Below are 144,179 nucleotides of genomic sequence, written 5' to 3'. Positions count from 1 at the left end.
TTATACTCCCCGTGGTTGCTGTTAGTTTTAATAAACATACTACACTGTATTGTGCTGTCTCCGGGCTCTGTTTGTGAGCTCTCCCTTTAGGAGGGATTCCACCCCTGGATGGATCAGTGACTGGTACTAGGAAGTAGACAGATGGGTTTCAAGGAGTTATTTTCATCCAATACTGGCTTGCATTTTGCTTCTGGTGAGTGCATAGTGGTGGAGGAGTATCACAGACGGCACAGTCATTTTTGGTCACCATTTGATTACAGGTTTTTTGGACCATATCACAGTGGATTATATTCATATATTGGACATTTTATATTGGTCATCTATTTCACTATTACATTGTTTGGTAGCATATTCATACCAATTTCATTATTGTGAAAACCACTCACCTCTAAGCTCCTTGAGCGCTTGGTCTACGATCGCCTAAGCGCCCACCTAACTGACAGCAACCTCCTTGATCCACTTCAGTCCGGCTTCCATCCCCTACACTCCACCGAAACTGCCCTCCTCAAAATCACCAACGACCTACTAACCGCCAAAGCCAAAGGCGACTACTCTGTCCTCCTTTTCCTAGACCTCTCTGCGGCCTTTGACATAGTCGACCACCCCCTCCTCCTTAATAAACTACTCTCCTTTGGCATCAGAGACACTGCTCTCTCTTGGTTCTCGTCCTACCTATCCCAACGCTCCTTCAGCGTTTCCTACAACGGTGCCACCTCCTCCTCACTCCCCCTCTCTGTTGGGGTCCCCCAGGGCTCTGTCCTTGGACCCCTTCTCTTCTCCATCTACACCTCCTCCCTTGGCAAACTCATACACTCCCACGGCTTCAATTACCACCTCTACGCTGATGATACTCAAATCTACCTATCCACCCCTCACCTCACCCCCACATTCTCCGCCCGCATCACTCACCTCCTAAACGACATCTCTGACTGGATGTCGCTCCATTTCCTCAAGCTCAACCTCTCCAAAACCGAGCTTCTCGTCTTTCAACCTCCCCGCGCCCCCCCCCCCCCCCCCCATCCTTTCCATCACTACCAACAACACCACCATCAATCCCGCCCCGCAAGCCAAGGTCCTTGGCGTCATTCTGGACTCAAACCTTTCCTTTCAACCTCATGTCAAATCACTTACAAACACATGCAGGCTCCACCTCCGCAACATCGCCAAAATACGCTCCTTCCTTACCCCAGACACCACCAAACTACTCGTACACTCCCTGATTATCTCACGCCTTGACTACTGCAACTCCCTCCTCACCGGCCTACCCCAGTGCAAACTCTCCCCGCTTCAGACCATCCTGAACTCAGCGGCCAGACTCATCCACCTCACCAGCCGCTCCACCTCTGCCACCCCCCTCTGCCTCTCCCTCCACTGGCTCCCCATCGCCCAACGCATTAAATTCAAACTACGAACTCTGACCTATAAGGCCATTCACAACACTGCCCCTAACTACCTCACCGACCTGATTCCCAGGTACCACCCTACCCGTACCCTTCGCTCTTCACAGGACCTCCTTCTATCTTGCTCCCTGGTCTCCTCCTCCCACGCACGACTGCAAGACTTCTCCAGGTCTTCCCCCATCCTCTGGAACTCGCTACCCCAATCCATCAGACTGTCACCTTCCCTCCCCACCTTCAGGCGCTCCCTGAAAATCCACCTCTTCAGGGAAGCCTACCCCACCCTCACCTAACTGCCGCTGCCCTTCCCTCCTCCTACCACTCCATCCCCCACAGCCATTTCCTCCTGTACCACTACCCCCTCCCTCCTAGATTGTAAGCTCGAAAGAGTAGGGCCCTCTTACCCCTCGTGTGCTGTTTGTTGTTACTGTAATGTTTTATGTATTGTCCCCCCCTCTATTGTACAGCGCTGAGCAAACCCTTTGGCGCTTTATAAACTCGATATAATAATAATAATTGTAGCGCTGCACCATTTATTTATATGTTTGTATTGTGAGAGCAGATGGTTTGCCACATTGTGCAAGCTGCTTCCTTTGTTTCTTTTGGCACTCACTATTCACTTTTTTTTATTAGGAGTAGTAGCAGTAGTATGTGGAGGAGCAGTAATAGTAGCAATAAGTGGCGTAGTAGTAGGTGGAGTAGTAGTAGTAGCAGTAGGTGGAGTAGTAGTAAGTAGCAGTAGGTGTAGTAGTAGTAAGTAGCAGTAGGTGGAGAAATAGTAGCAGGAGTAGGTGGAGTAGCAGTAGGGGGAGTAGTAGGAGTAGCAATAGGTGGAGTAGTAGTAGCAGCGGTAGGTGGAGTAGTAGTAAGTAGTAGTAGCAGCAGTAGGTGGAATAGTAGTAGAAGATGGAAAAGTAGTAGTAGCAGTAGGTGAAATAGTAGTAGTAGGTGGAATTGTAGTAGTAGATGGAAAAGTAGTAGTAGCAGTAGGTGGAATAGTAGTAGCAGGAGGTGGAGTAATAGTAATAACAGTAGGTGGAGTAGTAGTAGTAGCAGGAGGTGGAGTATTTGTAGTAGTAGCAGGAGGTGGAGTAGCAGTAGTAGTAATAGTAGGTGGAATAGTAGTAGTAGTAGTAGTAGCAGGAGGTGGAGTAGCAGTAGTAGTAATAGTAGGTGGAATAGTAGTAGGAGTAGTAGTGGTAATAGTGATAGGTGTAGTAGGCGGAGGACTAGTAGTATTAGTAGCCGTAGGTTTCGTAGTAGTAGGTGGAGGGAGGACTAGTGAAAGTAGTGATAGGTGTGGTAGTAGGTGGAGGACTAGTAGTAATAGTAGCAATAGGTTTCGTAGGTGGAGTAGTAGTAGTAGGTGGAGGACTATAGTAGTAGTAGTAGCTGTAGGTTGTGGAGGAGTTGTAGTAGTAGGTGGAGGACTGTAGTAGTAGTAGTAGTAGACGTAGGATTCGTAGTAGTAGTAGTAGTAGCAGTAGGTGTAATAGTAGTAGGTTTCATTACTACCTTCACACTACTATTATGTGCTATTCACATAGTAGTAGAAAATCAGTAGTACCTTCAAGGAACTTGTACATTGTTTAAAGAAGGCACAGTATTCGCTGCACTGCAAAGGATGTAAGGTCCTGATCTGCCAAGAGGGGGCACTCCAAGATCCCTATGCAAGTTTTGACTGGAAACTGCTATTTATAAAATGAGTGTAAAATGCTGGCTGTGGCCGGGTGTAATCAGCAGACCGCTGTGTTCATGTCAACTCTCTCTTAAAACTAAGAGCTTCAATAATTGCTTCAGTTTCAGACCGTATTTTCCACTCCTAGTACTGTCACATCATAATTAAGATGGGGTCCTTTTTAAGGCTATACACAACTATCAAAAACAAAAACTATGGTAGACCAAAGGGGCCACCACCAAAGAAGCTTTGAAAAGGACCTTCTGCGGTATAATAGGAAATGACATTTTATTGGTAAATTGAATATCAAAAAATGTACATATACTTAATGAGCCAAGTCTAAGCATCCTCCAGACACCATTTAAAAACAAGGTTTGTCAACATTGTCACTCGGGCGCTTTCCATACACCACCTTCCATGCACCACCTTCCATGCACCACCTTCCATGCACCACCTTCCATGCACCACCTTCCATGCACCACCTTCCATGCACCACCTTCCATGCACCTCCTTCCACGCTCCACCTTCCACGCTCCACCTTCCACGCTCCACCTTCCACGCTCCACCTTCCACGCACCACCTTCCACGCACCACCTTCCACGCACCACCTTCCACGCACCACCTTCCACGCACCACCTTCCACGCACCACCTTCCACGCTCCACCTTCCACGCTCCACCTTCCACGCTCCACCTTCCACGCTCCACCTTCCACGCTCCACCTTCCACGCTCCACCTTCCACGCTCCACCTTCCACGCTCCACCTTCCACACACCACCTTCCACACACCACCTTCCACACTCCACCTTCCATATACCACCTTCAAACGCACCTCACACATTCAGCCAGCAGGGGGTTTGCACCAGCTATGGTAGGACAGGCCTGTCAAAGAGGAAAATGGAGACTAATTTTCAACCCTAGCCAGGTTTGATTTGTCCATGTGGCCACTGCAGTGTATGTAAATACATGGAGCGTACTGGAGTGTTCACCAGTTCAGACCAAAATGCTGAATATTGAATCAGACCATTTATAAACTGTGGAACAACAAGAGTGCTGTATGTCATAGAGTGCCCATGTAAAAAATCTTTGTAGGGAAAACTAAGAAGCAACTCCGGGTGAGAATTGGTGAACACAGCAGTATTAGGCAGAATGCAGATACCCCACTGGCCCGACATTTTGTTGAGGTCCACAAGGGAAAGATAACTGGACTGCAAGTTAAGGGGTTTTATGCCCTGAGGCTGACAAATAGAGGCTACAGCTTCTATGGTAGAGGTGGACCCTTTGGTCTGTACTATTTTTTTTGCTTTCGCTGTGTTCATGCACCATTACCCTTCATTTAGAGCACGGGTGTCAAACTGGTGGCCCTCCAGCTGTTGCCAAACTACAAGTCCCATGACACATTGCAAGATTGACAGCTATAAGCATGACTTACAAAGGTAGAGGCATGATGGGACTTTGCAAAAGCTGGAGGGCCGCCAGTTTGACACCCCTGATTTAGAGGTATTCTACTGTTTGATTTGGGCTACCAAATTGGCTGACTGGCTGTTGCAGCTTTATTTGTTCCAACTTTTCCTCTCTACCTCTTGTACAGTGATACTGCGTTCATATTGCAGGTGTGAGCCGGCAGACGGCGCAGGAGTGGTGTATCCAACATGGGTTTGAGCTGGTGGAGCTGAACCCGGAGGAGCTGCCAGATGAAGATGGTAATCAACACTTGGAAAGGAAATTTAACTTAATTTGAGAAGTTTCAGGAATTGTTCATTCTTTTATTCTTTCTCGCTGTAGATGATTTCCCAGAATCCACCGGTGTTACCCGAATAGTCCAGGCTTTAAATGCCAACGTGTGGTCTAATGTGGAAATGAAGAATGGTGAGCACCTTAAACCTTTTAAGGAACATTAGAATTTCACATTTACAATACATGCAGTTTAAATGGCATTTTTGCAGATAGTTTTGCTTCAGTTTTGTTTTACTGCTTCAAGGACGGCATTGTTGTTGGATTGTGGTTTTTTTTATTTTTAATATTGTGAAGTGAAGTTTAAGGGGGCCACTTATAGTGGAAAGCAGATATCATAGTCCAGACCATGAATGGCTTCCTGTTCTATCATTTGGGGGATATCTGTCCTGTTCTGACATTTGGGGGATATCTGTACTGTTCTGACATTTGGGGGATATCTGTACTGTTCTGACATTTGGGGGGATATCTGTACCGTCCTGACATTTGGGGGATATCTGTACTGTCCTGACATTTGGGGGATATCTATACTATCCTGACATTTGGGGGATATCTGTACTGTCCTGACATTTGGGGGGTATCTGTACCGTCCTGACATTTGGGGGGTATCTGTACCGTCCTGACATTTGGGGGGTATCTGTACCGTCCTGACATTTGGGGGGATATCTGTACCGTCCTGACATTTGGGGGGATATCTGTACTGTTCTGACATTTGGGGGATATCTGTACTGTTCTGACATTTGGGGGGATATCTGTACCGTCCTGACATTTGGGGGATATCTGTACTGTCCTGACATTTGGGGGATATCTGTACTGTCCTGACATTTGGGGGATATCTATACTATCCTGACATTTGGGGGATATCTGTACTGTCCTGACATTTGGGGGGTATCTGTACCGTCCTGACATTTGGGGGGTATCTGTACCGTCCTGACATTTGGGGGGATATCTGTACCGTCCTGACATTTGGGGGGATATCTGTACTGTCCTGACATTTGGGGGGATATCTGTACCGTCCTGACATTTGGGGGGATATCTGTACTCTCCTGACATTTGGGGGATATCTGTACTCTCCTGACATTTGGGGGGATATCTGTACTGTCCTGATATTTGGGGGGATATCTGTACTGTCCTGAGATTTGGGGGATATCTGTACTCTCCTGACATTTGGGGGATATCTGTACTGTTCTGACATTCTTGGACCTCAAGAAATTAGATTGGCCGTCAGTACTTCAGGATGGATCAGTTTTCAGATCTATACCATAGTTTGTGAACTCTATAACTTTCCTACAAACTAAATTATTAAATACTGATTTGGGTTATTTTCACCACAGAAATGTAGCAGAATACATCTCGGCCTAAATTTATGAAGAACAATTATTTATTTGCAAAGTTTTATAACATAAACAAAGAAATACATGGTTTTTTTTTTTCCAAAATTTTTGGTCTTTTTTTGTTCATTTAGCTAAAAATAAAAACCCCAGCGGTGATTAAATACCACCAAAAGAAAGCTCTAGTTGTGTGAAGAAAATTATAAAATTTTAGTTTGGGTACAGTGTGGCATGACTGCGCATTTGTCATTCAAAGTGTAAGAGCGCGAAAAACCTGAAAATTGGCCTGGGCAGGAAGGGGGTAAAAGTGCCCGGTATGGAAGTGGTAAAAAAAAAAAATTGGTTATGTATTGTGTTTTTTTTTAGAATAGATTAAAAAAAGTGCATTTTTCCCCAAAAGTTGCTTTTGAAAAATTGGTGCGCAAATACTGTGTGGCATAAAAAAATGTAAAAACCACCAATTTATTCTCTAGGGCCTCTGCTTTTAAAAAAAGTTGCAGAAATGTCTTGGGGCTGGATATAGAAGCCTACGGTATTAGGGTGGTACTTCCCTTCAACCAGTTCATCTGATTGGCTGCTGTGAAGAACCGCTTCGCTTTAATTTATGTCAGATTTAAAAGATAATTTTTACGAAGTGAAGTTCATATTATCATTTATTTATTTCAGGTACTTATATATCGCCATCAATGTACGCAGCGCTTTACATACAGTGGGGCAAAAAAGTATTTAGTCCCCACCAATTGTGCAAGTTCTCCCACTTACAAAGATGAGAGAGGCCTGTAATTGGCATCATAGGGAGACCTCAACTATGAGAGACAAAATGAGAAAACAAATCCAGACAATCACATTGGCTGATCTGGAAAGAATTTATTTGCAAATTATGGTGGAAAATAAGTATTTGGTGAATATGAAAAGTTTATGTCAATACTTTGTTATATATCCTTTGTTGGCAATGACAGAGGTCAGACGTTTCCTGGAAGTCCTCACAAGGTTGGCACACACTGTTGCTGGTATGTTGGCCCATCCTCCATGCAGATCTCCTCTAGAGCAGTGATGTTTTGGGGCTGTCGCTGGGCAACACGGACTTTCAACTCCCTCCAAAGGTTTTCTATGGGGTTGAGATCTGGAGACTGGGTAGGCCACTCCAGGACCTTGAAACGCTTCTTACGAAGCCACTCCTTCATTGCCCGGGTGGTATGTTTGGGATCATTGTCATGTTGGAAGACCCAGCAACGTTTCATCTTCAATGCCCTTGCTGATGGAAGGAGGTTTGCACTCAAAATCTCACGATACATGGCCCCATTCATTCTGTCCTGTACATGGATCGGTCGTCCTGGTCCCTTTGCGGAGAAACAGCCCCAAAGCATGATGTTGCCACCCCCATGCTTCACAGTAGGTATGGTGTTCTTTGGATGCAACTCAGCATTCTCTCTCCTCCAAACAAGACGAGTTGTGTTTCTACCAAACAGTTCTATTTTGGTTTCATCTGACCATATGACATTCTCCCAATCCTCTTCTGGATCATCCAAATGCTCTCTAGCAAACTTCAGACGGCCCGGACATGTACTGGCTTAAGCAGGGGGACACGTCTGGCACTGCAGGATCTGAGTCCCTGGCGGCGTAGTGTGTTACTGATGGTAGCCTTTGTTACGTTGGTCCCAGCTCTCTGCAGGTCATTCACTAGGTCCCCCCGTGTGGTCCTGGGATTTTTGCTCACTGTTCTTGTGATCATTTTGACCCCACGGGGTGAGATTCTTGTCCGAGAGAGGGAGTAAACAATGCCCCATCTTTGGTGTGAGAGGAGTTGTGGCTCATCGTTGGTGTCATTGGGTGGGAAGGATCATGCCCCGTTATTGGTGTCACTGGAATGAACTGTGCCCCATCATTGGTGTCACTGATATGAACTGTGCATCATTGTTGGTGTCACTGGAAGGAACCGTGCCCCATTGTTAGTTTCATTGGGAGGAGCTTTGCCCCATTGTTGGGGTCATTGGGATGAACTGTATCCCATTGTTGGTGTCAATGGAAGGAACCGTGCCCCATTGTTGGTGTCACACACGGTTCCTTCCAGTGACACCATTGTTGGTGTCACTGGAAGGAACCGTGCCCCATTGTTGGTGTCACTGGAAGGAACCGTGCCCCATTGTTGGTGTCACTGAGAGGAACCGTGCCCCATTGTTGGTGTCACTGAGAGGAACCGTGCCCCATTGTTGGTGTCACTGAGAGGAACCGTGCCCCATTGTTGGTGTCACTGAGAGGAACCGTGCCCCATCATTGGTGTCACTGAGAGGAACCGTGCTCCATTGTTTGTGTCACTGGAAGGAACCGTGCCCCATTGTTGGGGTCACTGGAAGGAACCGTGCCCCATTGTTGGGGTCACTGGAAGGAACCGTGCCCCATTGTTGGGGTCACTGGAAGGAACCGTGCCCCATTGTTGGGGTCACTGGAAGGAACCGTGCCCCATCGTTGGTGTCACTGAGAGGAACCGTGCCCCATCGTTGGTGTCACTGAGAAGAACCGTGCCCCATCGTTGGTGTCACTGAGAGGAACCGTGCCCCATCATTGGTGTCACTGAGAGGAACCATGCCCCATCGTTGGTGTCACTGAGTGGAACCGTGCCCCATCGTTGGTGACAGTGGAATGAATAAGGCCCCTTCCTTGATATCAGTGGGAGAAATGTTGCCTCATAAGTGGTATCATTGAAAGGAATTGTGCCCCTTTGTTGGTGTCAGTGGGAGTAACGGTGCCTCGTTGTTGGTGTCACTAGGAGGAACGGTGTTTCATTGTTGGTATCTTTGGGAGGAACGGTGTCTCATTGTTAGTGTCACTGGGAGGAACGGTGCCTTATCGTTGGTGTCATTGGGAGGAATTGTGCCCCTTTGTTGGTGTCACAGGATGAAATATTGCTCAAAGGGCGGCATTCGGCTCCCAGGCCACAGTTTGGACACCACTGGTGTAGAGCTGTCAATCCAAATATACAAAACACAATCAATCCTATATTGTGCAATCAATATATTTGGTGTGAATATAAAGTCCAAAATCATGGTACAATAATCGTCTGTACCCCCTCCCCCCCCCCGAGTGAGCATACACTGATCGCTGTGCAATCCCTGTAAGCACTCGATAAAATCCCATGTGCAATTCGTGCAGAAACACTCGTCTCCTGAGCAAAACAATCCTCCGGTGGTGCGCTCCTCTCCCATATCACACCGAGCTGCTCACCTTATGGTGATGACCTGAAAGTTACACGGAGGTCAGCAAACGCATGTGTCCCCTCCAAACGCATGTGTCCCCTCCAAACGCATGTGTCCCCTCCAAACGCATGTGTCCCCTCCAAACGCATGTGTCCCCTCCTGGGATGATAAAATGATGATGTCCCCCACAGAACTCCGACAACGAAAGCAGCTCTCAGGGGTGCCTCACCCACTCAGAAGCCACTTGAAAAATAAAGCTTCAGCACACGTCCGGTGATCACGGAAAGGTCCCGATCTCCTCTTTCGATTGGGACCTTTCCCGATCATGTGACAGCGACTCACAGCAGTCACATGTCCGTAAAACCCCGCCCCGCCTCCTAGCTTCTGAGGCCCTTAAAGGGCCGGGAGGCGCTGGCGCCAAGGGGTTAAATATTGATAGGCACACAAGTAACCCCTTGATTGCCCCTAGATATAAACCCCCTCCCAGCCAGTGTCATTAGTGCAGTGACCACTATACTAATGTCATTGGTGATGTCCGTGGCAGTTAGTTCCCACAAAGTGTCAGCGTTGGATTTCCCGCCACACTATCACAGTCCCACTACAAGTCACTGATCACTGCCACTAGCAGGGGTGGACTGACAACTCACGGGGCCCCCAGGCAATAGGGGATCATGGGGCCCCTGTGTCCTTGCCCAAACTTAAAAAAGCCTATGAAAAAGGAACCAGGGGCATCTCATGGGACCCCCTACTGACCCCGGGCCCCATGTTTCCAAATGGTCAGTCCGCCCCTGGCCACTAGTATAATTTAAAAAATGAATAAAAATTACAGTATATATACCATAGTTTGTAGACGCTAAAACTTTCACGCAAACAAAAATTGGGATTTCTTTTTTTTACCAAAAACATGTAGCAGAATACACTTTGGTTAAAATTTTTGAAGAAATTAGATTTTTTTTTTAAATTGTTTGTATATTATAGCAGAAAGTAAAAAAAAGTTTTTTTGTTTTTTTTTAATTTTCTGTATTTTTTTTTTTTTAATTTTCTGTATTTTTTTTTTTTTTAATTTTCTGTATTTTTTTTTCGTTTATATAATAAAATATTAAAAAAAAAACCCAGTGGTGATCAAATACCACCAAAATAAAGCTCTTAAGTGCGTGAAAATATTGGTATAAACTTCTTTTGGGGTACAGCGTTGCATGACCGAGCAATTGCCACTTAAAATAGCGCAGTGCTGAATAGTAAAAAAATGGCCTGGTCATGAAGGGGGTACAACCTTTCCGGAGCTGAAGTGGATAATATTTGGCTATGTTTGCAGTATACAACAGCTGATGTGGATGTGCATCTGGCCAGTGGGGGTGTTAAAGTGTCACTGAACCCCCCTCAGTACAATCAGTCTGTAGATGCAGTAAAGCAGGTTAAAGTCACTGTGGAATCTAAGGGGTTAATCCTCTGCATTATGTAAAAATGCTATTTGGTCCTGTTTTCTCTGCCCCTCCTCTTGTTCAAATGTCCACACCTTATCTCCTGATAAGACAGACTGAACCCATAGCCTCCTGCACATGCTCAGTTTAGTGTGTGTTGCTAGAGAGGTTTTTTTTTTTTCTTGGGAGAGTGCTTGTGATCAGCACTGGTCAGACAGAGGTCAGGGGTTTTTCAGCCTCCAAGAGCAGAAAGAAAACTCCTCCTACAAGCTTTAACCAGTGCTCTGCTGGACACTGATAGAAGTCACAAGACTGCTCTATACTGCTGATATGAGAGGGTATTTAGCAGTTTATATTTACTAAAATAATTGCACTTCCATGTTCTGTGTACTGTGGGAGAGAGGATATAGTGAATGCAGAGTCCGGGGAGAGCGGATATAGTGAATGCGGGGTCCGGGGAGAGCGGATATAGTGAATGCAGAGTCCGGGGAGAGCGGATATAGTGAATGCGGGGTCCGGGGAGAGCGGATATAGTGAATGCAGGGTCCAGGGAGAGCAGATATAGTGAATGCGGGGTCCGGGGAGAGCGGATATAGTGAATGCGGGGTCCGGGGAGAGCGGATATAGTGAATGCGGGGTCCGGGGAGAGCGGATATAGTGAATGCAGGGTCCGGAGAGAGCGGATATAGTGAATGCAGGGTCTGGGGAGAGCGGATATAGAGCGGATATAGTGAATGCAGGGTCCGGGGAGACCGGATATAGTGAATGCGGGGTCCGGGGAGAGCGGATATAGTAAATGCAGGGTCCGGGGAGAGCGGATATAGTAAATGCAGGGTCCGGGGAGAGCGGATATAGTGAATGCAGGGTCCGGGGAGAGCGGATATAGTGAATGCAGGGTCCGGGGAGAGCGGATATAGTGAATGCAGGGTCCGGGGAGACCGGATATAGTGAATGCAGGGTCCAGGGAGAGCCGATATAGTGAATGCGGGGTCCGGGGAGAGCGGATATAGTGAATGCTGGGTCCGGGGAGACCGGATATAGTGAGTCTGGGGAGAGCAGATATAGTGAATGCGGGGTCCGGGGAGAGCGGATATACAGAATGTGGGGTCCGTGGAGAGCGGATATAGTGAATGCGGGGTCCGTGGAGAGCGGATATAGTGAATGCGGGGTCCGGGGAGAGCGGATATAGTGAATGCAGGGTCCGGAGAGAGCGGATATAGTGAATGCAGGGTCTGGGGAGAGCGGATATAGAGCGGATATAGTGAATGCGGGGTCCGGGGAGAGCGGATATAGTGAATGCGGGGTCCGGGGAGAGCGGATATAGTGAATGCAGGGTCCGGAGAGAGCGGATATAGTGAATGCAGGGTCTGGGGAGAGCGGATATAGAGCGGATATAGTGAATGCAGGGTCCGGGGAGACCGGATATAGTGGATGCGGGGTCCGGATATAGTGAATGCGGGGTCCGGGTAGAGCAGAAATAGTGAATGCAGGGTCCGGGGAGAGCAGATATAGTGAATGCGGGGTCCGGGGAGAGCCGATATAGTGAATGCGGGGTCCGGGGAGAGCCGATATAGTGAATGCAGGGTCCGGGGAGAGCGGATATAGTGAATGCGGGGTCCGGGGAGAGCGGATATAGTGAATGCGGGGTCCGGGGAGAGCAGATATAGTGAATGCGGGGTCCGGGGAGAGCAGATATAGTGAATGCGGGGTCCAGGGAGACCGGATATAGTGAATGCGGGGTCCGGGTAGAGCAGAAATAGTGAATGCGGGGTCCGGGGAGAGCGGATATAGTGAATGTGGGGTCCGGGGAGAGCAGAAATAGTGAATGCGGGGTCCGGGGAGAGCGGATATAGTGAATGCAGGGTCCGGGGAGAGTGGATATAGTAAATGCAGGGTCCGGGGAGAGCGGATATAGTGAATGCAGGGTCCGGGGAGAGCGGATATAGTGAATGCAGGGTCCGGGGAGACCGGATATAGTGAATGCAGGGTCCAGGGTGAGCGGATATAGTGAATGCAGGGTCCGGGGAGAGCGGATATAGTGAATGCGGGGTCCGGGGAGAGCGGGTATAGTGAATGCGGGGTCCGGGGAGAGCGGGTATAGTGAATGCGGGGTCCGGGGAGAGCGGATATAGTGAATGCGGGGCCCGGGGAGAGCGGATATAGTGAATGCGGGGCTCGGGGAGAGCGGATATAGTGAATGCGGGGTCCGGGGAGAGCGGATATAGTGAATGCGGGGTCCGGGGAGAGCGGATATAGTGAATGCGGGGTCCGGGGAGACCGGATATAGTGAGTCTGGGGAGAGCGGATATAGTGAATGCGGGGTCCGGGGAGAGCGGATATACAGAATGTGGGGTCCGTGGAGAGCGGATATAGTGAATGCGGGGTCCGGGGAGAGCAGATATAGTGAATGCGGGGTCCGGGGAGAGCAGATATAGTGAATGCGGGGTCCGGGGAGAGCAGATATAGTGAATGCGGGGTCCGGGGAGAGCGGATATAGTGAATGCGGGGTCCGGGGAGACCGGATATAGTGAGTCTGGGGAGAGCGGATATACAGAATGCGGGGTCTGGGGAGAGTGAATATAGGGATCTGTCCGCTGATCCCCTGCTGATCAGAACAGATCGAATGGTTGAAGACAAGTCTGTGTCAGAGCTCGTTCTACTCTACTGTCTGTTTACACCCAACTTGCCCTCCGATCCACCTACATGGAGGAGGTTGGATCCCTTTCCGTTTTGTTTTTAGCAGGAGGAGGTAGGCGGGCGTACATGAACACAAGTCTACTTACATGGTCCATAGGAGTGAATGGATCATCCGTTCAGGTCCGCCTGAAAAACTGACAGGTGGGCCTGATGGAAATGGTTGTCTGAAAGGGGCCTGTGGATCATTGTCTGTGTGTTTGCCGGACTTACATGCATGTTGCTTGCTGACATACTGAGTTGGTAAATCCTGTCTTTGTATTTCCAGAGCAGTCCTTTGGGATCTTCAGCTCCTTGGCGGCAGTGAACCTTGGCACAGAGAGCGGCGGAGATCCACAGGATAATGTGAGTGGGTGTCTTCATTATGTCAAGGAGTACTAATAGCAGCTGTGTGTGCTGAGGGCCGATCCACGTCCGGTGCAATATGGAGTATCTTTGACCATTTTCTAGAGTAGGCAAACATGACATGGAAAAAAAATATTGTTCTTGTGTCACTGATGTCAGTTTAAATGAGGTCCTTTATAAATACACCAGCACCCATATCACAGACACCATACCTGTCTACTCTGGGCACCCATATCACAGACACCATACCTGTCTACTCTGGGCACCCATATCACAGACACCATACCTGTCTACTCTGGTCTGAACAAGCCCAGAAACAATGAAGGGAGTTTAATGAGACTGGAGCAGCAAAAATCTGGAGCGGCTGTGCAGGGTAACCAGTCAGCTTCTAGCTTTAATTTTCAAAGCTTAGCTTTATAGGCTGAAGTCAAAAACTGATTGTTGTTATGAACAGCTGCTCCAGATTCTGTCTGCTCCAGTTTTTAGTAAATTCCCACTGATGGCCCCTGACCAAGTAATTGTTCTAGACATCACTGTGCTGCTTTACCGCTCATGTTTACCCGCAGGTCTCTAAGTATCCAATGTATCTCCCCCTCCTTCTCTCTCCCTCTCTCCCCCCCTGCCTCCCCCCCCTCTCCCCCCCCTGCCTCCCCCCCCTCTCCCCCCCCTGCCTCCTCCCCCCTCTCCCCTCATTCTCTTGCTCTCTCCCCCTCCTTCTCTCGCTCTCTCCCCCTCCTTCTCTCTCTCTCCCCCCCTCCTTCTCTCGCTCTCTCCCCCTCCTTCTCTCGCTCTCTCCCCCTCCTTCTCTCGCTCTCTCCCCCTCCTTCTCTCGCTCTCTCCCCCTCCTTCTCTCGCTCTCTCCCCCCCTTCTCTCGCTCTCTCCCCCTCCTTCTCTCTCTCCCCCCTCCCTCTCTCCCCCCTCCCTCCCTCTCCTCCCCCCTCCCTCTCTCCCCCTCCCTCTCTCTCCCCTCCCTCTCTCTCCCCTCCCTCTCTCTCCCCTCCCCTCTCTCTCCCCTCCCTCTCTCTCCCCTCCCTCTCTCTCCCCCCTCCCCCTCCCTCTCTCTCCCCCTCCCTCCTCCCTCTCTCCCCCTCCCCCCCCTCCCTCTCTCCCCTCCCCCTCCCTCTCTCTCCCCCCCCCTCCCTCTCTCTCCCCCCCTCCCTCTCTCTCCCCTCCCCCCTCCCTCTCTCCCCCCTCCCTCTCTCTCCCCTCCCCCTCCCTCTCTCCCCCCTCCCTCTCTTCCCCCCTCCCCCCTCCCTCTCTCCCCCCTCCCCTCCCCCCTCCCTCTCTCCCCCCTCCCCCTCCCCTCCCCTCCCCCCTCCCTCTCTCCCCCCTCCCTCTCTCTCCCCTCCCCCTCCCTCTCTCTCCCCTCCCCTCCCTCTCTCTCCCCTCCCCCTCCCTCCCTCTCTCCCCCCCCTCCCCCCTCCCTCTTTCTCCCCTCCCCTCCCCCTCCCTCTTTCTCCCCTCCCCTCCCCCTCCCTCTTTCTCCCCTCCCCTCCCCCTCCCTCTTTCTCCCCTCCCCTCCCCCTCCCTCTTTCTCCCCTCCCCCTCCCTCTTTCTCCTCTCCCTCCCCCTCCCTCTTCTCCCCTCCCCCTCCCTCTTTCTCCCCTCCCCTCCCCTCCCCTCCCTCTTTCTCCCCCCCTCCCTCTTTCTCCCCTCCCCCCCCTCCCTCTTTCTCCCCCCCCCCTCCCTCTTTCTCCCCTCCCCCCTCCCTCTTTCTCCCCTCCCCCCTCCCTCTCTCTCTCTGCCCTCCCCCCCCTTCTCTCTCTGCCCTCCCCCTTCCCTCTCTCCCCTCCTCCCCCCCTCTCTCCCCCCTCTCTCTCTCCCCTCCTCCCTTCCTCTCTCCCCTCCTCCCTTCCTCTCTCTCTCTCCCCTCCTCCCTTCCTCTCTCTCTCTCCCCTCCTCCCTTCCTCTCTCTCTCTCCCCTCCTCCCTCTCTCTCCCCTCCTCCCTCTCTCTCCCCTCCTCTCCCTCCCCCCTCCCCTCCTCTCCCCCCTCCCCTCCTCTCCTCTCCCCCCTCCCCTCCTCTCCCTCCCCCCTCCCCTCCTCTCCCTCCCCCCTCCCCTCCTCTCCCTCTCTCCCCTCCTCCCCCTCCTCTCTCTCTCCCCCCCCTCTCTCTCTCTCCCCCCCTCTCTCTCTCTCCCCCCCCCCTCTCTCTCTCCTCCCCTCCTCCTCTCTCTCTCTCCCCCCTCCTCTCTCTCTCTCTCCCCTCCTCTCTCTCTCTCTCTCTCTCTCCCCTCCTCTCTCTCTCTCTCCCCTCCTCTCTCTCCCCCCCTCCCCTCCTCTCCCTCTCTCTCTCTATCCCCCCTTCCTCTCGGCCTCTTCCCCTCTTCCTCTCCCCCCATCCCCTTCCCCTCCCTCCCCCCCCTGGCTGTGGTTGGACGGGCTGAGCATTGTACTGATTGGTACCAGCATTCAGGAACCAAGGTCTGGAATGCATGTCTTCTGCATCAACTGTCCTAGCTAGCAAAACACTGATGATGCAGTATGGACACTACCCAGCCCCCCCCCCCAGTGCTGCCCCCGCTCCATGTGGTAGATTCAGGTATCTGTTCCCGACAGGTACCTAAATCTGTCACCTGCATCAGCACTTCTCGCTCGGTGGATCGCCGCAATTCTAAAGGGTGTCCACTCTTTATGAATTTTCAGAGATTGTTTTCTGGCAACAACAGTATTTCATAAATGAATTCCTTATTTATTACACACACTTTTTTTATTTCTATGCAGGCCAAGATGGCCAGCAAATGTGGCCGCGGTTGGGACAAACTCTGATCCTGCCAAGGTTGCTTCCAGTAATCCCCTTTTATTGACTTGGTTTAAACTGTAAGTGTCAGTGAGCAGCTGTCTGTCATCCTAGCTGGTGGATAAAACAACGCAGACACCAAATCCGTCCGAGGGCTGGCAGTTTAAAAACAGCTGACGCATTATTATTATTTTTTTTTAATCTTTACAGCTCATTCATTGTAGTGTATATAAAATGACTATTTACTCTGCTGTTAGGAAAATGAAAGGTAAGTCTTTTTTAAGTTGCCATGTAATAATAGGGCCAAAATCAGGGTGGGAGTAGTAAGGCATTGTATTTTATCACACGTTAAAGTGGTTCTTCAGCCTCAAGGATTTTTACCTTTAAAGCGGAGTTCCACTCACACTGTAAAAAAATTAAAATCAGCAGCTACAAAAACTGTAGTTGCTGACTTTTAAAAAACAGCCACTCACCTGCCCCACGATCCCTTGGTGTCCTGCCCGCAGCCCGTTTCACCGGCCTTCCTGTATTCCAAGCGCCAACATCTTCAGTGTGGGCACCCGGCTGTGACAGCTTGCGGCTTCACAGCCGGGTGCCCACTGCACATGTGCGAGTAGCGCTGCGCTTCCTGAATGGCCCCGTAGTCTTCTGGGACCTGTCACATGTCCCAGAAGACTACAGAGAGGGAGGGGGGAGGACAACTTCCGCTTCCGATTACCTTAGGTGATCGCAGCGGAGGTGGGAGCGGGTACCTGTCAATTTCTGGTACCCACTCCCCCAAGGTGCCAAACCTAAATGGGGAGCGGGGGACCAGAACTTCCCCTTTTGGGTGGAACTCTACTTTAATACATTCTATGCATTAAGACAGTGGTCTCCAAACTGCGGCCCTTTGCTTATTTTTTAGCCGGCCCTTGTGGCACTATTTCTCCCACTAACACCAATGATGGGGCACTATTCCTTTCACTGACACCAACAATCAGGCAATAATTCCTGCACTGACACCAATAGTGGGACACTATTCCTCCCACTGACATCAGTGATGAGGAACCATTTTCCCCCACTAACATCAATGATGGGGCCCTTTTCATCTCACTATCACCTTTGATGGGGCACTATTCCTCCAACTGATACCAATGATGGGGCACTATTCCTCCCACTGACACCAATGATGGGGCACTATTCCTCCCACTGACACCAATGATGGGACACTATTCCTCCCACTGACACCAATGATGGGACACTATTCCTCCCACTGACACCAATGATGGGGCACTATTCCTCCCACTGACACCAATGATGGGACACTATTCCTCCCACTGACACCAATGATGGGGCACTATTCCTCCCACTGATACCAATGATGGGGCACTATTCCTCCCACTGATACCAATGATGGGGCACTATTCCTCCCACTGATACCAATGATGGGGCACTATTCCTCCCACTGATACCAATGATGGGGCACTATTCCTCCCACTGATACCAATGATGGGGCACTATTCCTCCCATTGACACCAATGATGGGGCACTATTCCTCCCACTGACACCAATGATGGGGCACTATTCCTCCCACTGATACCAATGATGGGGCACTATTCCTCCCACTGATACCAATGATGGGGCACTATTCCTCCCACTGATACCAATGATGGGGCACTATTCCTCCCACTGACACCAATGATGGGGCACTATTCCTCCCACTGACACCAATGATGGGGCACTATTCCTCCCACTGACACCAATGATGGGGCACTATTCCTCCCACTGATACCAATGATGGGGGCACTATTCTTCCCACTGACACCAATGATGGGGGCACTATTCTTCCCACTGACACCAATGATGGGGCACTATTCCTCCCACTGACACCAATGATGGGGCACTATTCCTCCCACTGATACCAATGATGGGGCACTATTCCTCCCAATGACACCAATGATGGGACACTATTCCTCCCAATGACACCAATGATGGGGCAATTCCACTGACACCAATGATGGGGTTTATGTCAATGGAAGCAGCAGCCAGGCTTTGGATTGAGCCTCCACAAGTGCCCCCATGGGTATATGTTCCCTATTGGAGGCACCAGCAAGAGAGGAAGAGCCAGGAGCACCGGCAGGGGACCCAAGAAGAAGAGGAAAATTCTATCATGGTCAGGTAAGTATAGGCATGTTTTGTTATTAAAAAAAAAAAAATTATACCAATAAATTGTATATGTTTTTGTTGTTTTTTTAAAAAGCTTTTTTTTGGTCACACTTCTCTTGTGGGTCACTTGTGCTGTCCTGTGACCCAGAATCCATTAGCAGCGGGCTAAAGTCTGCTGATGTCACAGAGCTGCTCCAGGCTCTGAAAGGATCTCAAAAATAATGTCTGTATTCACTCAGGTGCCTGATTGGCAGCTGTCTCAGCCTCTCGGCACGCTACTGAGAACCTGAGCCAGCTGCTACCGCCCTCTCTACAGCCCGGCACTCCAGTGAGTGCTGGAGGGACAGAGCAGAGAGACGGTGACTGATTGTCACTGCTCTCTGCTCAGAGCTGAGAACTTGGCGATTAGGAGGCATGTGATCAGCTTAGAGACTGTGGGGGACAGCTGCAGCATCACAACGAAACTGCAGCATAGAGGTGAGTATGGATGTTTGTTTTTCAAGTATCTTTAGTGCCTCTATTACTATGTATTAGCCATGTCCATGGAACTGAGTCCATGCCTTTGTGTAACTGAAATCAGACATTTACTTTTACCAAACACCAGAGTGATTATCTGTCTCTCAGGTTTCTGTGTCCGGAGGGGAGGCTGCAGTACATCCTACGGATCCAGGACGAGGTGGAGATTCTGGAAGTAATTGCAATTCTCAGATTGACTCTGTTGTGGGTGAGTGTTGGGGCTGCAAAACTCTATCCAGTGCCTGATATACACTATATTGCCAAAGTATTGGGACAGCCCTCCAAATCATGTGATTCAGGTGTTCCAATCCCCTCCATGGACACAGGTGTATACAATCAAGTCCCTAGGCATGCAGACTGCTTTTACAAACATTGGTGAAAGAATGGGTCCCTCTCTGGAGCTCAGTGACTCCAAGCGTGGTCCCGTGATAGGTGGCCACCTGGGCAATAAGTCCATCTGTGACATTTCCTGGCTACTAAATTTCCACGCTCAACTGTTAGTGGGATTATAGCAAAGTGGAAGCAACTGGGAATAACAGCAACTCAGCCACCAAGTGGTAGGCCACGTCACATGACAGGGCGGGGTCAGCGCATGCTGAAGCGCACAGTGCGCAGAAGTCACCAACTGTCTGCAGAGTCAATAGATAAACTTCATGTGACCTTCAGATTAGCACAACAACAGTGCGTAGAGAGCTTCATGAAATGGGTTTCCATGGCCGAGCAGCTGCATCCAAGCCTTACATCACCAAGTGCAATGCAAAACGGCGGATGCCGTGGTGTAAAGCACGCCGCCGCTGGACTCTAGAGCAGTGGAGATGTGTTCTCTGGAGTGATCAATCATGCTTCTCTGTCTGGCAATCCGATGGACGTGTCTGGGTTTGACGGTTGCCAGGAGAACGGTACTTGCTTGACTGCATTGTACCAAGTGTGAAGTTTGGTGGAGGAGGGATTATGGTGTGGGGTTGTTTTTCAGGGGTTGGGCTTGGCCCCCTAGTTCAAGTAAAGGGAACTCTTAAGGCGACAGTTTGGACAATTTCATGCTCCCAATTTTGTGGGAAGAGTTTGGGGATGGCCCCTTCCTGTTCCAACATGACTGCGCACCAGTGCACAAAGCAAGGTCCATAAAGACATGGAGGAGCCAGTTTGGGGTGGAGGAACTTGACTGGCCTGCACAGAGTCCTGACCTCAACCCCATAGAACACCTTTGGGATGAATTAGAGCGGAGACTGCGAGCCAGGCCTCCTCCCCCGACATCAGTGCTTGACCTGACAAATTTGCTTCTGGAAGAATGGTCCAACCTTCCCATAGACACCCTCCTAAACCTTGTGGACGGCCTTCCCAGAAGAGTTGAAGCTGTTATAGCTGCAAAGGGCGGGGCCAACTCAATATTGAACCCTACGGACTAAGACTGGGGGGCCATTAAAGGTCATGTGCGTGGAAAGGCCGGCCGACCAATACTTGGGGCAGTATGGCGTATGTGCAGACCTGCCTTACTGCTCCCTACATGGAGACAGAAATAGACTGTCCTTTAGCAAAGCCATTCTCATTAGTGAACATTGAGGGTTCATAACTCTGTATCTGGTCATTAACTGTAGAAAACTTTCAGGCATTTATCAGAAATGATCACTTCATATCATTCTTACATTCTCTATCACAAATAAAGACCTCTCTAGCCAAAGTATTTTGGATTAACCCTTTCGCTGCCAGATACGGTTTTGCATTTTTTTTGTATTGGGTTATGAATCCTGTTCCAGACAGGTACATGAATCTGTCGCCTGCACCAGCATGTGTTCCGTGGTGGACTGAGAGTCTGTACATTACAAAGGGGGACAGAACATGTGACAACAATACCAATACAATGCAAAACATGAGGGGATCGAGGGCCCTGATCCTTGGAGCTTACAATCTAGGAGGGAGGGGATGGTGGCACAGGAGGAGATAGCTGTGGGGGATGGAGTGGTAGGAAGAGTGTAGGAGGTCTGCAAGTTAGCAGGGGGTGGGGTAGGCTTCCCTGAAGAGATGGGTTTTCAGGGTGCGCCTAAAGGAGAGGAGAGTAGGTGATAATCTGATGGGTTGGGACAGGGAGTTCCAGAGGATGGGTGACACCCTGGAGAAGTCCTGGAGGCGGGCATGGGAGGAGGAGACCAGGGAACTAGAGAGAAGGAGGTCTTGTGAGGAGCGGAGTGTGCGTGCTGGGCGGTACTTGGATATCGTAATAAAGAATGTGCTGCCTAAATGTATTTTTGCATGCAAAACTTTGTGGTAAAGCAGAATGAAGTTTTTTGGGGTTTTTTTTGGTTTTTTTTAAATAATGATAAACAGAGTAAGTTTTTACTTTGAGTAATGTAAAGGATAAATGGTTGGTGAAGGACTGAATTTTTTCTGTCAGACCCGATGCTGGACCTTGATATCCGAGAACTTGCCAGTCTCACCTCGGGAGAAGGAGACCTGGAAAATTTTGGCCGGCTTTTCTCCAAACTTCAGGAAATGAAAGGTAAGGAAAAAAAATTATTTGGAGGTGAAAATCCCTGTTTTTTGTAGAATAGATATGGATAATTGTAGAGCAGAGTAGTACTTGTTGTGGAACACTCTCTGGTCTAAGGTTAGGCAAAGTGACCTATCCAGTTCCGGACCAACGACATACCCGTACGTCGCTGGACTATTGGCTCTAATACTGTTACTGTTTTTTAAGTGCCAGCGATTGGCTGTCTTGTACAAGCAGCGGGAGGGGATGTCCCACTTCTCCCACCGGGAGACCCGAGCAACATCCGCCGGCTGGCCGGACAGCCAAACAATGCCAGAATCGGCTTTGATCAGCTCTCTGTTATAGTAAGCCTGAAACGATGACCTGACATTTCTTCCGATTTACTTGGAAGTAAGCAGTGCCATTTTTAAAATGATAAAAGCGGATGGATGGATAGATGAGTGTAGTGATATGCTTTTTCCACATGGGGTCTTGTCATCCAAAACCCTGTTTTGCTGGTTTAAGATGGATGGATGGATTTCTCCCTCTTTCCTCCAGGGGGTCTTTCCACTTCCTACAACTCCTCTCCTTAGTACTCCATGTATTGGTGACATGCAACCAAAAGAATCGAATATAGTGCCTTATCTTCTTTAACCCCCCTGGAGGTATTCCCGAGTGTAGCTCGGGGTAAAGTTTCAGCACCACAAGCGGTAACCCCCCCCGAGCTACACTCTGGAATACCCTGCAGCGATGCTCCGGGATCTCTTCTGCACTTACCTTGTCCTGCGCTCCCGCGATGTCCCCCCTGCAGTGTCCCGATGCCGGCATCTGTCTTCTGAGTTCCGTTCCCTGCGACGTCGGGACGTACGGGGGGACGGAACTGGCGGGAAATTTGAAAGTTGTAAAAGTGACGTTCACTAAATCCACTAAAATCACATAATATAACATTCCTGTATCAAACCATTTCACATACATTTTGTCCCGAGTGCTTTGTCCGGTGCCCTGCCTGCATTTTTACGGTTCTTTCTGCCTGGAAACTGAGAAACGTCCATGGCGTCCAAAAAGCGTCCCTTTAGGTCAGACGCGGTTTTAGACCGGCTAGAGAACAGCGATAGTAAATCAGAACCACTTGCAGAATTGAGTGATAATGATTGGTGGGGGAAATTCCTCATCAGACACTGAAAACGATTCTGCGACTTTGCTCAGCGATGTGCGAACTTGGCGCTCTATTTCACATTTCAGTGTTTTTGGTTTGATTATATTATTGAATTAAATTTATTATTATATTATTATTTTTTATGATTATTAAATTATAATTTATGATTTCGTGTTTCAAATTTTAACATACCCGGGATGTTCACTAGACTCTTGTTCAGACAGATTTCAGTGAGTTATTCCTAAAAATTACAGGCCTACAATAAAAAAATACATATTTCCATGCAAAAAAATGTACCGCTTTGAGCACAGAAATATGGACATAATCAGATCGCTAGGGAGGTTCAAATATTTATTCTTCAGATATTAATGCACTCACATTTCAGAACATTCACAATCACTTTGTATTAGGTTTTGATATCCTCTGTGTGATCTCCACACTGCATATACTCGCCGTGTAATACTCCTTTAAGCACCGTGACGTCAGAGACCCTCCCCTACGCGTTACGCTACCGGGTCACGTGGCTTCATCACAGAATGGTTGTATTGTTGCACACTGAAATATAGATCAGTCACTGTAACTGTGTGCCAGTCTGATAACAACTGATTATATCACCTGAGCAGTAAAAGTGATAGATTTGAAAATACGTAGGACTGACTTTGGTATTCTCTTTCTGCATTCCTGTGGTTCTGGATGTTAGTGAAGCTCCTCTTGTTTTTGGGATTAGCAATTCTGCTAACGGTACTGCTGGAGCATGCCTTTGGTTTTTGAAAATTCTATAACTAGGGTTGCACCGATGCCGATACTGAGTTGTTGCACAAGTACTCCTGAAAGTGCTCCCAATACCAAAACGGATACCTTTGCAGTGCAATGTGAGCTCATACAAAATACATGGGTTCAAATCGCACTGCAAAGAATTGGATGTGATTTGAACAGGAATGCAGTGCTTTTCCTGTCTGAATCGCATGTGGTTTCCAGAACAGCTCCTGTGTGAACCCAGACTTGTCTTAGTGACTTTGAGTTCACACAAGAGTGGTGCAGGAAACCTCCCTGCATGACAGATTCCGCCAGCTCTGGCTCCTGATCCCATTGTGGACATCAGCGGCTGCAGCTTGAGCTCCTCCTGCTTTTCCCATTGCTTTCTCCCCCCCAGCTTCCAGCAGTTTCAACCATCCACTAGACCAGCAATGGGCAAACTACGGCCCGCGGGCCGTATACGGCCCGGCGGACCTTTTAATCCGGCCCGCGGAGCGTGGCAAACATCGGCTGTCAGAATGTGTGTAGGCGGGGCAGCGTGAGGAACGTGAGGGGAGCTAGGCTCCTCTCACAGTCCGCCCTGAAGACCGGAACGGCGCGGGAACACGGCGAGAGGAACGCGCGGAGCAAAGGTAAGTGAATTGACACAGGGGGGACTTACTATAGGGGGGGATGAATTACTATAGGGGGGGATGAATTACTATGGGGGATGAATTACTATATGGGGGATGAATTACTATATGGGGGATGAATTACTATATGGGGGATGAATTACTATAGGGGGATGAATTACTATATGGGGGATGAATTACTATATGGGGGATGAATTACTATATGGGGGATGAATTACTATGGGGGATGAATTACTATGGGGGATGAATTACTATGGGGGATGAATTACTATGGGGGATGAATTACTATATGGGGGATGAATTACTATATGGGGGATTAATTACTATGCTTACTATGGGGGAATATTACTATACTTACTATGGATGACACATACACATCATTCATCTACTCTTGGTCTGGCCCCCGGGTCCAATATATGAACCCATTGCGGCCCTCAAGTCAAAAAGTTTGCCCACCCCTGCACTAGACCCTATTCCCACCGGTCCCGCTGTAGCAGATTGGCGATCCCCCGCTGCCAGACATTGAAAAGCCACTTCACTGGTCTGGGGACTTGAAACCCCCGTGGCTTTCTCTCCTCTCCTTCTAGTGCTGAGAGTACAGGCTATAGGAATTTTAATTGGTCAGCACCATTATAGGGACCACATTCCTGTTCAAATTGCATTCAATTCTTTGCACTGCGATTTGAGCCCATTCTTTTTGTATGGGCTCAAATCATACCCCAAAGGTATGGTACTTGGTACCGGCGAGTATTTGACCGAAGGTGTTGGTACTCATACTCGCTGGTAAAAAAGATGGTATTGGTGCATCCCTCTCTATTAACCTGGTATAAAAGCTAACCTAAGAATTTAAAACCTAGGTTTGGGGGAAAAAAATCCTTACAGCTTTAGTTCTATCGTTTACCTGTATTGATGTACAGTATCTCCCAGAAGTGAGTCCACTCCTCACATTTGTGTCAATATTTGTGACAACACTGAAGAAATGACACTTTGCTACAATGTGACGTAGTCAGTGTACAGCTTGTATAACATGGAAATTTGCTGTCCCCTCAAAATAACTCAACACACCGCCATTAATGTCTAAACCGCTGGCAACAAAAGTGAGTCCACCCCTAAGTGACAAGGTCCACATTGGGCCCAATTAGCCATTTTCCCTCCCCGGTGTCATGTGACTCCTTAGTGTTACAAGATCTCAGGGGTGAATGGGGAGCGGGTGGGTTACATTCGGTGTTGTCGCTCTCACTCTCTCATACTGGTCACTGGATGTTCAACATGGCACCTCATGGCAAAGAACTCTCTGAGGATCTGAAAAAAATAATTGTTGCTCTACATAAAGATGGCCTAGGCTATAAGAAGATTGCCAAGACCCTGAAACTGAGCTGCAGCATGGTGGCCAAGACCATACAGCGGTTTAACAGGACAGGTTCCACTCAGAACAGGCCTCGCCATGGTCCACCAAAGAAGTTGAGTGCACGTGCTCAGCATCATATCCAGAGGTTGTCTTTGGAAAATAGACGTATGAGTGCTGCCAGCATTGCTGCAGAGGGTGAAGGGGTTGGGGGGTCAGCTTGTCAGTGCTCAGACCATACGCCGCACACTGCATCAAATTAGTCTGCATGGCTGTCGTCCCAGAAGGAAGCCTCTTCTAAAGATGATGCACAAGAAAGCCTGCAAACAGTTTGCTGAAGACAAGCAGACTAAGGACATGGATTACTGGAACCATGTCCTGTGGTCTGATGACACCAACATCAACTGAATGATTCAGATGGTGTCAAGCGTGTGTGGCGGCAACCAGGTGAGGAGTACAAAGACAAGTGTGTCTTGCCTACAGTCAAGCATGGTGGTGGGAGTGTCATGGTCTGGGGCTGCATGAGTGCTGCCGGCACTGGGGGGCTACAGTTCATTGAGGGAACCATGAATGCCAACATATACTGTGACATAATGAAGCAGAGCATGATCCCATCCCTTCGGAGACTGGGCCGCAGGGCAGTATTCCAACATGATAACGACCCCAAACACACCTCCAAGACGACCACTGCCTTGCTAAAGAAGCTGAGGGTAAAGGCGATGGACTGGCCAAGCATGTCTCCAGACCTAAACCCTATTGAGCATCTGTGGGGCATCCTCAAACGGAAGGTGGAGGAGCGCAAGGTCTCTAACATCCACCAGCTTTGTCATGGAGGAGTGGAAGAGGACTCCAGTGGCAACCTGTGAAGCTCTGGTGACCTCCATGCCCGAGAGGGTTAAGGCCGTGCTGGAAAATAATGGCGGCCACACAAAATATTGACACTTTGGGTCAAATTTAGACCTTGTCACTTAGGGATGGACTCACTTTTGTTGCCAGCGGTTTAGACATTAATGGCGGAGTGTTGAGTTATTTTGAGGGTACAGCAAATTTACATGTTATACAAGCTGTACACTGACTACGTCACATTGTAGCAAAGTGTCATTCCTTCAGTGTTGTCACATGAAAAGATAGACTCAAATATTTACAAAAATGTGAGAGGAGCACTCACTTCTGTGAGATACTGTATGTCCCATGTTATGCAGGCAGCTGGAGAAATATTCTGTGCAGGGATACCCCATCTTTTTCCTGTCTCGGATTTTCCAGTGCTGCAACAGATTCACTTTTAGGCAGAAGAGCTGTACATAACCAGCAGGGAAATGCCCCCTCCATTGAGAAAAGTTCTTTCATTGATTACAGTGCCTGTAACATGATCTATGAACGGAGGAGAGTCTGATCAGTCACAGGATGCTCTTCCCCCATTCACAGAGGGTGGTACAAGCAGTGTAATCAATGAAAAGATTTTTCTTAATGAAAGTGAACGGAGGGCTTGTGTTTCCATTGGACCATATATAATGCTGTTCTGCCTGCAGTTCAGAGACAGGAAGAGGTCAAGGCATCCTTGCAGTGAAGATTTCTCCAAGATTCAGCCGCCTGCACAACGCTGGATATCAGTACAGGTAAGCGATGTGACTAAAACTGTAATGAACTTCAGCTTTAACCACCTCCCGCCCGACATATAAGGAAATGATGGTTCTCTAGTTCTGGGAGGACGTCATATGACGTCCTCCCATTCTAACCGCGCATGTGCAGCTCCGGGAGCGCGCAGCGTGGCAATTGGTGGTGCACTGTGTCCCTCGGACACAGCGGATCACCGATCAACGGAAAGAGCCGAAGATGTTGGCTCGGTCATGTGATCAGTTGTGTCCAATCACAGCTGATCACATGTAAATAGGGAAATGTCGGTTATCGGCATTTCTCTTCTCATGAGCTGTCTTGCTGACAGAGGAGAGGAGAGCCGGTAATGGGCATTCCTCAGAGGGAAGATGTACACTGATCATCAGGGCACTGATGATCAGTGTACCCTGATGATCAGTGTAGCCCCAGCAGTGCCACCTGTCAGTGTCCCATCAGTGCCAGCTGTCAGGAGAGTACAGTACAAAGGGTGGGAGGAGGGTACCCTAGATGGGACCAGGGCACATTACGTGGGAGCGGGGCACATTACATGAGGGGGAACCTGGGCATATTGTGGGGCACACAGCTGAGCACATTTCGTGGGACAGACCACAGAGCACATTACATGGGGCGCAGAACATATGACAGACCACAGGGCACATTACATGGGGCACAGGACATATGACAGTCCACAGGGCACATTACATGGGGCACAGGACATATGACAGACAACAGGGCACATTACATGGGACACGGGACATATGACAGACCACAGGGCACGTTTCATGGGGCACAGGACATATGACAGACCACAGGGCACGTTTCATGGGGCACAGGACATATGACAGACCACAGGGCACATTACATGGGGCACAGGACATATGACAGACCACAGGGCACGTTACATAGGGCACAGGACATATGACAGACTACAGGGCACATTACATGGGGCACGGGACATATAACAGGACACATTACATGGGGCACAGGACATATGACAGACCACAGGGCACATTACATGGGGCACGGGACATATGACAGACCACAGGGTACGTTACATGGGGCACAGGACATATGATAGACCACAGGGCACATTACATGGGGCACAGCACATATGACAGGCCACAGGGCATATTACATGGGGCACATTGCAGGGCACATTGTGGGGGACACGGCTGGGCACACGACTGTACCTGCTTCTGTCTTATGCAGAGGCAGCTGTTCCCAGTCCTCTAGTGGCTTGCTGTTTCCCGTCAGCCCCTCTTTCTCTTCTGTCCATCCCAGATGATGCCACATACAAGCACCTGGGATGGACAGGAGGGGCCGGCAGGGACCAGCATGCCAAAGCCAATATTATCCCAGCCATTTTCCTGCCTATCTCTGCATGTGTCTGAAGTGGGGATGAGATCTGCCTGTCAGCTGCCTTCAACTGACAGGTAGATCGCTGCGGAAACCCTGTTGAGAAATACTTGTTTAGATGCTGTGATAAAAATGGGGTTGTCTTCTCGTCCACCTCACCTATGTTAAATTTAATCTACAAATCTGCTTCACCTTGTTTTTTGGTCTTAACAGATAAAGCTGCGACATTGCCACACGAACAAAGAAAATTGCACGCAGAAAAGGTAATCCTGTGAATGTGTAATCTTTTCAGTTATTGTTTGGATATATTTATATAAGGGAAAATCTTGATGAGATTGTATTAATTTTTAATGTTTTAAAAAATAAAACGTTTGTTTATAGTTTGTCATTATATACAGTTAGGTCCATATATATTTGGACACAGGCACAATTTTAGTTTTTCTCAGGTATTTACCAAAACATATTCAAGCTATAATTTTATATAATGGATATGGGCTGAAAGTGCACACTCTCGGGTTTAATCTGAGGGTATGTACATCCACATTGGAGGAAGGGTTCAGGAATTACAGCTCTTAAGAGTAGCCATCCCCCCTTTTTTCAAGGGACCTAAAGAAATTGGACAAATGAATATAATCATAGATAAAATGTTCATTTTTAATATTTTGTTGAGAATCCTTTACTGGCAATGACTGCCTGAAGTCTGGATCCCATGGACATTACCAAAGACTGGGTTTCCTCCTTCCTGTTGCTCTGCCTGAAGTCTAAAACCCATGGACATTACTAAAGACTGGGTTTCCTCCTTTCTGATGCTTTGCCTGAAGTCTGGAACCCATAGACATGACCAAAGACTGGGTTTCCTCCTTTCTGATGCTTTGCCAGGCTCTACCTGCAGCTGTCTTCAGTTTTTCTTTGTTTGTCGGTCTTTCTTTCTGCCTTTAGTTTTGCCTTCAGCAAGTGAAATGCATGCTCACTTGGGTTGAGATCAGGTGAATGACTCAACCATTGCAGAATATTCCACTTCTTTTCCTTCAAAAGCTCCTGGGTTGCTTTTGCAGTGTGTTTTGGATCATTGTCCATCTGTACTGTAAAGCGCCGTCCAATCACCTTTGCTGCATTTGGCTGAATCTGGGCTGACCGTATATCTGTAAACATTGCAGAATTCATCCGGCTGCTTCTGTCTTCTGTCACATCATCAATAACCACCAAGGACCCAGTGCCACTGGAAGCCATGCATGCCCATGCCATCACACTGCCTCCACCCATGCCACCACACTGCCTCCGCCCATGCCATCACCCTGCCTCCGCCCATGCCATCACACTGCCTCCACCATGTTTTACAGATGACGTTGTGTGCTTTGGATCATGAGCTGTTCCAAGCCTTCTCCACACATATTTCTTCTCGTCATTCTGGTACAGATTCATCTTAGTTTCATCTGTCCAAAGAATGCTTTTCCAGAACTGGTCCGGCTTTTTTAGATGTTTTTTGGCAAAGTCTAATCTGGCTTTTCTTGTGGTGAACCCTCTGTATTTGCACCTTGTGGTGAACCCTCTGTATTTGCTCTCGTGAAGTCTTCTCTTAATTGTAGACTTTGACAATGATACGCCCACCTCCTGGAGAGGGTCCTTCACTTGTCTGGATGTTGTGAATGGGTTTTTCTTTACCATAGAGAGGATCCTGCGATCATCCACCACTGTTGTCTTCCATGGACGTCCATGCCTTTTTATGTTGCTGAGCTCACTAGTGCGTTCTTTCCTCAGAATGTACCAAACTGTTGATTTGGCCGCTCCTAATGTTGCTGCGATCTCTCTGATGGATTTGTTTCATTTTTGAAGCCTTACAATGGCCTATTTCACTTGCATGGACAGCTCCTTTGAACGCATGATGGAGGTTCACAGCAATAGATTCCAAATGCAAATCCCGCACTTAGAATCAACTCCAGACCATTTACCTGATTAATTGATGAAGAAATAATGAAGGAGTAGCCCACACCTGGCTATGAAACAGCTTTTGATTTAACTGTCCAATTACTTTTGCAGAAACTGTGATAGATCTTCATTCAAACACACTAATAAATGAGACCTGATGCTGTATTTTTGGGTTCATTCAGGCACTCTCATAAATGAGGCCCAGTGCTGTACTGATGGGTTCATTCAGACACCCCAATGAATGAGACCTAGTGCTGTATTGCTGTGTTCATTCAGACACCCTGATAAATGAGACCCAGTGATGTATTGCTTAGTTCATTCAGGCATACTGATGAATGAGACCCGCTGTTGTATTGTTGGGTTCATTCAGGCACCCTAATAAATAGGGCCCAGTGCTGTATTGTTGGGTTCATTCAGGCACCCTAATAAATGGGGCCGAGTGCTGTATTGTTGGGTTCATTCAGGCACCCTAATAAATGGGGCCCAGTGCTGTATAGTTGGGTTTATTCTGGCACCCTAATAAATGGGGCCCAGTGCTGTATAGTTGGGTTTATTCAGGCACCCTAATAAATGGGGCCCAGTGCTGTATAGTTGGGTTTATTCAGGCACCCTAATAAATGGGGCCCAGTGCTGTATAGTTGGGTTAATTCAGGCACTTTAATAAATGGGATCAGTGCTGTACTGTTATTTCAGGTACCCTGATGAATGAGATCCAGTACTGTATTGTTGGGTTCATTCAGGTACCCTAATAAATGAGGCCCGGTACTGTATTGTTGGGTTCATTCAGGCACACTGATGAATGAGACTCGGTACTGTATTGTTGGGTTCATTCAGCCTCCCTGATAAAGGAGGCATTGTTAGTTACGGATGCAGAAGCATTGACCTGTTCAGACATGGTGACAGTTGGGGAGGTGTCATGATTTTTCGTTGTGTCTTAAATGCATTTTATATCTTAATGCATTTTGTTTTCAGGTTGCCAAAGCTTTCTGGATGGCCATTGGTGGAGATCGTGATGAAATTGAAGGCATTTCCTCGGATGATGAGAACTGATGGCTGTAACCATAGCAGGGCTGATTTTCTTAAAACTGGAGTTGTATTGTAGTTGTTGTCCCTAATGACCAACCAGATTTCACCTTCTATTTTCTCAACCAATGATGGAATCAGTCAAGGTTTCTGATTGGTTGATATATGCAGCAACTCCCAGTTTTTATAAATCAGCCTCAGTATTAACACTAGTTTACCTGTATCACTTACCTTTTGGATACCAGAGTCACATTCTGCTGCTGTGTCTACAGTTACCCAACTTTCATGAACTACTTTTGGTTCATACTGCCAGCACAAGTCTAGTGCTCTCCATATGTTTGTTAGATATCATAATAATTGTGTATTTATTAGAAGGCAACAAATCTTAATAAACTGTTTTATATTCATTGCAACACCTGGTAGCATATTGATAGATACATTGAAATGGTAAAATGTTTATTTTGGCTCTCAGTGAATATGAATACACCTTATCCTTGCATTCCTTTGGCAGTCTTCATTATTACCAACACACTAATCTGCCTGCCTGGTGTGGAGGGTTCTCCATAACATTGTATTAAGCCAGGAGGAGTGCAAGAAGAAAGGCAAGGATCTTCATGTCTGCAATCATACGGAAAACCCTTATCTGCTGGAAACCCTCATTATCAGTGGTGGCCCCCGGGCAATAGGGGATCATGGGGCCCCTGTGTCCTTGCCAAAACTCAAAAAAGCCTATGAAAAAGGTACCAGGGGCATCTCATGGAGCCTTCTACTGACCCCGGGCCCTCGGGCAGGGCCCGAGTTTCCAAATGGTCAGTCCACCCCTGCTCATTACCATCCACTAGACCAGAGGTCTCTAAACAAAGGGCCAGATTACGGTCCTTCAGACTCTTCAGGGGCTGGACTGTGATCAGTGTGGGCAGAATATGTTCTGGCATGAGTGAGAGTAAACAATGCCTCAGGCTTGGTGGTCAGTGGGAGTAAAAAAAAAAAACTACATAGCACCTTTTGTCAGTAGGAGGAGGAATCGTTACCTGTGATTGGTATCAGTGGGAGGAATAGTGCCCCATGATTGGTATCAATGGGATGAATAATGTCCCATCGTTGGTATCAGTGGGAGGAATAGTGCCCCATCATTGGTGTCAGTGGAATCAGTGGGAGGAACAGTTCCCCATCATTGGGGTCAGTGGGAGGAATAGTGCCCCATCATTGGTGTCAGTAGGAGGAATAGTGCCCCATCATTGGTATCAGTGGGGGGAATAGTGCCCCATCATTGGTGTCAGTGGGAGGAATAGTGCCCCATCATTGGTGTCAGTAGGAGGAATAGTGCCCCATCATTGGTGTCAGTGGGAGGAATAGTGCCCCATCATTGGTGTCAGTGGGAGGAATAGTGCCCCATCATTGGTATCAGTGGGAGGAATAGTGCCCCATCATTGGTGTCAGTGGGAGGAATAGTGCCCCATCATTGGTGTCAGTGGGAGGAATAGTGCCCCATCATTGGTATCAGTGGGAGGAATAGTGCCCCATGATTGGTGTCAGTAGGAGGAATAGTGCCCCATCATTGGTGTCAGTGGGAGGAATAGTGCCCCATCATTGGTGTCAGTGGGAGGAATAGTGCCCCATCATTGGTGTCAGTAGGAGGAATAGTGCCCCATCATTGGTATCAGTGGGAGGAATAGTGCCCCATCATTGGTGTCAGTGGGAGGAATAGTGCCCCATCATTGGTGTCAATGGGATGAATAACGCATCAAATTCAAACTGCTAACTCTGACCTACAAAGCCATTCACAATGCCGCCCCAAACTACATAACTGACCTGATACCCAAATACTACCCTACCCGCTCCTCACAGGACTTCCTACTCTTTAGCTCCCTGGTCTCCTCTCCCACGCCCGATTGCAGGACTTCCCCCATCCTCTGGAACTCCCTACCCCAATCCATCAGACTATCGCCTACCCTCCTCACCTTCAGGCGCACCCTGAAAACCCTCCTCTTCAGGGATGCCTACCCCAACCTCACCTAACAACTAACCTCCTCCACTCCTCCTGCCACTCCATCCCCCACAGCCATCTCCTCCTGTGCCACCTTCCCCTCCCTCCTAGATTGTAAGCTCGAAAGAGCAGGGCCCTCGAACCCCTCGTGTATTGTATTGTTACTGTCTTGTCTCATCTCATGTTCTGTCCCCCTTGCTATTGTACAGCGCTGAGCATACCCTTTGGCGCTATATAAATACTGTATAATAATAATAGTGTCCCATCGTTGGTATCAGTGGGAGGAATAGTGCCCCATCATTGGTGTCAGTGGGATGAATAGTGCCCCATCATTGGTGTCAGTGGAGGAACAGTGCCCCATCATTGGTATCAGTGGGTGGAATAGTGCCCCATCATTGGTATCAGTGGGAGAAGTAGTGCCCCATCATTGGTATCAGTGGGAGAAGTAGTGCCCCATCATTGGTGTCAGTGGGAGGAATAGTGCCCCATCATTGGTATCAGTGGGGGGAATAGTGCCCCATCATTGGTATCAGTGGGAGAAGTAGTGCCCCATCATTGGTATCAGTGGGAGAAGTAGTGCCCCATCATTGGTGTCATTGGGAGGAATAGTGCCCCATCATTGGTGTCATTGGGAGGAATAGTGCCCCATCATTGGTGTCAGTGGGAGGAATAGTGTCCCATCACTGGTGGCAGTGGGAGGAATAGCATTCCATCTTTGGTATCAATGGGAGGAAGCATTCCCCTTGATTGGTGTCAGTGGGAGAAATAATACCTCATAGTTGGTGACCGTGGGAGGAATAGTGCCCCAACACTGGTGTCAGTAAGAGGAATAGTGCCCCATCGTTGGTGTCAATGGGAGGAATAGTGCCCCATCATTGGTATCAGTGGGGGGAATAGTGCCCTATCATTGGTGTCAGTGGGAGGAATAGTGCCCCATCATTGGTATCGGTGGGAGGAATAGTGCCCCATCATTGGTATCAGTGGGGGGAATAGTGCCCCATCATTGGTGTCAGTGGGAGGGATAGTGCCCCATCATTGGTGTCAGTGGGAGGGATAGTGCCCCATCATTGGTATCAGTGGGGGGAATAGTGCCCCATCATTGGTATCAGTGGGAGGAATAGTGCCCCATGGTTGGTGACCATGAGAGGATTAGTGCCCCAACACTGGTGTCAGTGGGAGGAATAGTTCCCCATCGTTGGTGTCAGTGGGAGGAATAGTGCCCCATCGTTGGTGTCAGTGGGAGGAATAGTGCCCCAACACTGGTGTCAGTGGGAGGAATAGTGCTGAGAGAGAGGGGGCTGATGATGTCACAATCTCTAACTCCGCCAATCAGAGAAAGCGTTGTGTTCATTTATAGAATACAAAGCTGGCAATGAATGGCTCGGTGACATTTAGACCAACACTATTTTCTTCGGAGTGTGAGACAGGAAGGTCTCGCCTTGAACCCGAAACACAGTGCTGTATACAGTAGGAAGCCTCCGCTACATGCAGTTTATACAGCACCTCCAGCGGCCATACATGTTAGTGAGGGAAGCTTGGCCCGAACAAACTATATAAACTGAAACTAAAGTTGGGGATCAGCTTTAAAGTAGAATAGATTTCCTTTCACTTCTTGTCCCATAGCCAACACAGGAAGTGAAAGTAAATCCCTGCAAATTAACCCCTTCCTGCCCAGTGCCGTTAGTACAGTGTCAGTGCTTTTTATTAGCACTGATCACTGTATTGTTGTCACTGAAGATGTCAGCGACACCAAATCAGTTCCCCCCCAGTATCAGTCCCGCTGTAAGTCGCTGATTGCCACCATTACTAGTAAAAAAAAAAAAATTCCAGTATCTATAAACCAATAATTTACACGTATTGGGATTTGTTTTTTTCGCAAAGACACAGAGCAGAATACATTTTGGTGTACATTTATGAAGAAGTTTGCTTTTTTTTTTTTTTAAGTTTTACTAGACCTGTTTTATAGCATAAAGGGGAAACTATTGGGTTTTTTTTTCTTCAAAATTTTCAGTCGTTTTTTGTTTCTAGCACTAAAAATAAAAACCGCAGTGGTGATCAAATACCACCAAAAGAAAGCTCCTTTTGTGGGAAAAAAAGGATGTAAATTTCATTTGGGCGCAATGTTGCACAACCGCGCAATTGTCAGTGAAAGTAACGCAACGCTGTATAGCAAAAAATGGCGTGGTCAGGAACGTGGGCATTCTGACACCGGGTGGGAACTGACTAACTGCCACTGACATCCCCAGTGACACCAATACACAGTGATCAGTGCTAATAAAAAGCACTGACACTGTAGTAATGGCACTGGGCAGGAAGGGGTTAAGGAAATCCCTTGGGGTGCCCAAGATCACAAGAACCAGTGTACCCATTGGAATATTTCCCCTCTATTACTTTTCTGGGGACAACCCAAAATGTGGGCTTTTTTTTTCACTTTCATTGATAGAGAGGCTGAATCCTTAACGGGGGCACAGACAGCAATACAAACCTGACAGGGGGTCTAATCCTCCTGCACTCTATCCAAAACTAAGAGAAAAGTTTTGCCTTTAGTTATACTTTCATTATTAGGACTCATTCCGACGGGTACGGGGGTACCGTCCTCCACACCGAGCCACTGTGTACTGCCTCTCCATCCACCTTGGAGCTGCACGAAGACAGCCTGAAGAAGTGGATGCACGGACATAGCTGCGTGTCAAAATCTGACATTCGGGCGGGAGTAGGTGCACCAATATGAATGCACATTGTCTGCATTTGGGGTCGTGCACCTTCAGGGGTGTCAAATCTGGAGCAGCAGCTGTGTCCGCGCAGCTGCTTCGTCCAAATTGACATGAATGGGACAGGATGCACAGAACACGTGCATCCCCATGTGCGTACATGTGGCCCTCGCACGGGTGTATTCCGTAGTATGCCCGTGTGAACTAAACATTATAGTTCACTTTACTTAAAGCGGAGTTCCATTCACGCTGTCAAAAAATAAAAGTCAGCAGCTACAAAAACTGTAGCTGCTGACTTTTAAAAAACAGCCACTTAGGCCCCATGTACACGGGACACTTCTGAACGATGGAAAATGACTGCTGGGAAATGTAGGTAAAAAAAGTCTTTATCCGCGTTTGCATAATGTGTTTGTGCGTTTGTGTTTAGAAGCGTTTTTTAAAGATTAGCACAGGAGAACCTCCCAAATGCCCAGAATGCGCTGAAAAGTGGTACATTATTAACTATTTCAGACTGTTTCAGAGAAATACAGAGAGTAGAAGCAGAGACAGCAGTATGTGTTGAGATTAGCTGAGGTGTGAGTTGCTCATTAAAATTTTTTTGTTTCCAAGGGTGGGAAAGGTGTCTGGTGGAGGGAGTCATTAAGGTCACCTGGCAGGGGGTCTTCATGAGGAATTTGAGGTGTGAATGGTCATTAACATATCTTTTGTCTCCAAGGGTGGGAGAAGTCTGAGGTGTGAATGGTCATTAACATATCTTTTGTTTCCAAGGGTGGGAGAGGTCTGAGGTGTGAATGGTCATTAACATATCTTTTGTTTCCAAGGGTGGGAGAGGTCTGAGGTGTGAATTGGTCATTACAATGTGTGACAAGCTTGGTAGGAACATCCTGTGTTCAGTGTTTTGTCCATCTGAGTACCTTGAAAACGCTTAGCATGCATTTTTCATGATGAAAAAAGGCTCTGCACAGCATCGGGAACTGGAAGAGTTAAAAAAAAAAAAAATTAAACCGCAAACACTTATAAATGCGATTTGCAGCGTTTAGCTGTGTTTACAAGAGTTTTGCGTTTGAAACGCTGATAAAATCGACTGCTGAATGCAAGTTTGGTGCGTTCAAAAAAACGACTGTAAAATCAACTGCCTGTAAAGGATGATGTGTACACGGACACATAGGAGAACATTAGGGAGAGTTCAGGGGCTGCTGAAAAATGCTGAACAGCAACTAAACATGAGTTTATCAGCTGCAGTACATGAGCCCTTACCTGTCCCTCAGTCCCTCTGTGTGTCCCCCGCAGCCCATTTCACCAGCCATCCTGTATTCCAGGAGGCCGGCATCTTCAGTGTGGGCACCCGGAAGTGGAAGCGGGTACCTGTCAAATTTGGGTACCCGCCCCCCCAAAGGTGCCAAACCTAAATGGGGGAGCGGGGGACCAGTCTTTAAAGCGGAACTTCCCCTTTTGGGTGGAACTCTGCTTTAATACATTCTATGTTTTAAGACAGTGGTCTCCAAACTGCGGCCCTTTGCTTATTTTGAGCTGGCCCTTGTGGCACTATTTCTCTCACTGACACCAATGATGGAGCATTATTCCTTCCACTGACACCAATGATGGGACACTATTCCTCCCACTGATACCAATGATGGGACACTATTCCTTCCACTGACACCAATGATGGGACACTATTCCTCCCACTGACACCAATGATGGGAAACTATTCCTCCCACTGACACCAATGATGGGAAACTATTCCTCCCACTGACACCAATGATGGGACACTATTCCTTCCACTGACACCAATGATGTGGCACTATTCCTCCCACTGACACCAATGATGGGACACTATTCCTCCCACTGATACCAATGATGGGACACTATTCCTTCCACTGTCACCAATGATGGGACACTATTCCTCCCACTGACACCAATGATGGGGCACTATTCCTCCCACTGATAATAATGATGGGGCACTATTCCTCCCACTGATACTAATGATGGGGCACTATTCCTCCCACTGACACCAATGATGGGGCACTATTCCTTCCACTGATACCAATGATGGGGCACTATTCCTCCCACTGATACCAATGATGGGGCACTATTCCTCCCACTGACACCAATGATGGGGCACTATTCCTTCCCACTGACACCAATGATGGGGCACTATTCCTCCCACTGACGCCAATGATGGGGCACTATTCCTCCCACTGACGCCAATGATGGGGCACTATTCCTCCCACTGACGCCAATGATGGGACACTATTCCTCCCACTGACACCAATGATGGGGCACTATTCCTCCCACTGATACCAATGATGGGGCACTATTCCTCCCACTGACGCCAATGATGGGGCACTATTCCTCCCACTGACGCCAATGATGGGGCACTATTCCTCCCACTGACGCCAATGATGGGGCACTATTCCTCCCACTGACACCAATGATGGGGCACTATTCCTCCCACTGATACCAATGATGGGGCACTATTCTTCCCACTGACACCAACGATGGGACACTATTCCTCCCACTGACACCAACGATGGGACACTATTCCTCCCACTGACACCAACAATGAGGCACCATTTTCCCCCACTAACATCAAGGATGGGGCTCTTTTCATCCCACTATCACCTTTGATGGGGCACTATTCCTCTCAGCGGGGAGCGGGGGAGCAGTCCTTAAAGCGGAACTTCCCCACTTCCCCTTTTGGGTGGAGCTCCACTTTAACTAATGTTCTTCAGGTTCTGCATTTACTTGAAAACAGCATCACAGAAGCCAGTCTCCCCTTCAATACAAATGGCATTTTAGATGCAGCTATATATGAAGAATCAGCTAAAACGTCTGCGTAGGATGTTCACTTTTAAAAAAATGGTTATTAAAAAAAGTGTTAGGAAGAATATTTGAGATCCGTTCTAATAAAGGAAAGCTCTTGCCAATTATATCTCCATAAATTGAATTTGTTATCTATTACTCCAAAAAATGAGCTATTGGAAACAATGATATCACCGCTGTGTATTTCATTAGTAAATCCTGGGAGATCAGCGTGCGTTATTTATGGGCCTGTGTCTCCCCTTCCACCTCACAGCCATCAGTGTCCGATAATCCTTCTCAGGGAAGGATCCCAAACATTTTCCACAATTGCGCTCCCACTTTGGGGTCTTGTTTTATTTTACAGTGTTACTCATGCTATGATGTCACTGGAAACGGGAACATTTACTGATGATGAAGACGGCTTCCAGCACGATGTGCCTCCATGTACTCCTGGCATGCGTAGGTCCCAGCTCCGAATTCAGCACTTTTATGACTCTGGGCTTGGAAGAGGGACATGGAAAAAATGAAACCGCAAGCATTGAAGGGTAAATTGTGAGAGAGGCGTGTTGGCCACGATGGGAATTGTAATCATGCAAATCTCCCTTCAATGAATGAGTAATCGTCTTCTGAATTCTGTAAACATAGACAAGAGCTGTGCTGTGAAATGCGTGGTCTTGGGCATGATGAACGTGAGCGGCTCCACCGCGCTCAGCTCCGGTAGTGTGCGTTTTGCTGCTACGACTCTTTTTGGTTTTCGTATTTTTTAGGTTTACACCCCCACCTCTATTTATTATACAGTATTTATATAGCACCAAAAAGTTTGCTCAGCACTGATTTTCTGGTGAGTCTCAGCTTACTATTGGGGTACCCCGCCTACTTTTGGTGGTATTTTTCTTTAATTGTTCACATTGAAATGGAGCATGCTGCTTGATAGAGAATTAACCCCTTCACGCCGGCACCTCCCGGCCCTTTAAGAGTTTCAAAATTCGGGAGACAGGGCGGGGTTTAGGGATCATGTGACCGCCGTGACGCGTCATCACGGCGGTCACACGATCGGGAAAGGTCCCGATCGAAAGAGAAGACCGGGATCTTTCCATGAGTACCGGACGTGTGCTGGGAGCGCGCTCTCAGCACATATGCTTTTTTTATAATTGAACGCAAATGTGATGCCGCTCAGCGTCTAGGCCCAGACGCCGGGAGGCCGCACATTTGTGTGCAGCCGGCATGAAGAGGTTAAAGGAGCAGTGTGAGCTGCATAATATCACATGAGCTGTTTTTCTTTTTTCAACTTAGGGCTTATTTACATTTGCTTTAACATACAGGCCTACTGCTTAAACATGCTTTTTTGATTCTTCTGTGATGCTTTAATGAAGCTTGACAAATGCCATGTGTTGATTTTTCATTTATTTTAAAGTAACCCAGTAGTACCCCCACTCAGCAGATCCCCAGCTTATTAGTACTTCTGTTCAGCAGATCCCCAGCTCATTAGTACTTCTGTGCAGCAGATCCCCAGCTCATTAATACTTCTGTTCTGCAGATCCCCAGCTCAAGAGTACTTCTGTTCAGCAGATCCCCAGCTCATTAGTACTTCTGTTTAGCAGATCCCCAGCTCATTAGTACTTCTGTTCAGCAGATCCCCAGCTCATTAGTACTTCTGTTCAGCAGATCCTCAGCTCATTAGTACTTCTGTGCAGCAGATCCCCAGCTCATTAGTACCTCTGTGCAGCAGATCCCCAGCTCATTAGTACTTCTGTGCAGAAGATCCCCAGCTCATTGGTACCTTTTGTTGAGCAGATCCCCAGCTCATTGGTACCTCTGTTGAGCAGATCCACAGCTCATTGGTACCTCTGTTGAGCAGATCCACAGCTCATTGGTACCTCTGTTGAGCAGATCCCCAGTTCATTGGTACCTCTGTTGAGCAGATCCACAGCTCATTGGTACCTCTGTTCAGCAGATCCCCAGATTATTAGTCTGTCTATTAGTATCCTCATTCAGCAAATCCCCCGCTGAGTAGTATCTCTGCTCTGCTGAAGCCCCACTAGGTAGTGCCCCAAGCTCTGCTGATCCCCCTCTCAGTAGTACCCCCAGCTCTGCTGAACCCCTGGTTTGCTGATTCTCCTTGCTCCTTATATTGCTCCCACAGTGCTCACCACATGTGGCATCTGCTAGTTTCTCTCGCTCTGGTCCCCAGCCCTGCTGGTCCTCTACCACTCAGTTCTCTCTCTCTCTCTGGTCCCCGCTCACCTCCTGCTATATTGTTTCCATGTTGCACACCGCGTGCGCTGTCTGTAGTTGCTCCGTTGCAGTCCGGACCTCGCTCACCTTCCTACTGCACATCAGATGTGACATCTGCACCAGACACTTCCAGGATATATACACATGAACCGGATGTGACTGCTGATGACATCTTTCTGGTTTGCTTGTTGGTTTCCCAGTGCATCCTGGGATATCTCCTACCTCACATCTCATGAGTGTGGTACGGCTGTAGCCTGATGTAAAGACTGTTCTGGAGAAGAGGAACCCTAGTTGGTCAGCAGGAGGCACTGCAGCAAGTAAGGTAAGGATGATGAAGCCTGTCTGGGTCACCAATATGGCCGGAGCTTGTGGCGTTGGGTGTCTGACGACATCGGGATGCAACGTGTTTCTCAGCATGCACAGGACCAGTGTCGGCCAGAGCGCTCTTTCATCAGGTAAGGTGGCGCATACAGTTGTGTTCAAAATAATAGCAGTCAGACATCACTAACCGGATCAATCACTGTTTTTGGTAGAAATGATATTTCTACATGGCAGATAATTTCCTATCAGGTGTAGTAGAGTAATAGAAATCCAACAGATCCAACAGTCACGACATGCATGCTGCTGATTCTGTGTCATTGAATCACTCATTGAAAGGGGCGTGTTCAAAATAATAGCAGTGTGGAGTTCTATTAGTGAGGTCATTCATTCTTTGAAAAACAGGTGGCAATTATTGCCCTTATTTAAGGAAGGAAGGCAGCAAATGTTAAACATGCTGGTTACAGTGCATTTCTCTCTGAAATTCTGAGGAAAATGGGTCTTTCCAGACGTTGTTCAGAACAGCATACCTTGATTAAAAAGTTGATTGGAGAGGGGAAAACATATAAAGAAGTGCAGAAAATGATCGGCTGCTCAGCTAAAATGATCGCAAATGCTTTAAAATGGCAACCAAACCTGAAAGACGTGGAAGAAAGCAAAAAACTACCATTGGAATGGATAGAAGAATAGCCAAAATGGCGCGGACTCAGCCAACAATCAGCTCCAGGAAGATGAAAGAAGGTGTGATGTTCCCTGTAAGGACTGTTACAATTAGAAGACGCCGATGTGAAGCCAAGCTATCTGCAAGAAGCCCCCGCAAAGTCCCACTTTTGGAAAAAAGACGTGTGCTGAAGAGGTTACAATCTGCCAAAGAGCACATTGAGCGGCCTAAAGAGAAATGGCGCAACATTTTGTGGACTGATGAAAGTAAGATTGTTCTTTTTGGGTCTAGTGGGCGGAGACAGTTTGTCAGACGACCCCCAAACACTGAATTCAAGCCACAGTACACTGAGAAGACAGTGAAGCATGGTGGTGCAAGCATCATGATATGGGGATGTTCCTCATACTACGGTGTTGGGCCTATTTATCGCATACCAGGGATCATGGATCAGTTTGAATCCATCAGAATACTTGAAGAGGTCATGCTGCCTTATGCTGAAGAGGAAATGCCCTTGAAATGGGTGTTCCAACAAGACAACAACCCCAAACACACAAGTAAACGTGCAACATCTTGGTTCCAGACCAACAAGATGGACGTTATGGAGTGGCCAGCCCAATCCCCGGATCTTAATCCAATAGAAAACTTCTGGGGTGACATCAAAAATGCCGTTTCTGAGGCAAAACCAAGAAATAGAGAAGAACTGTGGAATGTGGTCCAATCATCCTAGGCTGGAATACCTGATCACAGGGGCCAGAAGTTGGGTGACTCCATGCAACACAGATGTACAGCAGTTCTCAGAAACAGTGCGACTACAACCAAATATTCATGAAGTCATTCAAAGGAAAGCAAAATCTTCAAACATTTCTCAGTTTATATAGTGAATGTTTGAGTTTGTAAAGAAGAATACAAACACTGCGATTTTTTTGAACCGTCTAATATTCACTTTTCTTCAATTTTTTTAGAGGAACAACACAAATTTGATCTATTTTTCTTCATGTTTTGATTTGGAATAGAATGTGTCGTGTTCCCAATGCATTTGTGTGGATGGAAATAAAAGCTATTAGAAGGATTTTCAGCTTTATTCACTTTTTTTTAACACACTGCTATTATTGAACACAACTGTAGCTATGTATCCTTGCCTTACTTGCTGCAGCGCCTCCTGCTGACCGACCAGGGTTCCTCTTCTCCGGAAGTCTTTACATCTGGCTACAGACGTTCCACACACATCCCTATGAGCCTAGATGTGAGTTGTTCAGCTTACCTTTTATTAAAATTTGTCACACAGTTTACACTTTGAGGCGCTGTGTTTTGTTTCTTCTACTTCAGAGTTTGCTTCACTCCTTCACAGCCTGCCCTAGTGCTTACTGGATTGCCCTTGCCCCCATTGGAACTTACCCATTTACTCAACATATACATGGATTGCTACATTACGCGCCTGTTCTTTGTACAGACTTGATTATCTTTTTTGGCCTGCAAGTATTTGTAAAATATATACAAAATGTGCAGTGCTGACCAGTAGGTTAAATGGGGTAAATAAAGCATGAGAAACGTCCCCAATATTAACCAATAAATCAGTGACCGTCTATATGATGAAGATATTGTGGTATACAACTTCAATCCAGTGGTGGTGCTCCAACCTGGATCTGGTGGTGGAGGAGTTATATCATTTATAGAGCCCTGCTGCGATCCAGTTACCAGTCCATCATATCCAGAGAGGGAAGCACCTGTAATACAGGCATCTGTACCCACCAATCCCTTAAAGGGACCTCTGGCCAGCTGGGTCTATCCACATCCTCTGAGGGCTCTCATCATCTTGAAGGAGAATCACCCTGAGTTCCAGTCCGGACCTATACCTGAGAAGGGGATCCTTGTTGATTTACATACTGCATAATTAAATTACGCTTCTGGTGAGTGCGTAATTCTTACCACTGGGAGTACCACCACTGGATTGAAGTTGTATACCAGGATATCTTCATCATATAGACGGTCACTGATTTATTGTTTAATATTGGGGACATTTCTCGTGCTTTATTAACTCCATTTAACCTACTGGTCAGCGCTGCACATTTTGTATATGTTTTTGACGAGGTTTTTTTTGTTTCCTTGAGTGTTCAGCTGCTTACCTCAAGAGTGCTCACTTTATTACCGATTTATTTGTAAAATATAGGTGTCGCTTGTGATAAAGTTTGGAGACCCCCTACTACAACCCAACAACACTGGTGAAGTGCTTGCACCCAGCAGATCAGCTTCTTCCGGAGCAAGGAATTCGGGATAAGCCACATCCTGGCTTCCCCCCGCCCTCGATGGGTGTACTCCTGCAATGCACCACCCGTCCATGCAGGATCCAGTGTCCAAAACATACTTTGGTTACTTGTAGCCTACCTATTAGGCTCCTGCATCCAAGTCTTAAGGGGAATACTTTCCTATGTATCCTTCTCCCCTAACCCATCTCCCTACTGATCCCCGACCCATTACCCAACTCTGGCCTCTTGCTTTCTTTCCTTGATCCTACCCTCTCTTTGAAGTCTCTACCACTCCTCCTGTTATCTCCATAACTTCTCCTATCCCCTTGTTTTCCTCTCTCAGGACCTATGGGCCCAAACAGTGGTCCAGGCCATGGACCCGTAATCTCAGGTCTATGAAAGAGCCCTTATGTAATGCAATAACTTAGGCCCTGAAAGTTTCGTGCTCCTTAAATCTCGCTGTCTGGGTGTGTTTATTATTCTATTCTGCAAACTAATAAAAATTATTGAAACAAAAAGAATTTGAGTTGGCCTTGACCCCAGCAAGATAACAGAGAATATTTGCCAAGTGCTAACTCATGTTTTTTTTTTTTCTTTGCCTGTGGTGCAATGCACAAAAACAAAACACAAAAGTGAACCAAAAAAAGTGCAGGATTCCTAGTAGTGCCAACCTAGCAAAAAGGCCTGGCTTACCCACTCCTGATCAGCCAAAGCAGACCCAATGAGTACTGGGTGGGGGCTTTCCCAAAGACAGAACCACCCAAGGCAGGGGAGGAAGAAACCTGATGCCAAGTGCGAGGTGTGACAATTTTAATTCCTGGATGGACTGTAAAAAAATATAAAAGTTTTCTTCTACACTAGTGGCTGTTGTCTCCTGTAAATTAGTCCCTTTGTGACGCAATGCACTTTTTTTTTAGACAACTGTGCCACTACCAGAAACATTCCTGGAATTTGTTTTTCAGCATGCTGTGCAGTATCTTTTTTGCGGTGTGCTAGATGTCCAGAAAGTCATCAAATCTGTGTCCTTTTTAACTTTGGAAATAGCCAGAAGTCGCAGGGTGCGAAGTCGGGGATAAGGTTGGCTACGGAATGGATTTCTTGGCCAGGAACTGGTGAACACTTATAACATATGTGCAGGAGCACTGTCGTGCAGAAGCCACTTGTCAAGCCAGAGTTACAGTTTTTCCCTCTGAACAGATTTCTGTAAGCTTTTCATTCTCCACCTTTGCGTTTTTCGCTGCCCACTTTTTGTGTCATCGTAGACATTTTCCTGCCTCTCCTTAACCGCCCTATAGCAGAACTACTGCTACAGGGTGGTAGGGCTGCGCAAAATCGCGCGCGTGTGTATATATATATATATATATATATATATATATATATATATATATATATATATGTGTGTGTGTGTGAATTTGTATTTCTGGGTAGGGGGCACCTGCGCCATCCTACCTGTGCCGCCATTAGCAGCTACAGCTGTCGATCACCGGGTCCCAGCCAGAGAGTCCCCGCCGACCCCCGGTGATCACTGAGGAACTCTGAAAGGGGAGAGGTCTGTATGTATACAATACAAATCTCTCTCGTCAGCTCCAGCATGCTGCTTTGTATGGCTCTGCATAGCATAGTAAAACAGGACATAATCTGACACACACAGTTAACCCTTTGATCACCCCAGATGTTAACTTTTTCCTGCCCAGTGCCTTTAGTACAGTGTCGGTGCTTTTTATTCGCACAGGTCACTGTATTGGTGTCACTGGGGATATCTGCGACAGTTCCCACCCAGTGTCAGAATGCCCGCTGCAGTCCCGCAGTAAGTCGCTGATCGCTGCCATTACTAGTATTAAAAAAAAAATCCAGTATATATACCGCCATCTGTAGAGGCTATAACTTTCACGTAAACCAATTAATTTAATTTACACGTATTTTTATTTATTTGTTTTTACCAAAGACGTAGCAGAATATATTTTGGCCTAAAATTATGATGGAATTGGATTTACTTAAATTTTTTTACTGGATATGTTTTATGGCAACAAATCAAAATTTATAATTTTTTTATTTTTTTTTAAATTGTTGGGTATTTTTTTGTTTATAGCACAAACAATTAAAAATGTAGAGGCGACCAAATACCACCGAAAGAAAGCTCCATTTGTGGGGAAAAAAAAGGGCATAAATTTCATTCGGGTGCAATGTTGCATGACTGTGCAATTGTCAGTTAAAGTAACGCAACGCCGTTTTGCAAAAAATGGCCTGGCCAGGAAGGCGGGTAAACCCTCTGGAGGGCAAGTGGTTAAACCACCTATGCCATTCAAAAAAACGTAAAAAAAAAAAAATGCCTGCTGTAACAGAGCTGAAGGTAATCCGCTGCTCCAGATTCCTGTCACTCAGTTTCCGCCATGCACACGTGTGTTATTTCTTCTACTACTCCGTAAAGACCGAGTCCACTGGTTGCTGACCCAGGCGAGTTCACGTTAGAACATGTCAGAACACGCTCGAGTGCGAATGGCTGTGTGACTCGCCACCATACGGCTACACTGTGGGCATTCCAGGAATTAAACTGTCACACCTTATATATGTATACTTCACCTGTATATTAACCACTCCGGACGCTTTTACCCCCTTCCAGTCCGGAAACTTTCACCCCCTTCCAGTCCAGACATTTTCACCCCCTTCCAGTCCGGACACTTTCCCCCCCTTCCTGTCTGGACACTTTCCCCCCCTTCCTGCCCAGGCCAATTTTCAGCTTTCAGCACTCTTTGAATGACAATTGCGCGGTCATGCAACACTGTACCCATATGAATTTTTTAGCATTTTTTTTAAACAGATAAAGCTTTATTTTGGTGGTATTTATTCACCACTGGGATTTTTATTTTTTTTGCTTAGTAAGTAAATGAAAAAGTCCAAACATTTTGAAAAAAAGTGTTTTTCTTATAAAATTTTGCAAATAAATAATATTTCATCATAAATCTTGGCCAAAATGTATTCCGTTATAATTTTAGTAAAAAAAACAATAACCCAAATTAATTTATAACCAAAAATTATAATTTTTACAAATTTGTTTTACATTTTTATATTATTATTTGTGTTTTGTTTTTTTTACATACTGTCACCCTAGCAGTACAGTGTCACCATGGTGACACGGTACTACTTGTGGGGGGTGATGAAGATTTTTTTTTCACACTGATTGCTTTTACACCCATAAAGGCTGTAAAAGCAATCATTTCTCCTTCTCTCTGGCTGCATTCTTTCAGCCATTGAGAACTACTGTGTGAGCTGTGGTTGGTCACAGCTTGTCACATGGTACAAGGCTGTTGTGAATAGCCCTGTACCATGTGACCTCTGTGATTATTCACAGATTTCACACATAGTAAGCAATGATGTTAGGAAGAGACATCTTATTTACTACTATTTATGTGATCACTGATTTGGCCAATCGCTGATCACATGATCGGGACCTCACACAGAGGTCCCGTACAGCAATCTGTGTTCTGCTGTGTCCTCCAGACACAGCAGGCACACATTGTGGTGCTGGTGCTGTGCACTCCCAGGGAGCGCGCACAGGCAATGTTTGCGGGGAGACGTTTAGAAACGTCAACCCGCTTCAGCTGCGCTCCCATCCCGCCGTTTATCTACATGGGCCATACAGGAAGTGGTTAAAGTGTACAAAAAATGAAAGGGTGAACTAACACCCTACCCTAGCCCACCGACCCAGAAGTGACATCTTGCTTACTACTCTGCATGTGATCACTGATTGGCCAATCAGTGATTTACATGATCGGGACCTCTGTGCGAGGTCCCGATCATGTAAATCACTGATTGGCCAATCAGTGATCACATGCAGAGTAGTAAGCAAGATGTCACGACGATCCGTGTTCCACTGTGTCCGGAGTACACAGCGGGCAGCGGATCACGGTGCTGCGCGCTCCCAGGGGGCGTGCACAAGCAGGGGGCGGGGAGGCCGTTTATAAACGGCCACCCGCCCCGGCACTGCCACCGTCCAGCCGTTTATATACAACGGCCGGCTGGGAAGTGGTTAATGAATGTCAATAATCAATACAAGAGGAAGATTATAGCGAGACCTCAAATAAACAGGAAATACAAAGAAAAAAAAATGTATTTGCATTAACACAAGGAATGAAGACACCGTAATGCAAATGGAGAAAATGGGAGAAATAACAGATGCGATGCACTTTACTCGTCTTGAATAACACAAATACTTTGAATAATTCTCTCTCATTGGCTACTGTGATTGAATGATGCAGATAAAATCTAGCTAATCAGAGCCTAGAGTGTATTTCTGGGGGATAGATACATATATATTAGGTGTATATCTTAATAATAATTGAGACACATACAAGCAAAACAGACAAATTTGGAAAAGAAACCAAAAACACAGTTTTCCCAGAAATTCATAAAAATTAAAAAAAAAAAAAAAAAGAAGATATTTCCTACAATGACTAAGACAAAGAAACGGTAATGATACTTTTTTGTAAAATAAAGCTTAAACCAAGAAATGGAGTTGTTTCCGACTTGAGGGAGCTTGTTCTTTCATGCTACAAATACTCGGAGAGAAGTCTCCCCATCTCTGCTACGAGGACGCTGCCCCCCCCCCCCCCCCCCAACATCTCCAATCGGGAAAGGCTGCATGTGGTCATAGCGGCCGCTTCTGGGAACGGCTGGCCGTGCTCCTGGAGAGAGGTATGCAAGAGGACACTTGCAGCAGCGACATTTCACTGACTTTCTCTGTAAATAAATATACAGAGTGGAGAGAATGGCTTCTACCTCATGCTATGTGTAAAACAAAGACAAGGAGACCCTGAGATCTCAGATCCAGACTAGGAAAAAAAATATTCCGATCCTGTACTGGTTAGGGTGACGCGCATGGGCAGATCTCCCACTGAAAATGAATGGTGATGGGAGATCTGCTAGCTCGCCCCTAAATCGCATATTGCTAGGACCAGCCATAATCTTTCATGCATGATGATATGTTCCTTCCCCATTTATAAGGTAAATGGACCAACAAAGGTTTCAAATGGATTTTCCAACATATTGGAAAATCCTTGTGTGCTGGCACTTCTTCTCTTTGGAAGTGCTCTCTATGTCATGCTAATGCCTACAGGACCAGATTATATCAAACAATGATGCTCAAATCTGTTGCCTTATTAGGCTGCATGTGGTCACCCTTGGCCTCAACATCAATGCCAGCATGAGCTACCTGCCGCTGGGTGCAAGGACACTCCGACTGTCCAATGCCTGCCTTCTACCTCTGGAGGTAACCAGGCTTGGCTTACCTATAGAACAGCATCCAGGGCCACAGGCTCCCTGCCTCTTATCAAGAGACTGCTACATTGTCTATACAGGAAAGTCTGTGCCACTAACCTAACTCCTGTTTGTATGACAGCCTCTCTCAACCTTTTTGTCCCAGAGGAACCCTTGAAAAACATTTTCAGCTCCTGGGGAACCCCTGTTTGTTTGGAGGTTTGTGGAAAAATGCTCCTTACATTGGTGGCCAGTGGAAATAATGACCTCCTTACAGTGGTGATCAGAATGCAACCCTCGAAGACATCTAAAAAGATCACTGGGTTCATGCAGCTGGCTCTGCCAAGCAGAGTTGGCACTGGAACTCTGGAGGCACCATCAGATGGGAGGCCAATCAGTCACAGGTCAAGGAACCCCTAGCAACCTTTGGAGGAACCCTAGGGTTCCATGGCAGTGGCCCTGGAACTATGGAGGCACCATCAAATTGAGGTCAACCAGTGGGTTACAGTGGTGGTCAGACTGCAACCCTCGAAGACAGCTAAAACGATCACTGGCTGGCTCTGCCAAGTGGAGTTGGCCCTGGAACTATGAACTCACCATCAGATGGGAAGTCAATTAGTCACAGCTCAAGGAACCCCTAGCAATCTCTGGAGGAACCTTAGGGTTCCATGGAACCCTGGTTAGAATGGCTGTGTTATAATCAATAACAATATGGTATCCAGAAAAAATGGAACCAGGTCTCATTGTGTTGGGGTAGGACAGAAATCCACATGCTTCACAAGCTGGCTTTAGTGAGATGTACCTGTATAGCAGCAGGCTTCATGTTCAGGCAGGGAATACAATACGATACAAATAGACAAACACTTTAAGAGTGAAAGTTGCTTCTCCAGTTGTCAAATGTATACAGGAGCCGATTTACCTGCTTTCTGGGAGCTCCTACCCAATTAATGCTGCTGTGAGCGCTCTGTAGACACCGGCCCCAACGTGTAAGATATGTATTTAACAGACTGACTATAGAATAACTATCTATATAGTACAAGTGACAAAAAAATGAAAGAGAATAGTCCAGAAGGGAAAAGTCACCAATGTAGGGAAGGTCCATGACAGGGTTGATATGAGCAAGGCATGGCCACATCTCTGAGGAGACTGGAGCCAAGGAATCCATAGATGAGAAGTTTGAGAACTCTAGTAGAAACTACCCTGTATCGTAAAATGTGAGACTCATCTTTTCACTGGCTTTCAGAGACTTTCCCAAATGTAACGGTCAAGTTTGATGAACTGTCTGTCACCACTGTTTTCTCAGTGTTTTATGGACCAGCAATAAAAAAGTGGAGAACAGCAGCTGCTTCTGTGTTGTGGTAACGCTGGGTGCTCAGTGCCAGGTGATGCACCGTGTAAATTGGCTGAGTATTCCAGATCGGTGTACTGTCATTGCTCCACACAGACAAGAATTTAGGGGCTGACATCCCTGCTCTGTCACGTGATCGTCGGGAAGATCTTATGTTGGGATGGCAGCCAGTGTGCTGGGATCTTGCTCTGTGCTTGTTCAGTATTGGGATTCTCCAGGTCGTTGAGATCATGTGACCTGGACATGCTGGCCTACGAGACGCTTGAGCAGCGAATACTTGGAGAGCCCATTTGTGTCAGAACTTTATCAAGCCACTGCAGGGGACCATTCAAATGTAGCTCGATCCAACAGGGCGTGCTGGTCACCGTCTGACGCCTATGAAGATAGAAGGTATTATCAGTCACAATGCTGCAGTCAACATTAATAAGTTAACCAAAAAAGTAACCACAAATACCCTTACTCAAAGTTTCCCTATCTTTTGTATAACTCCTTTTATACACCTGCTCCCTCCACTTTTCCTCCATTCTCTCTTCCCCACCTATGGCAACCTTACATCTTGTTCTCTTTATCTAAACCCCATATAAGTCCAATACACATATCTATAGGCTCGGGGGACCCTGATCTCTCTAAATTCCAGAAATTGTGTATATGCCAACAAGATCGCCCCCATACTCTATCCCAGGGGTCTCAAAACTTTCTAAACAAAGGATCAGTTTACTGTTCTTCAAACTTTAGTAGGGCTGGACAGTGGCCAGTGGGAGTAGAAAATGTCCTGGTGTCACTGGAAATAGTGTCCCCTCTTTGGTATTAGGGGGAGCAATAGTGTTCCATCATTGGTGCCATTGGGAGCAATAGTGTCCCATTGTTAGCGTCCATGGGAGGAATGGTGCCCCATCGTTGGTGTCAGTGGGAGGAATAGTGTCCCATCATTGGTATCAGTGGGAGGAATAGTCCCCATCAATGGTATCAGTGGGGGAATAGTGCCCCATCATTGGTATCAGTGGGAGGAATAGTGCCCCCCAATCATTGGTGTCAGTGGGAGGAATAGTGCCCCATCATTGGTGTCAGTGGGAGGAATGGTGCCCCATCGTTGGTGTCAGTGGGAGGAATAGTGCCCCGTCATTGGTATCAGTGGAATTAATAGTGCCTCATCATTGGTGTCAGTGGGAGGAATAGTGCCCTTTCATTGTGTCAGTGGGAGGAATAGTGCCCCATCATTGGTATCAGTGGAATGAATAATGTCCCATCACCGATGTCAGTGGGAGGAATAGTGCCCCATCTTTGGTATCAGTGGGAGGAATAGTGCCCCATTATTGGTATCAATGGGGGGAATAGTGCCCCATCATTGGTATCAATGGGGGGGGAATAGTGCCCCATCATTGGTATCAGAGGGAGGAATAGTGCCCCATCCTTGGTGTCAATGGGGGGAATAGTGCCCCATCATTGGTGTCAGTGGGAGGAATAGTGCCCCATCATTGGTATCAGTGGGGGGGAATAGTGCCCCATCTTTGGTATTAGTGGGAGGAATAGTGCCCCATCATTGGTATCAGTGGGAGGAATAGTGCCCCATCATTGGTGTCAGTGGGAGGAATAGTGCCCCATCATTGGTATTAGTGGGAGGAATAGTGCCCCATCATTGGTGTCAGTGGGAGGAATAGTGCCCCATCATTGGTGTCAGTGGGAGGAATAGTGACCCATCATTGGTGTCAGTGGGAGGAATAGTGCCCCATCATTGGTGTCAGTGGGAGGAATAGTGCCCCATCTTTGGTATTAGTGAGAGGAATAGCGCCTCATCATTGGTATCAGAGGGAGGAATAGTGCCCCATCATTGGTGTCAGTGGGAAGAATAGTGCCCCATCATTGGTGTCAGTGGGAGGAATAGTGCCCTATCATTTGTGTCAGTGGGAGGAATAGTGCCCCATCATTGGTCTCAGTGGGAGGAATAGTTCCCATCATTGGTGTCAGTGGGAGGAATAGTTCCCATCATTGGTATCAGTGGGAGGAATAGTGCCCCATCATTGGTGTCAGTGGGAGGAATAGTGCCCCATCATTGGTATCAGTGGGAGGAATAGTGCCCCATCATTGGTATCAGTGGGAGGAATAGTGCCTCATCATTGGTGTCAGTGGGAGGAATAGTGCCCTTTCATTGTGTCAGTGGGAAGAATAGTGCCCCATCATTGGTATCAGTGGAATGAATAATGTCCCATCACCGATGTCAGTGGGAGGAATAGTGCCCCATCTTTGGTATCAGAGGGAGGAATAGTGCCCCATCCTTGGTGTCAATGGGGGGAATAGTGCCCCATCATTGGTGTCAGTGGGAGGAATAGTGCCCCATCATTGGTATCAGAGGGAGGAATAGTGCCCCATCATTGGTGTCAGTGGGAGGAATAGTGCCCCATCATTGGTATCAGTGGGGGGGAATAGTGCCCCATCTTTGGTATTAGTGGGAGGAATAGTGCCCCATCATTGGTATCAGTGGGAGGAATAGTGTCTCATCTCTGTTATTAGTGGGAGGAATAGTGCCCCATTTTTGGTATTAGTAGGAGGAATAGTGCCCCATCATTGGTGTCAGTGGGAGGAATAGTGCCCCATCATTGGTATTAGTGGGAGGAATAGTGCCCCATCATTGGTGTCAGCGGGAGGAATAGTGCCCCATCATTGGTGTCAGCGGGAGGAATAGTGCCCCATCATTGGTGTCAGTGGGAGGAATAGTGACCCATCATTGGTGTCAGTGGGAGGAACAGTGCCCCATCATTGGTATTAGTGGGAGGAACAGTGCCCCATCTTTGGTATTAGTAGGAGGAATAGTGCCCCATCATTGGTATCAGAGGGAGGAATAGTGCCCCATCATTGGTGTCAGTGGGAAGAATAGTGCCCCATCATTGGTGTCAGTGGGAGGAATAGTGCCTCATCATTGGTGTCAGTGGGAGGAACAGTGCCCCATCATTGGTATCAGTGGGAGGAACAGTGCCCCATCATTGGTATCAGTGGGAGGAATAGTGCCCCATCGTTCATATCAGTGGGAAGAATAGTGCCGCATCATTGGTATCAGTGGGAGGAATAGTGCCCCATCATTGGTGTCAGTGGGAGGAATAGTGCCCCATCATTGGTATCAGTGGGAGGAATAGAGCTTCTTTGTCAGTGGGAAATAGTGCCCCAAGGGCCAGATAAAAGGAAGCAGAGGGCCGCATCCAGCCCCTGGGATGCAGTTTGTAGACCACTACTCTATCCTAAACGCCCATATTCCACTGTAATATGCAACTAAAAACTCACTGCTGCTCAACCCAAAGTAACTTCCTCCTTCAATGCAGATACACACTGCCCACAGCCAGCTCCTGATCGCCATCCTCCAAGAGCGGCACATATATTATGGATCAAAAATACTCATTATTTGTCAAAGACAAAAGGTTACACTGAACTCCCAATGCTAACAAGTTTCAGCCCTGTGTGGGCCTTAGGCATAGCAAGGTGGGACCACCAGCAAACTCAATTTAAAACCTCCACACCCAATAAAGCATTAGTCAATGTTGCCCACACAGGGCTGAAACGCATAAACATTGGGCGTTCATGTGTAACCTTTTATCTTTGACAAATAAAGAGTATTTTCGATCCCTAATATGTGTGCCGCTCTTAGATACCATATGCCTCTGTACAGCTTAGGAGACATAATCCTAACTTGGACTCATGTTCGACTCGACTACTGCAACTCCCTCCTCACTGGCCTGCCTCGCCGCTGGCTATCCCCGCTTCAGTCCATCCTGAATACGGCTGCCAGACTCATTCACCTTTCCAACCGCTCCATCTCCGCCACCCCCCTCTGCCAATCCCTCCACTGGCTTCCGATTGCACAACGGATCAAATTCAAAATCCTAACACTGACGTACAAAGATGTCCACCATACTGCCCCGAACTACATCACTGACCTAATATCCAAGTACCGCCCAACACGCACACTCCGCTCCTCACAAGACCTCCTTCTCTCTAGTTCCCTGGTCTACTCCTCCCATGCCCGTCTCCAGGACTTCTCCAGGGCGTCACCCATCCTCTGGAACTCCCTGCCCCAACCCATCAGATTATCACCTACTCTCCTCTCCTTTAGGCGCACCCTGAAAACCCATCTCTTCAGGGAAGCCTGCCCCACCCCCTGCTAACTTGCCGACCTCCTCCACTCTTCCTACCACTCCATCCCCCACAGCTATCTCCTCCTGTGCCACCATCCCCTCCCTCCTAGATTGTAAGCTCCAAGGAGCAGGGCCCTCCATCCCCTCATGTTTTGCATTGTATTGGTATTGTTCTGTCACATGTTCTGTCCCCCTTTGTAATGTACAGCGCTGAGCGAACTATTGGCGCTTTATAAATACTGCATAATAATAATATAATAATGTTGATTACCTACGTATGTTCTTCCTATGAACAACCAATACTAACATGATACCTGTCCCACAACCCCTTCCTCTTCTTTTCTTTGTAAACTGTACCCTGTATTATTATTAATATTATTATACAGGATGTATATAGCAACATGTGGGTCTTTCTTTATGAGGGAATCATCATCATCCAGGATCTCTTCCGGGCTGTTTCTTCTTCAAAGTCCTGGAAACAACTGTTTCTTTGTCACCATATGGTTGTCCAAGTCCTTTCCCCCTCCTCTCACTACACCGCCTGCCTACATCATTTCCTGTAGCATCATTTCCTCTGCTAAACTTCACAAACCAGTCCAACGAGTTAATTTGCAATATCAATGGTGGGAGGCCTAGCTTTCAAAAAAAAAAAAAAATCTAACAATTCACATATCTAAGCTATAAAAAAAAATCACTAAAGTATCCATAGCAACACACACCAATATGCGCAGCCCTTTACAATATAAAGAGAGACAGTATAATTACAATACAGTTCAATACAGAAGGAATAAGAGGGCCCGGCTCATGGAGCTTACAATCTAAAAGGAGGAGGAAGTGCTACAAATGGTAATAGCTGTGGGGGATGATCTGATAGAGGTGACCTAGTACAGTTCTTAGGTGGAGGTAGAGTAGGCTTCCCTAAATGAGTTTTCAAGGATTGCCTAAAGGCAGACAGGGTTGGGAGTTCCAGAGGATGGAAGAGGTTCTGAAGGCGTGCATGGGATGGGGTGAAGAGGGAGCTAGAGAGCAAGATGTCTGGGAAGAAGCGGAGAGGATAGTTTGGACGCTATGTTGAGATGAGTTTGGTGATGTCACAGGGGGAAGTGTTATGGATAGCTTTGTAGGTTGTGGTCAGTATCTTGAATTTCATACGCTGGGCAACTGGAAGCCAGTGGAGGGATTGGCAGAGAGGGGCAGCAGCCATGTAAGGTATAAAAGTCTAGCAGTAGCATTCATGATAGACTGAAGAGGGGATAGCCTATGTAGAGGAAGCCAACAAGAAGGGAGTTGCAGTAGTCAAGGCGGGAAATAACCAAGGAGTAAATTCGTCATTTGGTGGTATCGTTCATCAGGAAGGGGAAAATTCTGTGAATATTACGGAGGTTAAGGGGGTAATAATTGCCCAGTGATTGGATGCGGGGCTCGAAGGAGAGGTCAAAGCCTAGGAGAACACCCAGCACCCTCATGTGTGCGGATCTACCAATAATTCCACTGTTGATCTTAATGGTAAAGTCATGGGGATGGGGGGGAGGTAATATTACAAGCTCGGTTTTAGAAGGATTGAGTTTGAGGAAATGGTGTGGCATCCATACTGATATGTTGCTCCGTAAATTTGTGAGATCAAGGTGTTGAGCTGGGGCGTAGAGAGATAGATCTGGATTTGTATAAACCTAAACCTCTACTAAACTCAGACTGAAGATAAAAAAGTAACCATTAAAAAGTTCACATGAAAAGGTAGATCCATTATACAAAACCAAAAAAATCCACAGCGAAGGGCTTGTATCAAGGACACTTTTAGCAAGGACTGCCACATCTCTGAAAAGTGATCTGCCCTGTCATCACTTTTCAGAAGCATTTGACATGCGGCAAGAAGGCGACAGTGGTAATCATCCACACCCCACAGGCCACGCTGCGGCATTGATCTGTTACCTGCTGTGTCCGACGGACACAGACAATGACAGATCACCTTACTTGCCATGTGATTGCTGTGACCAATCACAGCAGATCACATGAAAATTGTACACCATGGATGGCTGTCATTCATGCCATTCATTGTACTATTGTGTTGCTACTGTTGTGATTGGTCAAAGTGACCAGGGCCAGGGTCAATCTCAGCTAATCACAACAAACACATTGAATTGATCGATTTCATTCAATAAAGTGATTGTGAACTAACCTTTCAAGCTTTTATTTATTTCCAAAGCGGCCAAATGCAAATAGCACTTTGTCCCATTTGGATTGGTGGCCCTGCTGAGGAGTAAAAAAACTCCTTTTTTTTATGTTAATGCAGGCAGTAGCTCCACCCATTCTTAAGCCCAATTTATGGGCCAACCAATGCTGATCCCCCGCCTTCTCTCTAAGTTTTTATGTTAATGCAGGCTGTAGCTCCACCCATTCTTAAGCCCAATTTTTTGGCGTTCTTGTAGGGCCAACCAATGCTGATCCCCCGCCTCCTCTCTAAGTTTTTATGTTAATGGAGGCTGTAGCTCCACCCATTCTTAAGCCCAATTTGTGGGCGTTCTTGTAGGGCAAAACCAATGCAGATCCCCCGCCTTCTCTCTAAGTTTTTACGTTAATGCAGGCTGTAGCTCCACCCATTCTTAAGCCCAATTTAGGGAGTTCTTGTAGGGCCAACTAATGCTGATTCCACGCCTCCTCTCTAAGTTTTTACGTTAATGCAGGCTGTAGCTCCACCCATTCTTAAGCCCAATTTAGGGAGTTCTTGTAGGGCCAACTAATGCTGATTCCATGCCTCCTCTCTAAGTTTTTACGTTAATGCAGGCTGTAACTCCACCCATTCTTAAGCCCAATTTATGGGCGTTCTTGTAGAGCCAGCCAATGCTGATCCCCCGCCTCCTCTCTAAGTTGACTGTTCTTTTACTATTACGAATGAAAAAAATCAGAGCTACCCTGACAGCAATTTGGATCCCAACCAGACTAAGTGCTCCATACACGTGAACCCCATAGAAGTTTAAGGTTTAAGTTCACCTTTTCACTTAACAATTAAAAAGGTCAACACTCTACATCCATCCCATGTCCTCCCCAGGCCCAGCAGCACTTACCTCTGCGGTTGATGAGCTGTCGCTGCCCACGTAGCCATTGCAGTGGTCCAGGGATCTGAAAGCCCCGCTCTTCTTCCCCTTCTTTTCTTAGGGCTTCCAGGATGGATCAGAGAAGTTCAGATTGGCCACATGCTGGCATTTGACTACTTTGATCAATCAGTTCAATCAATTGCTCTGATTATACCCGGAAGCTTAAGGAAAGCAGGGGAAGAAGAGCGGGGCTTTCAGATTCCCGGGCCACTGCACCGGCTGCAAGGTCACTAACAGCTAATCACCCACAGCGGTAAGTACAGCGGTCCCGGGTAGGTGGGCTAGGGTAGGGTGTTAGTTCACCTTTTCATTTTTTGTACACTTTAACCACTTCCTGTATGACCCATCTAGATAAACGGCAGGGTGGGAGCGCAGCCGAAGCGGGTTGACGTTTCTAAACGTCCCCCCGCATCCATTGCCTGTGCGCGCTCCCTGGGAGTGCGCAGCACCCGCACCACAATGTGTGCCTGCTGTGTCTGTGTGAGGTCCCGATCATGTGATCAGCGATTGGCCAATCAGTAATCACATAAGATGTCTCTTCCTAACATCATTGCTTACTACGTGTGAAATCTGTGAATGATCACCGAGGTCACATGGTACAGGGCTATTCACAACAGCCTTGTACCATGTGACAAGCTGTGACCAATCACAACTCTCACAGTATTTCTCAATGGCTGCAGGAATGCAGCCAGAGAGAAGGAGAAACGATTGCTTTTACAGCCTTTATGCGTATAAAAGCAATCAGTGTAAAAAAAGAAAAAAAAATCTTCATCACCCCCCACAAGTAGTACAGTGTCACTAGGGTGACAGTATGTAAAAAAAAAATAAAAACATAAATAATAATATAATAAAATAAAAAAAAATTAGAAAAATTAAAATTTTTGGTTATAAACTCATTTGGGTTATTTTTTTTTCACTAAAAAGATAGATGAATACATTTTGGCCAAGATTTATGAAGAAAGATTATTTGCAAAATTTTATAAAACACTTTTTTTTTCAAAATGTTTGGACTTTTTCATTTACATAGCAAAAAAATAAAGATCCCAGTGGTGAATAAATACCACCAAAATAAAGCTTTATCTGTCTCAAAAAAATGCTAAAAAATTCATATGGGTACAGTGTTGCATGACCGCGCAATTGTCATTCAAAGTGTGATAGCGCTGAAAGCTGAAAATTGGCCTGGACTGGAAGGGGGGGAAAGTGTCCGGACTAGAAGGGGGGGAAAGTGTCCGGACTGGAAGGGGGGGAAAGTGTCCGGACTGGAAGGGGGGGAAAGTGTCCGGACAGGAAGGGGGTGAATGTGTCCGGACTGGAAGAGGGTGAAAGTGTCCGGACTGGAAGGGGGTGAAAGTGTCCGGACTGGAAGGGGGTGAATGTGTCCGGACTGGAAGGGGGGAAAGTGTCGGGACTGGAAGGGGTTGAAAGCGTCCGGACTGGAAGGGGGTGAAACCGTCCGGACTGGAAGTGGTTAACTATCACCGTATTCACGAAGCTCGGGGGGGGATAATTCCCTTGCACAGTGACCAGCCCTATTTACCTTTAGTAAATCATCCCCTACAACTCGAGAGTTCTCGGGGTCACCCCAAATTTTGTGGTCTGATGCCAACATAAGGGACCCCCAATCAACCTGCATGAAATGATTCCTTTATTATGACAACTGAGTCACTCCATGCTCCCATTTGCTGATCCGTTTCACCAAAGATTTTTCCGGAGAGACTTTTTGAGCTTCGGCGCTGACGGGGTTAAGTAAGGAAGAAGTGAAATGTGAGCGAGAAACCTCAGGATCAGTAATGAGGCTGCCAAACAGAGGCACATCTGGGTTCCATTAGCTCCCCTGGCTCCCGGCCAGCACTGAAACTGGCTGTCAAATGGTGGAGGATGAGAGTTAACCCCCGCCACGCCAAGCACACTCAACGTCCCAGCCTTCTGCTTTCTGACCACCGAGCGCCGCGGCGTGAAGCGGTTAAACGGTATAAACGGTCAACGAACATCTGGAAGCCAGCAGGCAGAAGTTTGGGGATCTGCGTTGGGTGTCTGCTGCTCCCACAATAGCAGAACGTTAGTCTCTGGCAGCCAGCGTGTGTTCCACCCTCCACATAATGACATGTGTCCCGGCTCCGCCACCTCCCCGGACACGGCCACAAACCAGCGACACCGCAGAAATAAAAGTCACTTTCCCCGGGCGGGCGGTAAACACGGGGAGGAGGCGGCGGCGCGGATTTCAGGGAACTGAAAGAAAAACTAACATTTTGTTTTCTCGGGAAGGAAGAAGCAGCTTTCTGGGCCGACTTCCTCGCTCAAACTTTGCTTTAGTCATCAGCTTATCGTATCCAATGCAGCTCCGCGCCCCTCGCCGCCTGGGAATGAAGGAGTTAAATCAGCGTTCTGATCAGCTGACTTTTGTTATCCAAGTGGAACACATGCGTATATATGTAAAAAAAATCACATCGCCATATATGCTGCGAATCGGCGTGTACATTCGTAGGCAAAAACGAATGTTCTTCAGGCCATTCTCTCTTCATAACGAATGTTCTTTTACTATGGGCAGTAGTAATATTCCGCATTATGGCCACTAGATGGAGCTGAGGATGGGAAATACGTAAATGAGATACAACAGGACAATTCTAGGAAACACTAGAGCAGTGATGGCGAACCTTTTTGAGCCCGAGTGCCCAAACTGCAACCCAAAACCAACTTATTTCTTTCAAAGTGCCAACACTGCAATGAAACCTGAATATCGAGCTTTTGGTTTAGAAAAAACAACTCGTACAGTAGTGCAAACTAATTAACAGCTTTTGTCTTAAAAGAAAAACAACGGCACGTCCTCTCAGATCTCCATGCCCTCCGAGACAACTATATTTCCGCCCGTACGTCACTGGCCACACCCACCTCGGCTACGTCGCCGCTGGCCCTGCCTAGAGAATTGTGGGAGATGTAGTTTCGAGGGGGGTGCGGTGCGGCGTTACGGGATCAGTTTATGTCCATATTTAATTACCGTATTTTTCGCTCCATAAGACGCACCCTAGGTTTTAGAGGCAGAAAACAGGAAAAAAAAATTCTGAACTAATGGACTGCAGACATAGTAGAGGAGATGATCAGAGACTGCGGACAGCACAGGGATGACCAGAGACTGCGGACAGCACAGGGATGACCAGAGACTGCGGACAGTACAGGGATGACCAGAGACTGCGGACAGTACAGGTATGACCAGAGACTGCGGACATAGTACAGGAGATGACCAGAGACTGCGGACATAGTACAGGGATGACCAGAGACTGCGGACAGTACAGGGATGACCAGAGACTGCGGACAGTACAGGTATGACCAGAGACTGCGGACATAGTACAGGAGATGACCAGAGACTGCAGACACAGTACAGGGATGACCAGAGACTGCAGACATAGTACAGGAGATGACCAGAGACTGCGGACATAGTACAGGAGATGACCAGAGACTGCGGACATAGTACAGGAGATGACCAGAGACTGCGGACAGCACAGGGATGACCAGAGACTGCGGACATAGTACAGGGATGACCAGAGACTGCGGACAGTACAGGGATGACCAGAGACTGCGGACAGTACAGGTATGACCAGAGACTGCAGACATAGTACAGGAGATGACCAGAGACTGCAGACACAGTACAGGGATGACCAGAGACTGCAGACATAGTACAGGAGATGACCAGAGACTGCGGACACAGTACAGGGGATGACCAGAGACTGCGGACAGTACAGGGATGACCAGAGACTGCGGACAGTACAGGTATGACCAGAGACTGCGGACATAGTACAGGAGATGACCAGAGACTGCAGACACAGTACAGGGATGACCAGAGACTGCGGACACAGTACAGGAGATGACCAGAGACTGCGGACACAGTACAGGAGATGACCAGAGACTACGGACACAGTACAGGGGATGACCAGAGACTGCGGACACAGTACAGGAGATGACCAGAGACTGCGGACAGTACAGGAGATGACCAGAGACTGCGGACATAGTACAGGAGATGACCAGAGACTGCGGACACAGTACAGGAGATGACCAGAGACTGCGGACACAGTACAGGGATGACCAGAGACTGCGGACACAGTACAGGGATGACCAGAGACTGCGGACACAGTACAGGAGATGACCAGAGACTGCGGACACAGTACAGGGGATGACCAGAGACTGCGGACACAGTACAGGGATGACCAGAGACTGCGGACAGTACAGGGATGACCAGAGACTGCGGACAGTACAGATGACTGCTGACCTTTGGGGAGGGAGGGGGAGCGGGTACCTGAATTTGACAGGTACCCGCTCTTACTTCCGCAGAGTTTTTTTTTTATCTTACCTGTTCCTTTATCCAGCGGCGCGCTGTCTTCCCGGCTTCTGTAGTGTGGGCGCTCGTCGGACAGCCGGATGCCCAGTGCGCATGAGCGAGAAGCGCTGCGCTTTGTGATTGGTCCGGCGGCTTCTGGGATCTGTCATGTGTCCCAGGTACCGCCTTACCATTCACAAAGAGCACTGCTTCTTGCGCATGCGCACTTGGGACCCGGCTGTCACGCACACTACAGAAGCCGGGAAGACAGCGCGCCGCTGGATTCTCCTGGCGTGCCCACAGATAAGGCTCGGCGTGCCACGGGTTCGCCATCACTGCACTAGAGGGACATAGCAAAGGAATGTAACCATTGATGCACTAGATGAAGCGCCACTCTATGGATATCAGGGTCTTCAAACTGCAGGTCCTGGGCTGGGTGTGGCCCTTTGCTTGCTTTTATCCGGCCCTTAGGGCACTCTTCCTTTCTATGACACAAACAATGGGGTACTATGCCTTCTACTGACACCAGAGATAGGGAACTAATTCCCTCACTGACACCAATGATGGGGCACTATTCCTTTCTATGACACCAATGATGGGGTACTATTCTGTCCACTGACACCAACGAAGGGGCACTATTCCTCCCACTGACACCAAGGATGGGGCACTATTCCAACCACAGACACCAATGATGGGACACTATTCCTCCCACTGATACCAATGATGGGGCACTATTCTTCCCACTGACACCAAGGAAGGGGCACTATTCCTCCCACTGATACCAATGATGGGGCGCTATTCCTCCCACTGACACCAATGATGGGGCGCTATTCCTCCCACTGACACCAATGATGGGGCACTATTCCTCCCACTGACACCAATGATGGGGCACTATTCCAACCACAGACACCAATGATGGGACACTATTCCTCCCACTGATACCAATGATGGGGCACTATTCCTCCCACTGACACCAATGATGGGGCACTATTCCTCCCACTGATACCAATGATGGGGCACTATTCCTCCCACTGACACCAATGATGAGGCACTATTCCTCCCACTGACACCAATGACGGGGCACTATTCCTCCCACTGATACCAATGATGGGGCACTATTCCTCCCACTGACACCAAGGATGGGGCACTATTCCTCTCATTGATACCAATGATGGGGCACTATTCCTCCCACTGACACCAATATGGGGCACTATTCCTCCCACTGACACCATTGATGGGGCACTATTCCTCCCACTGATACCAATAATGGGGCACTATTCCTCCCACTGACACCAAGGATGGGGCACTATTCCTCCCACTGACACCAAGGATGGGGCACTATTCCTCTCATTGATACCAATGATGGGGCACTATTCCTCCCACTGACACCATTGATGGGGCACGATTCCTCCCACTGACACCATTGATGGGGCACTATTCCTCCCACTGACACCAATGATGGGGCACTATTCCTCCCACTGATACCAATGATGGGGCACTATTCCTCCCACTGATACCAATGATGGGGCACTATTCCTCCCACTGACACCAATGATGGGGCACTATTCCTCCCACTGATACCAATGATGGGGCACTATTCCTCCCACTGATACCAATGATGGGGCACTATTCCTCCCACTGATACTAAGAAAGGGGCACTATTCCTCCCACTGACACCAATGATGGGGCACTATTCCTCCCGCTGATACCAATGATGGGGCACTATTCCTCCACTGACACCAATGATGGGGCACTATTCCTCCCACTGACACCAATGATGGGGCACTATTCCTCCCACTGATACCAATGATGGGGCACTATTCCTCCCACTGACACCAATGATGGGGCACTATTCCTCCCACTGACACCAATGACGGGGCACTATTCCTCCCACTGACACCAATGACGGGGTACTATTCCTCCCACTAATACCAATGATGGGGCACTATTCCTCCCATTGACACCAACGATGGGGCAGTATTCCTTTCACTGAAACCAAGGATGGGGCACTATTCTTCCCACTGACACCAAGGATGGGGCACTATTCCTCCCACTGATACCAATGATGGGGCACTATTCCTCACACTGACACCAATGATGGGGCACTATTCCTCCCACTGACAGCAATGATGGGTCACTATTCCTCCCACTGACACCAAGGATGGGGCACTATTCCTCTCATTGATACCAATGATGGGGCACTATTCCTCCCACTGACACCAATATGGGGCACTATTCCTCCCACTGACACCATTGATGGGGCACTATTCCTCCCACTGATACCAATAATGGGGCACTATTCCTCCCACTGACACCAAGGATGGGGCACTATTCCTCCCACTGACACCAAGGATGGGGCACTATTCCTCTCATTGATACCAATGATGGGGCACTATTCCTCCCACTGACACCATTGATGGGGCACGATTCCTCCCACTGACACCATTGATGGGGCACTATTCCTCCCACTGACACCAATGATGGGGCACTATTCCTCCCACTGATACCAATGATGGGGCACTATTCCTCCCACTGATACCAATGATGGGGCACTATTCCTCCCACTGACACCAATGATGGGGCACTATTCCTCCCACTGATACTAAGAAAGGGGCACTATTCCTCCCACTGACACCAATGATGGGGCACTATTCCTCCCACTGACACCAATGATGGGACACTATTCCTTCCACTGATACCAATGATGGGGCACTATTCCTCCCACTGACACCAATGATGGGGCACTATTCCTCCCACTGACACCAATGATGGGGCACTATTCCTCCCACTGACACCAATGATGGGGCACTATTCCTCCCACTGATACCAATGATGGGGCACTATTCCTTCCATTAACACCAATGATGGGGCACTATTCCTCCAACTGACACCAATGATGGGGCACTATTCCTTTCTATGACAACAACAATGGAGTACTATGCCTCCTACTGACACCAGAGATAGGGAACTATTTCTGCCACTGACACCAAGGATGGGGCACTATTCTACCCAATGACACCAATGATGGGACAGTATTCCCCCCACTGACACCAATGCCATTGTTTACTCCCACTGACACCAGGGCATTTTCTACTCCCACTGGCCACAGTCCAGCCCCCAAAAGTTTGACAGCAGTAAAGTGGTTCTCTCTTTCTAACGTCTGGAGAGCCCAGATCTGTATAGAGCCGAGGAAAATAGGGATTCCAAGAGATACAATGTGACAATTGTACAGAACACTAGATGGAATAGGGAGATAAATGGAACCATTGGATAGTCTGATTTGCTGATTCTCTGTAGAGCTCTCTGGAATTGTTACATTTTATCCAGCTAATGCCCCTTCCCTATGAGCGGACCAACCGGGGCCACCCGTCCATTTTATAAGCAGACCCGATTGGACGCTCTATTGCTCTGTATGGAGCAGGGGGTGTAAGCAGACAAATGTCCGTTTACACCCGCCAGCGGCCCACTTCCATCCGACACACCGAACCAACCAACTGGGCAGCTCTAACTGACGCTGGATAATGGCCTTTCTAAAGGTCTGTTTATGTATCTCATGAAGCCTGCCAGAAAAACTCCCAGAGATGACATCACCCCATCCTGCCTTGTTACTAGGATGTTGCTAAGACACTCCGAGCCATTACTGGCCACCCCCCACCATCACAGAGATGACATCATCCTATCCTGCCTTGTTGATGACACATTGCTATGACACTCCAAGTCGTTACTGCTCATCCCCACCATCCCAGAGATGACATCATCCTGTCCTGCCTTGTTGCTAGGATGTTGCTAAGACACTCCGAGCCATTACTGTTCATCCCCACCATTATAGAGATGACATCATCCTGTCCTGCCTTGTTACTAGGATGTTGCTAAGACACTCCAAGCCATTACTGTTCATCCCCACCATTACAGAGATGACGACATCATCCTGTCCTGCCTTGTTGATAGGATGTTGCTAAGACACTCCTAGCCATTACTGCCTACCCCCACCATCACAGAGATGACATCATCTTATCCTGCCTTATTGATAGGACATTGCTAAGACACTATGAGCCATTACTGCCTACCCCAAACCATCACAGAGATGACATCATCTTATCTTGCCTTATTGATAGGACATTGCTAAGACACTATGAGCCATTACTGCCCACCCCAAACCATCACAGAGATGACATCATCCTATCCTGCCTTGTTGATAAGACATTGCTATGACACTCCCAGTTGTTACTGCTCATCCCCACCATCCCAGAGATGACATCATCCTTTCCTGTCTTGTTGCTAGGATGTTGCTAATACACTCCAAACCATTACTGTTCATCCCCACATTACAGAGATGACAACACCCCATCCTGCCTTGTTGATAGGACATTGCTATGACACTCCCAGTCGTTACTGCTCACCCCCACCATCCCAGAGATGACATCATCCTGTTTTGCCTTGTTGTTAGGATGTTGCTAAGACACTCCGAGCCATTACTGTTCATCCCCACCATTACAGAGATTACATCATCCTGTCCTGCCTGGTTGATAGGATGTTGCTAAGACACTCAGAGCCATTACTACTCTGTCCCATTATTACAGAGATGACATCATCCTGTCCTGCCTTGTTACTAGGATGTTGCTAAGACACTCCAAGCAATTACTGTTCATCCCCACCATTACAGAGATGACAACATCATCCTGTCCTGCCTTGTTGATAGGATGTTGCTAAGACACTCCCAGTCGTTACTGCTCAGCCCCACTATCACAGAGATGACATCATCCTATCCTGCCCTATTGATAGGACGTTGCTAAGGTAATCCCAGCTGTTACCGCTCATACCCAAAGAGGTATCACTGACCTGTATTCAGCGCCCCATCCCTTGACGAAGCTCATCCGTATAGTACACATCCTGGTCAGCTGATATACAGCCTCAAATCCCTGGTTTACCGATTGTGCCAAGAGGGCGGCGAACTCCTGGTTATTAAAGATCTTCAGATTACACCCTGCAATAAAATAATGTAAATAAGCCACAAATCTTTGTTTTTTTAGCCAAATAATTACAGTGTAGATTCCCCAAAAAAGTTCCGGATGCAGTGAGACACGGCTGTGTACCAAAGCATTGGCCTGGCATGAGAAGAGGAGATCAAGGGGGGGATATGATCACCATGTATATTACATAAGGGGGGATATGATCTCCATGTATAATACATAAGGGGGGATATGACCTCCATGTATAATACATAAGGGGGGATATGATCTCCATGTATAATACATAAGGGGGGATATGATCTCCATGTATAATACATAAGGGGGGATATGATCTCCATGTATAATACATAAGGGGGGATATGATCACCATGTATAATACATAAGGGGGATATGATCTCCATGTATAATACATAAGGGGGGATATGATCTCCATGTATAATACATAAGGGGGATATGATCTCCATGTATAATACATAAGGGGGGATATGATCTCCATGTATAATACATAAGGGGGGATATGATCTCCATGTGTAATACATAAGGGGGGATGTGATCACCATGTATAATACATAAGGGGGGATGTGATCTCCATGTATAATATATAAGGGGGATATGATCTCCATGTATAATACATAAGGGGGGATATGATCTCCATGTATAATACATAAAGGGGGGATATGATCTCCATGTATAATACATAAGGGGGGATATGATCTCCATGTATAATATATAAGGGGGATATGATCTCCATGTATAATACATAAGGGGGGATATGATCTCCATGTATAATACATAAGGGGGGATATGATCTCCATGTATAATACATAAGGGGGGATATGATCTCCATGTATAATACATAAGGGGGATATGATCTCCATGTATAATACATAAGGGGGGATATGATCTCCATGTATAATACATAAGGGGGATATGATCTCCATGTATAATACATAAGGGGGATATGATCTCCATGTATAATACATAAGGGGGATATGATCTCCATGTATAATATATAAGGGGGATATGATCTCCATGTATAATACATAAGGGGGGATATGATCTCCATGTATAATACATAAGGGGGGATATGATCTCCATGTATAATACATAAGGGGGGATATGATCACCATGTATAATACATAAGGGGGGATATGATCTCCATGTATAATACATAAGGGGGGATATGATCTCCATGTATAATACATAAGGGGGGATATGATCTCCATGTATAATACATAAGGGGGGATATGATCTCCATGTATAATACATAAGGGGGGGGATATGATCTCTATGTATAATACATAAGGGGGGATATGATCTCCATGTATAATACATAAGGGGGGGATATGATCTCCATGTATAATACATAAGGGGGGGATATGATCTCCATGTATAATACATAAGGGGGGGATATGATCTCCATGTATAATACATAAGGGGGATATGATCTCCATGTATAATACATAAGGGGGGGATATGATCTCCATGTATAATACATAAGGGGGGATATGATCTCCATGTATAATACATAAGGGGGGGATATGATCTCCATGTATAATATATAAGGGGGGGATATGATCTCCATGTATAATACATAAGGGGGATATGATCTCCATGTGTAATACATAAGGGGGGATATGATCTCCATGTATAATACATCAGTGGTTCATATAGTGAACTCGGTGTAGTTAATCCCCCTGAGGTCATCACAGAGGACAAGGGGCGCTCTTTACATCTGGAGGAAGAGAGATTTAATCTCCAAACACGGAAAGGTTTCTTCACAGTAAGAGCTGTGAGAATGTGGAATAGACTCCCTCAAGAGTTGGTTGTGGCCAGCTCAGTGGATTGCTGTAGGAAAGTCCTGGATTCTTTCTTGGATACACAGAATATAACTGGATATAACATTTATAGGTGACGTTGATCCAGGAAATATCCAATTGCCTCTCGGGGGATCAGGAAGGAATATTTTCCCCTGCAGGAGCAAATTGGATCGTGCTTTGCTGGGTATTTTGCCTTCCTCTGGATCACCTGTGGCTGTAGGATTATAACCTTTTTCTATGGTTGAACTGGATGGACCTTTGTCTTTTTTCAGCCAGACTAACTATGTAACTATGTGTATGCCCCTGGCCACTGCTTCTGCAGATAAAGGGGGTAGCAGTTGGGGACGGCAAAAGCGCAGCTCACCCACGGTAAAATTGCCCCCTCCCCCACTTTCCCAACCTCGTGTATGAATGAGCCCTGGAGTGACAGCCAGACTTCGGAGTCATGGCTCTGGCAGAGAACGTCTTACCTGGAGGGATCTTGCATACGGTAGCGGGGTGCCAACCATAACGCTGGTTACAGTTTGGGGACTGTACAAAAATTGCGCTGTCGCTAAGGCATTCGGCAAACACCTCGCCGCCAATGTAATACAGACGCACTCCTCTACCTGGAACAGAGAGATCTCGTCACCACAAAACAAACAAGGAAAAGCCGACATATCCAGAAATCTTCCATACAATGAAGAAGAGGTGACACCTCTGGCAGGTTTTTATTGTCCGTTTATTTGTCCTGTCACCCCTGTCACCGGGACTGAAATCTAAAATTCGGAGTTGTCACTGGAACAGGAACAGAGGTGGAATTCTCCAATGGGGACACTTGGAATAAACCACCTGAATCTGAGGCCGGGATTGTTCTTCTAAAATCAGGGGGCTCCAGACGTTTCACCATGGGGGCCACATCATACTCTTTACAAATACTCATGGGATGAAAAAAAATGCTGAATCCCCCTTATATCAGAGTCTCCTTGTGTCCCTATCAGAATATCCCCCCCATCTTATATCAGGGTCACAATGAGAGCCTCCCGACCATAAAAGTTCCCCCTTTATCGGTGTCCCGATTAGAACCTTCCCTTACATAGCGGTCACCATGAGACTCTCCCTTCCATCAGGGTCCCCATTAGAGACCACTGTTGTATTGGTGTCCCTATCAGAGTCTCCCCCTTACATAAGGGTCACCATAAGAATCCCCCTAACACCAGAGTGCCCATCAGTGTCCCTATAAGAGTTTCCCCATACATAAGGGTCACCATCAGACTCACCCTTTTTAATGGTGCCCCCATCAGATTCCCCCCTTACATAGGGGTCACCATGAGCATCTTCCTAACATAAGAATCCCTCTTACAGTTGCAAGACAAAGTATGTGAACCCCTTGGGATTACGTGGAGTTTTGCATGAATTGGGCATAAAATGTGCTCAGAACGTCATCTAAGTCACAACAATAGAAGAACACAGTCTGCTGAACATAATACTACACAAACATTAGATGTTGTCATGGTTTAATTGCACATAACAGGTAAACATTCACAGTGCAGGGAGGAAAAAGTATGTGAACCTTTGGACTTAATAACTGGTTGACCCTCCTTTGGCAGCAATAACCTCAACCAAACGTTTCCTGTAGTTGCAGATCAGACCTGCACAACGATCTGGAGTCATTTTGGACCACTCCTCTTCACAAAACTGTTTCAGTGTAGCAATATTCTTGGGATGTCTGGTGTGAATCACTCTCTTAACCACTTGCCTACCGGGCACTTATACCCCCTTCCTTACCAGGCCAATTTTCAGCTTTCAGCGCTGCCGCACTTTGATTGACAATTGCGCGGTCATGCAACATTGTACCCATATAAAATTTTGATCATTTTTTTCTCACAAATAGAGCTTTCTTTTGGTGGTATTTAATCGCCACTGGGCGCTTTACTTTTTGCGCTATAAATTAAAAAAGTGCAAAAAATTTGAAAACTTTTATAATAGAAACAAAGAAACTTTTTTTTTTTTTTCAAACAGGTATTTTTTCTCCTTCACTGATGTGCGTTGATGAGGCAGCACTGATGGGCACTGATAGGCGGCACTGATGGGCACTGATAGGCAGCACTAAAGGGCACTGATAGGCAGTACTAATGAGGTGGCACGGATAGGCGGCACTGATAGGCAGTACTAATGAGGTGTCACGGATAGGCGGCACTAATATGCAGCACTGATAGGCAGCACTGATAGGTGACACTGATGATGGGTACTGATAGATGGCACTGACTGGCATCACTGCTGGGCACTGACTGGCGGCACTGACTGGCACAACCGCTGGGCACTGACTGGCAGCACTGCTGGGCTGCACTGGTGGGCAGCACTGGTGGGTGGGCACAGGTGGGTGGGCACAGGTAGGTGGCACTTCTGGGCACAGGTGTGTGACACTGCAGAGTGGCACAGGTGGGTGCACTGCTGGGCACAGGTGGGCGGAGCTAGTGGGCGCACTGCTGGGCACAGGTGGGCGGAACTTGTGGGTGGCACTGCTGGGCACCGATCATCAGGGCACTGATCATCAGTGGCCCTGATGATCGGTGCCGATCCTCGCTCTGACAACTGCCGGTTCTCGGCAGTACTTTCCTCACGATCTGACAGCGTGAGGAAAGTGCAGCCGAGAACCGGCACTTGCATTTCCCTGTGATCAGCGCGTCATTGGACACCGCTGATCACGTGGTAAAAGGCCGGTATGATCGGCCTTTTACCACATCTCGTGATCAGCTGTGTCCGTAGGACACAGCGATCACGGAGATCGCCGGGTGCGCGCCCCTTGGGGCGCGCAGGAGAGCGCGTTCTGGGGGGACGTCATATGACGTCCACTCAGAACTGGCCGGCCGCAGTTTAGCCGTCATTCGGCTATCTGCGGTCGGCAACTGGTTAAGGTCATGCCACAGCATTTCAATGGGGTTGAGGTCAGGACTCTGACTGGGCCACTCCGGAAGGCGTATTCTGTGCTGTTGCAGCCATTGTTTTGTTGAATTACTTGTATGCTTTGGGTCATTGTCCTGTTGCATCACCCATCCTCTGCGGAGCTTCAGTTGACGGACAGACGGTCGTACGTTTTCCTGCAAAATGTCTTGATAAACTCTGGAATTCATTTTCCCATCAATGACAACAATCCGTCCAGGCCCTGAGGCAGCAAAGCAGCCCCAAACCATGATGCTCCCTCCGCCATGTATCACAGTGGGGGTGAGGTTTTGATGTTGGTGTGCTGCGCCTTTTTTTCTCCACACATAGTGTTGTGTGTTCTTCCCAAACAACTCAATCTTGGTTTCATCTGTCCACAGTATATTCTGCCAGTAGTGCTGTGGAACATCCAGGTGCTCTTTTGCAAACTTCAAACGTGCTGCAATATTCTTTTTGGACAGCAATGGCTTCCTCCGTGGTGTCCTCCCATGTACTCCATTCTTGTTTAATGTTTTCCTTATTGTAGATGTGTCAACAAAAATGTTAGCATGTGCCAGAGATTTCTGTAGGTCTTTAGCTGACACTCTGGGATTCTTCTTTACCTCATGCAGCATTCTGCGCTGTGCTCTTGCAGTCATTTTTACAGGACGACCACGCCTAGGGAGAGTAACAACAGTGCTAAACTTTCTCCATTTGTAGACAGTCTGTCTTACCGTGGGCACATGAACATCAAGGCTTTTGGAGATACTTTTGTAACCCTTTCCAGCTTCATGCAAGTCAACAATTCTTGAGCGTAGGTCTTCTGAGAGCTCTTTTCTGCGAGGCATGGTTCACATCAGACAGTGCTTCTTGAAACCAGTAAACCCAAAACAGGTGTGTGTTTTTTAAGGGCAGGACAGCTGTCAGCAACACATCCAATATCATCACACTGATTGGAGTCAAGGTTGGCTCACTCCTGGCTCCAATTAGCTCTGGGAGAAGTCATTAAGCTAGGGCATCACATACTTTTTCCTCCCTGCACTGTGAATGTTTACATGTTATGTGCAATTAAACCATGGCAACATCTAATGTTTGTGTAGTATTATGTTCAGCAGACTGTGTTCTTCTATTGTTGTGACTTAGATGACGTTCAGAGCACATTTTATGCCCAATTCATGCAAAACTCCACGTAATCCCAAGGGGTTCACATACTTTTTCTTGCAACTGTACATCAGGGTCCCCATGAGAACCCATGTTGTATCGGTGTTCCTATTAGAGCCCCCCCCCCTTACATCAGGGTTCCCATCAGCATCTCCCTTGTATTGGTGTCCCTATCAGAGTCCTCTTGAATCAGGGTCTCCCCTTATATAAGAGTCCCTATCACAGCACCCCCACTTACATCAGGGTTTCTCTTGGAGCCCTTCCCTTATATCATCAGAGTCCCCCCTTACCACAGGGTAGCTATCAGAGTTCCACTTACATAAGATTCCCCATGAGAGTCCCCCCTTACATCACTGTTTCAATCAGAGTCCCTCCTTACATTAAAGTCACTGCGAGAGTCCCTCTAACATCAGAATCCCCCCCCCATGTATCAGTGTCCTTATCAGAGCACCCCCTTACAAAACAGTCCCCATCATAACCCCCTACAGCAGGGTTTCCATTAGAGCTCCCTTTATTTATTTATTTCAGGTACTTATATATTGCCGTCAATTTACACAGCGCTTTACATATATATTGTACATTCACATCAGTCCCTAACCCTCAAGGGGTGTACAATCTAAGGTCCCTAACCCTCAAGGGGCGTACAATCTAAGGTCCCTAACTCACATTCATACATACACATACTAGGGACAATGTAGACAGGAGCCAATTCACCTACCAGCATGTCTTTGGAGTGTGGGAGGAAACCGGAGTACCCAGAGGAAACCCACACAGGCACAGGGAGAACATGCAAACTCCAGGCAGGTGGTGCCGAGGTTGGGATTTTAACCGGCGACCCGAGTACTGCCAGGCGGAAGTGCTAACCACTTAGCCACTGTGCTGCCCAGAGTCCCCCCTACATCAGGGTCCCTATCAAAGTCTGGATGGAGGGGGGGGGGGGGGGGTGGGTTGAAGAGGAGACCATAGGCAGCGTTTGCTGACCTTGAGCCTCCATCTGTGCACACGGAGGACACTCCAGGGACCCTCGCTGGGGGCCGATGTGGCCTATATGATATAGTTTGTAGCTTCTACCAATACACAGCGGATGAAGAAGGAGTCGCATGCCTCAGGCTGGAATCTGCATCATTTCATTAGCTCCTAATCCTTAGTAAAACAAAAGGCTGAACCTCCCCTAGAGAGCCACAAACCCCGGGACTGACACCCTGGGCTCTGCACGGGACTGACACCCTGGGCTCTGCATGGGACTGACACCCTGGGCTCTGCACGGGACTGACACCCTGGGCTCTGCACGGGACTCACACCCTGGGCTCTGCACGGGACTGGCACCCTGGGCTCTGCATGGGACTGGCACCCTGGGCTCTGCACGGGACTGGCACCCTGGGCTCTGCAGGGGACTGACACACTGGGCTCTGCACGGGACTGACACCCTGGGCTCTGCACGGGACTGAAACCATGGCCTCTGCACGGGACTGGCACCCTGGGCTCTGCACGGGACTGACACCCTGGGCTCTGCACGGGACTCGCACCCAGGGCTCTGCACGGGACTGGCACCCTGGGCTCTGCACGGGACTGGCACCCTGGGCTCTGCAGGGGACTGACACACTGGGCTCTGCACGGGACTGACACCCTGGGCTCTGCACGGGACTGAAACCATGGCCTCTGCACGGGACTGGCACCCTGGGCTCTGCACGGGACTGACACCCTGGGCTCTGCACGGGACTCGCACCCAGGGCTCTGCACGGGACTGACACCCTGGGCTCTGCACGGGACTGACACCCTGGGCTCTGCATGGGACTGACACCCTGGGCTCTGCACGGGACTGACACCCTGGGCTCTGCACGGGACTGGCACCCTGGGCTCTGCACGGGACTGGCACCCTGGGCTCTGCAGGGGACTGACACCATGGGCTCTGCACGGGACTGACACCATGGGCTCTGCACGGGACTGGCACCCCGGGCTCTACACGGGACTGGCACCCCGGGCTCTGCACGGGACTGACACCATGGGCTCTGCACGGGACTGACACCATGGGCTCTGCACGGGACTGGCACCCTGGGCTCTGCAGGGGACTGACACCATGGGCTCTGCACGGGACTGGCACCCCGGGCTCTACATGGGACTGGCACCCCGGGCTCTGCACGGGACTGACACCATGGGCTCTGCACGGGACTGACACCCTGGGCTCTGCACGGGACTGACACCCTGGGCTCTGCACGGGACTGACACCTGGGGCTCTGCACGTGTTCAGCTTCCAGCTCCATGTTTACTCAGCCCGGCCCATCCTATCACCACCACCACAAAGAGCAGCGACTTTAAGTGGCGCTATGGCAGAGGGAAGCACATGACCCGCCGCTCCTCGGCGTACCGCAGGATCTGAGGCCGGGGCGTGGACGACGGAACTGTGTGCGTTGAGGTTACACACAAGGATCGCGCAGGGCCCGCCGGACGGGAGTCAGATTATGGGAGGTCTTCTGTTTCTACATTCAGAGGTCCAGAATGGAAAATTTTTTGTAACCGCCGAATTAACGACAGCGGAGAATTGTTCCAGTTACTCTGTCTGAGGCGAACATTTTCATTTGCTGTATAAAAAAAAAAAAGAAAAAAGCAAAGTTCACGGAACTATTGTGAGCCGAAACAAAGCGCGGAGACAAAATAAAGATTTCTTGTTTTATTTTAGGTCCGATGGCTGCAGAAGAAAAAAGGCCGAGATAAGAGGAAATATTGACTCCTGTAATGTGCGGCGGCGGCGGGGGCGGGGAGAGGCTGCTGCGTTTTAAGTGAACTGCATTAATGATTGTAATTGCCGGTCTCAGGGAGACGCATTAACTATTTCCAGGAAACTTCTCCCCCGCTGGGATTATCGGATTGCACTGAGCAGACATGGCTGGCAGCTGACCTTTGCCCTCAATGTGAATCGGAGTGCAGCAGTCTACCAGGTTCACCCCATAGAAGGGCTATTGTGGGGGGAAGACTTTCATTTTTCTTTTTTTGCTTTTACACATTATTGTTTACAGAACAATGCAGAGCAGAACTACAGCTCCTCTGTGCACTCAGCTGACGCCACCCAAGTGCAGACCTCAATGGGGTCTTATCTACAATCCCCTCCCAATGGATCAGACACAGACTGTTCCAGCCACGTGCACCCCTCTACAAGATTTTGTCCGGCCCATAGCTCATGTGCACAGTCTCTGCTTCTCGCCCCCCCCCCCCCGCTTCACAACAGTAAGGGGGCACTCTGATGGGGACACTGATGTAAAGGGGTAATCTGATGGGGACATTGATGTAAAGGGGTAATCTGATGGGGACATTGATGTAAGGGGACACTCTGATGGGGACACTGATGTAAGGGGGCACTCTGATGGGGACACTGATGTAAGGGGGCACTCTGATGGGGACACTGATGTAAGGCGGCACTCTGATGGGGACACTGATGTAAGGGGGCACTCTGATGGGGACACTGATGTAAGGCGGCACTCTGATGGGGACACTGATGTAAGGGGGCACTCTGATGGGGACACTGATGTAAGGGGGCACTCTGATGGGGACACTGATGTAAGGGGGCACTCTGATGGGGACACTGATGTAAGGGGGCACTCTGATGGGGACACTGATGTAAGGGGGCACTCTGATGAAGACACTGATGTAAGGGGGCACTCTGATGAAGACACTGATATAAGGGGGCACTCTGATGCGGACACTGATGTAAGGGGGCACTCTGATGGGGACACTAATGTAAGGAGGTAATCTGATGGGGACACTGATATAAGGGGGCACTCTGATGGGGACACTGATGTAAGAGGGGGAATCTGATAGGGACTTTGATGTCAGGGAGGACTCTGATAAGGAGTTTAATTTAAAGGGGGGGGGGAATCTGACAGGGACTTTGATATAAGGGAGGTCTCTGGGGGGGAACCAGGTGTAAGAAGGGAATCTGATGTAAGAGGGACTCTCATGGAGACCCTGAAGTAAGGTGAGACTCTGATGCAATGGGGAAAACCGATGGGAACTTTGATGTAAGGGGGGATTCTGATGTAAGGGTGAACTTTGATGGGGACACTGATGTAAGGGGGCACTCTGATGGGGACACTGATGTAAGGCGGCACTCTGATGGGGACACTGATGTAAGGGGGCACTCTGATGGGGACACTGATGTAAGGCGGCACTCTGATGGGGACACTGATGTAAGGCGGCACTCTGATGGGGACACTGATGTAAGGGGGCACTCTGATGGGGACACTGATGTAAGGGGGCACTCTGATGAAGACACTGATATAAGGGGGCACTCTGATGCGGACACTGATGTAAGAGGGCACTCTGATGGGGACACTAATGTAAGGAGGTAATCTGATGGGGACACTGATATAAGGGGGCACTCTGATGGGGACACTGATGTAAGAGGGGGAATCTGATAGGGACTTTGATGTCAGGGAGGACTCTGATAAGGAGTTTAATTTAAAGGGGGGGGGGGGAATCTGACAGGGACTTTGATATAAGGGAGGTCTCTGGGGGGGAACCAGGTGTAAGAAGGGAATCTGATGTAAGAGGGACTCTCATGGAGACCCTGAAGTAAGGTGAGACTCTGATGCAATGGGGAAAACCGATGGGAACTTTGATGTAAGGGGGGATTCTGATGTAAGGGTGAACTTTGATGGGGACCCTGATGTAAGGAGGGACTTTGATGAGGACTGATGTAATGGGGAGGCACTGATAAGAACCCAGATATAAGGGGGAGTGTGGGAGGAAACTAGAGTACCCGGAGGAAAGCCACACAGGTACAGGGAGAACATGCAAACTCCAGGCAGGAGGTGCCGTGATTGGGATTCGAACCAACGACTGCTTACTACCAGGCGGAAGTGCTAACCACTCAGCCACTGTGCTGCCCAGAGTTTATTTGAAATTTCTTTGCTTTGTTGTACTGAAGTTCTTTCTATGTTGTCCCCAATCAGATCACACAGATTAAGAAAAAGAATCCCTAAGTAAATTGTATTCATTCATTAATTTATAAAACTGATTTTGTTGATTGAATATTTGTAAAATGTTCGATGTGGCCCCCTTACTGACAAGTTTGGAGCTCCCTGATATAACAGAGATTTCCTTTTTGTTCTGCGGTACGCACAGCCGCAGAGTACGCAGAGCCGCAGAGTACGGATAGCCGCAGAGTACGCACAGCCGCAGAGTACGCACAGCCGCAGAGTACGCACAGACGCAGAGTACGCACAGACGCAGAGTACGCACAGACGCAGAGTACGCAGAGCCGCAGAGTACGGACAGCCGTAGAGTACGCAGAGCCGCAGAGTACGGACAGCCGCAGAGTACGCACAGACACAGAGTACGCACAGCCGCAGCGTACGCACAGCCGCAGAGTACGCACAGCTGCAGAGTACGCAAAGCCACAGAGTACACACAGCCGCAGAGTAAACACAGCCGCAGAGTAAACACAGCCGCAGAGTAAACACAGCCGCAGAGTACACACAGCCCCAGAGTACACACAGCCGCAGAGTACACACAGCCCCAGAGTACACACAGCCGCAGAGTACACACAGCCGCAGAGTACACACAGCCGCAGAGTACGGACAGCCGCAGAGTACGCACAGCCGCAGAGTACGCACAGCCGCAGAGTACGCACAGACGCAGAGTACGCACAGACGCAGAGTACGCACAGACGCAGAGTACGCAGAGCCGCAGAGTACGGACAGCCGTAGAGTACGCAGAGCCGCAGAATACGGACAGCCGCAGAGTACGCACAGACACAGAGTACGCACAGCCGCAGCGTACGCACAGCCGCAGAGTACGCACAGCCGCAGAGTACGCAAAGCCACAGAGTACACACAGCCGCAGAGTAAACACAGCCGCAGAGTAAACACAGCCGCAGAGTAAACACAGCCGCAGAGTACACACAGCCCCAGAGTACACACAGCCGCAGAGTACACACAGCCCCAGAGTACACACAGCCGCAGAGTACACACAGCCGCAGAGTACACACAGCCACAGAGTACACACAACCGCAGAGTACACACAGCAGCAGAGTACACACAGCCACAGAGTACACACAGAGTACACGCAGCCACAGAGTACACACAGCCACAGAGTACACACAGAGTACATGCAGCCACAGAGTACACGCAGCCACAGAGTACACGCAGCCACAGAGTACGCGCAGCCACAGAGTACGCGCAGCCACAGAGTACACACAGAGTACACGCAGCCACAGAGTACACACAGAGTACATGCAGCCACAGAGTACACGCAGCCACAGAGTACGCGCAGCCACAGAGTACGCACAGCCACAGAGTACACAAAGCCACAGAGTACACAAAGCCACAGAGTACACACAGCCGCAGAGTACGCACAGCCGCAAAGTACACACAGCCGCAGAGTACACAAAGCCGCAGAGTACACACAGCCGCAGAGTACGCACAGCCGCAGAGTACACACAGCCGCAGAGTACACACAGCCGCAGAGTAAACACAGCCGCAGAGTACACACAGACGCAGAGTACACACAGCCCCAGAGTACACAAAGCCACAGAGCACGCACAGCCGCAGAGTACGCACAGCCCCAGAGTACACACAGCCGCAGAGTAAACACAGCCGCAGAGTACACACAGACGCAGAGTACACACAGCCGCAGGGCACACACAGCCGCAGAGTAAACACAGCCGCAGAGTACACACAGCCGCAGAGTACACACAGACGCAGAGTAAACACAGCCGCAGGGCACACACAGACGCAGAGTACACACAGCCGCAGAGTAAACACAGCCGCAGGGCACACACAGACGCAGGGCACACACAGACGCAGAGTACACACAGCCGCAGGGCACACACAGCCGCAGGGCACACACAGCCGCAGAGTACACACAGCCGCAGGGCACACACAGCCGCAGAGTACACACAGCCGCAGGGCACACACAGCCACAGAGTACACACAGCCGCAGGGCACACACAGCCGCAGAGTACACACAGCCGCAGGGCACACACAGCCGCAGAGTACACACAGCCGCAGAGTACACACAGCCGCAGGGCACACACAGCCACAGAGTCCTCACAGCCGCAGAGTAAACACAGCCGCAGGGTACACACAGCCGCAAAGTACACACAGCCACAGAGTACACACAGAGTACACGCAGCCACAGAGTACACACAGAGTACACGCAGCCACAGAGTACACACAGCCACAGAGTACACACAGAGTACACACAGCCACAGAGTACACACAGAGTACACACAGCCACAGAGTACACACAGAGTACACACAGAGTACACACAGACGCAGCTGTGACAGATCTTTATTACTAGCCGTATGTCAATGTGCCGTCTGCTTGTAGACTCACACAGCCCCGGCCAATGGATCACAGTGCTGCAACGCTGAATGATCTTTCACTTTGATCAATGAACAATCAGTGGTGTCGGGTCAGTTCCGTGTATGGCAGTGCAGATCGCTCATTCATAAAAGTAGGGAATCACTCAGGGCTGTGCGATCCATTGGCCTGGGCAGTCACAGACAGACACACCGCGCTGCAGGCTGTGCGATCCATTGGCCTGGGCAGTCACAGACAGACACACCGCGCTGCAGGCTGTGCGATCCATTGGCCTGGGCAGTCACAGACAGACACACCGCGCTGCAGGCTGTGCGATCCATTGGCCTGGGCAGTCACAGACAGACACACCGCGCTGCAGGCTGTGCGATCCATTGGCCTGGGCAGTCACAGACAGACACACCGCGCTGCAGGCTGTGCGATCCATTGGCCTGGGCAGTCACAGACAGACACACCGCGCTGCAGGCTGTGCGATCCATTGGCCTGGGCAGTCACAGACAGACACACCGCGCTGCAGGCTGTGCGATCCATTGGCCTGGGCAGTCACAGACAGACACACCGCGCTGCAGGCTGTGCGATCCATTGGCCTGGGCAGTCACAGACAGACACACCGCGCTGCAGGCTGTGCGATCCATTGGCCTGGGCAGTCACAGACAGACACACCGCGCTGCAGGCTGTGCGATCCATTGGCCTGGGCAGTCACAGACAGACACACCGCGCTGCAGGCTGTGCGATCTTTGTGAATGGCAACACTGGTCTCTAGAGTGCCCCCCGCTGTCAGAGACCAGCACTGTCATGAATCCATCTTTTTTGGGGGGGCGCAGCCAATTACCGATGTGTCGCCGGGTCAGTTCTACGGCCGCGTTGCGGTTGACGTTGGAGAGCAGGCCCAGGCAGAAGCGCTCAGAGTTTGACGGGTCTGTGAATCCATCGACGGTCATGGAAGGTTGGGAGGCGTGAAAGGTTTCCCCGACTCGCTGGTTGAGTTCATAGTATGAGATGGAGCACCAGAAGGCCGGCTCACAATACGTTACAGGCTGGAGATCTAAGAAAAAGAAACAATACAAATGTATTACATCACTTCCTGTCCATCACATTATATGCTACATTGTATATAAAGGAAACATAAACCTCAACCCACATCAAACCTCCATCCCTGATGGATCGCTCAGCCGGAGTGGAAAACCACAACATTGTATACAAGTTGCCCGATTCCTCACACTATTGTACTACAGGCTCTTGCAGTATACATCGCAAATTATGCCTGATGCTACAGAGGACTGTAGACATGTAGGCACGTCTACCATCAAAACCTACAGCCAGCTGTAGACAATCATGGGGTCCTTCATGAAAACAGGTTCTTCTATTACAGAACACGACGGACCCTTTGACTACTTGCTGACCAACAAACGTATAGAAATGTCCTGTCCGCACGGCTGCCATTTTTTCGGTCGGCAATTGGCTGTTTTGCAAAAGTGATCCGGGCAGCTTTACAGACACCCGATCGCTTTTATGGTGCTTGTACGATTGCACCGCACATGTGAGCTATTGGTGCGAATGTTGGAGCGAGAGCAAAAATTCTAGGGCCACCTGTAAGAGAAGCTCGGTACGTGTCGGAACAAGGAAAGGCTGGCGCATATTCATACTTCTGTGCATGCTCATAATTCTGAGCAAAAGCTCGATGCAAAACAGGCGTTTGAACTCCTGCGCATCGCATTTTTTTCGCAATACGAACGGATTAATTGGTTTTCAATGCATTTACAATCATGTCCCTGTACAGTTCTATGCCTTTTATAAAGAGTTTTGAACAGATAAGACTTCTTTTTACTTTTTTCTGACCTCCGGAATGGATTAAAAATTGGTTTTCAATGCATTTACGATTTTTTTAACCAAGTCCCTGTACAGTATTTATGCCTTTAAAGGGCACTTTATAAAGAGTTTTAACAGAAAAAAAAACTTTTTTTTACTTTTTTCTGACCTTCGGAATGGATTAATTGTTTTTCAATGCATTCCTACGGGTAATCCCCGCTCATGTTTACGAATTTTTCGCAATACGAAAAGTCCCGGAGAACCCATTAAATTTGTAAATTCAGGTATGCCTGTGTATGTATGTAGATATGTGTGTGTGCGCACGCGCGCACGCACGCACGCACACCACAGTGGCTAAATGGTTAGCACTTCCGCCTGGCAGTATTAGGGTCGTCGGTTCGATTCCCAGCCACGGCACCACCTGCCTGGAGTTTGCGTGTTCTCCCTGTGCCTGCGTGGGTTTCCTCCTGGTACTCCGGTTTCCTCCCACACTCCAAAGACATGCTGGTAGGTGAATTGGCTCCTGTCTAAATTGTCCCTAGTATGTGTATGTATGAATGTGAGTTAGGGACCTTAGATTGTACGCTCCTCGGGGGCGGGGACTGATGTGAATGTACAATATATATGAAAAGCGCGGCGTAAATTGACGCCGCTATATAAGTACCTGTAATAAATCATTTCTGCCTGTCAGTACTAACGTCGTTGGTTCAAATCCCAACCACGGCACCACCTGCCTGGAGCTTGCATGTTCTCCCTGTGCCTGCGTGGGTTTCCTCCGGGTACTCTGGTTTCCTCCCATACTCCAAAGACATTCTGGTAGGTGAATTGGCTCCTGTCTAAATTGTCCCTAGTATGTGTATGTATGAATGTGAGTTAGGGACCTTAGATTGTACGTTCCTCGGGGGCGGGGACTGATGTGAATGTACAATATATATGTAAAGTGCTGCGTAAATTGACGGCGCTATATAAGTACCTGAAATAAATATATATATACACACACATATCTCCATACATATATATATAGTATTTTTTTTTTTTTTAATTTTTAAAAATTGCAATTTTTTAAAATTAAAAAAATAAAACAAGACACAACTCCCCCCCCCCCCCCCCCCATATATATATTATAGGTGTAGGTATGGTTTAACCCTTTCCGTACAGCAGTGACACAGAACCTCCGAGGAGGGGGGAGGCTTCATGTACAAAAGGAACCCAATGTTTTTCTCTGTGAGTTGAAGCAATAGGAGAGCGAAGAGGAGATCTCTGCAGAAATTCGTTGAATAGAGGAAGCGGCGGGGGAGTTAAGCCGATCTCACGCTGGCGGTGCTGCAACCTCTGTGATAAGGACAAGCCCCTCGCATATTCAGGCCTGGACCGGCGCCAAGCCAAACCGCCTGACCTAAACTCTGCATCCGGCCAATTTCCCTGGGAGCGGGAGGAGACCACAGAGGGCCGTGTGTATATGAAGACGAAGATCCCGCTCCATCGTAATATATTATTCCTGCAGAACTGCTGACAATCCACTTCACTGTACAAATATACAGAGATATGAAATCCTCATAGAGAACAGATGTGGTCTGGTGACTGAAGTGATCGCTGCGCTCCCCCCCCCCCCCCCCCAACACTGAGAGAAGGATTTGTCGCATCGTCAGATCGCACCGGATTAGCGGCAGAAATCTGTCCGCGGCGTCACCTACGACTTGGCGAAGAAATCCACATCGTCCAATCAGCAGAAACATCCAATCATACAAAGAAAACATTGACCTTTTTTTCTTTTTTCTTTATTTTACTATTTTTAAAACCAAACATATGGAGAGTCTTCAGGGCGTGAAATTAATTCTTCATGTCCCGCCGACTTCTCTTCCCGCCATTGGATTTGTATATTGAGATCAGTCGTCTGTTGGATCAGGGGGCCCCAAACTTGGCAGTAGGAGGGGCCACATTGTATATATAGGTTACAGATATTTGCAGGGAAAAAAAAACCCCTCAGCTTTATAAACAAATTGATACATTGTAAATTCATGAATACAAATGTTCCAAGAAACAACTACAGGTGAAACTCGAAAGATGAGAATCTGGTGCAAAAGTTCATTTGTTTCAGTGCAGCAACTTAAAAGGTGAAACTAATATATGAGACTCATTACATGCAAAGCAAGATAGTTCCAGCCGTGATTTGTCATCATTGTGATGATTATGGCTTACAGCTCATGAAAACCCCAAATCCACAATCTCAGAAAATGAGAATATTCCATGCAAGCAATAAAACACGGATTGTACATAGAACAATATCGGACCTCTGAAAAGTAGAAGCTGCATATGTACTCAGTACTTGGTTTGGGCCCCTTTTGCAGCAATTACTGCCTCAATGCGGCGTGGCATGGAAGCTATCAGCCTGTGGCACTGCTGAGGTGTTATGGAAGACCAGGATGCTTCAATAGCGGCCTTCAGCTCTTCTGCATTGTTCGGTCTCATGTCTCTCATCTTTCTCTTGGTAATGCCCCATAGATTCTCTATGGGGTTCAGGTCAGGGGAGTTTGCTGGCCAATCAAGCACAGTAATCCCACGGTCATTGAACCAGGTTTTGGTACTTTTGGCAGTATGGGCGGTGCCAAGTCCTGCTGGAAAATGAAGTCAGCATCCCCATAAAGCTCGTCTGCGGAAGGAAGCATGAAGTGCTCCAAAATCTCCTGGTAGACGGCTGCGTTGACCCTGGACTTAATGAAGCACAGTGGGCCAACACCAGCAGATGACATGGCTCCCCAAATCAACACAGACTGTGGAAACTTCACACTGGACTTCAAGCATCTTGCAGTGTGTGCCTCTCCATTCTTCCTCCATACTCGGGGTCCTTGGGCCTCTCCATTCTTCCTCCATACTCGGGGTCCTTGGGTCTCTCCATTCTTCCTCCATACTCGGGGTCCTTGGGCCTCTCCATTCTTCCTCCATACTCGGGGTCCTTGGGCCTCTCCATTCTTCCTCCATACACTGGGTCCTTGGGCCTCTCCATTCTTCCTCCATACTCGGGGTCCTTGGGCTTCTCCATTCTTCCTCCATACTCGGGGTCCTTGGGCCTCTCCATTCTTCCTCCATACTCGGGGTCCTTGTGCCTCTCCATTCTTCCTTCATACTCGGGGTCCTTGGGCCTCTCCATTCTTCCTCCATACTCGGGGTCCTTGGGCCTCTCCATTCTTCCTCCATACTCGGGGTCCTTGTGCCTCTCCATTCTTCCTCCATACTCGGGGTCCTTGGGCCTCTCCATTCTTCCTCCATACTCGGGGTCCTTGGGCCTCTCCATTCTTCCTCCATATTCGGGGTCCTTGGGCCTCTCCATTCTACCTTCATACTCGGGGTCCTTGTGCCTCTCCATTCTTCCTCCATACTCGGGGTCCTTGGGCCTCTCCATTCTTCCTCCATACTCGGGGTCCTTGGGCCTCTCCATTCTTCCTCCATACTCAGGGTCCTTGGTTTCCAAATGAGATGCAAAAGTTGCTCTCATCAGAAAAGAGGACTTTGGACCACTGAGCAACAGACTAGGTCTGTTTTTCTTTAGCCCAGGTAAGACGCTTCTGACGTTGTTTGTTGTTCAGGAGCGGCTTGACAAGAGGAATACGACATTTGAAGCCCATGTCCAGGATCCCTCTGTGTGTGGTGGCTCTTGATGCACTGACTCCAGCCTCAGTCCACTCCTTGTGAAAGTCCCCAACACTTTTGAATGGCCTTTTCCTGACAATCCTCTCCAGGCTGCGGTCATCCCTGCTGCTTGTGCACCTTTTTCTTCCACACTTTTCCCTTCCACATAACTTTCTATTAATGTGCTTTGATACAGCACTTTGGGAACATCCAACTTCTTCTGCAATTACCTTTTGAGGCTTTCCCTCCTTATGGAGGGTGTCAGTGATGGTGTCAGGTCAGCAGTGTTTCCCATGATTGTGATTCCTACTGAACCAGACTGAGAGACCATTTAAAGGCTCAGGAACCCTTTGCAGGTGTTATGGCTGAATGATCTGATTAGAGTGGGACACTTTGAGCCGAGAATATTCCACCTTTTCACAATATTCTCATTTTCTGAGATTGTGGATTTGGGGTTTTCATGAGCTGTAAGCCATAATCATCACAATGATGACAAATCACGGCTTGAACTATCTTGCTTTGCATGGAATGAGTCTCATATATTAGTTTCACCTTTTAAGTTGCTGAACTGAAATAAATGGACTTTTGCACCATATTCTAATTTTTCGAATTTCACCTGTATATCAGAAGCCGCCGTCACATCAGAGTCCCCCATTTATATCAGACCAGGGGCGGACTGACCATTTGGAAACTCGGGCACTGCCCAAGGGCCCGGGGTCAGTAGGGGGCCCCATGAGATGCCCCTGGTACCTTTTTCATAGGCTTTTTTGAGTTTGGGCAAGGACACAGGGGCCCCATGATCCCCTATTGCCTGGGGGCCCCATGAGTTGTCAGTCCGCCCCTGCATCAGAGACCTCATCACATTACAGTCCCCCCCCAGCATTTCAGAGTCCCCTTTTTAAATCAGAGTCCCCCTTGCATGTGAAAGTCCCCCATCATATCAGTGCCCCCTCTTCTTCGCAGATAACCCCCCTAGTCTCCACTTCATATCAGAGACCCCCCCTGCACAACAGAGTCCTTCTTTCATATCAGAGAACCCATCCAATCACAGTCTCCCTCCCCAGCACTTCAGAGTCCCCCTTTCATGTCAAAACCCCTCCAACATATCAAAGCCCCCCCTTCAAGTCTTACAAATGATGTACCCCTTCAATATCAGTGCCCCCCTTCACAGAGTACCCCCTGGCACATCAGAGTCCCTTCTTCATATCAGAGTCCCCCTTCAAATTAGAGTCCCTCTTTCATATTAGAACAACCATCACAGCCCACCCCAGCTCTTCAGAGACCCCATCACATCAGAGCCCCCTCTTTATGAGACCCCCTTGCATATGAAAACCCCCTATCACATCACAGCCCCCCTATCACATTAGAAGTCCCTCCTTTAACATCAGAATCCCCTTATCAAATCAGAGCCCAGTATCACAACATGGACAACCTCCCCTCAAACCCCTTCATTTCAGAGTCTTCCATCACACCAGATATTCCTCCTTTGATATCAGAATCACCCTATCACACCAGAGCCCCGTTTCACAACATGGAACCCCCTCCCCCTTCACATCAGAGTCCCTCTTTCATGCCAAAGCTCCCTAAACACATCATAGCCCCCTCTTCAAATCAGAGTCCTCCTTGGACATGAAAATCCCCATCACATCGGAACCCCCCCCCCCTTCAGAGTTTCTCCTAGTATTTCTGAGTCCCCTCTTCACATCAGAACCCCCCCCCCCTTCAGAGTTTCTCCTAGTAATTCTGAGTCCCCTCTTCATATCAGAGCCCCCCCCTTTACATACAAGCCCCCACCTTCACAACAGAGTCTTCCATCACATCACAGCCCCCTCTTCAAATCAGTGCCCCAACCTATACATCACAGCCCCCCTTTCACATTAGATATCCCACCTTTTACATCAAAATCACTCTCATCACATCAGAGCACAACATGGACCCCTCCCCCTTCACATCTGAGTCCGTCTTTCAACCCAAATGTCCCTCAACACATCAGAGCCCCCTCTTTAAATCAGTCCCCCTTGGACGTGAAAATCCCCATCCCCCATTTACAGAGTACCTCCTATGGCATCAGAGTCCCCCCTTCATATCACAACCCCTGTTTACATATGAGACCCCACCTTCACAACAGTTTCCTATCACATCAGTGCCCCTCCTTCACAGAGCCCCCACAGCACATCAGAGACCCCCCCCCCCCTTCATATCAGAGAACCCCTGTCCTTACATATGATCCCCAACCTTCACAACAGAGTTTCCAATCACATCAGTGTCCCCCTTTCACAGAGTCTTCCCAACCCCTCCAGCACATCAGAGACACCCCTTCATATCAGAGCTCCCTCCCCTGCATACAGGGATGTGATCGAAAACTCTGTTGTAAATGTGAGGGACCTTCACAACAGAGTTTCTGATCACATGAGTGTCCCTCCTTCACAGAGTCTCCCTAGCACATCAGAGACCCCCCTTCACATCAGTGTCCCTTCTTCATACGGCCCCTTCAGCACATCTGAGACCCCCCTTCACATCAGGATCTCTCCTTCACAGTGTCCCCCTAGCACATAAGAGCCCCCGTTCATATGGGGGCACACCTTCAAATTAAAGGAAAAGTCCCCTATTCCTTGACGCCACCCCCCCTCCCCCCCTTTACAACAGCAGCAGAAAAGGGGACTGAATTTCCTCGTTAAGTATATATTGCTGTTAGGTAACAGGAAGTTCTATCTATCAATGTCTAATGTATCCAGAAATACAACTGCCTGATTCATATTGCTGGCAGAATCCCCCTTTAATCTGAACACCAGGCAGATAGAAATGCAGCCCTGTATCCAGCAATACATCTCCACATCTTCTCATCCAAGCAGTGTAAGTACCTCAATGTGACCAGGTGGCAGCCTGTGTACACCCCCCCCCCCATCTACAGCAGAGCTCAGACTGTCAGACTGGGAGAAGGAGAACCCCCCCCTCTCCCCCCCATGTACAGCGGAGCTCAGACTGTCAGACTGGGAGAAGGAGAACCCCCCCCTCTCCCCCCCATGTACAGCAGAGCACAGACTGGGAGAAGGAGAACCCCCCCCCATGTACAGCAGAGCTCAGACTGGGAGAAGGAGAAACCCCCCCCCCCCCCCATGTACAGCAGAGCTCAGACTGGGAGGAGAACCCCCCGCCCCTCCCCCCATGTACAGCAGAGCTCAGACTGGGAGAAGGAGAAACCCCCCCCCCCCCCATGTACAGCAGAGCTCAGACTGGGAGGAGGAGAACCCCCCCTCTTCCTCCTATGTACAGCAGAGTTCAGACTGGGAAAAGGAGAAACCCCCCCATGTACAGCAGAGCTCAGACTGGGAGGAGAACCCCCCATGTACAGCAGAGCTAAGACTGGGAGGAGAACCCCCCCCTATGCACAGCAGGGCTCAGACTGGGAGAAGGACCCCCCCCCCATGTACAGCAGAGCTCAGACCGGAAAAGGACAACCCCCCCCCTGTACAGCAGAGCTGAGACTGGAGAAGGAGAACCCCTGCCCCCCCCCCATGTACAGCAGAGCTCAGACTGGCATAAGGAAAAGCAGCACAAGGAACCAATCTATAGTACTGCCATGCAAAGATCATGCTGACAGGAGGAGAGAGCAGAGTGACACAGCAATAAATTCATCAGTATGCTGCTTCTCCTTTCACTGTCCAATCACAGGCTGGGGGAAGGACAAGACCTGTATTTCTTAGTGAACTGCAGCAAAGAAAAACCAGGTCTCCAGTCCTTCCAGACACAGCTGTAGAACGTGGCAGAGCTGTGTAAATCTATGATCCTGGATGGACAGAAATACAAATCCTCTGCTTGTATGGTCTGTGTATTTAGCTGTGGCCTGGAGTTCAGCTGTAACGTTCCGAGTCTTCTCTACATTCACACCGCGGGATCATTTCACACAGACCAGCAGAACCCAACAGTATGCTTTTAGCCTGTGAGAGGAAACCGGCACGACCACAAAAACACACACAGATACTGCGCACCAATGGAGCCATTGAGCTCAGGACCCCGGCGCTGGACGGACACATAGTAACCATTGAGTCACTACGCCGCAAATTGAGGAAAACTTCCCCAAAATAAATCCCTGCTGTCCATAACAGTTATCCCACTCGTCACCCGAGACGCTGGAATCCGATTGGCCACATGGACAATCCAGACATTCTCCTTTCCCTAGTTTATAGACACGGCTTCTGCAATGGGGATTTATTATTTTAACTTAATGAGACATCATAACAGATGAAACAATGGATCATCCGCCTTTCATAACACGCTGCGGTGCAGAGAGACCTGTGGTTGGAGATGTCATGTGATGAATTACCACCGTGAGGGACGCGGTTTGGTGGCTGCGAAGTTCTGCACAAGAAGATTTTACATGAGAATGAAGTCGGCGATGTTCATGTATCGAACGTTCCACCAAACACGGGGCGGACCTATCATGCTGACAACTGGGATCAATGCCAGGCCACCTTCACATCATGATGAGCCCGACTCTCCACTGCCGCTTGCAGGAGAAAACTTCCAAACTAAGGGCCAGCCTGTGGCCAGTGGGAGCAGAAAATGCCCCATTGATATCAGTGGGGGGAATAGTGTCCCATCATTGGTGTCAGTGGGGGGAATAGTGCCCCATCATTGGTGTCAGTGGGAGGAATAGTGCCCCATCATTGGTGTCAGTGGAGGGAATAGTGCCCCATCGTTGGTGTCAGTAGGAGGAATAGTGCCCCATCATTGGTGTCAGTGGGAGGAATAGTGTCCCATCATTGGTGTCAGTGGGAGGAATAGTGCCCCATCATTGGTGTCAGTGGGAGGAATAGTACCCCATCATTGGTATCAGTGGGAGGAATAGTGCCCCATCATTGGTATCAGTGGGAGGAATAGTGCCCCATCATTGGTGTCGGTGGGAGGAATAGTGCCCCATCATTGGTGTCAGTGGGGGGAATAGTGCCCCATCATTGGTGTCGGTGGGGGGAATAATGCCCCATCATTGGTGTCGGTGGGGGGAATAATGCCCCATCATTGGTGTCGGTGGGAGGAATAGTGGCCCATCATTGGTGTCGGTGGAAGGAATAGTGCCCCATCATTGGTGTCAGTGGGGGGAATAGTGCCCCATCATTGGTGTCAGTGGGAGGAATAGTGCCCCATCATTGGTGTCAGTGGGAGGAATAGTGCCCCATCATTGGTGTCAGTGGGAGGAATAGCGCCCCATCATTGGTGTCAGTGGGAGGAATAGCGCCCCATCATTGGTGTCAGTGGGAGGAATAGCGCCCCATCATTGGTGTCAGTGGGGAGGAATAGCGCCCCATCATTGGTGTCAGTGGGAGGAATAGCGCCCCATCATTGGTGTCAGTGGGAGGAATAGCGCCCCATCATTGGTGTCAGTGGGAGGAATAGCGCCCCATCATTGGTGTCAGTGGGAGGAATAGTGCCCCATCATTGGCGTCAGTGGGAGGAATAGTGCCCCATCATTGGTGTCAGTGGGAGGAATAGCCCCCCATCATTGGTGTCAGTGGAGGAATAGTGCCCCATCATTATTAGTAGTGTGTAATGTAGCGCTGCTGGCAGGAAATTGTGAATGATGAAAGCATAAAACATCGATCCATCAAATACTCAACAACCAGAGCGAATAAACTCATAACAAAGTGCTTGATAATAAGTAAATATAGAAATAAATATATAAAGTGAATTCAATTCCAGAAATTGCGAGATCCGACGCCACAAAACACAGATCCGAGCTTCACGTGAAGCTCATAGATTATAGTGCCACCTGAGAGTTCTGAGAGCTCGGATCTGTGTTTTGTGGCGTCGGATCTCGCAATTTCTGGAATTGAATTCACTTTATATATTTATTTCTATATTTACTTATTATCAAGCACTTTGTTATGAGTTTATTCGCTCTGGTTGTTGAGTATTTGATGGATCGATGTTTTATGCTTTCATCATTCACAATTTCCTGCCAGCAGCGCTACATTACACACTGCTAATATTTATATTGCATTCTGGGAACACAATTGATGTTAGCAGCAGCAGCCACCGATAAACACGTAGATTTTATTTTTAGCACATAGTAGGAGTTTTTTCACTGTATTTTAGTGCCCCATCATTGGTGTCAGTGGGATGAATAGTGCCCCATCATTGGTGTCAGTGGAAGGAATAGTGCCCCATCATTGGTGTCAGTGGGAGGAATAGTGCCCCATCATTGGTGTCAGTGGGAGGAATAGTGCCCCATCATTGCTGTCAGTGGGAGGAATAGTGCCCCATCATTGGTGTCAGTGGAAGGAATAGTGCCCCATCATTGGTGTCAGTGGGAGGAATAGTGCCCCATCATTGGTGTCAGTGGGAGGAATAGTGCCCCATCATTGGTGTCAGTGGGAGGAATAGTGCCCCATCATTGGCGTCAGTGGGAGGAATAGTGTCCCATCATTGGTGTCAGTGGGGGGAATAGTGCCCCATCATTGGTATCAGTGGAAGGAATAGTGCCCCATCATTGGTGTCAGTGGGAGGAATAGTGCCCCGTCATTGGTATCAGTGGGAGGAATAGTGCCCCATCATTGGTGTCAGTGGGAGGAATAGTGCCCCATCATTGGTATCAGTGGGAGGAATAGTGCCCTATCATTGGTATCAGTGGGAGGAATAGTGCCCCATCATTGGTATCAGTGGAAGGAATAGTGCCCCATCATTGGTATCAGTGGAAGGAATAGTGCCCCATCATTGGTGTCAGTGGGAGGAATAGTGCCCCGTCATTGGTATCAGTGGGAGGAATAGTGCCCCATCATTGGCGTCAGTGGGAGGAATAGTGCCCCATCATTGGTGTCAGTGGGAGGAATAGTGCCCCATCATTGGCGTCAGTGGGAGGAATAGTGCCCCATCATTGGTGTCAGTGGGAGGAATAGTGTCCCATCATTGGTATCAGTGGGAGGAATAGTGCCCCATCATTGGCGTCAGTGGGAGGAATAGTGCCCCATCATTGGTGTCAGTGGGAGGAATAGTGTCCCATCATTGGTATCAGTGGGAGGAATAGTGTCCCATCATTGGTATCAGTAGGAGGAATAGTGCCCCATCATTGGTGTCAGTGGGAGGAATAGCGCCCATCATTGGTGTCAGTGGGAGGAATAGCGCCCCATCATTGGTGTCAGTGGGAGGAATAGCGCCCATCATTGGTGTCAGTGGGAGGAATAGCGCCCCATCATTGGTGTCAGTGGGAGGAATAGCGCCCCATCATTGGTGTCAGTGGAAGGAATAGCGCCCCATCATTGGTGCCAGTGGAAGCAATAGTGCCCCAAGGGCCACATAGAGGCTAGCAATGTGCCACATCAGGCCCCGGGTCACAGTTTGGAGACCACTGGTCAATTGGCTGTATGCAGATATAAGGGAAGTAATATGTCTTCAAAAATCAATGTCATGTAAAAGAATTAGCGCATGCTGGGAATTTTGGGCATATTTAGCTCCGCCTACAGTAAAAAAAAAAAAAAGATCAGAGTAAGGTTGGAGTGATGTACTTGGAGGATATATCATTTATCTAACAAAGCTGAAGGCCAGCCAACCTCAACCAGGGATCCATGGAACCCTCAGGTCCATCCAGTGTTTGTTAGAGGTAAGCTGTGGCTGATTGGCATACAGTAAGTAATGTACGAAGGGTCTACAACGTCCCCCCCCCACATTCAGATGATCTACAGTTGTGTCCAAAATTATTCAACCCCCAATGCTGTAAAGGGGTTTAGGGACTATAGTGTACATTTGGAATTGTATTCAGAATCAAATCCTACAAGGACGTTGTAACTACCCAAATGCAACTAAAATGACATCAATTGTTTATGTAATACAGTAGTAAATGGTTCTTATGTGGTTTCTTCATTGCCACAATTATTCAACCCCTTAAAGACTACCACTCTGAAGAACAGAGGTTCATACAGGTGCTTTCCATCAGGTATTGAAAACACCTGTGGATGTCACCGAGCAGCAATCAAGCATAATAAGCACCAATTAGGCAGCTTTAAAATGACTGTGATACTCAGCTCCTTCTAGACATTTACTGGTGTGGTTACAAACATGGTGAAGGCAAGAGAATGGTCCAGGAAGACAAGAGAAGAGGTGATTTCTCTTCACAGGAAGGGCAATGGCTATAAGAAGATTGCAAAGATGTTAAACATACCAAGAGACACCTTAGGAAGCATCATTCGCAAATTCAAGGCAAAGGGCACTGTTGAAACGCTACCTGGTCGTGGCAGAAAGAAGATGCTGACTTCGACTGCTGTGCGCTACCTGAAGCGTAGAGTGGAGAGAAGTCCCCGTGTGACTGCTGAGGAACTGAGAAAAGATTTGTCAGATGTGGGTACAGAAGTTTCAGCCCAGACAATAAGACGCACACTGCGTAATGAAGGCCTCCGTGCCAGAACTCCCAGGCGTACCCCCTTGCTGTCTCCAAAGAATAAGAAGAGTCGACTGCAGTATGCCAAAAGCCATGTGGACAAACCACAAAAGTTGTGGGATAGTGTTCTGTGGACTGATGAAACAAAATTAGAACTGTTTGGGCCCATGGATCAACGCTATGTTTGGAGGAGGAAGAACAAGGCCTATGATGAAAAGAACACCTTGCCTACTGTGAAGCATGGTGGAGGGTCAATCATGCTTTGGGGCTGTTTTGCTTCTGCAGGTACAGGGAAGCTTCAGCGTGTGCAAGGTACCATGAATTCTCTTCAGTACCAGGAGATATTGGATGGAAACGTGATGCAGTCCGTCACACACCTGAGGCTTGGGAGACGTTGGACCTTTCAACAGGACAATGATCCCAAGCATACCTCCAAGTCCACTAGAGCATGGTTGCAGAGGAAAGGCTGGAACATTTTGGAGTGGCCATCGCAGTCACCAGACTTAAATCCGATTGAGAACCTCTGGTGGGACTTAAAGAAAGCAGTTGCAGTGCGCAAGCCTAAGAATGTGACTGAACTGGAGGCCTTTGCCCATGAAGAATGGGCGAAGATACCCGTAGATCGCTGCAAGACACTTGTGTCAAGCTATGCTTCACGTTTAAAAGCTGTTATAACTGTAAAAGGATGCTGTACTAAGTACTAAGATTGAATGTCACTTGGGGGTTGAATAAAACTGATAATGCTGTGAGCACAGAAAAGACATTTGTGGTTATTTCATTATAACTGTTATGTTATATTTGTCTGACCTACAAGTGCCTCTTTAATGTAAATGTAAGCAAGATGACTGAATGATCAAAAGCAATGTCAAACTGGCCAAAACACTCAATTTCAGTGGGGGTTGAATAATTTTGGACACAACTGTAATATAATAAAGACATTCTATCCATATGGGTTTACGGTGTTGTGCAAATTTACTAAACAGCTGATTTAGTACCATCTCTTGTATCATGTCCGCAGTCTCTGACCTTCTTTTGTATCACGTCCGCAGTCTCTGACCATCTCTTGTATCATGTCTGCAGTCTCTGACCATCTCCTGTATCATGTCTGCAGTCTGTGACCATCTCTTGTATCATGTCTGCAGTCTCTGACCATCCCCTGTATCATGTTTGCAGTCTCTGACTATCTCTTGTATCATGCCTGCAGTCTCTGACCATCTCTTGTATCATGTTTAAAGTCTCTGACTATCTTTTGTATCATGCCTGCAGTCTTTGACCATCTCTTGTATCATGTCTGCAGTCTCTAACCATCTCTTGTATCATGTCTGCAGTCTGTGACCATCTCTTGTATCATGTCTGCAGTCTCTGACCATCCCCTGTATCATGTTTGCAGTCTCTGACTATCTCTTGTATCATGTTTGAAGTCTCTGCCCATTTTCTGCTTCCTGTCTGCAGTATCTGCCCATCTCCTGTATCCTGTTGGCAGTCTCTGCCCATCTCCTGTATCATGTCCGCAGTCTCTGACCTTCTTTTGTATCCTGTCTGCAGTCTCTGACCATCTCCTGTATAATGTCTGCAGTCTCTGACCATCCCCTGTATAATGTTTGCAGTCTCTGACCATCCCCTGTATAATGTTTGCAGTCTCTGACCATCCCCTGTATATTGTCTGCAGTCTCTGACCATCCCCTGTATCCTGTCCGCAGTTTCTGACCATCTCCTGCATCCTGTCAGCAGTCTCTGACCTTCTTTTGTATCCTGTCTGCAGCCTCTGACCATCCCCTGTATAATGTCTGCAGTCTCTGACCATCCCCGTATCCTGTCCGCAGTCTCTGACCATCTCCTGTATCCTATCTGCAGTCTCTGATCATCTCCTGCATCCTGTCCGCAGGCTCTGACCGTCTCCTGTATCATGTCTGCAGTCTCTGACCGTCTCCTGTATCATGTCTGCAGTCTCTGACCATCTCCTGCATCCTGTCTGCAGTCTCTTACCGTCTCCTGTATCATGTCTGCAGTCTCTGACCATCTCCTGTATCATGTCCGCAGTCTCTGACCATCTCCTGTATCATGCCTGCAGTCTCTGACCATCTCTTGTATCATGCCCATAGTCTCCGACTATATGCTGTGCGTATGCTGTCTCTGATAATGAATAGTCACTGAATTTTATGTGCGGCTCTTTGGCAATGTCGGGGGCCCACTTTAGGCCCCCATATTAGGAAGGTTCACCACCACTGGCTTAGGGGCTTTTGGGAAGAGTGTAGGAAAGGTGAACCAACCCTCGATGTCTCCTCATCTGGTGATTTGTAGTCTTTGTATGTATATGTAGCAGCAAAAATAAAAACCCAATTGGAGCGACATGTCACCCTCTGCCTTGTATCTGCTCCAATAGAACATCATAAACCCCCCCCCTCCCCCTCCCCAGAAGGAACAGATTCATGGACGCTGCACGGATTGTCTATATGAAGGACTCTGCAGGACTCGGGATGTGTCAGAGACTACACTGCACAGATCAGATGGAGGACACGGAGCTGGAGACTGGAGCAGAAGGGAATGATTGAGTCATTGGGCTCCAAAGATGACTTTCTGTGGCCAAGAAATGATAAGGAACCTCACTAGTGTTTGTATCCCACATCCTCCCCCATACACTGCTATAGACACGTTCATTGCCGTCTTCTGTGCAAGACAACCGTATACTCCCAGGGATGAAGTGCAGGGATGTGGGACAGAGTTCCCACAACGTCTGGCACCGGAGGAGGGCCTAAAGCACTGGTGGTCAACTTTCCTGATATGGGGAAACCTCAAGCGCGGCCCCAAAAATCACTGAAGGGCCGCACATATAAAAGTGCCTATTCATTATCAGAGACTGCAGGCATTATATACAGTGGGGATGGAAAGTTTGGGCACCGCAGCTAAAAATTTGTATTAATGTGCATAAAGAAGCCAAGGAAAGATGGAAAAATCTCCAAAAGGCATCAAATTACAGATTAGACATTCTTATAATATGGCAACAAAAGTTAGATTTTATTTCCATCATTTACACTTTCAAAATAACAGAAAACAAAAAAATGGCGTCTGCAAAAGTTTGGGCCCCCTGCAGAGTTAATATCTTGTACGGCCCCCTTTGGCAAGTATCACAGCTTGTAAACGCTTTTTGTAGCCAGCCAAGAGTCTTTCAATTCTTGTTTGAGGTATCTTTGCCCATTCTTCCTTACAAAAGTCTTCCAGTTCTTTGAGATCTCTGGGCTGTCTGTCACGCACGGCTCTTATAAGGTCTATCCATAGATTTTCAATTATGTTGAGGTCAGGAGATTGTGAAGGCCATGGCAAAACCTTCAGTTTACGCCTCTTGATGTAATCCCCCGTGGATTTCGAGGTGTGTTTAGGATCATTATCCATTTGTAGAAGCCATCCTCTCTTTAACTTCAGCTTTTTCACAGATGGCATCAAGTTACCATCCAAAATTTGCTGAAATTTTATTGAATCCATTTTTCCTTCTACTCGTGAGATGTTCCCTGTGCCACTGGCTGCAACACAACCCCAAAGCATGATTGATCCAACCCCATGCTTAACAGTTGGACAGAGGTTCTTTTCATTCAATTCTGTGCCCCTTCTTCTCCAAACGTACCTTTGCTCATTCCGGCCAAAAAGTTCAATTTTAACCTCATCGGTCCACAGAACTTGTTTCCAAAATGCATCAGGCTTGTCTATATGTTCATTTGCAAAGTTCAAACGATGATTTTTGTGGTGAGGACGTAGAAGAGGTTTTCTTCTGATGACTCTTCCATGAAGACCATATTTGTACAAGTATCTCTTTATAGTGGAATAGTGTACCACAACTCCAGTGTCTGCCAGATCTTTCTGGAGGGATCGTGCAGTCAAACGTGGGTTTTGAATTGTTTTTCTCACAATCCTGCGAGCTGTTCTGTCTGATATTTTTCTTGGTCTTCCAGATCTTGCTTTAACTTCCACTGTTCCTGATGACTGCCATTTCTTAATTACATTCCGAACAGAGGATATTGACATCTGAAAACGCTTTGCTATCTTCTTATAGCCTTCTCCAGCTTTGTGAGCGTCAACTATTTTCAGTTTCAGTTTTCTAGACAACTGCTTAGAAGAACCCATGGTGCTGATTGTTGGGGCAAGGTCAGATGAGTCTGGGCATTTAAAACCTTTGAGATTGACATCACCTGGTCTTCCCAGACGATGATTGAGAACAATCCATGACACTGGCAGGTCTCCGCTTGGCAAAGGGGGCAGTGCATGCTATAAATTCTGCAGGGTGCCCAAACTTTTGCAGACACCATTTTTTTGTTTTCTGTTATTTTGAAAGTGTAAATGATGGAAATAAAATCTAACTTTTGTTGACATATTATAAGAATGTCTAATCTGTAATTTGATGCCTTTTGGAGATTTTTCCATCTTTCCTTGGCTTCTTTATGCACATTAATACAAATTTTTAGCTGGGGTGCCCAAACTTTTGATCCCCACTGTAAGAGATGGTCAGAGACTGCAGACATGATACAAGAGATGGTCAGAGACTGCAGACATGATACAAGAGATGGTCAGAGACTGCAGACATGATACAAGAGATGGTCAGAGACTGCAGACATGATACAAGAGATGGTCAGAGACTGCAGACATGATACAAGAGATGGTCAGAGACTGCAGACATGATACAAGAGATGGTCTGAGACTGCAGACATGATACAAGAGATGGGCAGAGACTGCAGACATGATACAAGAGATGGGCAGAGACTGCAGACATGATAAAAGAGATGGTCAGAAACTGAAGACATGATACAAGAGATGGTCAGAGACTGAAGACATGATACAAGAGATGGTCAGAGGCAGCAGGCACAGTATAGGAGATGGTCAGAGACTGCAGGTATGATACAAGAGATGGTCAGAGACTGCAGGCATGATACAAGAGATGGTCAGAGGCTGCAGGCATGATACAGGAGATGGTCAAAGGCTGCAGACATGATACAGGAGTTGGGCAGGGACTGCAGACAGGATACAAGAGACGGTCAGAGATTGCAGACATGATACAGATGATAGTCAGAGACTGCAGACATGATACAAGATATGGTCAGAGATTTCAGACATGATATAAGAGATGGTCATAGACTGCAGACATGATACAGGAGATGGCCAGAGACTGCAGACATGATACAGGAGATGGGCAGAGACTGTAGACATGATACAGGAGATGGTCAGAGACTGCAGACATGATAGAAGAAATGGTCAGAGATTGCAGACATGATACAAAATATGGTCAGAGATTGCAGACATGACACAAGAGATGGTCTGAGACTGCAGACATGATACCGGAGATGGTCAGCGATTGCAGACATGATACAGGAGATGGTCAGAGACTGCAGACATGATACAGGAGATGGTCAGAGACTGCAGACATGATACAGGAGATGGTCAGAGACTGCAGACATGATACAGATGATAATCAGAGACTGAAGACATGATAAAGGAGATCAAAACGGGGGTAAAATATAATATAGCAGATGACTTATATATAATAGAAAATAACTGACACAACCGTATCTTATATATAAATATATGGGCCAATATGACATAATCACAAGTAAATCATGCATTTAAGTGACTATATGCATAATGCAGTACATAGTGTCCATGTGCATAAAAATCCATGCAGGTGAAAGCTGTAAGTGCCAATCCTCAAATAGGTGAAGTGCCCCCTCACCTTCCTGCCCAGGCCCCTAGGGACCAATGAGCCTTTTTAAATATATGGTGGGTCTTGGGTAGATCCTTCAGATGATGGATCCCTTAAGATGTAATGGTGGGACTCTCCTCCTCCAATCTCCTATACCCGAGCGTTGGTGGTATCGAAGGTGCCCTTCCCACAGGGTCATCAATAAGGAGAGAGAACTTGATATAGTGTAAAACCGCTTTATTAGGAAAGTGATAAAACCATAGAAAAACTACTCACACTTTTCACATGTGTAAACGAGCCTTCACACCACTCAAAGGGTGTACTGTATTCAGGGACTGGGAGCACCAAGATGGCGCCCGCGCCGGATATGACGTCAAGACGTTCGTGTAAGCTCCTCCCACTGGCGTATCTACGCGTTACGTCACTTCAATCACGTGACTTCATCAGGATATGACGTGATTGAAGTGACGTAACGCGTAGATACGCCAGTGGGAGGAGCTTACACGAACGTCTTGACGTCATATCCGGCGCGGGCGCCATCTTGGTGCTCCCAGTCCCTGAATACAGTACACCCTTTGAGTGGTGTGAAGGCTCGTTTACACATGTGAAAAGTGTGAGTAGTTTTTCTATGGTTTTATCACTTTCCTAATAAAGCGGTTTTACACTATATCAAGTTCTCTCTCCTTATTGATGACCCTGTGGGAAGGGCACCTTCGATACCACCAACGCTCGGGTATAGGAGATTGGAGGAGGAGAGTCCCACCATTACATCTTAAGGGATCCATCATCTGAAGGATCTACCCAAGACCCACCATATATTTAAAAAGGCTCATTGGTCCCTAGGGGCCTGGGCAGGAAGGTGAGGGGGCACTTCACCTATTTGAGGATTGGCACTTACAGCTTTCACCTGCATGGATTTTTATGCACATGGACACTATGTACTGCATTATGCATATAGTCACTTAAATGCATGATTTACTTGTGATTATGTCATATTGGCCCATATATTTATATATAAGATACGGTTGTGTCAGTTATTTTCTATTATATATAAGTCATCTGCTATATTATATTTTACCCCCGTTTTGAGCGCCGCACTATTCTTTTTAATATTTCTCCTGTTTAATGTTGGTGTTGTGATTGTGACACCGTCAGTGCTGGCTGCTGAATAGTACCATTATACATAGTAGCGCAGGAGATAATTCCATTTCTATGATAAAGGAGATAGTCAGAGACTGCAGACATGATACAGGAGATGGTCAGAGACTGCAGACATGATACAGGAGATGGTCAGAGACTGCAGACATGATACAGGAGATGGTCAGAGACTGCAGACATGATACAGATGATAGTCAGAGGCTGCACATATGTTGCAGGAGACAGTCAGAGACTGGTCATATTACTACTAGAATTCACGGCTATAACAGAGCACTAGGGAAACACAAACACAAATGTTTTAAGGTGCAAATCTCCTCTAGCATAAAAAAACGACTGTATTTTGCATTCAGCGAGTGTGAAGATATTTAAGGGAACCAGCACATGCGCAGATATGTCAGAGGGTCTCAATCGGGACCCAAAGCCTTATGGCACATCAGCACACATGCAGGGGCACAGCAAACAAACATCACTCTCGCCTAGGTGTGAAGTACTGCTTTAGGGCCAGTTCACTTGCCCTACATGACTTGCCCAGAATGCGAGTTCACATGCAATGCAGTGCGATTCGGGTCCAATTATTTTGAATGGGCTGAATCGCACTGGACTGCACCACGTATAGTGCATGTACTACTTTAAAAAATGCACTTCTGTACCATGCGATCCGGCGCAGGCAAATGCACTGCATCTGCAACCTGTGTTTGGGGTGTTGTTAACCTAACATTTACACCCGCTGAAGATCACAATCGCAGTGCACTCTGAACACGGTGCAGGAAATTCACATGAAATGCAGGTTTCTTGCTCTGTATTCTGGTGTTAGCAGGCACTTACAGACCAATATAAAAAAAATCATCATCTATATCCACTTAGGAACCACCTGCCCGCAACGGTACTGCAGACGGGCGGCCGCTGTAGGGAAAGCTCTGCTGCCTACTTCTGGATCTCAAACACACACATGCGCGCCTCCTGTCCAGCACCCGCTGTGATTGTACACAGCGGGAGCCTGTCAGCAAGGCCCGGCCTTCTCTAGAGTTTTGCTCTGAAGAAGGTGGGATGTCCCCCAAAACACGCCGACTGGTATTATGATGTTTATTTCTGGGGACATACTCCCTTCCTTAGAGAAACAGAGTGTCGCTCTGAAGAAGAGGGTATGTTCCCCCGAAAAACGGCAGCTTGTATTATGATGTTCATTTCTGGGGACATACTCCCTTCTTTAGAGAAAAAGATTTGCTCGAAGAAGAGAGGGTATGTCTACCGAAACACGTCAGCTGGTATTATGATGTCCCTTTCAGAGGACATACTCCCTTCTTTAGAGGAAAACAGTGTTGCTCTGAAGAAGGGGGGTATGTTCCTCCAAACACGTTGGCCTGTGTTATCGTGTTCATTTCCGGGGACATACTCCCTTCTTTAGTGAAACAGAGTGTTGCTCTGAAGAAGAGGGTATGTTCCCCCAAAACACGTTGGCTTGTGTTATGATGTTCATTTCCGGGGACATACTCCCTTCTTTAGTGAAAAAGTGTTGCTCTGAAGAAGAGGGTATGTCTCCCGAAACACATCGGCTGGTATTATGATGTTCCTTTCAGGAGACATGCTCCCTTCTTTAGAGAAAAAAAGTGGTGTTGCTCTGAAGAAGAGGGTATGTTCCCCCGAAACACGTCGGCTTGTAATATGATGTTCATTTTAGGGGACATACTCCTTTCTGAAGAAAGGGGGGAGGGTATGTACTCTGAAACCTGTCAGTTGGTATTATGATGTTTGTTTGAACTTTATGAGTTCCACTGCATGCAACAGCCTATGGTTCAACAACGATGTTCTACTATTTGCTCTTGTGAGTATGTACTCTCTTTTTATCCATTATTAAAGTGATCATGATAATGCACTAGACCAGTGGTGGGCAACCTTTTTTTTCAACTGAGCCAAATCTCGCCAAAACCACGATTGAAATTTATTTTGAGAGACACATTTTTAAAACTGAAAATACATAGGATGGTACACTGTTTTTAGTTTCAATAAGTTTTTATAGTAATTCATCCCCCATAGTAATTCATCCCCCATATAGTAATTCATCCCCCATAGTAATTCATCCCCCATAGTAATTCATCCCCCATATAGTAATTCATCCCCCATAGTAATTCATCCCCCATATAGTAATACATCCCCCATATAGTAATTCATCCCCCATAGTAATTCATCCCCCATATAGTAATTCATCCCCCATATAGTAATTCATCCCCCATAGTAATTCATCCCCCATATAGTAATTCATCCCCCATATAGTAATTCATCCCCCATAGTAATTCATCCCCCATATAGTAATTCATCCCCCATAGTAATTCATCCCCCATATAGTAATTCATCCCCCATATAGTAATTCATCCCCCATAGTAATTCATCCCCCATATAGTAATTCATCCCCCATATAGTAATTCATCCCCCATAGTAATTCATCCCCCCTATAGTAATTCATCCCCCATATTAATTCATCCCTCATATAGTAATTCATCCCCCCTATAGTAATTCATCCCCCATATTAATTCATCCCCCCTATAGTAATTCACCCCCCATATAGTAATTCATCCCCCCTATAGTAATTCATCCCCCCTATAGTAATTCATCCCCCATATTAATTCATCCCTCATATAGTAATTCATCCCCCATATAGTAATTCATCCCCCATATTAATTCATCCCCCATATAGTAATTCATCCCCCATAGTAATTCATCCCTTATATAGTAGTAGTAAGTAAGTAGCAAGTAGTAAGCCAAGTCCCCCCTGTGTCAATTCACTTACCTTTGCTCCGCGCGTTCCTCTCGCCGTGTTCCCACGCCGTTCCGGTCTTCAGGGCGGACTGTGAGAGGAGCCTAGCTCCTCTCACGTTCGTCATGCTGCCCCGCCTACACACATCCTGACAGCCTGGCTATCAGGATGTGAGTGGCAGCGAGACTGGCCAATCATTGCATTTGAGCGCGCTGCCCTGGCTGTTTTTTTTTTGGATCACACTGCAGAGTCCCTGCCGCCAGAGAGGAGGGAGGGGAGCGGGCGCCCGGCACACAAGAGCCGCATTAAAGCGTGTAAAGAGCCGCGGCTTGCCGACCACTGCACTAGACCAAGAGGCGGACTGACCATTTGGAAACTCGGGCACTGCCCGAGGGCCCGGGGTCAGTAAGGGGCCCAATGAGATGCCCCTGGTACCTTTTTCATAGGCTTTTTTGAGTTTGGGCAAGGACACAGGGGCCCCATGATCCCCTATTGCCCGGGGGCCCCATGAGTTGTCAGTCCGCCCCTGACTAGACCAGGGGTGGGCAAACTGCGGCTCTCCAGCTGTGGTCGAACTACATTTCCCATGAGGCATTGCAACATTACAAAACTGACAGTTACGCCTATGACTTGCAGAGGCATGATGGAACTTGTAGTCCTGCAACAGCTGGAGAGCCGCAGTTTGCCCACCCCCGGACTAGACCTTTGTGGTCCTCTGTTTTCCATTTTGAGATATGTACATTGTGCCAAGATGGACCAATATAACTGCAATACAGATCATACCAGGAGTTCGGTTTTAATACGGCGTCTTTATAAGGGGCCCCTCCTTCCACTTAGCGTCCCCTTACATAACGCTTAGCTGAAACGCACAAACGAGCTCCAATCTGCTGGAGGAAATAATTCCATGTATCCCGTGTTCACTTCTACGGTTCAGCAGTCTTAATGTACAATTTCCAGAAGGGCGGCGAGGAACGTTCTGTACTGCCTCTCTCAGGCTTCACTTCTTCGGCAGTGGCCCTGGGCTGACTGTTGGTTCGTCGGCACAAAGGGCTCTTATTAAAGGTGAGTTTGTCTGGAAATGCTGCAGTCAGCGCTGTAGCTCCTCGCGGTACGATGAAGTTCACAGTCTCCTGTCTATGAGCCCTAAATCCCGTATCCGCATTGCTTCCGGGATCTCCTATGTTTTTACAAAGACCCCCAAAGTACCCCCCCCCCCCCAGAGATAGATTTCATAGAGAGACACCAGGTCTTTTTTATTTTACGGAAGAGGCGAGGAACACCAAAATTGTTCATTTTTTCCATCATTTTTTTCCATATTATTTGTAATATTCAGAATATGGACAGCGCCAAAAATATATATAATTTTTTTAAAAAAATAAAAAATACTTGTGAATCAAAATATATAAAGCAGCATAACCTAACCCTCACAAGGTGTGCATAGAAATTAATCAAAAAAAGCCCTGCGCTCTCCCAGCACACATGTCTGGTGCTCACGGAAAGGTCCTGGTCTGCTCTTTCGATCGGGACCTTTCCCGATCATGTGACCGCCGTGACGACGCATCACGGTGGTCACATGATACCTAAACCCCGCCCACCTCCCGGCTTCTGAAACTCTTAAAGGGCCGGGAGGCGCCGGCGGGAAGGGGTTAATTACCAATTAAAATATTTGAAACATCAAAAACGAAAAATTGTGCTATTATATTAAATAAATACAGCGAGGAACAGAAGTATTTGAACCCCCTGCAATTTTGCAAGTTCTCCCACTTCTCCATCATGGAGGGGTCTGACATTCACATTGTAGGTGCATTCCCACTCTGAGAGACAGAATTAAAAAAAAAAAATTCAGGAAATCCCATTGTATGATTTGTAAAGAATGTATTTGTCTCGCACGGCTGAACAGAAGTATTTGAACCCCTGAGAAGATCCGTGTTAATATTTGGTACAGAAGCCTTTGTCTGCAATTACAGAGGTCAGACGTTTCCTGTAGTCCTTGACCAGGTTTGCACTGCAACAGGGATTTTGGCCGACTCCTCCACACAGATCTCCTCTAGATCTGTCAGATTTCGGGGCTGTCGCTGAGCAACACGGAGTTTCAGCTCCCTCCAAAGATGTTCTATTGGATTTAGGTCTGGAGACTGGCTAGGCCACTCCAGAACCTTGATATGCTTCTTACGGAGCCACTCCTTGGTTCTCCTGGCTGTGTGCTTCGGGTCGTTGTCATGTTGGAAGACCCAGCCACCACCCATCTTCAATGCTCTGACTGAGGGAAGGAGGTTGTTGCTCAAAATCTCACAATAAATGGCCCCATTCATCCTCTCCTTAATACAGTGCAGTCGTCCTGTCCCCTTCGCAGAAAAGCACCCCCAAAGCATGATGTTACCACCCCCATGCTTCACAGTAGGGATGGTGTTCCTGGGATGCAACTCATCCTTCTTTTTCCTCCAAACACGACAAGTGAAGTTTAGACCAAAAAGTTCTACTTTGGTCTCCTCTGACCACATGACTTTCTCCCATGCCTCCTCTGGATCATCCAGATGGTCATTGGCAAACTTCAGACGGGCCTGGACATGTGATGACTTAAGCAGGGGAACCTTCCGTGCAATGCATGATTGGAAACCATGACGGCGTAGTGTTCTACCGACAGTGACCTTTGAAACTGTGGTCCCAGCTCTCTTCATGCCATTGACCAGCTCCCCCCTTGTAGTTCTGGGCTGATTCCTCACCTTTCTTATCATCAGTGATACCCCACGAGGTGAGATCTTGCATGGAGCCCCAGTCCGAGGGAGACTGACAGTCGTCTTTAGCCTCTTCCATTTTCTAACAATTGCTCCAACAGTTGATCTATTTTCACCAAGCTGCTTGGCAATTGCCCCGTAGCCCATTCCAGCCTTGTGGAGGTCCACAATTTTGTCTCTGGTGTCTTTTGACAGCTCTTTAGTCTTGCCCATGGTAGTAGTTGGTGTCTGACTGACTGTGGGGTGGACAGGTGTCTTTAAAGAGCTCAGACAGGCGCTACTAAGTTAGATTAATGAGTGGAGTAGAGGTGGACTTTTTAAAGGCGCAGTAACAAGTCTTTGAGAGCCAGAATTCTTGCTGTTTCTTAGGTGTTCAAATACTTCTGTTCAGCAGTGCAAGACAAATACATTCTTTACAAATCATACAATGTGATCTCCTGAATTTGTGGGAATGCAGCTACAATGTGAATTTCAGACCCCTCCATGATTTCTAAGTGGGAGAACTTGCAAAATTGCAGGGTGTTCAAATACTTCTGTTCCTCACTGTATATATAAACCACAAAAAAAGTCCTTTGTGTCAAATATAATGTGCAATGTCCAACACCAAAAAATGATAAAAATCTTCAATTAATCAATCTTCATGTGAAAACAAAAAACACCGTGCGCAAATCCACCACCGAATAGATTGAAGAAACTCACCAGAGCAACATGCTGGTCAGATTATAAACCAGCACAAGCGCTTCTGCTCCGGGAGCAATGATCTGCAGAGGAATATCAGCGTATAGCAAGAGAGGAGAAAACTCATAGTGTAGTAATGTAAAAAAAAAGAATTTATTTACAACATATTATCTCACTTACAATAACTGGTGTCCGAGCCGACACCAGCATAAACAGCGTTCACTGTAAAATTAACACAGCCTCCTACGGCATCCACAGACGCCGAACGTCGTGACATCACCTCCAAAAGCTCCTCCCTACGCGTTTCGTCACCTGACATCCTCACGGAGCGGATTTGTAACTGATTTTGCAGTTTTCAGAGGCAAGGTGCTCGTCAGTCTGTTTCACACGGGCTTCAGCATGTATAAGAGCAGTGTGAACAGCAAGCTTTTACAAAGGATTTCGGCAAGCTTTGTCCAAGGCCACAGTTACACCACATTTGGGTCACTCTTCAGAGAGCATTTGACAGGCAGAAAGGAGTTGTTACATCGCCTGTTTTGCTGTCCCTCAACTGCTCCCCCTTTACCTGGAAAGGTAGGAGACGGGTGTAAACATACTGTGGTCACAATCCATGCTTTGGTTCGTGGCCGTGGCAAGAATTATAACCATGTCATGTTTGGTGGGCACTAGAATCCGCTGAGCGTGAGGCATTCAAGTGAATGGGGCCATGCTGCAACTGCACACAATGCACGTGATTACGGCTTGGTAGTCCAGCATCTCCGGGTTAAAACAAGCAGTGAGGAGGCGAAACAACACATTATGATGCTACTATGCATTCACCTTGCATTTAAATGTTGACCAATACCATCCACAACAGCTGTACCCAGTGGAAAGCCCATCCAGAGTGGTCCCTGCAGCAGGTGAGTTTGTGTTGCGATGGGACATGGAGGCCCACACCACGAACCTCCCAACTTGACCTCTGCCAATATGGTTTAGACCCCTGGACCTCGGTCAATATGGTGTAGGCCCTTGGACTTCGGCCACTATGGTGTAGGCCCTTGGACCTCGGCCAATATGGTGTGGGCTCCTGAACCTCTGCCAATATGCTAGATGCTTCTGGACCTCTTCCAATATGGTGTTGGCTTCTGAACCTCGCCCAATATGGTGTAGGCTTCTGAACCGTGGTCAGTATAGCGTAGGCCCTTGGACCTCGGCCAATATGGTGTAGGCTCTTGAACCTCAGCCAATATGGTGTAGGCTGCTGAACCTCGACCAGTATGGTGTAGGCCCCTGAACCTTGGCCAATATGGTGTAGGCTCCTGGTCCTTGGCCAAAATGGTATAGGCTCCTGGACCTTGGCCAGTATGGTGTATGCTCCTGAACCTCGGCCAGTATGGTGTATGCTCCTGAACCTCAGTCAATATGGCGTAGGCCCTTGAACCTCAGCTAGTATGGTGTAGGCTCCTGGACCTCAGCAAGTGTGGTGTAGGCTCCTAGACCTCGGCCAATAAGGTGTGGGCTCCTGGTCCTTGGCCAAACTGTTGTAGGCTCCTTGACCTCAGTCAGTATGGTGTATTGGCCAGTATGGTGTAGGCTCCTGAACCTTGGCCAGTATAGTATAGGCTTCTGAACCTCAGCCAGTATGGTTTAGGAACCTGAAGCTTGGCCAGTATGGTGTAGGAACCTGAAGCATGGCCAGTATGGTGTAGGCTCCAGGACCTTGGCTAGTATGGTGTAGAGTCATATGGCGTAAGCTCCTGGACCTTGGTAAGTATGGTGTAGGCTTCTGAACCTCGGCCACTATGACATATGCTCCTGGACCCCAGCCAATATGGCGTAGGCTCCTGAACCCCGGCCAATATGGTGTAGGCTCCTGAACTCCGGCCAATATGGTTTAGGCTCCTGAACCCCAGCCAATATGGTGTAGGCTCCTGAACCCCAGCCAATATGGTTTAGGCTCCTGAACCCCGGCCAATATGGTGTAGGCTCCTGAACCCCAGCCAATATGGTGTAGACTCCTGAACCCCGGCCAATATGGTGTAGGCTTCTGAACCTCGGCCAATATGGTGTAGGCTCCTGAACCTCAACCAATATAGGGGTTGATTTACTAAAACCGGAGAGTGCAAAATCTGGTGCAGCTCTGCACAGAAATCAATCAGCTTCCAGTTTTTTTGTCAAAGCTTAATTGAACAAACTGAAGTTAGAAGCTGGCTCCCATGCACTCTCCAGTTTTAGTAAATCAACCCCATGGCATAGACTCCTGAACCTGTGCCAAAATGGTGTAGGCTCCTGGCAGGCATGAGTCAATGGAAAATGCCAGATATCCTTTGATCTCTGATGTGCATTTTATTATACTGGTAACAAACTGCACAATTTTCGGGTTGTTGCTGTGCTTTTCATTGAAAATGTCACCCCAATGAACAAGTACAGTAGGCGCAAACATCCATCCCTCCTTCCTTCTTTGCTGTCCACCAGCATTCTGCCGCAATATCTACCTGTTGTTGGTGCATCTTCTACTTCCTGCGCATGTGCAGCAGAACCCCATAGACTTATTACAGGGAAAGTACCCTGATCTGTCTTTAGGCCCAATTAAAGTCTACGGAATTCTACTGCGATTTGCATGCCATGCGACTTGCAAATCGTATGCCAAGTCACACCCTATTGTCCGCTATTAGAGCGGTCATATTGCTGCGGTGCTGACTTGGTCGGTGCTGACTTGCATGCACTACTTTTGGTGCGATTTGCATAGACATCTGTGTCAGATGTCTTGCAAATCGCACCTGAAATCGGTAACTCACCTGATTTCAAAATCGGGCTTGATGTGACTGGGGGGTGTGACGGAAGTCACTTTGGGCCCATGGAACACAGCTCACTTTGTAGAGATGGGGAGACCCTTGTCTCAGCTCCCCATATCCCTCTTATGTGTAAGTCACCCTGTGCCTGTTAGGAGTACAGGGTGATCTGTCCTAATATTGTGTGGGCTTTGTCTCAGACTGTGTACACATGTTTTGGGTTGTGGATTGTTTAATGTTATGTGTACTAGCTTAGTGGGGGGTGTCTCCAGCAGTCCTCCCTCCTGATGGGACTGTCTACTGGTGTGAAGTTTGAATACCTGTGTGTCTCTTGTTATTAGTGAAGATTGCCCCGCCCTGTGTCGTTATGCAGGGAGGGGGGGATTGTCCCCTGAGTGTATATATCTTGTATCTGTGTTCAAATAAACTATTCTACCTCCTGGTTTACTTCAAGACTGGTGTTGTCTAGTCTTGTATGGTTGGCTGTGGTGTCTGTTGTTGGTGTTCGGATGGGGAAGTGGTATTCTAGCGGAAGTACCCAAGCGCAGTATGGGTCGGTTCCGTTACAGGGGGGTTAGAGGACTTCAGGTTACAAGAGATCGGCAATACTGTCACTAACTGCCAGATCTGCTCTGGGGGTAGTTTAGAGTCTTAGCGATAAGCCAAAATGGCGCATATAGGAAGACAAAAAACTTCCTCCATAGCATCCATTGTAATGATTCTTTGTTGATCACATGGAAGGGCACAGCAATAACACGCTAACACGTTTTGGATGAAGCCTTACTCACGATGCTATGAGTAAGGCTTTGGTCGAAACGTGTTAGCGAGTTATTACTGTGCCCTGCAATGTAATCAATAAAAAGTCATTACAAGGGATAATACTGAGTAGTCGGCTTTATTGCATCATTGGAAAAGGAGACCAATACCTGGCCCATGCATAGTAGTGGCAAGCGGGTGATGACATCACGTCACCACTATGGGCATTATGTCACCACTATGGACATCACGTCACCACTATGGGCATTATGTCACCACTATGGGCATTACGTCACCACTATGTGCATTACGTCACCACTATGGACATTACGTCACCACTATGGGCATTATGTCAGCACTATGGGCATTATGTCACCACTATGGGCAGTACGTCACCACTATGGGCATTATGTCACCACTATGGGCATTACGTCACCACTATTGGCATTACGTCACCACTATGCGCATTACGTCACCACTATGGGCATTACGTCACCAATATGGGCATTATGTCAGCACTATGGGCAGTACGTCACCACTATGGGCATTATGTCAGCACTATGGACATTACGTCACCACTATTGGCATTACGTCACCACTATGCGCATTACGTCACCACTATGGGCATTACGTCACCAATATGGGCATTATGTCAGCACTATGGGCAGTACGTCACCACTATGGGCATTATGTCACCACTATGGGCATTACGTCACCACTATTGGCATTACGTCACCACTATGGACATTACGTCACCACTATGGGCATTACGTCACCAATATGGGCATTATGTCAGCACTATGGGCAGTACGTCACCACTATGGGCATTATGTCAGCACTATGGACATTACGTCACCACTATTGGCATTACGTCACCACTATGCGCATTACGTCACCACTATGGGCATTACGTCACCAATATGGGCATTATGTCAGCACTATGGACATTACTTCACCACTATGGGCATTACATCACCACTATGGGCATTACATCACCACTATGGGCATTACAGCACCACTATGGGCATTATGTCACCACTATGGGCATTACGTCACCACTATGGACATTACGTCACCACTATGGGCATTATGTCACCACTATGGACATTACGTCACCACTATGGGCATTACGTCACCACTATGGGCATTTCGTCACCACTATGGGCATTACATCACCACTATGGGCTTTTTGTCACTACTATGGGCATTTCGTCACCACTATGGGCATTTCGTCACCACTATGGGCATTATGTCACCACTATGGGCATTTCGTCACCACTATGGGCATTATGTCACTACTATGGGCATTTCATCACCACTATGGGCTTTATGTTACCACTATGGGCATTACGTCACCACTATGGGCATTTTGTCACCACTATGGGCTTTTTGTCACTACTATGGGCATTATGTCACCACTATGGGCATTATGTCACTACTATGGGCAGCACAGTGGCTAAATGGTTAGCAGTTCTGCCTGGCAGCATTACAGTCACTGGTTTGAATCCCAACCACGGCACCACCTGCCTGGAGTTTGCATGTTCTCCCTGTGCCTGCGTAGGTTTCTTCCAGATACTCCGGTTTCCTCCCACACTCCAAAGACAAGCTTGGGTGTATGTATGAATGTGAGTTAGGGACCTTAGATTGTACGCTCCCTGAGGGTTAGGAACTGATGTGAATGTACCTAGTATATGTAAAGTGCTGCAGAAATTGACGGCGCTATATAGGTAACTGTAATAAAGAAATACTATGCATGTACTGTTGCATTGATATTGAAATGTAGACCAGTGCAGTCCACAACAGCCATAACCAGGAAGAAGCAGGTGGGCCTTCTCATTTCTGGCCCCTATCAGCATACAAAACCAACCACCCAACTCGACCTTTGCTGCTGGTAGGGAGGACCACATCTGGTGTTACAGCTAATAACTCCTCATGGAACCACCACTTACCACCAAGCCTCTAACCAACCACCCAACTCGACCTCTGCTGCTGGTAGGGAGGACCACATCTGGTGTTACAGCTAATAACTCCTCATGGAACCACCACTTACCACCGAGCCTCTAATCAACCACCCAACCCGACCTCTGCTGCTGGTAGGGAGGACCACATCTGGTGTTACAGCTAATAACTCCTCATGGAACCACCACTTACCACCGAGCCTCTAACCAACCACCCAACCTGACCTCTGCTGCTGGTAGGGAGGACCACATCTGGTGTTACAGCTAATAACTCCTCATGGAACCACCACTTACCACCGAGCCTCTAATCAACCACCCAACCCGACCTCTGCTGCTGGTAGGGAGGACCACATCTGGTGTTACAGCTATTAACTCCTCATGGAACCACCACTTACCACGAGCCTCTAACCAACCACCCAACTTGACCTTTGCTGCTGGTAGGGAGGACCACATCTGGTGTTACTGCTAATAACTCCTCATGGAACCACCACTTACCACCGAGCCTCTAACCAAACTCCCCCACCACCACCCCCCTCCTATGTCATAATTTCTCACCCTCCCCTCACGCCTGAAACCATCTCATTACTGAGCCTTTATGAAAACACGCGGACTCCCATCCACTCCTGCACACCAACATCCATTCTTTAAACGGGCCTTCACCCTCTTCCACACGTTCCTTCCATTCCACCCCTCCTCGCAGAAGTATTGCACGGTTTTCTTTTTTACTTTTTTCCCGCCTCCCCATGCACATCATTCATCTAAGACACTGACTGCTGTGCCTCCTGGGATATGCACATCACATATTGTAGGAAACATAGCCTTTCTTACAAGGAAAGGAGGGAGCGGGCCTATCGGTTCATAGTCGAGAGGCCCGCCCGCTGCACCTGGAAGAGCCAGTGGGCCTCTTGATGACGCCAGAGAGAATTTGGTGGAGCGGAACAAAAGTGGTGGCAGGGCATGAACGGATCTCTGCGGGACAACGCTGGATCCACTGGATGGGAGAGTATCTGAAATATGCGGCTACCACCTTCTGGTGAGTGGGGCCACTGTACCAATGCAAACTTTTGTGCTCTTCATCACACCTTTCTATTTTCAGTCCATTTGCTATGAAAGCAGCTTATACCAGTATATAAGTAATTAGGCCCCATCACTGGTGTCATTGGGAGGAACTGTACCCATTGTAGGTGTCATTGGTAGGAATTGTGACCCATCGTTTGCATCATTTGGAGGAATTGTTCCCTATAATTGGTGTTATTGGGCCTCATTGTTCGTGTCATTGGAAGGAACTGTGGCCCATCTTTGGTGTGAGTGGGATGAAGTGTGCCTCATCATTGGTGTCATTGCACCCCATTGTTGGTGTTATTGGGAAGAACTGTGCCACATTGTTGGTGTTATTGGTAGGAATTGTGCCCCATCGTTTGCAGCATTTGGAGGAATTGTTCCCTATAATTGGTGTTACTGGCCCCATTGTTCGTGTCATAGGAAGGAAAAGTGCCCCATCCTTGGTGTCATTGTTATGAAGTGTGCCCCATCATTGGTGTCATTGTACCCCATTGTTGGTGTTATTGGGAAGAACTGTGCCCCATTGTTGGTGTCATTGGTAGGAATTGTGCCCCATTGTTTGCAACATTTGGAGGAATTGTTCCCTATAATTGGTGTTATTGGGACCCATTGTTCGTGTCATTGGAAGGAACTGTGCCCCATCCTTGGTGTTATTGGGATGAAGTGTGCCCCATCATTGGTGTCATTGCACCCCATTGTTGGTGTTATTGGAAAGAACTGTGCCCCATTGTAGGTGTCATTGGTAGGAATTGTGCCCCATCGTTTGCATCATTTGGATGAATTGTTCCCTATAATTGGTGCTATTAGGCCCCATTGTTTGTGTCATTGGAAGGAAAAGTTCCCCATCCTTGATGTCATTGGGATGAAGTGTGCCCCATCATTGGTGTCATTGGGATGAAGTGAGCCCCATCATTGGTGTCATTGCACCCCATTGTTGGTGTTATTGGGAAGGACTGTGTCCCATTGTTGGTGTAATTGTTTGCATCATTTGTAGGAATTGTTCTCTATAATTGGTGCTATTAGGCCCCATTGTTCGTGTCATTGGAAGGAAAAGTGCCCCATCCTTGGTGTTATTGGGATGAAGTGTGCCCCATCATTGGTGTCATTGCACCCCATTGTTGGTGTTACTGGGAAGAACTGTGCCCCATTGTTGGCCTTATTAGTAGGAATTGAGCCCCTTTGTTGGTGTCAGTGAATGAAATAGCACCCCAAGGGCCAGATAAAAGCAAGCAAAGGGCCACAGTTTGAAGACCACCTGCCTAGGCGATCTGAACGAAAATCAGACCTCCCCCTCTTTGCCCTCAAACTTCTGGGATCTGTGATATGTCCCTATTCACAGGGCGAACCGCAGCTCGTGCATGTGCAGTGGGAAGATGGCTGTGAAATCACAAGGAGCCACAGCCGGCTTCCCACACTACACATGGCAGGGACCCAAAATCTGGTGAAGAATCGGCCTGGCTAAGGACAATGCTGGATCCCTAGACAGGTAAGTGTCCTTTAATTAAAAGAGCAGCAGCTACTGTAGTTGTAACTGCTGACTTTTAATGTTAAGGAGGAACTGAAGATCCTCTTCAACTCCAAAAGCGCTGTTTCCGGCTGTGTTCTGTAAGAGTTCCATGAGTTCAACTCAAGAGTTGGTTGTGGCCAGCTCAGTGGATTGCTGTAGGAAAGTCCTGGATTCTTTCTTGGATACACAGAATATAACTGGATATAACATTTATAGGTGACGTTGATCCAGGGAATATCCGATTGCCTCTCGGGGGATCAGGAAGGAATTCTCTCCCCTGCAGGAGCAAATTGGATCGTGCTTTGCTGGGTTGTTTTTGCCTTCCTCTGGATCAACTGTGGGTGTAGGATTATAACTTTTTTTTTTCTATGGTTGAACTGGATGGACTTTTGTCTTTTTTCAGCCAGACTAACTATGTAACTACGTAAAATCTAACATAGTAAATAATAATCCAGTAAACTCACCCATGTTACTGTGTGCTGGAGACATGGAGTTTGGAGATAGATTTGGTGACCCTGAAAAACAATTTTAACAAATATCAAACACTGGAATCCACCAACTCCCTCCCCCCAACCTTGTATACTGGAAGGTCAATCCTTACCCGAGTCTATGCTGTGATTCATCTGGTCGCTGGTTTCTCCATCTTCACTCAGGTAACCCGGAGGTGGAGTTTCTAATGAATCAGAAAAGTACACAGTTACCATCATCCTCCCTCCAACACCGCCTTAAAGGTCATCTCCACTTTTGAGGAGAAAAAAAAAAAAGCAAAAAAATAATATCGCGTGTACAACTGCTACAGTCTTCCAGTTTTCGCTCTGTTGGGGCGATCAACACTGCAAAGTGACTATAGTATATGGCAGCATTTCTCAAGCTTTTTCCCAAGGGGGGCCATTGAAATAATGTATGTCCTCGAGAGAGCCCCTGATAAAACCAACCCATTTAGCTCGGGTTCACATATATGCAGTGGGGTATATCGCATGTGATTCGCACAGGAACCGCAATGCATTCCTTTGCCAATCACATGCAATTTGTGTGCGGTGCGATTTTGTATGGCTCTATTCGCACCAAATGCGCAGGACCCGTTTTTGGGTCCCCATTAGAATTGGATCGCACAGGTATTCACACCTATGGGATCTGATTCTGCACATCGCACCACGTTTTGTGAACCGCTTTTGGGGTGTTGTTAACCTCCCTAGTGGTCTGATTATGTCAGTATTTCTGTGCTCAAAGCGGTACAATTTTTTGCATGGAAATATGTAGTTTTTTTATTGTAGGCCTGTAATTTTTAGGGATAACTCACTGAAATCTGTCTGGACAAGAGTCTAGTAAACATCCCGGGGATGATAAAATTTGAAACACAAAATCATAAATTATAATTTAATAAATTATCATAAATAATAATATAATAATAAATGTAATTCAATAATATAATCAAACCAAAAACACTGAAATGTGAAATAGAGCGCCAAGTTCGCACATTGCTGAGCTCAGTCGCAGAATCGTTTTCAGTGTCTGATGAGGAATTTCCCCCACGAATCATTATCACTCAATTCTGCAAGTGGTTCTGATTTACTATCGCTGTTCTCTAGCCGGTCTAAAACCGTGTCTGACCTAAAGGGACGCTTTTTGGACGCCATGGACGTTTCTCAGTTTCCAGGCAGAAAGAACAGTAATAATGCTGGCAGGGCGCCGGACAAAGCACTCGGGACAAAATGTATGTGAAATGGTTTGATACAGGAATGTTATACTATGTGATTTTAGTGGATTTAGTGAATGTCACTTTTAAAATTTCCCGCCAGTTCCATCCCCCGTACGTCCCGACGTCGCAGGGAACGAAACCCGGAAGACAGATGCCGGCATCCGCCGGAGGACATTGCCGGGGACACTGCAGGAGGGACATCGCGGGAGCGCAGGACAAGGTAAGTGCAGAAGAGATCCCGGAGCAACGCTGCAGTGTATTCCCGAGTGTAGCTCGGGGGGGTTACCGCTTGTGGTGCTGAAACTTTACCCCGAGCTACACTCGGGAATACCGCCAGGGGGGTTAAGATTTGACAACAAAACCTGGAAGCTGATTGGTTTCTGTGCAGAGCTGCACCACATTTTGCACTCTCCAGGTTTAGTAAATAACCCCCGCTGTGTGGCTTGGCTTTTTGTTCGGATCCTTTATTATGGGAGGTCTGTCAGTGTCGCATGACAGGGTCACTTTAAATCTACGCATTGTCAAGTGTTTGCGTTTCTCTAGCCGGTCTAAAACCGCGTCTGACCTAAAGGGACGCTTTTTGGACGCCATGGACGTTTCTCAGTTTCCAGGCAGAAAGAACAGTAAGAATGCAGGCAGGGCGCAGGACAAAGCACTCGGGACAAAATGTATGTGAAATGGTTTGATACAGGAATGTTATACTATGTGATTTGTATATGTGCATTTTAGTGAATGTACAATTTTTAAATTTTTTAAATTTCCGCCGCTTCCGCCCCCCGTACATCCCGACGTCGCAGAGAATGGAACCCGGATGGATGCCGACATCGGCCGGAGGAGATGGCCGGGGATGCTGCAGGGGGGACATTGCGGTAGCGCAGGACAAGGTAAGTGCTGCAGGGATCACTGGAGAAGCGCTGCAGTGTATTCCCGAGTGTAGCTCGGGGGGGTTACCGCTTCTGGTACTGAAACTTTACCCCGAGCTACACTCGGGAATACCGCCAGGGGGGTTAACTTGATTTACACACCCGAAGCGGTTCGCATAAACGGGGTGCGATTCACACTGAAAACGCTGCGAATTCCGCACCGCATCAGTGTGAACCAGGGCTTATGCAGGCCATACATGGTTCGAATTCCGAACGATTTTTCGTCTGAAAATCGAAAACCTCGTTCGCTCGGTAATCCGATGGCACCATCATTGATTTTGAACATCGGCCGACACGGAGCAGAATACATTTTGGCCTAAATTTATGCCGAAATTTGAATTTTTCAATTTTTTTACTGGACATGTGTAATAGAAACAAGTCAAAAATATTGATATTTTTTTCTCAAAATTATTTTAAAGCGCAAAAAATTTGCGATCAAATACCACCGAAAGAAAGCTCAATTTGTGGGAAAAAAAGACGTAAATTTAGTTTGGGTGCAGCGTTGCATGACCGCGCAATTGACAGTCAAAGTAACGTAGCGCCGTAATGCAACAAACGGAATGGTCAGGAGGGGCAGGGCCCTCTGGAGGGGGAGGGGTTAAAAAAAAAGGTAACTGGAAAACAAGGTGTACCCGGACCTGGAATGTAGTTGATCTGTGGCTCAATGCCGGCTGGAAAGTTGGTGTTCTCCGGAATGGAATGGCTGTAATCATCGAGAGGAGGAAACTCCGCAGGAATCTCTGTGTTTCGTGGCACTAATACTGGGGGCAGGACTGCGACAAAAGAAAAAAAGGACATAGATGAGACATGGTCATTCAATTCATTCAATTCAAGCATCTCAACTAGACTTAGAGGGTCATAAAATACACCAACATATGAGGAATACAATAGGTGTGAAGCAGCTGAGCCCCTCGGATTGACATGTATATTTGCCATCTGATTAGCATGTGATTCTAAGTCCGGGTTCACATTGATGCGATGCGGAATTTGCAGCCTTTTCTGTGCGAATTCCGCACCGCATCAGAATTCCCCCCCCCCGTTCATGAGAACCGCTGCGGGTGTGTATGTTAACAACACCACGAAATCGGTGCGATATGCAGAATCGGATCACATAGGTGTGAATACCCGTGCGATCCGATTCTGGTGCGGACCCAAAAAAAGGGTCCTGCACCTTTTTGGTGCGGATGCGGTGCGATCTGAGCCATACAACATGTACGCCTCCGATCGCACCGCACGCAATTCGCATGTGATTGGCAGAGGAATGCAGTGCGGTTCCGGTACGAATCACATGCGATATACCGCACTGCACAAGTGTGAACCCGGGCTGGATACACCAGTAAATTTTCATACGAACATTTTTGGACATTCAATGAATAAACAAAGTACTTCAAAATTTTGTTTGCTTTTAACTATTGATGCACCGATCTATCGGCTGTGGAAAATTATCGTCTGGAAATAGGTTTATTGGTGTTTTGCTGACAGAAAACAAAAAAGGTGCCTATAATGATAACTGACTTCAATGTAAAACCGCGTCCCATGGACTTCAGTGCAAGAACGCCCCTTATTGACTTCAATGCAGTATCGTGTCCCATTGACTTCAATGCAATATCGCGTCCCATTGCCTTCAATGCAAAATCACGTCCCATTGCCTTCAATGCAAAATCACGTCCCATTGCCTTGAATGCAAAATCACGCACCACTGCCTTGAATGCAATATCATATCCCATATATCATATCCCATTGCCTTCAATGCAAAATCATGTCCCATTGCCTTCAATGCGATATTGCATCCCATTGCCTTCAATGCAAAATCACGTCTCATTGCCTTCAATGCAAAATCACGTCCCATTGCCTTCATTGCAAAATCACGTCCCATTGCCTTGAATGAAATATCGCGTCCCATTGCCTTTGAATGCAATATTGTGTCCCATTGCCTTGAATGCAATATCGTGTCCCATTGCCTTCAATGCAATATCGTGTCCCATTGCCTTCAATGCAAATTCATGGCCCATTTCCTTGAATGCAATATTGCGTCCCATTGCCTTCAATGCAAAGTCACGTCTCATTGCCTTCAATGCAAAATTGCGTCCCATTGCCTTCAATGCAAAATCATGTCACATTTCCGTCAATGTAAAATCACGTCCCATTTTCTTCAATGCAAAATCATGTCCCATTGCCTTGAATGCAATATCGCGTCCCATTGCCTTCAATGCAAAATTGCGTTGCATTGCGTTCAATGCAAAATTACATCCCATTGCCTTCAATGCAAAAACGCCTCTTTTTAAAAGGAGAAGTACAGCCAAAGCCCTATGTAATCAGTGATCGTACCGCACAGGTGAGGTATCGCCGTGAACGTCAGAGTGGGAGTAATAATCCTAGCTCCAGCCTGCCTGTGCAACTATAAACTGGTACCCTGTAAAGCGTCACTGATATTTTTTTAGGTATCGTAGTTTGGCGCCGTTCCATGGGCATAAACAATTTTTGAATATTGACATGTTTGGTATCTATTTACTTGGCGTATCATCATTTGATGTTTTACCAAAAAAACTGGGTATTATCGTGTGAGAAAGATATATAGTGAGCGCAAAGAAAATGACAGAAAAGCAGCTAGCGCAAAGTGGCAAACCCTCCTGCTCCACTGAAACATAAATATATATAGAAAGGTGCAGCGCTGGTACCGATCTATGTGAAAAAATGCAAATAAATATGTGAACTAATATCCAATATTGTGAAAAAAAGTATGACATGAATTATAAAGTCCAAAGAAAGGTGCAATGTCCAGCAATCTTGTGTGACTCAATGGTGATCAGCGGTGTTAGGTGATATCTGTGACAATCCTCCACCACTATGTACTCATCAGAGGCAAGAAATAAACAGGCTCTGTGCAGGAATCCCTCCGAGAGATGGAACCTGTTCATGGCAGGAAGTATAGGAGCGTATTTACCACAAGGCAAACAAGGCACTTGCCTAGGGCAGCATTTTTCAGGGGGGGCAGCACCTCCCCCTTAGAAGAAGGGATAAAAGAAAAGACACGTTCACCATGGGAACCAAATGGGATCCAAGAGAGGCTGAGGGCTGCTTGATGGTGTCTGTAGAGCCTGACTCACATTCCCGGGGATGTCCGGAGCTGTGAAGATGAGTGTCTTTCTCTATATCTCGCCGGGGGGGGGTTGTGGCCTATGATTTTTGTGTTGCCTAGGACAGCACAAAACCTAAATACACCCCTGGGTATACGGCCCAATAACATCCACTGCAGCTGGGCTCTACATGGGCATTCCTTAACCTCTTTCCGTCTGGCCCATGTACATAAACACCGGGAGTGCTGCTGGAGCGGGTGGACGTTTCTAAATGTCCCCCCGCATCCATTGCCTGTGCGCGCTCCCTGGGAGCACACGGCACCACGATCGGGGCCCGCTGTGTCCGAACACCGATCGCTGTATGGGACCTCTGTGCGAGATCCCGATTCATGTGATCACTGATAGGCCAATCAGTGATCACATGAATAGTAGTAAGCAAGATGTCACTTCCTGTGAATGATCACAGAGGCCACATGGTACAGGGCTCCCTGAGAGCGCGTGGCATCGCTGTACGGGACCTCTGTGTGAGGTCCCAATCATGTGATCACTGATTGGCCAATCAGTGATCACATGAATAGGTGTAAGCAAGATGTCACTTCTGACATCATTGCTTACTACGTGTGAAATCTGTGAATGATCACAGAGATCACATGGTACAGGGCTATTCACAACAGCCTTGTACCATGTGACAAACTGTAACCAATCACAGCTCTCACAGTATTTCTAAAGGGCTGCAAGAATGCAGACAGAGAGAAAGAGAAATGATTGATTTTACAGCCTTTATGGGTGTAAAAGCAATCTATGTAAAAAAAGGAAAAAAAAATCTTCGTCACCCCCCACAAGTAGTACAGAGTCACCATGGTGACCCTGTACTGCTAGGGTGACAGTATGTAAAAATAATAAATAATAATATAACAAAACAAATACAAATGTAAACAATTTTTTTAAACAATTATAATTTTTAGTTATACACTAATTTGGGTTATTTTTTTTTTTTTTTTTTTACTAAAATGATAACTGAATACATTTTGGTCAAGATTTATGAAGAAAGATTATTTATTTGAAAAATTTTATAAAACAATTTTCTTTCAAAATTTTTGGACTTTTTCATTTATATAGCAAAAAAATAAAATCCCAGCGGTGAATAAATACCAGCAAAATAAAGTTTTATCTTTCTAAAACAAAACGCTAAAAAATCCATATGGGTACAGTGTTGTATGACCGCGCAATTGTCATTCAAAGTGTGATAGCGCTGAAAGCTGAAAATTGGCCTGGGCAGGAAGGGGGGGAAAGTGTCCGGACTGGAAGGGGGGGAAAGTGTCCGGACTGGAAGGGGGTGAAAGTGTCCGGACTGGAAGGGGGGGAAAGTGTCTGGACTGGAAGGGGGGGGAAAGTGTCCGGACTGGAAGGGGGGGAAAGTGTCCGGACTGGAAGGGGGGAAAAGTGTCTGGACTGGAAGGGGGGGAAAGTGTCCGGACTGGAAAGGGGGGAAAGTGTCCGGACTGGAAGGGGGGGAAAGTGTCCGGACTGGAAGGGGGGTGAAAGTGTCCGGACTGGAAGGGGGGGGAAAGTGTCCGGACTGGAAGGGGGGAAAAGTGTCTGGACTGGAAGGGGGGGAAAGTGTCCGGACTGGAAAGGGGGGAAAGTGTCCGGACTGGAAGGGGGGAAAGCGTCCGGACTGGAAGGGGGGGAAAGTGTCTGGACAGGAAGGGGGGGGAAAGTGTCCGGACTGGAAGGGGGGGAAAGCGTCCGGACTGGAAAGGGGGGAAAGTGTCCGGACTGGAAGGGGGTGAAAGTGTCTGGACTGGAAGGGGGGGGAAGTGTCTGGACTGGAAGGGGGGGAAAGTGTCCGGACTGGAAGGGGGGGGGGAAAGTGTCCGGACAGGAAGGGGGGGAAAGTGTCCGGACTCAGAGCTCAGAGAATTAGCTGTCACTTTCCCCCCAGCTAAAAGAAACAAAGTTTCTTTTTAGTTTATTTCCCCAGATAAAAGAAACAAAGTTTCCTTTTAGTTTCTTTCCCAGAGTTAAAAGAAATGAAGTTTCCTTTTAGTTTCTTTTCCATGATAAAATAAACAAAGCTTCCATTTAGTTTCTTTCCCCAGATAAAAGAAACAAAGTTTCCTTTTACTCTATTTCCCAGATGTAAAAGAAACAAAGTTTTCTTTTAGTTTCTATTCCCAGATAAATGAAACAAAGTTTCCATTTAGTTTCTTTCCCGAGATAAAAGAAACAGTTTCCGTTTAGTTTCTTTCCCCAGAAAAAATAAACAAAGTTTCCTGTTAGTTTCTTTTCCCAGATAAAAGAAACAAAGTTTCCTTTTACTTTATTTCCCAGATTTAAAAAAAACAAAGTTTCCTTTTAGTTTCTTTCCCCAGATAAAAGAAACAATGTTTCCTTTAGCTCTGGGGAAAATGACAGCTAATTCTGTGAGCTATAGAGAATAAAAAACAAAAGCCGGCAATTGCATTTAAAAATCGGCACCGACATATAGGGGTTTATTTACTAAAGCTGGAGAGTCCAAAATCAGACTCCCTTCTGCATAGAAACCAATCAGCTTCTAACCTCAGCTTGTTCAGTGAAGCTTTGGCAATGAAACCTGGAAGCTGATTGGTTTCTATGCAGAAGGGAGTCTGATTTTGGACTCTCCAGCTTTAGTAAATAAACCCCATAGTGACAGCCAGTGAAGGAGCCTTCCTGTATACCCTGCTCCCTCACTGTATACACTGCTCCTCTACTGCCCCCTCCCTGCACACACTGCCCCCTACAAAGAGGACCTGTCACTCATATGCTATCACATAAGGGACAATTGGTCCCCTAGGTGATAGCAATAAAATCATTAGTTAAAAAAAATAAATAAAAATATACATGAAAGTAGAAAAAAAATACTAAAAAAAAAATTGGAGCCTCCCCACCCCCACACCACATACGCAGACATTTCGGTTTCGGTTTGGTTTGGTTTTCGGCCACATGCATTCTGAATTTTCGGTATTGGTTTCGGCACCAGAATTTTCATTTGGATGCACCACTACTCCACACATGTAAGGGCTGACGAGTACATAGTGGTGGAGGATTGTCACAGATATCACCTTACACCGCTGATCACCATTGAGTCACACAAGATTGCTGGACATTGCACCTTTCTGTGGACTTTATAATTCATGTCATACTTTTTTTTTTGCACAATATTGGATATTAGTTCACATATTTATTTGCATTTTATCACATAGATCGATACCAGCGCTGCACCTTTGGGAATTATAGTATGTTTGTGTTCCCTAAAATGCATTAATTTGTATTTTTTCCCAAAAATGTGCGACTAAAAGATTGCTGCGCCAATCCTGAGTGACATAAAAATTTGCAACACCCTCCATTATATTCTCCAGGGCAGGCCTCACTAAATGGCGGACCGCAAAGAGACCGAACGAATCCTATACCGACCGCGGCTCCGACGCCTAGCAGCATGGATGTCCTCTGAAGCTGATATCCTCCAAACATCCCCCCCCCCGCCACCATTGCCACAGAATCATCTTCATAGAAAGCAGAGAGAACGGCATGTCCAGGGGGGCTATCTAACTTTTCAAGTTAACAAGCTGGTGATTGGTTCCTTGGCGTTCCTAGCAACCAATCACCTGCCTGTTAATATGAAATGCCTGTCCCCTTCTACCTGCTGTGTAAGATAGGAACAAAGAGGAGGTTGCGAAAGGGGGGGGGGTATAAGGGAGGGGGCATTTGTATAAAGGGGACTTGGCTGCAAGGAAGGGGAGATGTGAAGGGGACTGGGGAGCAAGGAAGGGGGGTTGTGAGGACTGTGAAGTGGGGGCTTTGAAAGGGGCTTGGGTGCAAGTAAGGGGGGGGGGGGGGCTGTGAAGGGGACTGAGATGCAAGTAAAGTTGTAAAGAGGACTGGGGTGCAAGGAAGGAGGGCTGTGAAGGGGACTGGGGTACAAGGAAGGAGGGCTGTGAAGGGGACTGGGGTACAAGGAAGGAGGGCTGTGAAGGGGACTGGGGTGCAAGGAAGGAGGGCTGTGAAGGGGACTGGGGTACAAGGAAGGAGGGCTGTGAAGTGGACTGGGGTACAAGGAAGGAGGGCTGTGAAGGGGACTGGGGTACAAGGAAGGAGGGCTGTGAAGGGGACTGGGGTACAAGGAAGGAGGGCTGTGAAGTGGACTGGGGTACAAGGAAGGAGGGCTGTGAAGGGGACTGGGGTACAAGGAAGGAGGGCTGTGAAGGGGACTGGGGTACAAGGAAGGAGGGCAGTGAAGGGGACTGGGGTACAAGGAAGGAGGGCTGTGAAGTGGACTGGGGTGCATGGAAGGAGGACTGTGAAGTGGACTGGGGTACAAGGAAGGGGGGGGGGTGGTAAAGGGGACTGGGGTACAAGGAAGGGGGTCTGTGAAGGGGAATGGGGTGCATGGAAGGAGGGCTGTGAAGTGGACTGGGGTACAAGGAAGGGATAAACTGCAAAGCGGACTGAGATGCAAGTAAGGAGGAGCTGTAAAGGGGACTGGGGTGCAAGTAAAGTTGTAAAGAGGACTGGGGTGCAAGGAAGGAGGGCTGTGAAGGGGACTGGGGTACAAGGAAGGAGGGCTGTGAAGGGGACTGGGGTACAAGGAAGGAGGGCTGTGAAGGGGACTGGGGTGCAAGGAAGGAGGGCTGTGAAGGGGACTGGGGTACAAGGAAGGAGGGCTGTGAAGTGGACTGGGGTACAAGGAAGGAGGGCTGTGAAGTGGACTGGGGTACAAGGAAGGGATAAACTGCAAAGCGGACTGAGATGCAAGTAAGGAGGAGCTGTAAAGGGGACTGAGATGCAAGTAAAGTTGTAAAGAGGACTGGGGTGCAAGGAAGGAGGGCTGTGAAGGGGACTGGGGTACAAGGAAGGAGGGCTGTGAAGGGGACTGGGGTACAAGGAAGGAGGGCTGTGAAGGGGACTGGGGTGCAAGGAAGGAGGGCTGTGAAGGGGACTGGGGTACAAGGAAGGAGGGCTGTGAAGTGGACTGGGGTACAAGGAAGGAGGGCTGTGAAGGGGACTGGGGTACAAGGAAGGAGGGCTGTGAAGGGGACTGGGGTACAAGGAAGGAGGGCTGTGAAGTGGACTGGGGTACAAGGAAGGAGGGCTGTGAAGGGGACTGGGGTACAAGGAAGGAGGGCTGTGAAGGGGACTGGGGTACAAGGAAGGGGGGCTGTGAAGTGGACTGGGGTGCATGGAAGGAGGACTGTGAAGTGGACTGGGGTACAAGGAAGGGGGGGGGTGGTAAAGGGGACTGGGGTACAAGGAAGGGGGTCTGTGAAGGGGAATGGGGTGCATGGAAGGAGGGCTGTGAAGTGGACTGGGGTACAAGGAAGGGATAAACTGCAAAGCGGACTGAGATGCAAGTAAGGAGGAGCTGTAAAGGGGACTGGGGTGCAAAAAAGGGGGTTGTGAAGAGGATTTCAGTGCAAGGAAGGTGGGGGGGGGGGCTGTGAAGGGGGCTGAAATGTAAGTAAGGGGGGGGGGGGGCTGTGAAAGGGGCTGAAATGTAAGAAAGGGGGGGGGGGTGGCTGTGAAGGGGACTGGGGTGTAAAGAAGTGGGGCTGTGAAGTGGACTGGGGAGCAAGGAAGGGGGGTTGTGAGGACTGGGGTGCAAGGAAGGGGGCTGAGATGTAAGTAAGGTGGCTGTAAAGGGGACTTGGATGCAAGTAAGGGGGGCCTGTGAAGGGGACTGAGATGCAAGTGAGGCTGTAAAGAGGACTGGGGTGCAAGGAAAGGGGGGGGGGGCTGTGAAGGGGACTGAGATGTAAATGGTGGGGGGGGGCTGTGAAAGCGGCTGAAATGTAAGTAAGGGGGAGTGGTGGCTGTGAAGGGGACTGGAGTGTAAGGAAGTGGGGTTGTAAGGACTGGGGAGCAAGGAAAGGGGGGGCTGTGAAGGGGGCTGAGATGTAAGTAAGGGGGAGGGGGCTTTAAAGGGGACTAGGGTACAAAAAAGGGTGGCTGTGAGGGGGACTTGGGTGCAAGTAAGGGGGGGGGCTGTGAAGGGGACTGAGATGCAAGTAAGGTTGTAAAGGGGACTGGAGTACAAGGAAGGGGGGGGGCTGTGACAGGGACTGGGATTCAAGGGATTCAGGTAAGGGGGCTGTGATGTAAAGGGGTGACAGAGGACACTGATGTGAAGGGGAGGGGGACTGTGATGTGAGGTGGGGGCTGAAGACACTGATGCAAAGGTGGGGGGGGGGGGGGGGTTGTGATATGAAGGGCAGCCAAAGGACAGTTAAGTAGGCACTGTGATGTAATATGGGGGGGATTTGAATGCAAAGGGAGGCTGTAATGTAAAGAAGGGGCTGTATTGTAAAGGGGGGTGTTGTGATGTAAAGAGGGAGTAGTACTGTAGTATAAAGGGGGGGGGGCTGTGATGTAAAGGGGAAACTGTAATGTCAGGGGGTGGGGCTGTGATATGAAGAACCAGAGTCATGGCACAAACGTGAGACTCGGACCTCTGCTGGATGACAGTTTTAATGACCGGACCTCCATGGATTTCAATTCAATATCCCTTCTCTAGGGCCTCTGCTTAAAAATATATATAATGTCTGGGGGTTCCAATTACATTTCTAGCAAAACATATGATGATTGAAAGACAGAAATGTCAGAACTGGGGTACAATTTCCATACTTCAGTCCAGACCAAATACCTCTGATATAAACAACATATTTCCTTTACCTGGAGTCTCCACTCGCTGGTAGTGATATGGATTGACGCAGACTTCATCTTTCTTCATGTTGAAAGCATATTCGCACATCTCCATGGCGCGTAGCTCGTGGTGGCTGTGAAGATCTGGCCACCTCCAGAGACGGCAATAGATGACGTGGGGCAGACCTTTGCGGTGCGATACTTGGAGCCTCCCATCTAGAGACCTGCAGAGATAAGAGAAGGTCCATCAACACTGGAAATATGCTGACGGTTGGGACTTCTTTGAGTCACTAGTAATGGTTGGAACACACTGTTCCTTCATACATATCATACATTCACAAGGAGAAGATGGCCACCATATTAGGCTGAAAATCAATCATGGATGGAACATTACAGGGAAACAAGCCTCAACATTTCCTAATCCAACATCCCCCCCCAACTCATAGAAGACAGTGTGGCTCCAGAATTCTTCATCGGTTTTTTCACGCCAGATTATAATAAAAACATGCCTGTGCGGCCCACAGCAACCAGAATCTAGTCCCCATTCTCATAATGCAAGTTGGTGACCACACGTGGACCAAGACCATCATCCAATGATAATGTTCTCAAAAGCTTTAAAGGTAAATGATGCAGTGCCCCCCCCCCCAGTCCCAGAGACTTCGCTCTCTTCTCATACAGTTGTTCATCTAAGGAGCACCTAAAAACGACTTACATGGTATGTCAGGAAGCAGAACTAGGATAAGACTTTATCATGGATATAGTATTGCCCCCAGCCCGTGCCCCCCCCCCCCCCAACTTCTCCATCAAGATCAATAATACAACCATCAGTCCCTCCCCTCATGCCAGGGTACTAGGTGTAATCCTAGACTCCCATCTGTCCTTTCAGCCCCAAATCCAATCACTGTCCAAATCTTGTAGACGTCACCTCCGCAACATCTCCAACCTCCGCAACATCTCCAACCTCCGCAACATCTCCAAGATACGCCCGTTCCTAACCTCGGAAACCACTAAGCAACTTATTCCCTCCCTGGTTATATCTCGCCTTGACTATTGTAACTCCCTCCTCATTGGCCGACCTAATCGCAGGCTATCCCCCCTCCAGTCTATCATGAATGCTGCTGCCAGACTCATCCACCTTACTAACCGTTCTGTATCTGCCACCCCTCCACTGGCCTCCACTCAGTGTCCTCCACCCCTCTTTGCCAATCCCTCCACTGTCCTCCACTCAGTGTCCTCCACCCCTCTTTGCCAATCCCTCTACTCACCTCCACTCGGTGTCCTCCACCCCTCTCCGCCAATCCCTCCACTGACCTCCACTCAGTGTCCTCCACCCCTCTCTGCCAATCCCTCCACTGACCTCCACTCAGTGTCCTCCACCCCTCTCTGCCAATCCCTCCACTGGCCTCCACTCAGTGTCCTCCACCCCTCTCTGCCAATCCCTCCACTGACCTCCACTCAGTGTCCTCCACCCCTCTCTGCCAATCCCTCCACTGGCACCACTCATTGTCCTCCACCCCTCTCTGCCAATCCCTCCACTGACCTCCACTCCGTGTCCTCCACCCCTTTCTGCCAATCCCTCCACTGGCTTCCCATTGCCCAACGGATAAAATTCAAAACATTAACAATAACATATAAAGCCATTTATAACTCCGTCCCCCAATGACATCACCAATCTTGTCTCCAAATATCACCCAAACTGTCCTCTCTGCTCCTCGCACGACCTCCTGCTCTCTATCTCCCTTGTCTCCTCCTCCCATGCTCGTCTCCAGGACTTCTCCAGAGCTTCCCCCATCCTCTGGAACTCTCTACCCCAATTTATCAGACTATCGCCTACTCTGCTCACTTTTAGGCGATCCCTGAAAACCGATCTCTTCAGGGAGCCTATCCTGCCCTCAGCTAATAATGGAATCTTCCATTCCTCCTACCAGTCCATCCCCCACAGTTATTACCTTTTGTACCACCAGCCCCTCCCTCTTAGATTGTAAGCTCCCAGGATCAGGGCCCTCCTACCCCTCTTGTATTGAACTGTATTGTTGCTGTATTGTCTCCCATTATATTGTAAAGCGCTGAGCAAACTGTTGGCTCCATATAAATCCTGTATAATAATAATAATAATCATGGGATTACTGGAGAAGAATCTGGACTTCTGCTGCCAAGAGCTCATGTAGAGAATTCCTATAACGTTCTAGTTCGTAGACATTTTTTTCCCTCTCACATTTCTAGATACAGTATGTACCCCACACTTCTAGATACAGTATGTACCCCACATTTCTAGATACAGTATGTACCCCACACTTCTAGATACAGTATGTACACCACATTTCTAGAAACAGTATGTACCCCACACTTCTAAATACAGTATGTACCCCACATTTCTAGATACAGTATGTACCCCACACTTCTAGATACAGTATGTACCCCACATTTCTAGGCACAGTATGTACCCCACACTTCTAGGTACAGTATGTACCCCACATTTCTAGATACAGTATGTACCCCACACTTCTAGATACAGTATGTACCCCACATTTCTAGGTACAGTATGTACCCTACATTTCTAGATACAGTATGTACCCCACATTTCTAGATACAGTATGTACCCCACACTTCTAGATACAGTATGTATCCCACATTTCTAGGTACAGTATGTACCCCACACTTCTAGATACAGTATGTACCCCACACTTCTAGATACAGTATGTACCCCACACTTCTAGATACAGTATGTACCCCACACTTCTAGATACAGTATGTACCCCACACTTCTAGATACAGTATGTACCCCACACTTCTAGATATAGTATGTACCCCACACTTCTAGATACAGTATGTACCCCACACTTCTAGATACAGTATGTACCCCACTACTCACGTCTTTGCTTCCGGAGCTGTGGACAAGAGGACAAGCCTCACAGGTTTGGTGGTCATGCCGCACGGCACAAAGGCTGCGGATCCAGGTTTACGTTCTTATACATCGGGTAACGTAAGTATTGAACTCGTCACCAATTTTATCAGCAAATATATTTCTAAAGGTGCTACTGACATGAAATGTTCACCACGTGTCGGTAACAACCCACGCAGTCCATACATACAAAGAAACCAAAACAAATAAGTTCAGAAATGAAGGACCTTTCCACGAGGCGCCAGTAAATGCCCCGGGAGCACGCATTCTTGGCCCGTCCTTCGTTTACATTGGGTGCACAAACATGCGGCCACTTGGCACCAAGGCTCAGCCGCCGAGAGGCCACACCTTTGCGCACAGGTTAAACGCTACACTAGGTTTATAAACTACCACATTTAATTGTGGATAGGCTCGTTTACACTAGCGGTCGAGGGGCAGTAAACCCCACTATTAGGCCATGCTTTTACCCCCCCTGCCCCAATCGCTCCCCCTGTAGCTACCGGGGTGTACACATGCTGCGGCTGCAATACTTTGCGGTTGCGTAAGAAATTGAAACCTCTGTCGCTTTAGGTGAGCGCCCCCCCCCCCAACTGTATGCAATGCATGTGGCTGCGTAACAGCAGTGCAGGGATTAGGGGGGTTGGAACAGGCAGCGAGGAGGCGATACAATGCCTCTCCATTCCTTGTCAAATGGTCACTTGAGAGCAATCCAAATGCAGATCGCTGTTCAGCGATCAAAGAAAGTGTAAAAGGAGCCCTAAAAGTGAAAGTATCACTCAAGCTTCTCCTCCTCCTCTCCCCCTTCTGCTAATAAATTTCGGGATTTTTTTTTCTCTGGGAGCGAGTACATTATTCTGATGATCTGCACTCTGACTGGACATACAGTGCAGGGGAAACATCAGGGGTCTAATAGATCCCTGAGGTCTCTATAAAGAGGACTTGTCTTCTGCCCAATGCTAATACATAGGAGGCACATTAAACCCCCTGTGATAGCAATAAAGTTAAATGAAGGAAAAAATAGAAAATAAAAAAAAGTGTTACATAAAAAAACCCTTCTGTCAAATAAATAGAAGAACCACTGTCACCCCCGTACACTACTAAATGCAAAAATGCAGCAAGGGGCAAGCAAATAGTACAGGAGATGAGCAGAGACTGCGGACACAGTACAGGAGATGAGCAGAGACTGCGGACACAGTACAGGAGATGACCAGAGACTGCGGACACAGTACAGGAGATGACCAGAGACTGCGGACACAGTACAGGAGATGACCAGAGACTGCGGACATAGTACAGGAGATGACCAGAGACTGCGGACACAGTACAGGAGATGACCAGAGACTGCGGACACAGTACAGGAGATGACCAGAGACTGCGGACATAGTACAGGAGATGACCAGAGACTGCGGACATAGTACAGGAGATGACCAGAGACTGCGGACATAGTACAGGAGATGACCAGAGACTGCGGACAGCACAGGGATGACCAGAGACTGCGGACATAGTACAGGAGATGACCGGAGACTGCGGACACAGTACAGGAGATGACCGGAGACTGCGGACATAGTACAGGAGATGACCGGAGACTGCGGACACAGTACAGGAGATGACCAGAGACTGCGGACATGGTACAGGAGATGACCGGAGACTGCGGACACGGTACAGGAGATGACCGGAGACTGCAGACAGTACAGGAGATGACCAGAGACTGCGGACACAGTACAGGAGATGACCAGAGACTGCGGACACAGTACAGGAGATGACCAGAGACTGCGGACACAGTACAGGAGATGACCAGAGACTGCGGACACAGTACAGGAGAGGACCAGAGACTGCAGACACAGTACAGGAGATGACCAGAGACTGCGGACATAGTACAGGAGATGACCAGAGACTGCGGACATAGTACAGGAGATGACCAGAGACTGCGGACACAGTACAGGAGATGACCAGAGACTGCAGACACAGTACAGGAGATGACCAGAGACTGCGGACATAGTACAGGGGATGACCAGAGACTGCAGACAGTACAGGAGATGACCAGAGACCGCGGACAGTACAGGAGATGACCAGAGACCGCGGACAGTACAGGAGATGACCAGAGACTGCAGACACAGTACAGGAGATGACCAGAGACCGCGGACAGTACAGGAGATGACCAGAGACTGCGGACACAGTACAGGAGATGACCAGAGACTGCGGACACAGTACAGGAGATGACCAAAGACTGCGGACATAGTACAGGAGATGACCAGAGACTGCGGACACAGTACAGGAGATGACCAGAGACTGCGGACATAGTACAGGAGATGACCAGAGACTGCGGACACAGTACAGGGATGACCAGAGACTGCGGACACAGTACAGGGAATGACCAGAGACTGCGGACACAGTACAGGAGATGACCAGAGACTGCGGACACAGTACAGGAGATGACCAGAGACTGCGGACACAGTACAGGAGATGACCAGAGACTGCGGACACAGTACAGGAGATGACCAGAGACTGCAGACACAGTACAGGAGATGCCCAGAGACTGCATACATAGTACAGGGGATGACCAGAGACTGCAGACACAGTACAGGAGATGACCAGAGACATGTTTGTAGACACAATACCTTTCACACAAACCAAATAATATGCACTTATTGGGATTTTTTCTTCCTAAAGACATGTAGCAGAATACATTTTGCCCTAAATTGATGAAGAGATGCGATTTTATTGAACAGGTTTTATAACAGAGCTTTGAAAATTTTGAAAAAAAAAATATATTTTCTGTCTTTTTCTCTATTATATATTAATAATGAAAAAAAAAACCCCAGTGGTGATCAAATACCGCCAAAAGAAAGTTCTAGTTGTGTGAAGAAAAAAATATAGATTTCATTTGAGTACAGTGTTGCATGACCGTGCAATCGCCAGTTAACCTCTTCCCGTCTGGCTGCTGTATATAAACGGCAGGACGGTGGCAGTCCAGGGGCGGGTTTCCGTTCACAAACGGCGCCCGCCATTTTGAATTGTGCGCACTCCCTGGGAGCGCGCGGCACCGCAATCCGCTGACCACTGTGTCCGGAGGAACACCGGTCGCTGTATGGGACTCTTTGTGAGGTCCCGATCATGTGATCACTGATTGGCCAATCAGTGATCACATGAATAGGTATAAGCAAGATGTCACTTCTGACATCATCGCTTACTATGTGTGAAATCTGTGAATGATCACAGAGGTCACATGGTACAGGGCTATTCACAACAGCCTTGTACCATGTGACAAGCTGTGACCAATCACAGCTCACACAGTAGTTCTCAATGGCTGCAAGAATGCATCCAGAGAGGAGGAGAAATGATTGCTTTTACAGCCTTTATGGGTGTAAAAGCAATCCGTGTAAAAAAAATAAATCTTCATCACCCCCCACAAGTAGTACAGTGTCCCTTTGGTGACACTGTACTGCTAGGGTGACAGTATGTTAAAAAAAAATATATTAAAAAAAAAAAAAATGCAAAATTTTTTTAAATTATAATTTTTGGTTATAAACTAATTTGGGGGTTTTTTTTTACTAAAAAGATAACTGCATAAATTTTGGCCAAGATTTATGGAGAAAGATAATTTATTTGCAGTCCTGCTACAAGTAGCTGATTGCCGCCATTACTAGCAAAAAAAAATTTAAAAATCCCAGTATCAATACCGCCATTTGTAAACGCTATAACTTTCACCAATTAATTTACACGTATTGGGATTTTTCTTTAGCAAAGACACAGAGCAGAATACATTTTGGCCAAAATTTATGACGAAATTTGACACTGTACTGCTAGGGTGACAGTATGCTTAAAAATAAATAATAATAATAAAATAAATAATAAAAATAATAAAATAAATAATAAAATAAAAAAAAATAAAAATGTAAAAACATTTTTTTTAAATGATAATTTTTGGTTATAAACTAATTTGGGTTATTTATTTTTTTTACTAAAAAGATAACTGAATCAATTTTGGCCAATATTTATGAAGAAAGATTATTTATTTATTTTAAGAAAAACACTTGTTTTCTAAATTTTTGGACTTTTTCATTTATAAAGCAAAAAAAAAAAATCCCAGTGGTGAATAAATACCATCAAAATAAAGTTGTATCTGTCTAAAAAAAAATGCTAAAAAATGTATATGGGTACAGTGTTGCATGACCGCGCAATTGTCATTCCAAGTGTGATAGCGCTGAAAGCTGAAAATAGGCCTGGACTGGAAGGGGGGTAAAGTGTCTGGACTTGAAGTGGTTAAAGTAGCGCAGTGCTGAAGAGAAAAAATTGCCCTGGTCATGAAGGGTGTAAAATCTTCTGGAGGTCGAGTGATTAACGTCATTGCTTGCAAAAAAAAAAAAAAGAAAAAGAAAAGAAAATTTTAAAATGCGTATGAAAATCTAAAAAATTTTCCCCCGTAAACAAGCGGTTAAAGAAAAACATTTTTTTTCAAATTTCGTAGCTCTCTTGAAAGGAGAAGCATTTGTTTTGTGGGCTGGAGAATGGTTTCATCTCGGCCTGTAAACCACACGAAGGGCTTAACCAGGAGAACTCTATATATAAATAGTCAGGATTTCGCACAGGCACAGGATGTGCAGGTCAGGGGAGGTCTGGCCGGAAAAGATAAAGTGTAGATAAGGGGGGGGGGGGGGGGGGAACCAGCCACAGCAATGGATTTGCTCATATTATATCTTCCCCCCCCCCAGAGAATAAACATTTTCTGTGTTCTAATACCATCCAATAACATACATAAATCTGATCAGCCAGATATAGAATTCTCCTCTTTCTCGGATGAACATCGGAATTGGGTTGACTTCTGAGCCACCGGTTCCCCTCCCCTCCCCCCAAGTGCTCTCACCCGGGAACACGGCTCACACCAGGCTGCAACACCACTTCCAGGAATGGAGGGAGCGATTCCCCAGCAACATTCGCGGAAATAAATATTACATTTACAGGTGTTGAAAGGACTGAACGCACCGCGGCCCGCTCAGGAAACGCTCCTTCGGCCTCGTCCAACAGAATATGGGAAGCGCCATCACATTCCAGCCCTGTACCGGGATTTCTGGATGGGGAAAAAACAACGCCAAGGGGCTGCAGACCAGGCGCCACAAAACGATCAATGGTTATCGATATCAAAAATCAATGAAAGGAAATATATTGAGTACGTGGAACTGTAACCCTATCGCTGCCAGAGATGTTTTTTTTTTGGGGGGGGGGGGTTTGGGGGTTGCCCAGGTTTAAAAAAAAAAAACAAAACTTTAGTCCTGAAGATAACTTAACCCCTTCCCACCTGTCCTGGTGTCCCTTAAAAGAATCTGAATGCCTGGACGGCGAAAAGGGTCTGCGATCATGTGACCACTGTCATGGACCACATGATCTAGCAATGAGAAAAAGATACAATGTACAGTATTATAGAATGCATCCTGTATGTGTACAATGTATTATAGAATGGGTCCTGTATGTATACAATGTATTATAGAATGGATCCTGTATGTATACAATGTATTATAGAATGGATCCTGTATGTATACAATGTATTATAGAATGGGTCCTGTATGTATACAATGTATTATAGAATGGATCCTGTATGTATACAATGTATTATAGAATGTGTCCTGTATGTATACAATGTATTATAGAATGGATCCTGTATGTATACAATGTATTATAGAATGGATCCTGTATGTATACAATGTATTATAGAATGTGTCCTGTATGTATACAATGTATTATAGAATGGATCCTGTATGTATACAATGTATTATAGAATGGGTCCTGTATGTATACAATGTATTATAGAATGGATCCTGTATGTATACAATGTATTATAGAATGGGTCCTGTATGTATACAATGTATTATAGAATGGATCCTGTATGTGTACAATGTATTATAGAATGGATCCTGTATGTATACAATGTATTATAGAATGGATCCTGTATGTATACAATGTATTATATCATGGATCCTGTATGTATACAATGTATTATAGAATGGATCCTGTATGTGTACAATGTATTATAGAATGGATCCTGTATGTGTACAATGTATTATAGAATGGATCCTGTATGTGTACAATGTATTATATAATGGATCCTGTATGTATACAATGTATTATAGAATGGGTCCTGTATGCATACAATGTATTATAGAATGGATCCTGTATGTATACAATGTATTATAGAATGGGTCCTGTATGTATACAATGTATTATAGAATGTGTCCTGTATGTATACAATGTATTATGGAATGGGTCCTGTATGTATACAATGTATCTATTCAAAGGGGAAAAAAAACAAAAGGGTGGGCTATATAGCTGATCACTATGATAGCCAATCACGGGCTATCACTGGGACCAGTCCTCCCAGCTCCCAATCATTAGTCCGAACCAAGAGCTGTCTCAACTCAGTCTCTGGGCTAGGAAATCACTCCCAGCACAGAAAAATCGGCTGCCCATGATGTCTCCTCCCCTCCCTCCTCGTCGCCTCTCCAGGCTTTCCCGTGCAATCGGGGAGCCCGGTATATAATCTGGTGGTGCCATTGGATTACAATAGAGCTGCTCGTGGACCGGATGGTCCCTGGCCATCTCTATGGTTCTGGGAACCTGAAGTGTCATGATGACATCACTTCTGGTTCTGGCATTTTTTTTTCTTCTGGAAAGCATGAGATTAATGTTTTTTTTTTTTTTTTAGCTTTCATATATATATATATCATGCTTTCTATGACCCCAAATGTCTCCATGAAGAGGACCTGTCATGCCTTATTTCTATCACAAGGGATGTTTACATTCCTTGTGATAGGAATAAAAGTGATAAAAAAAAATTAAAGGGACAGTGTAAGAAAAAAAAAATTAAAAGCGCCCCTTCCCCTCTGTGCTCAAAAGCATACATAGTTGCACCCGCGTATGTAAACGGTGTTCGCAGCACACATGTGAGGTATCGCCGCGACCGTTATAGCGACAGCAATAATTCTAGACCTCCTGAACCTCCTCTGTAAACTGGTAACCTGCAATAAATTTGAAAGTGTCACCTATGGAGAGGAGAGTGCGCAGTTTGAAAGCGTGACATGTTTGGTATCAATTTACTCGGCGTAACATCCTCTTTTATATTTTACAAAAATATTGGGTTATATATTGCATTTGAAAAATAGCTCCATAAATACGGTATGACAGAAAAAATTGCAACACGCACCATTTTATTCTCTAAGGTCTCTGCTTCAAAAATATATATGGGGGTTCCAGGTAACTTTCTAGCAAAAAATGATTTTTACATGTAGGAGAGACATTAGGAAAGCACCTATATATCGGCGGGCAAAATGTATCGACTGAAAATGAGTGTTATCAGCATTTTGCCGATAGGAAAAAAAAGTGCCGATGTCTGCCGAAAACATGCGATTTTACCACATTTAGGGTGCGGTTTTTATAGGTCAGGTGACTAAAAAAATGCATCAAAAAGCAACACGTGTGAATTTTTTATGGGTTTTCAATGCATTTCAGGACTGGTTCACACCAATGCAGTTGGTGTTTTGTCCGTTTCACAGTGCGTTTTGTATTTTTGCATGCGCGTTTTTGACGCATTTTTTTACTTTTTTTGGGGCCAACTTGTTGCTGGGCAGATTAAAAAAGCAAATCGCATAAAAAATGCAACATGTGCGCATTCGATGCGTTTTCAGTGCATTTCAGGCCTGGTTCGCACCAATGTAATTTGCATTTTGTCTGTTTTGCAAGCACGCTTCTAACATGTTTTTTTTTCTGGGGGGGGGGGGGTTTGGCCAACTTGTACCGGGGCAGCTTAAAAATGCATCAAAAAACACAACACATGTGCATTTTTAATGCGTTTTCAATGCATTTCAGGTCTGATTCACACCAATGCAGTTAGCGTTTTGTCTGTTTTGCTGTGCTTTTTTGCAATGCGTTTTGAAGTTTTGACGCTTTTTTTGATGCGTTTTGTGTTTTTTTAAACATTTGTTGGGGCCAACTCGTTGCTGGGCAGACTAAAAATGCAAACTGCATCAAAAATGTGGCAGATGTGTGAGAAAAACGCGTCAAATGCCCAAAACACGTTTTCCGCAGCATCTATATTATTATTATTATTATTATTATACAGGATTTATTATTATTATTACTATTATTATACAGGATTTATTATTATTATTATAATACAGGATTTTTTTTATTATTATTATTATTATTATTATTATACAGGATTTATTATTATTATACAGGATTTATTATTATAATTATTATACAGGATTTATTATTATTATTATTATTATAATACAGGATTTATTATTATTATACAGGATTTATTATTATTATACAGGATTTATTATTATAGTTATTACTATTATTATTATACAGGATTTATTATTATTATTATTATTATTATTAATACAGGATTTATTATTATTATACAGGATTTATTATTATTGTTATTATTATTATTATACAGGATTTATTATTATTATTATTATTATTATTATTATTATAATACAGGATTTATTATTATTATACAGGATTTATTATTATTGTTATTATTATTATAATACAGGATTTATTATTATTATACAGGATTTATTATTATTGTTATTATTATTATTTTTGTTATTATTATTATACAGGATTTATTATTATTATTATTATTATTATACAGGATTTATATATTATTATTATACAGGATTCATATATTATTATTATACAGGATTTATGGCGCCAACAGTTTGCTCAGCGCTTTACAATATAACGGGAGACAATACAGCAACAATACAGTTCAATACAAGAGGGAAGGGGGGGGGCCCTCCTCCTTGGATATTGAAGTCTATTGGACCAACAATGCAACATGCCACATTTAATAAGTCCCTGACCCTTTCCAAAAACGCAGCAGGTCAAAAAAGCCTACATGGGAATGTGACCCCTTAAAAAAACCGTGTTGAATGGACTGTAGTGCATTTCTTCAAAAAAGCGCCAAAAAATGCATCGGTGTGAACCAGACCTCAATGGGGAGATGCAGTTTGTTTGTTTTTTTTTAACTCGCCAAATATGCACCAAAAATGCAGCAAGCAGGATTTTTGAACACCGCAAGGGAAGCGCAACGAAAGATGTACACTGGGATGCACTTTTGTTGAGCTTTTCTTGCACCTTTTTTTTTTTTTTCAACGCTGCAAAAACTGCTCGTTGTGAAAGCAGCCTTACAGTTTACGGAAATGAATGTTTCCTTTTCTTTTTTTCTTTTTCTTCTGTATCATTTCATACAAAGGTTGTTACAAGTTTATCAGACTCGGTTGTGATCGTCATTGGACGTTGCTCGGGCAGCCCAGCCCCCTTCATGCTCTCAGACATGCTTTCTGCACTTGAACTAATTGCTGGGTAGCCTTGCGGATCCAGTTTTTTTTAAATGGCAACAATAGTGTGAAAAGCACAAGGCTCCGTTCCCCTGGACTGCGGCCAAGACTGCCAGGGGATTGCAGGCCGTAAAAATGTTTTCTGACACAAAGCAAGTCTGAGCTCGCTCCGTCCCTGAAAATAACTTTCTGAAATATGTGGAGTGCTGTGACCCGGAGCTCGGGCCCGACGCCTTCCTCCAAGTGCTGGAGGGCAAAGTGAAGCTTGCGGCTTGTACCGCCACCTGAGAAGATACTCCTCTGCCCTGTGGTGGTGCGACAAATGGCGGAACGTGAAATGGGTTGCACTTTAGCAAATGCGCGGGGATGATTAACCCCTCGCCCTCCTGAGGACCCCCCCTTCCTGAACAGGCGATTTATTTGTGATATGGCGCTGCGTTACTTAACCACTTCCTGTCTGGACACTTTCACCCCCTTCAAGTCCGGACACTTTCCCCCCCTTTCTGTCCGGACAATTTCACCCCCTTCCAGTCCGGACACTTTCACCCCCTTCCAGTCCGGACACTTTCACCCCCTTCCAGTCCGGACACTTTCACCCCCTTCCAGTCCGGACACTTTCCCCCCCTTCCAGTCCCGACACTTTCCCCCCCTTCCAGACCGGACACTTTCACCCCCTTCCAGTCCAGACACTTTCCCCCCCCTTCCAGACCGGACACTTTCACCCCCTTCCAGTCCCGACACTTTCCCCCCCTTCCACTCCGGACACTCCCCCCCCTTCCAGTCCGGACACTTTCACCCCCTTCCACTCCGGACACTTTCACCCCCTTCCAGTCTGGACACTTTCCCCCCTTCCAGTCCGGACACTTTCCCCCCCTTCCAGTCCCGACACTTTTCCCCCCTTCCAGTCCCGACACTTTCCCCCCTTCCAGTCCCGACACTTTCACCCCCTTCCATTCCCGACACTTTCACCCCCTTCCAGTCCGGACACTTTCCCCCCCTTCCATTCCCGACACTTTCACCCCCTTCCAGTCCGGACACTTTCCCCCCCTTCCATTCCCGACACTTTCACCCCCTTCCAGTCCGGACACTTTCCCCCCCTTCCATTCCCGACACTTTCACCCCCCTTCCAGTCCGGACACTTTCACCCCCTTCCAGTTTGGACACTTTCCCCCCTTCCAGTCCGGACACTTTCCCCCCCTTCCAGTCCCGACACTTTCCCCCCTTCCAGTCCCGACACTTTTCCCCCCTTCCAGTCCCGACACTTTCCCCCCTTCCAGTCCCGACACTTTCACCCCCTTCCATTCCCGACACTTTCACCCCCTTCCAGTCCGGACACTTTCCCCCCCTTCCATTCCCGACACTTTCACCCCCTTCCAGTCCGGACACTTTCCCCCCCCTTCCAGTCCCGACACTTTCACCCCCTTCCAGTCCCGACACTTTCACCCCCTTCCAGTCCGGACACTTTCCCCCTTCCAGTCCGGACACTTTCCCCCCCTTCCAGTCCGGACACTTTCCCCCCCTTCCAGTCCGGACACTTTCACCCCCTTCCAGTCCGGACACTTTCACCCCCTTCCAGTCCGGACACTTTCCCCCCCTTCCAGTCTGGACACTTTCCCCCCTTCTAGTCTGGACACTTTCACCCCCTTCCAGTCCGGACACTTTCCCCCTTCCAGTCCGGACACTTTCCCCCTTCCAGTCCGGACACTTTCCCCCTCTTCCAGTCCGGACACTTTCACCCCCTTCCAGTCCGGACACTTTCACCCCCTTCCAGTCCGGACACTTTCCCCCCCTTCCAGTCCGGACACTTTCCCCCCTTCTAGTCCGGACACTTTCATCCCCCTTCCAGTCCGGACACTTTCCCCCCCTTCCAGTCTGGACACTTTCCCCCCTTCTAGTCCGGACACTTTCACCCCCTTCCAGTTCGGACACTTTCACCCCCTTCCAGTTCGGACACTTTCACCCCCCTTCCAGTCCAGGCCAATTTTCAGCGCTATCACACTTTGAATGACAATTGCGCGGTCATGCAACACTGTATCCATATGAATTTTTTAGCATTTTTTTGAGACAGATAAAGCTTTATTTTGGTGGTATTGATTCACCGCTGGGATTTTTATTTTTTTGCTATATTTTATAAGAAAAACACTTTTTTCACAATTTTTGGACTTTTTCATTTATATAAATGAAAAAGTCCAAAAATTGTGAAAAAAGTGTTTTTCTTATAAAATTTTGCAAATAAATAATCTTTCTTCACAAATCTTGGCCAAAATTTATTCCGTTATCTTTTTAGTAAAAAAAAAAAACCCAAATTAGTTTATAACCAAAATTATGATTTTTAAACTTTTTTTTCTACTTTTTTTTATATTATTATTATTTTTTTTTTTTTTTTTACATACTGTCACCCTAGCAGTAGTGTTACCATGGTGACACTGTACTACTTGTGGGGGGTGATGAAGATTTTTTTTTTACACTGATTGCTCTTATACCCATAAAGGCTGTAAAAGCAATCATTTCTCCTTCTCTCTGGTTGCATTCTTGCAGCCATTGAGAACTACTGTGTGAGCTGTGATTGGTCACAGCTTGTCACATGGTACAAGGCTGTAGTGAATAGCCCTGTACCATGTGACCTCTGTGATCATTCACAGATTTCACACATAGTAAGCAATGATGTCAGAAGTGACATCTTGCTTACTACTCTGCATGTGATCACTGATTGGCCAATCAGTGATCATATGATCGCAGTGTTCCACTGTGTCCGGAGGAGCGCGCACAAGCAGGGTGTGGGGAGACCGTTTATAAACGGCCACCCGACCCTGCACTGCCACCGGCCATTTATATACAACGGCCGGAAGGGAAGTGGTTAAAAATGACAATTGCATGGTCATGCAACGCTGCACCCAAATTAAATTTCACCTGGGTGCAGCGATGCATGACCGAGCAATTGTCAGTTAAAGTAACGCAGCGTCGTATCGCAAAAAATGGCTTGGTAAGGAAGGGGGAAATTTCATTTTTCCGCACGAATAGAGCTTTCTTTGGGTGGTATTTGATCACCTCTGTGTGTTTTTTATTTAACCCCTTCACGCCTCCCGGCCCTGTAAGAGTTTCAGAAGCCTTTTTTAATTGAACGCAAATGTGCGGCCACCCTGCGTCTAGGCCCAGATGCCAGGAGGACACACATTTGCGTGCGGTCGGCATGAAGAGGTTAATAATCAAAAAAAAAGACAATTTTGAAAAAAAAAAACAATATTTTTGACTTTTTGCTATGAAATATGTCCAGTAAAAAAAATTACAAAATCAAATTTCAAATAAAATGTATTCTGCTCCGTGTCTTTGTTAAAAAAAATCCCACTACATGTAAATTAATTGGTTTACGTGAAAGTTTTAGTGTTTACAAATGGCGGTATACTATATATGCTAGAATTTTTATTTTTTCTACACTGGTAATGGTGGCAATCAGTAACTTATAGAGGGACTGCAGTGGTCACTCTGACACTGGGGGGGGGGGGACTAACTGCCACAGACATCCCAAGTGACACTAATACAGTGCTTATAAAAAGCACTGATGCTGTACTAATGTCCCTGAGCAGGAAGGGGTTAACATCTGGGGCGATCAAAGGGTTAACTGTGTGCGTTTTACTAGAGAAACATGCTGTGTAGAGAGATACAAAGCAGCATGTCCTTGCTGGCAGGAGAGAGACCTGTGCTGTTTACACATAAGTCTCTCCCCTGTCAGCTTTACATGGCGATCACCAGGGGCCAGCGGGGAATCTCTGGCTGGAACCCGGTGATTGACATGTCTAGCTGCCAATGGCGGCACAGTTAAGGCGTATATATTTATCTATCCATTCAGTTGTACCCGACCCTTGGCGATTGCATGGACTGTCATTCACAAGCAACTTCTTCCATGAATTCTCTTAGCAATTATTATACAGGGTAGGTTGCCAGGTCTTTCCCCAACCCCCACCATGCAGGAGATCCCACATGGCCAGGGATGAAACTAGG

General features: G+C 47.4%; 2 protein-coding genes across 2 annotated transcripts in view; one reads left to right on the top strand and one right to left on the bottom strand.

Annotated features, from left to right (window-relative positions):
* Window positions 1-31,878, top strand: part of AAGAB (alpha and gamma adaptin binding protein) — a 66,055-nt gene extending 34,177 nt beyond the window's left edge. Inside the window, exons 4-10 of the mRNA XM_089664740.1 lie at window positions 4,687-4,776; window positions 4,859-4,942; window positions 13,716-13,792; window positions 19,302-19,401; window positions 21,583-21,687; window positions 28,730-28,779; window positions 31,415-31,878. Coding sequence (XP_089520866.1) covers window positions 4,687-4,776; window positions 4,859-4,942; window positions 13,716-13,792; window positions 19,302-19,401; window positions 21,583-21,687; window positions 28,730-28,779; window positions 31,415-31,492 — 584 coding nt within the window. The 3' untranslated portion in view covers window positions 31,493-31,878. The remainder of the gene's footprint in view (window positions 1-4,686; window positions 4,777-4,858; window positions 4,943-13,715; window positions 13,793-19,301; window positions 19,402-21,582; window positions 21,688-28,729; window positions 28,780-31,414) is intronic.
* A 16,634-nt stretch (window positions 31,879-48,512) lies between these two features.
* SMAD3 (SMAD family member 3) lies at window positions 48,513-128,158 on the bottom strand. Its single transcript, XM_089664739.1, has 8 exons — window positions 127,968-128,158; window positions 118,839-118,973; window positions 116,180-116,251; window positions 116,043-116,093; window positions 81,547-81,759; window positions 69,806-69,943; window positions 67,385-67,529; window positions 48,513-51,398 (listed from the first exon to the last, which is right to left on the bottom strand). The coding sequence occupies exons 1-8, from the start codon at window positions 128,050-128,052 to the stop codon at window positions 51,275-51,277; spliced, it is 963 nt and encodes a 320-aa protein (XP_089520865.1). The 5' UTR covers window positions 128,053-128,158; the 3' UTR covers window positions 48,513-51,274.
* Between the last annotated feature and the right edge of the window lie 16,021 nt (window positions 128,159-144,179).

This window comes from Staurois parvus, unplaced genomic scaffold, assembly GCF_062004578.1.
Source record: "Staurois parvus isolate SC_StPar_1 unplaced genomic scaffold, SC_StPar_1.0 ptg002019l, whole genome shotgun sequence".
Classification (NCBI taxonomy): Eukaryota; Metazoa; Chordata; class Amphibia; order Anura; family Ranidae; genus Staurois; species Staurois parvus.
Note: the sequence above shows the minus strand (reverse complement) of the source record. Positions and strands in the feature narration are given on the sequence as shown.

Coding starts and splice junctions, on each gene's coding strand:
- SMAD3 (XM_089664739.1), bottom strand. CDS start 128,052: ATGGAGATGTGCGAATATGCTTTCAACATGAAGAAAGATGAAGTCTGC. Junction 116,094..116,179: donor GAATCACAGCATAGACTCGG/GTAAGGATTGAC, acceptor ATTGTTTTTCAG/GGTCACCAAATCTATCTCCA. Junction 81,760..116,042: donor TCCAGCACACAGTAACATGG/GTGAGTTTACTG, acceptor TCTTTTTCTTAG/ATCTCCAGCCTGTAACGTAT.